The sequence below is a fragment of the Ammodytes marinus genome, assembly GCF_949987685.1.
Source record: "Ammodytes marinus genome assembly, chromosome: 21".
Taxonomy (NCBI): Eukaryota; Metazoa; Chordata; class Actinopteri; order Uranoscopiformes; family Ammodytidae; genus Ammodytes; species Ammodytes marinus.
The window spans coordinates 12,760,279-12,883,707 of NC_137225.1; the positions used below are offsets into that span (position 1 = coordinate 12,760,279).

The window sequence follows — 123,429 nt, forward strand, 5'->3', positions numbered from 1 at the left end:
TTAAGCATTGCTCCCCCTATTCCCTTTGAAAAAAGAAAAAATGTCTATTAAAAGTCTATCGTCTTACCTTGCTGCAGCCAGCGTCATAGCCACACACATGTCATTGTTCTGGGTCACCCGCATGGCTTGCTCCACTTTCTCCAGCATCTCAGGTCGGCCGGCGTACATGGCTACCACCGGAGCCAGCTTAGTGACACCGTCCATCTGACAGTCCACGTCACACCCTTTGACAACACACAAATACACAGGTTATTATAGCAACCTGAAAAAAACCTGGGGAGGTTTTCATACAATCATGATTTGTGATCCTTACCACTTTCTTCTTTGCCAGCATCCACGTTTCTGAAGAAAGCCTTTAAGCTCCCGTTTCTCCATGGGCCATCGATGGGGAGGATAGCTTTAGGACCTTCTGTAAAAAAAAAAAAAAATGCAACAGGAAAAATTATTATTTGAAAGCTTCATCCTCATTACATATAGAATACCGAGTTTCCTTGAACTCTCTGTAAGTTTCTGTAGGTGGAGCCCTTTTCTTTGTCTGTGCAGTCATGCCGGCTATGATGACACAGCCCTTCTCATATTATTCTAAGGCATAAATCAGATGGCACAGTTTACTGTACTCAAAGGTGCCCTGTGCTGCTCTGGAGATTTACAGCAGCACTGTATGTATGTGATATCTTGACAGTAAAAAAATAAAAAGATACAAAATAGCAGTAATTATCCAAAGCCCTGGACGCCAACCCAGAACAAGGAAGTCCAACTGTATGGAATATATTCATGGAGAGGGTTTTCCCCGTCAGCATGTAGGAAAAACATTATGCACAGTGTTATCAGACAGTAACAGAGGCTGTCACATCCTTTTGAGGCCTGTTGAGGTGATGATTAACATATATGGCCGTCACAATATTGAAATTGTGTTTGTTTAAATGGACAGTTAAGTTACATGACAGTTGATTAACATGTATAGTACCTCCTTTCTTCCTGTACGGATCATTGAGAGGCAGGTCGTACACTGTCCCCGGGCCAAAGAACTTGTAGATGCGCTTGGTCAGGTCTTCAACATTAACATCTGCCAAAACATGACAAGCTGTATCTTTAGAAAAACAAGCATGTTACATTTCTGTTACCACTATGATTTGAAGATAAATAAATAACTGTTTTACTGCTGTGCTAAGCGGATCAGCTCCAGACCAGTTGCTTCAAACAGTATTTTAAGTACAGACACTACACTTTTTTTTCAAAATGTTGTGTCGGTAAAGATCAAATCTTCACATTTGTGGAATCTTTCATCTCAAATGATACCATCCTTTCTGCAACTTCAAATTCGAGGATTTATGGGAAATGTAGTCTTAATTTGAAATACAGTAACTTTCACAATCTTGGTAATGATAACTTTGATATATAGTGATATATTGGTGATTTAAACAATGTGAATGTGTCATGTCGGCAGGCACTTGGAACGTCACACATAGTGGGAGCGCTTCAGTACCTCCACACTGGCTCAGTGACTCCAGCAGGACGTAGGCCTGGTCTCCATAGCAGGTCTGCTCGCCCATGGTCCGCCGGTAGAAAGGATTTGCCGATTGAGGCCGAAACTCAGGACAGGGCTCCAGATCAGACAGAACCTCTTTCAGCCTGTCTGGATTGTAGATCCAATGCATGGGCTGGGCTGTACGGGTGGGACACACACACACACACACACACACACACACACACACACACACACACACACACACACACACACACACACGCACACACAAACATGGAAAAAGGGTGAAAAACAGTGGAACATTCAATAGTTTTGTTTTCGTGTCTGACATGACCTACTCCATAAACAGTCTGAAGATAACAGATAGCATGGAAAGGGCTATAACTGTTGCAGGTGCCGAACTTTTGGTACATTATGTTTATGTGTGCTGTCAACATGTCTTACACAAGTTGAGGACCCGCCCCTGCAGTTTATCAGTATGTACAGATGTTGCTTGTGGATCATTCTACTGATAATGCATGTGTGCAACACTTAACCCTTGTGTGGTGTTCATATTGTTGTTACACAGCCAGTGTTCGTGGGTCTGGTGGACCCATTGCATTTTAGGAGGTTTTAATTCAACACAATCGAACATTTTATGTTAAAATACTCAACAGATGTTTACTTCATCCTATTTGCAAGAAATATAAACAGCATATATGGTTAATAGCTGCCTTTGTTAGATCACATTTATGGATTAAAGTACCATTCGTTTCTCTGTTTTTGAATAAAATGTAATACAACAAGAAAAACAATTATAAAAAAGATGTGAGGGGGATAAATTCAACAAATTTACAAATGAAGCAGGGTTTTTCATAATTATTTATTTTAAATTATTTGAACTTAATTGGAAATTTAACCCATTCAGGTCAGTTTACACTACAAATGGGCTGGTCCTAGGGCTGGCTGCTGAAGGCTGGTCCTGTGTCTTTGTTTTGGAACTAGCTGATGCTCAATCTTATCCTCTTCTTCAAAATCACTGTCAGAATCTGAAATTTCAGAAATGTGATCGTCACTTTGATCTCATCACTGCTTTATGCAGATGATGTGGTCCTGATGACATCATCGGTCTGTGACCTTCAGCTCTCACGGGATTGGTTCACAGCCGAGTGTGAAGCGGCCGGGATGAGGATCAGCACCTCTAAATCTGAGGCCATGGTTTTCAGTAGGGCACCGATGGATTGTCTACTCCAGATAGGGAATGAGTCCTTACCCCAAGTGAAGGAGTTCAAGTACCTCAGGGTCTTGTTTGTGAGGGAGGGGACAATGGCCTACGTTTGGCCAGAGAATCGGAGCAGCGGGGGCGGTATTGCACTTGCTTTACCGTAACGTTGTGACAAAAAGAGAGTTGAGTTGGAAGGCAAAGCTCTCGATCTACCGGTCGATCTTGGTTCATACTCTCACCTATGGTCATGAAGGCTGCAGGTCATGACCCAAAGAACTAGATCGCGGGAACAAGTGGCCGAAATGGGTTTTCTCAGGAGGGTGGCTGGCATCTCCCTTAAAGATAGGGAGAGAAGCTCAGTCATCCTGAGAGATTTGGTGTAAAAAGGAGCCCGTTGAGGTGGTTAGGGCATCTGATAAGGATGCCCCCAGGGCACTTCCAGCTGGAAGGAGGCCTCAGGTAAGACCCAGGACAAGGTGAAGAGATTATATCTCCACCCTGACCTAGTAACACCTCTGGATCCCCCAATCAGAGCTGGTTACTGTGGCCCGGGAAGTAGAAGTGTAGGGTCCCCTGCTCGAGCTAATGGCCCCGAGACCCGACCCCTAATAAGCAGTTTATCATGAGTAATGATCATGAGAGAGTGAGTGATCCTCACATTCTGACACCTCTAACTCTACATCATCTTTAAAAGCTTCTCTCTCTTCCAAAACCTAGAATTTTCCCACTTTTATTAGCCCTGGTTCCAGTAGACCCGAACATCCTGAATGTAATACAAATGTGTAGGCCAAATTTTCTTTCTGATATATGTTCGTTCTTCACAGTAAATAAGCCAAGGCCATTGAGTCTCAGTTTGAAATTATAATTAATAGTATAATTTTTCTTTTGATAAAAATGAAAATGGGTCCCACAGACCCGAACACCACACAAGGGTTAAGAAAACATTAAAACATGAACAATTTCACACTTTGTAACATTAATATGCAAAATATATTAAATCCCAAATAGTGGTCAATAGTGTAACTTCCTAGCGTGACAAATAAAATCCAACGCATATTAAACATGCATATAACATAAACAGTAGAAAGCTCCATGAAAGCATTAAACCATGCAATAGTACACCTATGATTTATTGGCATATGGGAACTAGAAGAAGCAGATTTGCTTTGTTATATGGAGAGCCCCTATTGCTGTATTACAGTAACAAACTCAGTCCCAGCATCAGTATCACACAGTTTATCTTACCCGCTGCATCTGCCACTGCTGCACCAATAATGGCCCCAACCGCTCTGTCTGCCATAGTTAAGGCCATCTGCTCTCATTTCAGAAAGAAGTAAACAGAAATAATGTGACAGTTTCATAAAACATGACCTCTAAATGTTGCCTGAAATGAATGCCTGCAATGATAATTAATGAAACAGAAATACAACTCGCATTTTGTTGGGAACAGTCGAATGTAGCCGGTTACTAAAATACTTTTACACATTGAGTTTGAATTCATTATTTTGATTGATGAAAGCAACATTAAGTGTGTCCAGATGAAGAAGTCATATCGGTAATTTTTTTCCCACAGCTTGTCTTCATGTACTGTAGATTTCCACTATTTATAATAATAGAAATAAACAGTCACCATGTAAATGACACAAACCATATTCAATTACATAACATCTGCTAAAACGATAAGGGAACGCTTCGAATGCATTCAAGAAGGTTTGCCATTCGAGAGAACACACCGTGGTTTCGCTTAGGTATTTTGCAATAAAGTTAGATTCTTAAATTTTTGTATTTTCATAGAAGTCTTGGAAGTGCTAAATTATATGTGATGTCAACAACAGATAAAGACTTAATTAAACTTACCTCAGAGCCTCGTCTTCAACTTACAGCATACCACTTGAAGTGTTGGGAAATGTCTCAGTGTCAGTTTTGTGACCAAGGGAGGGAACCAGGAGCAAAGTGATAAGCCTGCACCAATGATAACCCAAGAAAAAGAGGTTTGGAGGGAGACCAGCAATGTGGTAAGATGGAAGTTAAAACATTGGTGTTGATCAGCTACATACGATATTTAGGTTTCAAACTTAACAATTAAAGCAGGCTTTGTAGGTGTTATTAGTTTCTTTACATATTTTTCCGTGATTTTTAACCTTTAAGATTCAGAAAACAGCATTATGATTGGAAGGAGATAACACATACCGTATGTAACCCACTTCAGGCCGGTTTATATGTTTTTAACTAATTGCTGATGTCACTATGCTGACATGCAGTTGAAGTGTGTACAATGCCAACTGATGAACTGAATGTAAGTAATGTTTCCCATGTTAATTGGCTTGTTTTGCTAACATTTGATAATTAGCCAATACAAAAAAATATCTGATGAGATGTCATAAGTTTTGCTGGTATTTGGTCATAAACTCGCTGAAAGTGATGGCACAACTTACATTTTTTACCTAAGGATGGTTCTAATAAACAAGCCATCTAGCGCAAAATTATTAAAATTCATTCTGAGGGGGACATGCACATAAACCCTTGTCAAATGTTGCCGGAGGACAAAAATCGTTAGGATACGTTTTTTCCGACCCATTCATTTGTTCTAATCCATCCATTCAAGATATTTGAATCAATTAAAGAAACCTTTGACCTGCTGGTGCAGCTATATTAAAATCACCAAAGTGGATAGGACTCATCATCTGCGGACCATAACTGTCTGCACACAATCCCATGGCAATCCATCAGAATCTTGTCAAGATGTTTCCGGTAAAAATAATCATTAAGAGGAAGAGCCTAACCCACACATCTATTGAGCTAACTCAGCTTGTGTTGCATCTGGCTATTCACTGTACAATCAAAATCCTCTATGGAGTTGCTGTCTAAAGCTGGAGGCAACTATTAGCTGCATCTGCACACAGTGATCTCAGGTCTCAAGCCATATGGACTGGTTCTGCATGTGACCCCATGTGTATAAACTTAAGAGCGTAATAATAAAACCATTAACAATTGCTATAGATTCCGCAAGGGTTGCACACTTCATGTATCAGTTAATTTGCAGTTAACGATCTCTGCTGCAGCACCCGAGGGCAAATTGCTACATGTGGAAATTAGCTTTCAAAGACTCTGTTTGTCATTTTCATTCTTCATGCTCTCTCTCGCTTCATTGCCTTCATCCTAACTGTTCCCCAGCTGATTCACTGTTCCAACTCTGATGAAACCCTGCAAGACCTGGCCAAGCTCCACTTATCCCCCTGGGCTCTCGTGGGTATACCAGGCCATTGATTTATCTTCTGGTCTCCTAAGTCAGCAACATAAAGAGCAATACAGTAGGTAGGGTCAGACAATGCTAGCAGTTAGAAGACAATGAATAAAAGCTTCCATGGTCACGTGCCAATTGACACACCCAACTTTGATATCATATATTGATTTTTTACTATTTTAGACCAGGGTTCCAGAGGCTTTAACTCTGTGTTGTGGGTGTGGGTGTTATTCTGGAAGAGAACTGAAGGTATCTATGTCACTGTTTGTTTAAACTTACTATCCATGCCAAAACCCTGCTTAAGACGCAGCCTACCTCCTGACATGTTTAAATGAGAGATGTTTGTAAAATACAGTCTCAGGTACAGCTGGGAGATAAATCTTAGTTGGTGCAAATCTGCAGGAAATGGAGAGCATTTCTTTCTCTGGCAGGGGGGATTACATGCCCTTCACAGTGGGGATGAAGGAGCCGCACAAATAGATCAGCCACTGCGAGCAGATCAAGTGACACAATAAGCTCTATAAATTACAGCCTGGAAGAATTGCAAGAGGATATGGATGGAGTGCAGACAATGCGTCAGTGACCGCATGTTCGGGAGGCTGCTGAGCTTTGGGAGCTTTGATCATCTGGCAGGACGGTGGGGAGTGAAGCGGGTGCCTCTCAGCTATTCGATGCCAAAACTTGCAAAGAAACACCTTTTTACAAGGAGGGCATATACATGTATGTTGATGGAACATTGGTTCACGATCTGCAGCGTAAAACTTGTATGTAGGGACCTGTTTCTGTATTAATTTTATTTTATTTATTTATTTATTTATTTTTTGGGGTCTTTTCTCTTTGGGAACAATGTAGCTGAAATGATGGTAGCCAGCTAAATAAAATCAACCAGACTTAAATGAATATGCAGCCAATCAAGCAGCTCTATGAGGCTTACAATGGCAATGCTAACATGACGATGCTAAACAGGTATAATGTTTACCATGTATAATTTAGCATGCTAGCATATCCTAATGTTTGCTAATTAGCACTAAACACAAAGTACAGCGGCGTCTGATAAGGCTGTCATTACTTTGAAGGTATTTGGTCGCATTGCAATTATTTCAATGTTGACCTGAAGATGGTGCTAGAGAAAAGTCAGGGATTGCCAAAGTCAGAAGTCTTCATCGACTGGGGACCATGAATCTCTGCACAAAATGTTGTGGGCAATCCATCCCATAGTGGACGAAACATTTCACCAAAACCCATTTTCTCTGTTTGGTAGTTGGTTTGGCGACCAGTTTGATCAACACTCAAACATCTCAACAACTGGATGGGTTTCCACGACCGTCATGGTACCCAGAAGCTGCTAGAAGGTCTGTAGGCTTTCCCTTTATCACTTTTAATAGTTTTCTACTACATCCTATAACCTCTTATCGTGCGCCATCTTCTTGTTTTGGCCTACTTTCAGTGACTCTGTGAACATTTTTTCACTTATTTGAAGTGCTTTCATAATGAGCTATGACAGTGAACAAAAATAAGCCCTGGCAGTCACATCACATCTGCCATATGTGCCCAGACATAATCATGCTGTTTCTTGGATGCTCACATGGTTAGTCATTACCTTCTAATTCTGGTCATGTTCCAGGTGGTATAACCCAGAAATAGGAAAAAAAATTGTTCATCCGTACCATGATGGGAAATCTAAGGCAATAAAAAACATGTTTTGATGCAAAATGCAATTGTGACACAAAAAAAACATAATGAACTGGTTGGTTTATTGGGTGATGGCAATTTTGTGTGAGACACATTTTTAAATAACTGTGAGTATTGCCATTTAAAAAAAGTATGATTGTCACCCTCAAGAGAGCGCCACATGTTACGGCATGTGTTTTGTGTTTGTGTGCACAGAATTTTTCAGAGGAATGCTGATAACTGTCAGGCCGCATGGCTGTCCTTTCTCGGAGGATAATGAAACTTGAGAAGGGTGCCAAGAGGAACGCCAGCATCCGGCCTGCGGGCCACCTCTCCTGCCATCCGTGCTATGCCAGCCATGGCATCCAGGGTGTATGTGGTTAGCGGAAGACAGAGCTGGATGCAAACAACTATAGCTACACAAACTCCCTTCACTCCTGAACATTCTCCATTTGAATACAATGCAGATAAACAGAAGAGTAGGAGTGTTGACATTTTCTCTCCTTTGACATTCATCCAAAGCATCTCCCGGAATTCGAGCAGCACAAGTGGAGATGCAGGGCGAGGAATTCCACATCGCACAAGTGTTTACGGCTGCAGATGATGGAGACTTATCTTCACAGGATTATTGGCGCAGGGCCTGTGTTCAGTCATTGCATGTAAATGCAGTCAGCTTGATTCATCCACATACAGTATGTCTTTGCGTTCCATTTCTATTGGAGGCTCCTTCCTCTGCAAATCTTATTTCTATCTCTAAAGGGAAATGAAGCTCCTACATTGTGCTCATCTTCTTATCTTCGATTATTTCTGCACATACTGGGAGAGCTTCCTCATATGGCCCTGTTAATGGGATTACCAGCACATGTCTTGCACACCCTCTGCTATAAGGAGAGACGTATTGGTTTTCACGTATTTGGTTACTGGCTGTCTTACATTCCGTAGTTGTTATGTAATAATAACACATGTGATGATAATGACAGAAGTAATATTTATGGCAGTTATAGTGATACAAAAAGAAGGGTCTGCTTTTGTATGTACTGTATTTCTGTGATGTGAGGCTATATTGCTCTAATGCTTACATCACTTTTTGCACTTTTCAGATACGGTTGTTTATTTAACCCTATTCACTCTACAGTGACTGTTAATGTAGTCTATTGCTTTCTGTAGTGCAGAACAGTCCAACGGGGATCAATGAAAACTTGTGTCAATCTGAATTGTATGGCCGGTACACTCTCATGCCTGGAGGCTATACTTTCTGCGGTGCCTTTATTTTGCAGCACCACTGGATCAACCGGGGCTTCATTGGCTTGCTCAAGAAGAGCAACTTGAAAGAACTCTTCTATTTCACATTATTGGCCAATTTTTTCTCAGCAAGTCTGAAGGTTTAGACACAAACTCTAAGGCTATACATAATGTGCTGTAGCCTAGTTAAGATAAAGCTCATGCAGGTATCAGCTGAGCCTGTACTGCAAATACAACTCTCATCCTTTCCATTTCCATTACTGAGCAATTTAAAACGTTTGATTTGATGCTCTTAAGTCTAATACAGAGCAGTCGGAATACAGAAGAATTAGGAAGAGAGTTTTCCTCATTTTAATCACACAGAAGCAATGACAGATAAACACAGCTCCAGTTGGACCATATATTTGCTCAGTCATGCCAATCATGCACTTATTGAGATGGTAATTTGCAGGATGACTTTGTGAGAAATGGCGACGCTCGACCCTCTTTGAGAAAAAAGCTGTTTGACAGATATTTGCCTCTTCCCTTGAGGCACTCTCTATGAAATAAACATAAAAGCCTCTTGCTGTATCCATGAATGCCATCATTTGAAATCAAGGGAATATTGCTTTATTATATACAATAAGAAGCACTGTATTGACACTTCGTCAGACCTTTGCGTTGTAAAGGTTGCTCTTGTAAATGTGTGATGTAACTTTGGGCGCGGAAGTAGTAAAAACAGAAGTAGCTGAGTTTATCTTCTCCAATACAGAGGAAACAATGGCAGGGCGGGATGGATTTGAAACTGGAAATGGCTTTATCAGATAGAGGAAAGACACATCTTTCATTGTAGATGGTGAGATTATACCAGTGGTGGATGATGGATAATGGGGAGGAATAAGAGACGGCACATTTCTCTATGTACATATACAGTTTTACGCTACAACATACCTGTATGCAAACATTCTTCCATTGAATCATGAAATTAGACTTCACTTATATAACTCAGTGGGAAAAAATGCAATTATAAACTGCTTTCCAGTTCTCCAAACATAGGCCATATACTGTCGAACATCCTGTTTTCAAAATAAGAAAGCACAATGCTCTCTAAAGTTCAAATGCCACAAACCCAACCGACAGCTAAATAAAGGAGTAATTCAGCTGATATATTATTGTTAGTCTGTGACAGGATTAAAAACCTTTTTTTTAACACATCAGCTGCAGCATCATTCAACCCGCAACGTTTTAAAGATGAATATAAAACCAACATCTGCTTCTGATAAAGCCACAACATTTCCTCCCAAACTAAATGATTCACTAATGCAAATGAAACATTTAAAGTTCTGGTAAATAAAAAAAATAAAAATAAAAAAAACACCCAAGATACATCATTGGGCCAAAACAAGCAACAATTCATTGTTTTGTAACACATTAAATACATAGGCCTACAAACAACAAGGTGTCACACATTCTGTGTAGTAGTTACATTTGATCATACACTACGGGAAGCATTGATTATCCAAGATGTCTTGTTTAAAAAAATATATACTGCAATAGAAGGTTACTTTATATTATGCTATTACTCTAAGCATATTGTTATGCTGGGGTTTCTTCTGGTGCGCAAAGGGCGTGGCTGGCTGAGCTGGGTCTCTGTATAACAAGGCACACCTGGGATTCATCACCCAATCAATCAATCAAGCCTCTAAAAGCCTGGACAAGACACCACTCCTGTGCCAGATTATCCCGTTGCAATCAGTAGAGAGCATTGCTGCATTTCGCTGTGTTTCTAGTTTGATCAGTTTCTCTGGAGTGTGCTAAGGGAAAGCTCAGGTTAATCCAAAAAGAAAAAATCACTGCAAAACTTGCATGCTGTGTGCTGTTTCCAGTGTGCCCAGCAGACTTTTTTCAACAAACTCCCCTATACGTTCTCTGCATTTTGGGGTCCAAACTCAAAAACCCAAACCTAACACATTACTTTTGGGACACATTTATACTCAACCCTTTATGACTAATGTCAAATAAAGCTAAAGAGAGTTTCAGTGGCTTTGTGAGTCATAAACCATGACAACATACATGAATGTCATGATATGTTTTGGAAATAAAGTAGGTCTATGCTAATATGAACGTGCTGTGATGAAGAGAAGTGGGTCCCAGAAAGAAACTTATTTGGTTGGTTTAATCATTAAATGACAAGCTCTATCTGTATTATGCCCAGTATAGCTGGGACATTTACATAGCCCACAGTATAGATCATTTGCATATAGAGAAATAATTGGCAGTTAATGAATAGCCTCTGACTTAAAATAATAGTGTACATGTTTCTTTTTATTCACGTTTTCTCCATGTCGCCTATTTTTGTTTAGTGTTAAGTGTTTATTTAAACTGTAGGCCTGCATATTATATACAAAGACAAAACCAGACACAGCGAGCGAGGCTATGGGTGGCAACGGAAGAGGTGAGGATCTGGGTGAGGGGGAGGGAAGAGAGATATTGATGGCAAAAGAAAGCGAGAGAGAGAGAGAGAGAGAGAGAGAGAGAGAGAGAGAGAGAGAGAGAGAGAGAGAGAGTGTGTGTATGTGTGTGTGAGTGACAGAGAGAGCGAGAGAGGAAGAGTGCAGGGTGCGCTCCATCCACAGCCTCAGTAAAGCGGACTGTCATCCTTGGAGCGGCTCCCTGCACCTCCACAAGCCCTCTGCTCAGCTCCAGTTCCGCTTTCACTCGGGTTCTACAGTTGGCGGATGTAGCATGGAGACGATTTAAGACGAACTACCGCCAGCAGCAGTTTCTCTTGCCCCTAAAAACAAGAACATCTTCTTTAAGCTCGTGCGGCTAAAGTCTCACAATGATGGAGTATTGGAGGCAATGCGCGCTGTGGTTAATAAACTGCAAGGTGCTCCCAGCCAACCACCGGGTAACATGGGAGTCGGCACAGGTATTTGACTTGGCCCAAACCCTCCGGGATGGAGTCCTGCTCTGCCATCTGCTCAACAACCTGCGACCCCAGTCCATCAACCTCAAGGAGATCAACCTCCGGCCGCAAATGTCACAGGTAAGCAACGTTCGTGAGACGCCGTTTATGTGCATCCATCGCCCCGACACTATAACTACAACTTGGAGAGAGCGCATCCAGACTCAGTAGAAATTATGCAAATTTAAAGTGTCCTTGCTTCTAGACAAACATAACATAACTGCCAGAACATAACTGGCGCGCATTGTATGTGGAAATAGCACTATATCACATTCGGCATGATATAATCAAAGAATTAGCGCTTGATTTCAAGAAAATTTGAACTTTTTAGAATATTGTTCACACCGGCCGCCAACGCCCCCACCGTTTATTTTGATGGCGGAAACCGCCGCAAAAAAGAAGTCAACAAACTATAATAGTCGAAATTGTAGCAACTCCATCCCTTGCTTCTGTGTGGGATATATGCCGAAGAGAAAATGGGATATTTGCCACTGTGAGAAGTTCTTAATTGTTTCTTTCTGACTTGAGTTTATTTGACAGTTGGCAAGAAAAACACTCAATTGCCAAATAATTGAGTGGAATTTGGTGGCCATTTTTCTGGGACCAATTAAGTTCTGTATGCATTTCATAATGTGGGCGAGAACGTGAATAACCAGACTTTGGTTTACTTTGTAGTGTAAGTAACTTATAGTGATTGTTACTGACACACAATGTTGGTCCACACTGAACCGTTATGTGCACAGAACTCGTCGGTCTGCCCTCTATAGGTGATGTAGGGGGTACACAGGTATTAAAGGTCAAGTGGAGATAGGGCCATGTTGTGGGCTTTTCTTAATATATATAAGCGAGGAATTTGATTTATCTCATGGGAATAACAACATGTGTACATAAACAGCTATTTGATAACACTAGCTTTTCATTGAGAATCCAAGCAAATATACCTTTGTTTGGATTACCTGGCATTATTAGGAAATAAAGGCAATCCAAATGTCCTGATTAGTTGTTTTTGTTTGTTAGTTTGCTTCTTATTGCTCACATGTATCAATGTATAATAATAATAAAACTATAGTAAACTGTACCGCAAACAACTGTATCGTTATTCCAACTTTTGCTAAAGATAGATAGATAGATAGATAGATAGATAGATAGATAGATAGATAGATAGATAGATAGATAGATAGATAGATAAAGAGAGAAAGAGAGTGATGGTCATGTGGCGCCTGTTTGTCAGATACCATCTGCTTCAATAACAAAACAGCCAGAGCCATGACCAGATTAATATTTGCCTTCATAACAGTGAATCTGGGCGTCTGGCTCGGAATCAACACACAGGGAGGTAGACACTCGCCTACTGAGCCAGCAGACCTGCTGTAGACTCTCACACACACACACACACACACACTCACACACACACACACACACACACACACACACACACACACACACACACACACACACACACACACACACACACACACACACACACTACAGATTAATATACTGTAGTCTAATGCTCTGCTGCAAAACAGGTGAATAACACTGTGGGATTGGGCTATTGCCTGGAATAAGCATCCCTAACTCAATGTCTCAGTGAGATGGTCCATATATGATACACAGGTAATGCTCTTCAACAGTCATAATCTAATTGGGAATTTGCTGTTCAATTTGAGTGCACAGGTCAAGTGGACATTTTAAAAAAGTTTAGAGGATTTTAATGTAATCAACGGCAATAGAAATCTGACGTCTAGGGATCCGCTTACTCGTAGATTTCAGAGAAAACCAGATTGGGAATGTAAGGGGAGAAGCTGATTGGTCCATTTACTGTTAGAGGTTATGCCAGCACCAATACAATTACTGATCGAGAGATGCCCATAGGTCAGTGTTTGCTGTCAGTCATGACATAATGACATGCAATGGAGCTGCCACGCGCAGAGTGGTAGTAAACCGTACTTATGCTTGGCCTGGCTTGTCCCAGTCTGGGTTATTTATAGGCAGAGTTTGTTTTATGCATGGCTGGATGGCTTACTCACACAGAGGCAGTGATGAAGCTACATTCAGAGGCAAATTAGCATTAGTGTTACAGGCTTAGGCACAGTCCCATAGATCTCCAAGGCGCATGTGCAAGTTCACGTGCATATGAGTGAGCGTATATTGTACACAAGTACTACTCTAAGTTTTTTCAAATTAATTCCCCAGAAGTCATCTGCCAACATAACAATGTATATGATGAAGTATTTGTAATGGTGAAGTTTGAGGTTTCTAGATGTGGGTCGTTTCCTGGCCTGATCAACCAAGGTGGTTGCAACTGCTGATGAAAACCCCATAGTTCGTCTAGGTTTTTCTTTTTTTCTTTTTTTCTCTTGCGACAAAAACCCCAGAGATGTAAAGCACATCACTTCTTGTTCACCATAGGATTTTGAAATGGCAAAAAATTTAAAAAATCAGGCACGGCTCATGACAGCTATTATGAACACTCGCTTCAAGGACTGTTGTGAACTTGTGATTAGTGGTGGCAAAAGGTAAATTTATAGACTTTATGAATGACCTGGCTGCTTTAAGTTTTTGATGATTGTTCTGGACAGTAGATCAAGACTCTTGGGTTTCCCTCTTTCACACACATTCAAATGGCATGATGCTGGATACCAAGTCCTTGTGTGTTAGCTCATCATGGGTGTCAACAACACCACCACCCCCCCCCCCCCCCCCCCCCTCCCCCGGCAGGTTTCCACCCCTGTCTCCTCAAAGTTACATTTACATAACTGAGGGCGGAGTTGCTTCCCTTTGGACCTGCATTATTCATGAGGGCCGTGGCAGCTACTTTATCATTGGCCGGTAATAACACATGGGACGCTGCTGTGGCCTCACCCACGGGACCTATGAGATGCAAAGACAAAGGCAGTGTGTGGGGTGGGGTGGGGGGGGGCAGGGCTACAAAGAGCCTGTCTGGCCCCCGCAGAAGCATCTCAGAGGACATAAAGGGCCCTGAAGGTTTAAGTCGCTGTGTGCGGGACGGGTGTTAGCTGCTCAATTAAGGCACAAAGCAGGAGAGGCACTGGAGGGTTCACATGTGTGATGCTGGCATCAGGATGGGCTGCTCCTCAGTAATTGTGTTCTGCAGATTTGTATGGGTATAAAGTGAGTCAGTTCTGTTTAGAAACTGGAAATCGTGTTGGGGCAACAAAGAGCAGCAAACTACTTTTAGGCAGCAAAAAAGTTAAAGTTATTAGGACCAGTAGTTTAATAACTGATTGAAGGTGGTCTCAGGGATTCTGGAGAACGCTTGTTGTCAATATATTAATTTTAAATATTTTTTCATAAAAATCTGTGAATATCTCCTCACGCCAGTGACAGTAGGCTACATATCCGTACTGTTGTTTAACACTGGATTTTTTTTTCAGCACACACACAGTACGGACAGGTAGCAGATCGTGAGGAGATATTCACTGATGTTGAAGAATCGCTTACTGCCCCTTTCAATGAATCTGTGCTGTAGCCTCTTTCGTTGGGAAAGATGATGCATGGCTTTTGTGTATCTGCATGTGTGCATGAACTGTTGCTGTGAACAAGGCTCTCTACAAAGGGAGAGCTCAAAGTTCCAGTATAGAGGGTTCATGGTCAGCATAAAGCAACATCTTCACCCTCTTTGATCATTGTTTTACAGGGCTGAACCAATTACATTGTCTAGACGCAGCACAACCACAGCAACTGCAGCGGTTGGCTTTTTCCAACATGGAGAACACTGCATAATGGGTAGTTGTGCTTTGTCCCACTCTGTGAAAATCAGCAGTTTAGCGTTAAGAGGAACCATGGCTTGCTTTTCATGATGCAACCAACCGAACATGTGGTCAAACATACAGCATGTGCTCTTTCCATCCTTTTGTTTCTCAAAAAAACATTTGGCTCGATGTTCTGCTGAATTCCAGTTTTTGCCGACAAGACTGCAAATATATACCAATCACTGCTTTTTTAAGTTGGTGGCAGGACATGCACCTCTTTTTATGGGTTACTTTCTGGCAAAATGCTGCCAGCAATGGAGCATGCTAAAAACAATCTATCATAGAAAAGCAGCCATTCAGTACAAACTCAACTACATACAGAAATCTGAGGATATGCTAGGGTTCAAATGTAGCGGTTGATAGAAGTTTAAATGTTGAACTATGACCTTTTATCCCTAACCCATCAAACCTACTGTTTCCTTGTTTGACGCGACACACAGAGTTTTTAAAGCCGCGGCCTCAGTGTGAGAAAAAGTGCTGTGAAACCCACTAGTGACTTTGAAGCCTTTCTTACACAGACCAGCCGTGAGCCGCGACATGCACAGGAAATGAGGAAATGGAATAGAGGAAGGAAGTGAAACCAAACATGCCCTCGATTGGGCTCGCAACGAAAGCACCAAGACCATGTCATACACAATGTGGAGTAAAAAGACGCTTCTATCTTCACACAGCGATTAAAACAAATAAAGCCAGCCCACTTTGCTTTTAATATAGCCTCCTTCAAAGACTTTGGAGGCCCGTTTTGCACATTTGGAAAGCGAAAGTGAGAAAAAGTTGGAGCACGTGGAAGAGGCCGGGTCTAATTTTATTAGTGTTTTCACACAGCAACAAAGTGCATCAAACAAAACCAACAGGGAGACAAGTACAGTCTTGTTATGCTAGTACGTAGCATAGCTTAGAGCAGATATACAAACCTCTGCTCATGATACATTTATTATGCTTCAGAGAATTGTTTTGCAGCGTCTGTCTTCTCAATCGGCCCAAACAAACCCTAATTTGACTCCTGGAGACCATAGCAGGCGCGTTGCCGTACATGCAGTTCACTTACAGAATATTAATACACATTATACACGGCACATATGTATATTCTATCAAGTCGAGACCAGCAATTGAGTGAAGTCGGATATTATGGAGGAAAATCATGCTTTACAAAAAAATCCAGCACTCCACGCAAGGCAGGCTTCAAAGGCTCCTAGGCTCGCTCTCCACTCGTACTAAGCAAAGTTAGGAGGAGATAGCGTGGGAGAACGAGAAAGACAGAGAGGGAATGTCTTCATTTTCCTCTTTTGGCTCCGGCAGAATGAGACCCCGGGGCTCAGGAAACTTGAGGGGAAAAACCTGCGGCTACATGACAGATACTGTGTGAAAACATAAATAACAAGATGTCCCCAAATGTTAAAACATAAGGTGATACCTTTAAAGAACATGTCTCTTTTAGTGTGTACATTTTATGGGACAGATTTATAAGGTTCAGATCAGGTAATGTGATTATTACAGATGTATAATATAAAACGTATTGTGTGGCTGTCACAGCAACTGAAATGTAAGGCATCATGTCATAGAAGAGTGGGGTGTAACCTCGAAGAGAGGGATGATGCTATAAAGTCTTGTGTGTGTGACTCATCCTACACATAGACCCTCCGTCTCTGTTACTCTTATCATAGTCCACGCTCTTAGAAGCACTTCACAACCCCAAGGGTTTGACAGTAGTAGTATTTGCAGCCATTGGTTCTTGTAATTGTTAACACATGTGCTTTTCTTCTAGGACACGTCAACATGTTGGCTGCATAAAAAGGCTTGTTAGAGAAACGGTTTTGAAAGACATGAAGTTCAGATTGTTTCAAGTAAATGGACAGATCCTTTGGTCCGTCCTACAGCTCCACAGAAAGCAGTCTGGTGGAGGTCGTTGTCTTAACTCTGGGGGACTTCTCGATGAAGCTATTTTGGGAGATCATTTATTAAACAGTGAAATTGTTGATGCTTAAATTCGCTACTGTTTTTTTGCTGCCCTTCTTGTCAGTCGTCTCTGTGCAGAAAACAAGATCCCTTCTGGATGGTTTCTATGGGAACAATAAGGCGTAATGAGAAATATGGGTCAGATTTCAGTGACCGTACTTCACATTCTTATCTATATTGAAGGCCTATGCATACTCATATCTTGAAGCTACTAAGATAGAATACTAATAGTACACCTACTACGAATAGCATGCGGTTAGTGTGCGCTGTGTGAGCATTCAGACACAGCTTGTGAGTGTGAGTCCCTTGATGACAACTACCCTTTGGCTGTCCTCGTCCATTCATTGTGAAGAAAAAGGATTGCACCTGTCGGCGTGTAAACACAACAAAACCCATTTACAATTCCAGTGCATCCGCCGTGTCATCGCGATGACAGGCACATTCACGTGCTGCTTTATGTACAGTGGCATGGACGCAGATACAGTACTGTATGTGCAAAGACGAGATTATGATGCACCTCACTCACGTGAAGCGAACTGACCTTTTCATTTCGTCACCAAGGTAACAAGTCGGCAACACAGCCAACCGGTAAAGGCCATGCTGGTGCGCACATGAAAGTATAGATAATGTATATGCTGATTTTATTAGGAGATATTCAGTGGTGGAGAATTTACCTCCAATCAATTTTTATTATGTTACTTACTCTGTTCTGCCTTGGATGGTTCGGTTAATCACTGTTGAGTGCTCTGAGAGCTCTGAGAAAGCCAATACCGTCTATTGTCTTTACTGGCAAACAATCACCCGTCAGGAGTGACATTTTAAGTGTTGTCTGAGCATGTAGTCAAATTCTGAAAATGTAAATAGTAACATTTAGAAATAATTATACTATTTTTTTTTAAAGTCTTGATAGACAGTTCAAGAGGTGGTCTGGAAGAGACTGAGCATTTTGGGAAATTGACGGTTTAGATCCAGATGATACCCAACCCTGCATACATGATCATAGCCAGCAGCAGATTGTCTGCAACCTTTTACTGTTCAGGGTCACTGCAGTGGAAAACCCAGAGCGGATGCAAGGTAGGGAGTCCTACATCAAGGTAGAAGGCTGATTTAAGACATCCCAGTCCCCCATATACTGCCTGCCTGTGTATACCTTTTGTGAGGAGAACATAGTACAGTATATGTATGAATTGTGTGTGTGTAAGAGTTTTGACCCAGTCTGGGGTTGGGTAATGCCTGCTGCATAGTACTGAACCTTTTGTCTTTTTCAGCAGGGACAGTTCTTTATAAGGCGGGTGGAGGTGATGGATGACTGTTGTCCATTGGAAATGGGAATGTCCTTATTTGTGTAATGGAGATGGAGAGAGAAAGAGGAGGAATAGTTACTGTGTGTACATGTGTGACACACGTGACAGTGCATAAGGAAAACAGATGGAGATGTATATCTACCAATATACCAATGCAGCATATACATTTTTATGATGCACATGTTTCCTTTCAGGCAGTAACTCGCCAGGAATACAAACCAGTGGAAACATTGCATACTCTTTGCACATAAATGGACAAACCGGCAACGTATGAGCTCGACCGTTTGACCTTAAGCAGCTTAAATCCATAAAACATGATCAGTGACACTGTATCAGTCTTCACACAAACACACGGGTCAGGCAGCAGTTGACCAGGCGCTCACAGGTAGCGTGGCAGAGCATTATTCACACTTTTTTTTTCAATCTCTCAAGAGGTAGAAAAGCAGGGTGGGGGGAGGAAGGGGAGGATGCTGTTTGCTCACTAGTCACGCTTCAGTGTATGTATTTTATTCGGTGCGTCACACAGTTTATGTGACATTTTGCCCTCCAATCTCCAGCACCTTTGCTCTTTATAAAGCGTCTTCTGAGCCAGTCGCATGCAGGTGAGCGCAAACTACTTGACCTGGCTCGCCATCCATGAGGGTTCATACCTGGCACAGTAACACTTACTCAATTCCTACATCTATTTGGGGGGGATGGAGCAAGCTTTGTGTGTGTGTGTGTGTGTGTGTGTGTGTGTGTGGGGGGGGGAGGGTCATGGGGGTTAAAACCAGGATTTAATGGAAACTAGCCTCTGGGACACTTATTGGTGTTGTGGGGGGAGGTACAGAGATGGAAGGGTTGGGGGTTGGTGCTTGGAGTCTGGTTTTCCCTTATTGCCTTATTGTCATTCCATGAAAGACATAGAAAAAGCATGGGGTGAACTATATGCCTTTGTCTATCGTCTTCAGGGTGGAAATGCAGATCTTGTGCTGTGGACAGGGAAGCTTGTATTTAAAAAAAATAAACTTTTTGTATATTGACTAGGTGTCGTGTAGCAGAAATGTCAGTATGTCAGTTTTCTGTCACCTTCAATTATTTCTGTGATATTAAATTTTAAATCTTTCAAGAGCTGATCCCGCAGTTTAGGCACTTTTAACCTTTATTTGAGGCAATGTTGTCAGACGGCTTTGAGAACATAAATAACAGTGCAGAAGTACAGTAACTATCAAAGAACATCTGCATCGTATGTTTGGTTATATTTTAACACAGTATCATTGCAGAGGAAGAGCAGAAGGTGATAGAAAATTATGTTAAGCATCAATAGTCCATATATAGTCAACAAAAAAATAATAGTCCAATAGCGGTAATAGTCCAATATTCACTCAGCTTGAATTACTCTGTTTTGTTTCCACAGACACATTTTCCCATTGCCCACATAGTCATGTAATCCATTGTTTATATAGACGTTTATGTTGGTGCAGCTTTAACGTCTAGCCTCTGAAAAGCCCCATGCTCCCATTTTCCTTCTCACTTTAGGATAGTGCTTGTTGCACCCAATTACTTAACACTCTGAATGGAGGGGATTAGCAGGAGCACCACGTATACGCGCTATCTCCTGCAAAACACACACAGATGACTCTCAGGCCAAATCCTCCCCTCACCTGAAAAAACAGAGCAGTCCTTTTACCGGAAATGTGATAATAACGCATAGAGGGGATAAAGAGGCGTGTCAGCAACCAGCAGGGGATCTTCAGAGTCACCAAAAAATTACTGGAAAGAGTGTGCGTCAGTGTTTTTCTAGTCATGTGCTGCCACCGTTTAGCACTCCTTAAACCAGAGAGAAGGAACTGTGAAATATGTCACTGTAGTGTATCGCTGGAACAATGCTGGCTCACCCCTGCGTTACTGCTGACAATGCTCCACCAGGATAAGTGAGCTTGACGGGTGTCTGGCCGGGGCGGTCTGCTTTGATGACCCCCAAACCTCTGGGACTGGGAGAGAGCAGCAGGTTTTGGTCAGCGCCAGCAGACCTTGGCCTTCGCCTACGTTTCCAACCTCCCCATTTCCTGGATACACAGCTGACAAAAGCTCAGACATGACATGGACTTGACCTGATGGCTCAGATCATGACATGTCACCCACTGGTTATGACTCAGAGGTGTTTTGACAAAAGAGTTCCACGGATCATCAGGCTCTATGCTCAACATTCCATTCACCCTGCCTGGACACAATATCTCAGCCACGTAATCCCGCAGAGGTTTTGAAATGGGCAGACATTCAGTCCTGTTGCTTAAAGCCTCTGGAAACCCGGTCTGAAATAGTAAAATTCAGTATTTGATATCAAAGTTGGGTGTCTTGATAAGCTTTTACCAAAAAAAGTGATTTCAAATAAAATGTAGATGAATATTATAAAATAAAATAAACTGCTTTTTAACTGTCTAGAGTAGACCGTTTGACTGGATTGTGTGGGATTGGCCATATGAAACGGTCACCATGGCAACAGTCGTTGCTTTTATTGAATATTTGTGGAGAGAACTGCTGTGATTGGTTCAAAATACTTCCTGTCTCATAAGAACCAGAGCATAGCCCGCCTCATCTAAACAAAATTTCTGTGAAGTTTATCAAAACATAAATGACAATATCGTTCATTTGGTATTGATAAATATGCCTAACTCGTTTCAGATGCTGACTATCATCAGCAACCAACTCCCCAAATAACAGAGCTTGAAGGATTTTGTGGATTTGGGTTAACAGGGGCTTGAATAGTTTCCCTCTTTACTTTACACACTGATATCATGAGACAATGAAACGGCTGAGATAGCTTTTAACTACAAAATGATCTTCTTTTCACAGGGCTTCTTTTGATGAGCCACTGCTCTGAGACTCATCCATGTGATTGCCATTAATTGATGCTCAACAAGGTTTGAGCAGTGAGATAGATGGCCAATATCTCTGGCCGTCTTCCATTGTGTAGATCTATTTGAGAGAACAAGAGCAGGATTTCATTAAGCTCCCCAATACTCACAGGGGCCATAAAAAGGCTACAGGCTTGTTGCTATGGAGCTCTTACTCGTACCGAGGAATACATAAGCAGAAACTGGATACTTATTGTGAATACAGAGCACGACCTGGCTCATATCGGAGGCACAGCAGCGAGATGGCTTGTCTTACAGGAATATTTTTCCCCCACTTATATTCCAGATGGTTGATTTGCAGATAGATGAAACACATACACTGGTGGGATTTTAAGTCCTCCACACACACTGGTCTTGTGTAATATTTTCATCCATAATGAGGCAGCGTGACGTGTGTGTTTTGGAGCTGCCTGTTGAGATGTCGCAGCATAATATGGCCTTCATTTCTGATTCTACACACCAAAGTTATGTACAGGTTGCATTGAAATGCAGGAATAGGTAAACTAACATTTGGTAATTACTGTATATTTGCATTGTATTTTGGAAAATGTCACTTGGCACGTTAAACAAATATAGAGCCCAAAACTGAAACTGATGCATCTTATTCAGACATATAGGCCTATGTTAATACCTCTATCAGAAGCTAATATTGGCTATTCTAGAGATTGATTTTGACTAAAGTTGTAAGAGTTGTCTTACTAGCTTTCCCCAGGCGTTACTACTGCATGGCATAGTCCTCCCAATTAATTTGAAAAATATCGTGTTTATTGTCTCATTAGGCTAAACGTTGGGTTCAGTCTGAGGTTGCTCACTCACTTTCTTGACAACAGTTGATACCACTCTGCTCTTTGTATGCTAAACATAATACTACAGCCACTTAGCTTACACACACACACACACACACACACACACACACACACACACACACACACACACACACACACACACACACACACACACACACACACACACACACACACACACACACACACACACACACACACACTAGGTCATTCACTTCCTGTGCCTCACTAATGCAGAAGAAAGGCTGCCAGTGGAACAGTTGCTTGTTGCCTCATGCTGCTGCTCCACTCATGTTAATACAATTCCTCCACGACTGTCTCCAGCTCGGTGTAGCAGACACACTGTCTCTCATATGTGCTCTGTGAATCTGCTTCCCCTCAGATAATATACCAAGGTCCTTGGGGACTCTCTGGAGACTCCGGGCTGACAAGATGTGCTCGTCAGATAGTGAAGAAAGTGATGTGAACAAGTGTAAACATTCAATATTATTCACTCGCTCGCTTGCTGCTTTTCTCTTATCTGGAGCTCACTGGCCGAGGGCTTGTTTTTTCCTCTGTTCCTGCTGAAGCCATCTGTAAAGCCTAATTCAATCGAAGTGGAGAGGCATTTCATATTTGATGCTGACATGTGCCACAAGGCTTTGTACCACGAGGAGCAAAAGGTGTGTTATGAATAGCGGCCTAAGTGCATACTGATATGCTCCTTCTCCCTCTCTCCCTTGTTTTTCTTCGAAATGACGCCGACTGAATTGTTTCCTCAAAGGTTGTCAAACACGATTACAGTCACACTCTGCATATTAGCGGCATAGGCACAGGGCTGGGCCCCTTTTTAAGAAAAAAGGAACGAGCCTAATGAAATACACTTCCTGTAAAACTCTTACCCAAGATGCAAAAGAAGAAGGAGATGTTGAAGAAACATCGTTATATTGAAACATAACTGTGGATCATTTGAAATAAGGTCAGATATAAACAGTGCAGTAGTTGCAGCAGCTATATCAAAGTCATTTTGAGGTGTAGAGAGTGTACACAGTGACTATGCCACTGTCTTGAGTTATTTAGTATATGCCACAATACAGTGTTTACACTTGTCTCTGTTCATTTCAGCTGCTGGTCCCTTGTGCTGGTGCAGCCGTAACGCCTCACTGCTCATTTGCACAAGCCACTGCAACCACACAGTCGGTGTCTCGCTGTGCCTCTGTGTCGGCCGTGATATGCTGTTGTCTTCGGGCTCCTGGGTGTCAGTATTGACACTGATGTCACACACTGTGGCATGCAGTGCCGTTATGCGAGCATCACTATGCACATCGCTACATAACCCATGTATCATGAACAGTAGCCGCTACACATATTTGCGTGTCAAGGTTAAAACTAGAACTGACAACAAATCAGGTAGCGCTGTAAAAGGCACACTGACTGCACTGATGAGGTCATGTGTTAAACCTGATCCCAGCCCTGCGGTGGACAGTAGTGACGTGTGCAAAATGGAACGTCTCTGTCATCGGCATCCTCTTCTGTCCCATCCTGTATCAACTACAGGAAATGACTGATGGGCGCAAGTCCCAGATACTGCACGTTGGCTAACTACAGCATGTTGACACCATACCCCCTTTCACTTACTGCCTTTCACTGACTCTGCTCTTCATAGTTCATAGAGTTACCCCACCTCAGAAAACCTTTCTTTTTGGTGTGTTCTTGGGCAGCGTTGAGCGCTAACTGCAGCATAATTTTGATAAATGGTTTCTGGATGAAGCCCCATTAACATCGTTAGCAGAGATTAAGGTTGCACACGAGGCAGAAAACGCTCGCATCCTCAGTAAATGACCTTGTTTATTATAGGAGTTTCTTATTGATTGTTTGATTGAATTTGCCCGGGTCAAGGTGCACCCCTCAGCCATAATTACACAGTGTATACAAATTAGCCGAGGAAGAGTTTCCCGACCTTTTGTTTCTCTCTTGCCTTAGAGCACTTGCGTTGCGCTACTTCATTGTTTGCAACAACCTTGTTATCCTCTAGGGAAATTAGTCACAGGCTCACGGTGAACCATCATAACACTTGGATGTATTCAGACAACACTGAATCCCATCCAATTATAATGGAAGCTTTTACATTGGCTGGGGTTCATTTGAAAGCTTTGTTCTTTCCTTTGGAGAAAATACTGATCCAATCAGTTGGTTTGGAATTTAAATAAAAAATCTATGAACATAAAAAAAAACTTGGCTTAAGCTATCACTCATATGCATATACTGTATATGTTTTCCAATTTCAATAATTACTGCATTGCACATCGCGCTACACAAATGCCAAAAACATCTTCAAGCCTTGCATTGCAGATAGCTCAGTGAGGTTGTAAACGGTGAGCTATAGGAAATGTATAGACACTAACAAGGATTAAGTTGTAAACTACAAGGAGACAAACAACTATCAGGAGATGTTTTATAAGGAGAGCGCTGTTGAATGATCTCTCTCTAATTACGCACCATTCCCTTTCAACATGAAATAGATCCTATTAATGAAACAAGATGCTGGCATGGTGCATATGAACACAGAGTAATCCATCTTTTAGTGCTATGGTCCTTCAGTGTTTCTCTCCAGGTCCTCAGCTGCATGCCCTGGTTACACATACCGCAGAGAAAAGCCAGCGGGCAGAACGGCAAATCAGCAATATCTGAACCCATTCGGTGTATTCAAATATAGCCAGTGGCTGTTTTGAAAGCCAAAAATGAAAGATAAAGATGCATTACGTCACTAATACATTTCTTGGGCGACTCACTGACAGATGAATCCTCTTTCTTTCTCTTGTCTTTTTCTACAACGCAGTTCCTGTGCCTGAAGAACATTCGGACGTTCCTGGCAGCCTGCAGCGACGTTTACGGCATGAAGAAGAGCGAGCTGTTCGAGGCCTTCGACCTTTTCGACGTCAGGGACTTTGGAAAGGTAAGGCAAGGCGATGTGATACAGTACAAGAGATTGAGGCCTGGTTCATGGTAGCGCCAGCCCGCACCAACCCCTAACTGTGTTTTCCAGCTGTCCCCAGTACATGCAGCCAATTAGTCAAATGTGCTTTTTTTTACGCCCTCCCATTTTTTAAATGGAAGTTATGAATATTCTCTATCTTGTTCTGGGATTGTAAATCAAATTGAAGGATTCTTGGGATGTGCGACCAGTGTCTGTGCTCTTTTTTTCTCCCAAAGATTTAAACCTGTCGTGATATATTTGCCAAATCTTGAATAGTATTTGTTTAGGTCATGTAAGTAACAGCAGTCTTATGGGTCATCTTACCAGTATCAGTTCTTGATAGGCATCGCAGGTGCTAACAAACACAGTCATAGTCATATATCCCAGCTTTCCTCACACGCGCCTAAACTCCGAGCCAAAGCCGGAGTCAGCAACATGAGCCAGCAATCACTTCCTCTCATTAGAGGGAAAATGTTTCAGTGTGCGAGCTTTACGAGGGGTTAAAAGTGTGGCCTCGGGTCCATTACTTTGATAGGACTCTCGGTCTCTTTCTTGTGGTGCCGTGAAACTGTCTGCGGCTCTTTGACAGCCCTGCTGCTGCCCCCGTCAAGGCCCCGGGTGGTTTGATTAGAAATCTCAGCTCTGAGTGGAGAGAGGTTTTTCAGCAAGACCCCCGGTGCACATCATGACGGGCGTTTACAAGACCATGGGGTCATGGGTTCTACAGTAGCTCAACGTGTCTATGTGTCAGTGGGAGAGACACAGGAAGACACATAGACGTATTGACACAATCAAATCTGTGAAGATGTGGCATTAAGGGCCCCATCCGGAGCTTAAAACCCATCCAGTGGCACCTATAATTATCATAGCATCAGTGATTTATATTACAATCAGCTGAGATAAAAAAAAACACATTTAATTGGCTGTGCAATGATGCAAATGAATAGTCTTCTTTCCGTTATATCAGAAGTGAAACACCGATATCAAATAAAAAGGAACAGAAGGCCGGCCTACACATATTTTGGTTTTCAAGTCATTAGATTTGTTTATAAATAGCTATTATGAGAAAACAAAACCACATCCTACATTATGAATAAAAAAAACGAGCTAGCACTTTAGGACTCACAGGTCATTTATGATGGAAAAATACATTTGTTTTCTGAACTTCCCTTTTCATGGGAAACACAAACGTCATGAAGTAACGCTCTACCAGATGAACTTCTGGTCATTTGACTGAACTTTTCAACGTATCTTCTCATCAATAAGATCAATACTGCCAAAACTCTTATGTGTCCCCAGTCTTGTTCATTTTGGTGTTTGTGTTCTAGTTACTGAAAATATAAGATGACTAATCCGCTGAAAATGATTAACTTAATGAGGGCTTCGACTTACAAAAGATATAAGATCAATGTTGTCGTTCAGGTGAACTGAGAACTGAACTGAATGAAATGAGAAAGGCTTTAGACATGGACAACTTATACGTTCTCAGCCCTACTCGAATATTCATTCCTGATGGCGTGCTGAGAAGAATTAAGTAGCTGTGGAAATTAAGCCATCTATTCGTTAAGTCATTTATAATTAAAATACATTCATACGGCTGGCAAGTTTTTTTCTTCACAGTCATACGGAAATATTTTCGGAGAAGATCTATCGAAGAACCAACAGTGGCTCAGTGAATTAAGATATGCAAATACTAATCTTTTGTCCCCAATCCTGAAATCTTCCTGTTATGGGGCTTTGTAGATGAGTTTATCCTCTTGGTTTTGCATTTTTTATTCAGATTTCCGCCCCTTAATGTATTTTAAAGAAAATACTGCTATTTAAAAACCTGGCCCGCCCCAATGTCAATACATAGTCCACTTGATAGCTGTGTGAAGGTGAATCACTCTTTCCGATTTCGGTTTCTCCCCGACCAGTTTCAGATGAGATGATAAACTCTTTCCAAGCACAGACTCTTTTTCATCTTTTACGAGGTCCAATTTCACCCCTTACATCCTTTTGGCAATTTCAGTTTGCTCAAGCACAACACTTTGAAAGACTCTCTTGAGCGAATGCCACATTGCCCGGAGTGAATCTAACATCTCTGAAAATTAGACAGCAAGCCGGCCTCAGTAATCCTCGGTTGGCTGGCCCTGCAAAGGCTAATGGAGTGTGTGTGGAGAGGGGGGGGGGGGGGGCTGGGGCAAAGCTGCCACTCACCTGCACTTCTAGCTTTTCCTCTTCTTCTTTTTTTTTCTCCGTTTTAAAAATAGCTGCCGGACTGCTACTGAATAAAACATGGACCGTGTCTGTGTATTTTAAAAGTTTGTACATTTGACTTGATAGAGTCTGTTTGAGGACACGTGCTCTCTCTCTCTCTCTCTCTCTCTGGGCTCCAACAGTTGTGCTGTGTAATCTTAAGGCGTGTTTTTCCTGCCTGCTGTTATACCGGACATGTCTTGAACTGAACTCACATGAGACAACCCTTACCATGCAGCCTCAAAAGGATCTTCCCTTCTCGACTCCTCTACCTTGAAAGCTGGGAAGGACTCCAGCAGTGAAGGAAGAGTCCAACCAAAGAGATTCTGGTCTTTAGTAAAAACATGACCTGACTCTAAAGGCGATCATTGAATTTGTGTTTATGCCCTAATCCATCAGACAAACAGCTTTTTGACTTGTTGTTTACTCAAACCGTGGCAGCACAACACCGCACGTACTAGGAAAACTGTCTGCAGCCCCTTTCCCCTCAGTGCAGGAACATCTGGTTTACACATCTGTCGTGTAGACACATGGAGGGTTGTGGGGTCTGAAAGGGAGAATAGAAAATTGCCTGCACACCGTATTGATAAACAGCTGGCAAAAAGAGAGAGAGAGAGAGAGAGAGAGAGAGAGAGAGAGAGAGAGAGAGAGAGAGAGAGAGAGAGGAAGGGCAAGAGAAGATATTGAGAGCTACAATATCCTCTTGCTGTGTCCAGTCCACTTTTGATCTCTATGGAAACTTCTGGTGGCGTGTTTGAGAGACGAAACATAAAACTATGGATTTCATAAAAACAGCATTAGTAGGTGTGCCATACCCTATGTAATGTCTATGATCAGTGATTAGAGGATATGGCTCTGCTGACATAACACTAGCACCCGCTGACCTGTTATATTGGATTCTGAGACTATTGAAAATAAATGCTGCCATCATCATCCACGAGAGTGAATGACTAATTGTCTCACTTCTATTTTTCTTGTTAATTCCAGGCTTCTCGTATCAGCTCGTTTCAAAATAGAATCAAATTGCTGACAGGCACTTTGCACACTCACAGTCACACGATGGACAGCGTCATGGACTGACCTGCTAAATGATGCATCATGTGTTAATTGCTGCCAGTTAAAGTGAGTGGAATCCCATGCATCAAGCAACAGTTTTTCATCCCGAACAAGGTGAAACAGTATGTTACATGTCAATGTGCGATGCAACTAATCCAATGAATATAGACAACATGATGGTGTTTAAAAGCTAATGCTAGCAGCCCGCTAGCTTAATTTAGCATAAAGCCTGAATAAGTGTGAAACAGATCCAGACGAGACTCCAAGTAGTCATTATGCTACGATAAGTTAACTACCGGCTTTAGCTTTTTATTTTCCTATTTTTTTTAAATAATTTTCTATTTTATATCTAATACTGAATTTTATATGAAAATTGGGATCAAAAACTTCTTAAAATCCCAAAGACAGGCCCAGGACAGGAAAGGAAACAAAAGCACATCTGGATGATTGATAAACACTGTGGGCTTGGTGTGGGTTGATTCCTACATGGTAAACTAACCTCAGCTCATCTGCTGTGTTCCATTCTGCAAACTATGCATATTGTCAGCACTGCAACTTCCTTTTAAATGGGCTAGAAAATGGCACACCTGCATGTTTTTAGCTGTTTAAATGTGTAAATAATCTGGCTTTGAGAGATTGATGCAGCATGCTCTTGCTGTTGCAGCTGCATTCAGTTCATCCATCTGCAATAAACCCCCCCCCCCCCCCCCGCACATTTACTGTAGTTGTGTTGCGGTTTCACTAATCAAACACAGAAAGGTTTAAGTGTTCCACTCATCACTTGAGTCTACACTTTTGATGGTGGCTTTTTACAGTAAACCCTATACTGTACCTCTACACTATAAGTCACACTGGAACATTTCACTGCAAGGGGTCCTATTCCCCATTTAAAAAACAAACAATGTTGACATTTTTGCAAGACTTTTGCTGTAGTTAACAATTAGCATTGTTGACGACACAATAAAGTATGAATGATAGTTCACCATCAAACTCTTATGAGCAAGACATTGTAAAATCCTTCGGCGTTCTAATGGACCTCTGCATACAGTTTATATAACCTTCTACAAATTGCATTTTTAGTTGGATGAAGATGCTGACTATGTATTAATATATTTTGGATGGGGATGGAAAACAACAGACAAAGGAAGGGGGGGGGCAGGGAGAAAGTAGAGCCGGAAAGTAAAGGCGGCAGACAGGCAGAGAGGGTTATTGATTGGTGTCTTCGTCCTCAGTTGACTGTGATAAATTTAACTGTGGAAACCCACTAAAGGCTGATGCATCTACCGACCAGCCCCCACCTCATCATCATCACTCCCTCTCTGTCTGTTTCCTTTGTCCTTCAGCCGTGCCCTCTCCAGCAGCAGATCTGTGTGGTCAGATATCGTATGTCTGCTACGTGCTAATGGATACAAGGGGTGTATCTTTCATACCGGCTTGCTTACGCGCAGAGACGGTTGTTTGCTTTTCGAGGCAGGTTTTAAGGGCTGCCATTAGGAGTAGATCAGTGTCTTGGATGGTTGATTTAGGTATTTTATTAAAACTAACACATTAGAACCCCTTGTCAGAATACGATGAAGGTTCATCCCAGACCAGTCCTGTTGTCAAGTGGATTACCAGAGGAGTCTTTTAAGTGTGGTGTAGGAGGTTTTAGCTTTATAGCTTCGTAGGTGTGAGTCGGTTAAATGTGCAATTAAACCTTAAGGAGAAATACACCTTCCTAGAACGTATCAGTCTGGCTAGCAGGGCAGAGCGTGGGCTAAATGATTTTCAATAGCTTTTCTATCCCAGGAGAACACAAGGAAAGATACAAATACCCAGGAAAAACTTCAATTATGGTAGTTTTGGGCACACAAGTCTGAGCCCCAAAAACATCTGTTGCTGATCATAGCAATAGGTTTGTTTGCCTGGCTGAACAGATGCAAAAACAATTGGCTTGATTTTAATGATAGATGGCTGTACAGCAGAGCAGACCTTTTTCTGGCAGACTTTTTGACTTGTCAAACGCAGGTGTAAGAATTAACATTAATGATCGCAGCATTCCAATTGTGTAGTGCATGCTGGCTCACTGGCATGCCGACATTAAACTGAGCCATCGTTGTTTTATCGTTACGTTTCTGCCGTGGCAAAGGTCTATGTGGTTGACAGACTGAATGATATTTGGTAGATGAAGCAAATCTCTCTGATGAATAATATAGTAGGGGAGAACGGGGTAAGTAGGCACACTTTTTACTCTAGTGAGAATTGCTCATCACCAAAACATCTTTCAATAGTCATTTCTACATTAAATTGAAGCTTAAGGTGTTGGCTTGAAATGTGTACCCCTCACTTTTTATATCTTATTGTAATAAAGAAGAAATTAATCATGAAAGACACCCTTACACATTGTGACAACCAACCCCATCAAGGGGTCGGTTGTCACACACTATGGGGTTGTTTGTCACAATGTTATCTTAATGGGAATAATCATAAAAAGAAGGAAAGAAAGTAGAACTAAATTTGAACATTTAATTGCATTGTCAAGTTGACAAATAGGCCTACATAACTTACTGTAGCCTTGGCAACTGGTCTAGTTTGGGATCCACTGGGTTGTTTTGATTTTGTTGCTCTTTTTTCTTTTGCATGCTAGCTGCCTTTTCCTGCTCTATTCTTTCCTTCTCTGGGGTGTCAGTGAGGATACAGCTTGACAATTTCTTTCATTATTGGGTTCCTTTTCTGGCTGTAGCCTTTGGATAACATGTGACAACCAACCCCCAAAAAATGTGACGACCAACCCCAACTTGAATTTCTTGCTAGCATCAAGGCCAACAACCATCTGACAACTAATTAGCTTGCCAACCACAATCTAAACAATAGTTTACCCTTCACACTTTTTATGGGTAACAACTGTTTTGTTATGAACCCATTGTGTAAAAGCCTAGAAGAAAAATACTGAGGAGCTAAATATTTTCAATTTGACGTGAAAAACACAAACAGTCCTCTCACCTCAAATTCAGCAGTCTAACTCCAAGGAAGACTATGTAGGTGATCTCTGATCCCAATTCTGGATATTTACATACCAAAATTTCACAGACAGCGCCTTCTGGTTCCGAGATATAACGATTGTGACAACCAACCCGTGTGACAAATTACCCCGTTCTCCCCTACAGTACTATTGTGTAGAGTCCAGAATGTGGCACAAAGACTCCTATGTTTCCACATTTTCAGAGTCTGTTATCCACCCTGACATGCATTGTTTTGGACTGTCAGTGGAAATTGAGGTTGAAAACAGGAGTCAAAACTCTGACTCAAATCTGCATACTTCTTTACTGTTTTTCGACACACACTCTATCATCACTATCATCGTTGTTCAATCGGCAATGTAGGGTAAACTCCATGGCCTGGTTACGGTAGAAATGTTTGCTCTAAAATTCACACTGTGCCTTTACCTCATGTTCCAGGGTTCGTGCAGCTTGTGAAAAGCTTCCATGCTTCACCTACTTTCACTTACAATGCGTTTGGAGGCAGGATTTTCTCAAAAACAATTGAATGGAACCTGCTCTAAAGCTGCTGTACTGGAAGCTCTGTGGATAATTCATGGACTCCCAGTGACTGACTCCATAACATTGACAGCAGCATCCAGTGGAATCGCACTTTTCATGTGAACTGGCTTTCCTCGAGCGTGAACACACACACACACACGCACGCACGCACACACACACACACACACACACACACACACACACACACACACACACACACACACACACACACACACACACACACACACACACACACACACACACACACACACACACACACACACACACACACACACACACACACACACACACACACACACACACACACAATATTGCTCGGCCAGAGAGCTATGTGCCCCCTGCATACCGCCAACAGAGCTGTGTTGTTTCTTTGGTTGATGTAGAGAATTTTTTTTCGATGATTGTGGACCTCTGTCTGATCGCTGTGCGAGCACACTTGATGCCCTAGCTGTGGCAAACAGCCCTGAGGCCGCCACAGTTGTAGTAGGGTTCTTCATCTGGAAACCAAACGCCTTTCTGCTTTGTGTACACACACACTAACATGCACTCCTTCAAAGGGGTTTGGTGATGAATGTAAAAGTGAATTCCTCTCCAACACCAACATATTGACTTTATATTCAGTCATCAAAAAGTCACCGATTTGGGGGGCTTTTGTGGTGTAGGTGTTAGAGCCCATAAAGGCTCAGTCCTCAGAAGCAGCAGACCACAGTTTCAAATCCAGCCCGTGGTCGTTCTCTGCATGTCATCCCCTCTCTGCTCCATTTCAACTCTGTCCCCCCAAACTGTCTAATAAAGCATAAAAATGCAATTAAAAAAAGTTAATGATTTATTATATACAATATATTTATTTATATTCAAAAGTGGTATATTACTTATAGATAACAATTGCATGGATGTAAGGTGAGTCACATCTGACCATTGATTCCAGATTGACGACTTCTACTATAAGACAGCTTCCTGGTAGCATGCAGGCTTAATGTTTGCTGCAGCTTCGTAAGTTTGTTGACAGGTGTAGCAGGTGAATTAAACAGTTACTTGTATAAACTTTTATTGCGACAGCTTTTTAAAACTGACATTTCTTAAAAACAGTTAATCATTCAGTCATGGGGGGTCATGTTGTGGTCTAACTGACATTGGATTGCATTTTGACATCTTTGTCATGTCAGATAGATGACTGAAAGAGATGAATGAAATATTAGATGAAAATAGATCGGGATAATAACCGACACATTTGGCAACAATCTAGGTTTATGGCAAAGGCTTCCATCTCCCATATGTGTTTCCGAGAAAAGGAAAAACAATTCTTCCAACAGGGATTCTCTGACATGTAAAATGCTACAAGGACCTTTTACATTTGAATAGAATGATTACGATGTATGCATAAGAGTGTGTATTTGAGTGACAACATGATAGTGTTTGTGTGTGTGTGTGTGTGTGTGTGTGTGTGTGTGTGTTTGGGGGGAGGGGAGGGGGGTTGATTTGTGTGTGAGCAGTGACTCCCCAGAGAACTGACTCATCTCAAGTCTCCGTAGGCAGCAGGAAGCAGGAAGAGGAAATGGTCACAGTAGGGCCCCTCTGGAGTTTCTTTCTGTGAGTGTGTGGACGTATATTCACATTTTGTAATGGTGCACTTACACCATGGTAGCCGGTACGTGTGGGTGTGCTTGTACCGCACACTGGCAGCTGTGCTCCACTCCTCCCCATGCTGTCACAATCAAAAGTAATCTCATCTGGTGTGTTGCATTAGCCAACAAGCCTTTTCAATGGATAATTTTGGTATTCTATGAAGTGGGGTTGTGTGGCCTACTTGGGTATGGTTAGTGTGTTACTGGTCCCTTATGAAGATGGCAGTTAGCGCTGTCACTATAAGGAGTTCGGGGGAGACTTTGCCTTAGCAGAAGTCAGCATTGTATTGTTGCAAAGGGGGCCAGTAGAAAAACCTTTTTGCGAACGGAAGCGGTGGAAAAAATCTCAGTTCAGCGTATACAACTGAACAGATATTTAGGTTAAGTTAGCATTTACATATCCTACGTATATTGTGGTAAAACGTTTTTCTTCTGGCCCCCTCTGCAACAATAAAAGGCTCACTTCTGCTTCAGGGATGCTTCCTTCAACTCCGTAAAATGACTGTGCTGACCCCCATCTTCATAAGGTAACACACTTACTTTGCCTAAGAACCCCATACTACCCCACTTAAAAAATAATGAACTATCCCTTTAAGACCTACATTGTGTTTGTGTGTGTGTGTGTGTGTGTGTGTGTCAGACAATTGAACTTCCCCTAATTTCCTGAGCTTGACTCTGTGTTGTCCCACCACAGGCTGTATCAAGTGCCCACTCTTCCTGTGACCGGGCCCTGGCCTCTGGAAGTGGAAACGTGTGTGCGACTGTGACAGAGAGTGTATGGCATAGAGAGGAAGAAATAGAGACAAAAGGGTGCTCCAACTATAAATCTGGACGGGGAAAATGTGTATGCTTTCCACTTTTACTGTGTGTGTGTGTGTGTGTGTGTGTGTGTGTGTGTGTGTGTGTGTGTGTGTGTGTGTGTGTGTGTGTGTGTGTGTGTGTGTGTGTGTGTGTGTGTGTGTGTGTGTGTGTGTGTGTGTGTGTGTGTGTGTGTGTGTGTGTGTGTGTGTGTGTGTGTGTGTGTGTGTGTGTGTGTGTGTGTTGTAAATCCTTACCCCGTAGCAGTTCAAAAGAAGCTGAGTGTGTAACACATCAGATCTGCAGGTCGTCTTACAGTGAGAAGAAATGTTTCTCATTCTGAACACTGTAGAGTATTTTCATCTGCAAATAAGAAGACAATGAATAAGCCTATGGGTTTTTCATTTGTTGCATTTTAATTCTTAATGTTGTAACATTTTGTTTCATTTCATTATGGATTGCATGTTGTATAGCTGTTATCCTGCTGCATTATTGATCGGCGGCACTCTCAGCAAATAGTGCGAGGTGAACAGTTTTATTGTGCTTTGCCGGGATCTTAGCACGAATGTTTTTGCATATTGCGGTTACGTGGCTACGCAGACGAGCTAGGTATTTATGGGCCAACTGCTGAGGCTGGCCCCTAGCCAGAGAGCATGATGAGCTAAGCCACCGCGGTCAAGATCAAAGACTACAAACACTGAAGGTGCAGGTCTAGGAACCAGCCCTCCTCTTCCCCTCGCTGTCCTACTTTCTGACAGCTTTTTTCCCCCCCCCAAGCTTCAAGACTGAGTGCTCTGCTACCTGGAACAAGTCAACAGAACCTACATCTCTCACTGTGATTAAATCATACAGAATAGGGCTCGGCTGATGGATTGGTTTTGCAAAGGCTGTGATGCTGAGCTGATCTGGTCAAGTCAGGGCCCGTTGATGTGTTTTGATAGGCTGTATGATGTTTGATATCAAACATTTGTAACATTTATTGCCCTCTGTAATATGTGTCGACGGGATGCCCTACAATTGAACTCTTTCAGTGATACAACAAATTGGATTTCACAGAATAATGCATCAATAGAGTGACGGTTTATTGCCACTGTAGTTGGACAATGGCTCTCAGTGCAGGGGTTTTATTGTCTTCCGTGGCTTTAATATTATTTTGCAATAATACCCTCATAAGAAAAAAAAATGGGGGTTGAAATGTTTGTTTCCAGTAGTTTCAATCTGCTGATCCTGGACCATATACACATCGCAGTCCTTAGTGGATATACTGTACATATCTTAGATGTTGGATATTTCAGTTGTAAAACAATAAGTAATATGAAATATTCCAGTAGAGAAATTTCATAAAAGCCAAACCAGTATACAGTTATAGAGTTAAAAACAACACTTTGCTGTGCTACGGGATAGATTGTAAAGGACTTTTGCTTGGCCAGGCGCAGTGATCACCTGCAGTCATGTTGTAACTGTGAGCTTGAAGGTGGATATTCCAGGAGATGGCTGGTTACTGTGCGTGGCCAAGAGATAGTTCAGCATACAATTTGTTGTGTTGTTTTTGTTCAGATCAAACAAACCACATGTTACATTGAGGACCTGATACCTTGATATCAAGTAGTATTATTATCAAACTTTCTGCAAGAAGTCAAGCACATTTACCTGTTGCGGATCTTCCTAACTTATTGCTAACTAAACAGAGATACGACCATGCTGTAATTTTGTATGTTCAACATTCTTGCCATCACAAATGTACCGACAGATATATGACTGGCATGTCAAATTGCCAGGGGATAGCCACATAGGACCATAGTATATAGTATATGGACTCGGATCTTCATAGCAACAGCATTTGCAGCCATGGCCAAAAGCGTGAGGACTTAAAAAACACCACCAGACAACCGTTCCTGTGTAGTTCAGCCATATCGAGTCAAGCTGAAAAACTTTGATCCTGTTTACAGATGACTGTAAGAGCTGCACAGTCAGTATTCTCTTCCAGATTGGCGGCCAATGCACTGAGATGGATTCCTCTTTGGATTCTGAATGTTTATTTCACTCTCTTCTATGGTCCACTATCTCTCTCCCCCCACACCTGCGAGCCATACTTCCCCTGGGCACTTGCCGGCTTCATTTAGATAACGGAGAGTTTCTTTTCAACAAGTGCGATCCCTTTTCTCTGCCACGTCTTTACAAACTTTCCTCTCAATCTTTCATGAGGTGCCAGAGGCAGCATCTGTCATCTCTCAGACAAATGGGATTTCACAGGGACGTTTATGTTCTTCTGCTCTCGCTAAGATGTTTTTCCGTAATAGAAATATCCCCGCATGCAGAGGGATTGTATGTATGTCAACGATGCTTTTTCCAGATGCCTTAAGCTCCGACTATGGAGGGGAGGGGGGGGTCTTTTCTTCTCAGTATCGCTTCCGAGAGGTGGAGGTGGAGTGGGTGGATGCGCTGTCATTCAGAGTGAGGCGGGCGTTTCAAATAGCTAATCTCCATCCTCCGCACTATCCCAGAAAAATCTGATCCCACCGCACAATATACCAATTGTTTATGGGTTATATAATATCCAAAGAAGGCAGTTTTGATTAAATCACATGGGCAGGGGGGGGAAAAAAACATTTGAATTCATGCAGTAAATGAAAAATAGCATGGTGGAGCAAGCCTTGATTCATCTTACATTAAGGGCTGCGGTTTGATTTCACTGGACGTATATGAGAAACACGCTAATGTGGAGTACACTGCTGTATTCATCATTGTGTCGTTCACTTAATGAGAATTAATGCCACTCACTGACATTGTGTATTTTAATAAAGGAAAACGTTACAATAACATCATTCTGCGTGTGACTCGATAATTGACTAGGATTAAAGACATACTGATGAATTACAATTTAAGCTTAATTTTTACAGCAATACCCCCAATTCCTTCTGTTTTAAATCAACATTTTTTTTAAAAATCAATTGTGTATTTTGCTGGTCCATGGCAAATATTTCACCTGTTGCATAAGCTCGCTGTATACCCAGCAAAAATAGAGGGCACATTCAGAATGGGGACCGCACTTTACTAGTGGAAATAAAAGTAATATTATTAATATTAAATGGTCATAGCAGCTTCAATAATAAAACATTAATAACAGAACACAGGTTGGTAATTAGCTTCATGAACAGAAACAGGATGTGTTTTATGAAATTAATTCTAATGTATCTCTTAAGACACAGTCTTTAATGGCAGATAATGTGTGTAATCTACTACAGCTCATGTCTTGTCGGGAAGTGTTAATAAATACTAATCTCTCCATCTGGTCTGAAGTAGACCATCGTACTGCATTTCATTTGTACAGAAGGTCTGGAATCGCTCAATTAACAAACGTTACCTCACTTGAAGGTGGGTGTCTGTTGAAGTTTAAACCTATTGGATCTACCCAGTGCCACTCTGGATCTGCCAACCAATCGCATAACGTTTGGTCGTGGCGTATGTCATGCGCCGGCTTCTGAGCCGCTCCCTCTGTTCCCTGATTGAACCGGCAAAAATCTGTCCGGAGAAAACCCACAAATATACCGCGGAGCCCGACTGACTACTGAAGGGAAATGAAAATTGAGAGGAAGTACATAGGCGGGCGGTGCAATACAATTTGAAGTACTCAATCTTTGCTACTATTCAATCAACACTTGCATAAGTAATACTTCATCATATTTATTATTCATTGTTGTTGTTATGTTTTTAATGTTGTTTCATGTTTTCATAACTGTTGAGTTGGAGCTTGTACTGCAAGTAAAATTTCCGTGAAAACGGACAATAAAGTATTATCTTATCTTACTTGTGTTAAGCCCCAGAAGCCCGATGTTGACAACACCTTTGATTGTGATGGAATAAATCAATCTCAGTGAAAATCAGCAACACATATAGCCTCCTATATAATGAGAGCATTATTTCCCCTCGAATAAACATAGTGGCTTTAGTCAATATTGTCAAATAAACTAGTTGATTTTGGTATGGTTATGAAGACGTATTTTAGAATTGGAGAAAAACTTCTGTTATGGTTGCAAATAGCATTCAGCCAAATTAGCAGCTCTGTGTTAGTTTATCTTAAAAGTATTATTGTGATAATGTTTGGCAGGTATAATGTTCGCCATCTAAGATGTTCATCAAAACACAAAAATGTCAACCATGGTGGCACTCAAGGAAAAAGTAAGGGCTTGACAACTTTAACCTTCAAGGATCATACATGTCTTCACCAAGAAATTCAAATTTAAATAATTAAATACAAAGGTTAACGTCCATAGCAAATCTGGTTGGTGAAACACCAGCATCTAACACTAGCTTTTGTTTTATTTAACTCTACACTCTACACACTAATGAATACATAATGCTTCTGAAGTGTCACATTTTACTCTGTGACACCAATTCACTCAAGCAAAAGGTCACAGAGGAAACCCCTTACAAGACAGCTGCATGACTAATGTGCACGATCGAAATAGAACTAGTGCATGTTTAATTGTTCACCATAATAATGGGACGTCCTCGGGGTATGCTAAGGCAAGCGATACTAACCCATTTATGCCACATAGATGTGACAAGCTGGCTATGTGTGACCATAACTTTAGCAACAAGGATCCAGAAGTGGGGAAACGCATGTGTTGCATTGCACAGCGGGACTTAAGCGTGTTGGGTTCGTCAAGCCGTCTCTGGTTCGCTGCTGTTTCAAAAGCCAGTTTGGGATGTCATCAGTTTAGTTGTGTAGTGTTAAGTACATCAAGATTTCCCACTCTTACCATAACTTACATCATCATTTTAACTTGGGGGGAAAATAGGATGAACATCAATGAGTGGACGTTCTTCTCTGTTGCAGCCCTACCCCCTTGATCTAGTGATCAGAGGAGTTAGCTTTATTTTTTACATTTTATTCCGGGCCAATTTCATCTTTAATACGCTAATAAACAAAGGAATAGAAACAAAAGCCAATGAAAGTCAATACATGTGACGAGTATACCTGAAATGTAAAACCGCACTGGCAGCCACAAGATACAGTGTTGGGGATATGGGAATTCTTCATTTACTTTCCAGGCTTTTAATGTCTCGAAGCCAATAACACAGATGCCATTATGTTTACCTTTTTTTCCACGGAGATTTTGAATTTATGGCAGCGTCTCAGGGAGTATTTGCTTGTTATGGCTCCGGTCAACACTATAATCCAGCATAGACGGAGGAAGGCAATGAAATGTCTGACATGTAAACTACCATGATGAATAGCGGCACGAAGGTGCAAGAAGATAGATAACCCGGCCTCAGCCTTTGTTTACCTGTACAGCCAATATGGTTGTAAATCAAAGGTAGCAGAGTCAAATATGCGGCACCGTATGTGTTGCTCTGATCCCCTATAAAACTACTATGTCTGAGGCACTATGTCTGAGGCATATACGGTCTTACATACCTTTTTGTTTTTCCCCTAAATTTAAGCAACAGGTCTAATTGATAGAGATAATTTTTCTTCTTCGTGATATTGCATGTCAACAGCACTGCGGCATTTCATGGTGGTGAGCTCTCTGGTTTTCTTGAGTACCGCAGACCTCCCGGCTTTTCTATTTTTCCACAGTGTTAATTACATTTGCCCTTTGTCCCAGGTGTAAATCAGCCCCTGATAGAGAAAAGCCAGAGCTCAGAGGCTTCCCATTTAAACTCCTCCAATGTAGCAGAGAGAAAAACACACTAGCAATAATGTGTCCTTTGAATAATCTTATAATATAACTTAAAACGACGAGTTAATTCCATTAGGAGTAGTGTATTCATAGAGAGATTTACATTATTTAGCCTTCAAAATCGTTCTTATGTCTGTGAAGAATAATGATTCATGTATAGATTTTGACTGATGGATTCATAGTTTCATACTGTAAAATGTCTACGAATGGACTGATGGTTATCTCCAAAGCCAAAGTGGAAAGCATTAGCTTACTACATTATTTAGTGAAGTTACCGATTGCATTAGAAAAAAAAAGACATCCATCCTGTGGGAGCCAAGATCAGGGGTGCAGCAGGGATTTTGAAAGTGAGGGGGGGGGTTCTTGGGGTGGGACGTGAGTAACGCAACATTGTCATTTTTCTGAAGAAGTAGTTTTAGTAGATATTACTTTCGTTTCTTCAATAGCTTTCTTAGAAAACAGCTGTTGGATAAAATCATGTTCCTGTGAAAGTGGGGGTGTCGCAACCACCGCTAACACTTGCGGGGGGTGGTGTGCCTGAGTATATCAGTTAATAATAATGACGTTGGCTCTTCCCTGTTCTTCATTTTTAGCTTGGGGGAAGATAACACATAAGTTCCTCAAATCCCCCTCTCTTGTAAAACAAATCATTATGAGGTTATAATTCATAAAGCATATCTCACTTCTGCTTTCCGAATATGTTTCTCTATACTAAGCACCAAACCCTCAAAGAAGAAACACATTTGAATGATTTTGTTTTAATAACGCCCTAATAATTTACTATAATTCTATTGCTAACTAGCTCTACCCTGCAATACACAGACAGTAGCCTGCCTTGAATGACTAGCCTCTATATTATCTCTCACTGATGCCATGCTGTAGAATAAATCCCAATAACTAACTGCTTCCAACATTCGGTTGTCCCCTCCTGTGAGTGATAAGGTCCCAGGGGGGAGGGTGGGAGGGGGGGCACGGCACGGAGCCTCTAACACTGAAGCGTGGGGGTCCATGACTGACACAGCACCATCGAGAGAGAGAGAGAGAGAGAGAGAGAGAGAGAGAGAGAGAGAGAGAGAGAGAGAGAGAGAGAGAGAGAGAGAGAGAGAGAGAGAGAGAGAGAGAGAGAGAGAGAGAGAGAGAGAGAGAGAGAGAGAGAGAGAGAGAGAGAGAGAGAGAGAGAGAGAGAGAGAGAGAGAGAGAGAGAATCCTGAGGAATGTCCATATGGATTTTCACTAACCGCCCGAGGACATCGTTTTTACAACGCACACAACCCACTCAAACTTGCTCTTACACTCGCTTACGGTTTTGGGACAGAGTCTTTCAAGTCATGGGTCCCACAAGGAGCCCGCAGTTCTGCTCCTTTTTTTAACAGCATTAACCATGACTTCACTACAGCGTTTTTTTAAGCGACTCTTAAAGACAGAGTTTATATTTTCCACTAGAATACTCCTCCGGGGAACGCTATTACCTTCCCACCGATAGCTTCATTTCATCCTCAGTTAACTGCAGGCCGGGGATAGCGTTTCATCGGCCAGGGGAACGAGATCGTCATGTCAACGCGATGAAACAATGGAGATTGTGTTGTGGATTAGTTTGGGAGTGGGTGGGAGAGAGATGAGGTTATGTCTTTAGCAAAACGACTGCCGCAGCCCATTCAATGATAATACCAGCAGGGAACACAATAGCAAGTAGCTCTTTGGGGCCTCCTCACGTGATCTCAAAGAGTGGAGGATTCATCTCAGTTATTATCTGATGGTTGAATTGAAAAAGAAAGCTATCCTCGGATACACTCACAATCTGCCACTCCAAGTCTGATTATTATATGACGCTGCAAGCAATACACACATGAATCAACATTTCATCCTTTCACACAATAGCTTGGCATCCCCTCCCAGTTTGAGGACTTTCCTGTAAACTGCACTGAAGTATAGAAATATGGTTTAAAAGATGTTTGAAAGTGTATATTATCCTCCCATTTTACACATGAAGATCAGTTCATTTGCCACAAAGAGTCACCTTTTGAAATAGAGTATGAGGAAGTAACCCTGATGATGTCATAGTGATGTCATCAGGATTATCTTGAACTTGAGATTTGTGGAATTGTTGAGACAGAAAGACTGTGTCACAAACTGCAGATGTGGGGTTTGAAGGACGTAAGCATTTGCCAGGAGCAGAAGGGGGTTAATGACTATTCAGTTGCATCATGTATGATTTGTTTATTTTGATCTGAATCCCTCTGATACCTTACTTACCTTAATTCCTACTTTACTCTATATATGTCACATTATGTGTGCCATGAGTGTGTTATTTCTCGCGTGCACGCCCGGCAGAGTCTGTGTTGATGTTGTGTGTTGGTACAGTTAAGCTGGTGGTCAGCTGTGTGAGCAGGCCTGCTGAGGCAGACAGTGTGAAATTCAGTCGGAGTTACCTCACCTGTCAGCAAAGTGAGGATTTGGCCGACCAGATGTGTTTGGGCATTTAAGGAGAAGAGGCCTTTTGCGTGGGAACATTGGCATGCTCGTGGAGTGTTTGTGTGTGGAAATCATTCTGATGTGCGTGTGCAGTCACTCCTGGGTGTTCCATTGCCCTCTTATTTAATGTGAAAATAAAAACATTGAGGGAGCACAGGAGGCAAGGACATGGATGATCTGCTTTCACTATTCGCGAGGTGTGTGACTGAGTGTGTGTCCTGAGGGCTCTGCAGTGTGCGGAGGTTTGATGTGATTTACCTGGACAGCGAGGATGCCCTTGCTTTTGACCTAGCATTGTGGAGTTAGGGTTATGCAGAGGGAGATAGAGAGAGAGAGAGAGAGAGAGAGAGAGAGAGAGGGGATCATACACTCACTCAAAGCTTATACTGCTGTGAACTTTAACTTCAGTAGAGCTCATAACAGAAGTGAAGTGAAGTTGAAGAGATGGATTTAGAGTGACGTAGTTAGGTTAGAGGAGGACTGAGGGTGTGTTCAGCTGTTACTGGGACACATTCCCATTTTGTTCATTTCCAAGCATTAAGTCACTTTTCTGAAACCATCTGATATATGACTGAGACTGTTTTTCCCCTCTCGCTCTCCACTGTCACCAATGCGGCTTTTCAAGTGACAATTTAGTTGCTATTATTTCTGTTGTCAGACAACCAAAACAAGCATAAACTTGATAAATAATTTACCTGTGGTTCCTGCTCTCACACGTTCTGACTAATTTATGATCGCCAAGTTGTATGACGATATAAACATAAATGCCGATGAATGACAACTGATGAATTTTTTAAACAAGTGATCACAGAAGGACTTCAGGTTGATGGAAGGTTGGCCCTCTGACTGTGTTTGAGCACACTTTTGTTATACTCTTTTTTCCAAACCGTGTTTTTCATCCACACTTAAACGCGAGGCCAGCCTTTACTTCATTCATTCATGTGTTTTAATAGGAAGTCCTGCTGTCTTCAGCACATGTGTGACTGTAGAACCAAATGCATGTGTGAAGAGGACAGCAGCGGAACTAAAGGATGCAGGCAAACGAAAGCCGAGGAGGGATTGGCGAACGTGCGCCGCATGCCAAATGGAACCCCACGTCCGTACTATCCAAACACACTAATTATGTATTATAGCTGTTAATGAGCCATGGCACTGATTGCCAAACATTAGCTAGTCTCTCTCTCTATGAGCCAATCAGGCTTGTATTGCCTCCTCTCTGTGTGGATGGAATTTTATACACCGGCTACATTCGTCAAAGCGAGGTGGCTCATGCACACTAAAGTGTACAGCACACACACAATCATTGTGATCTAACGTACAACAACAGACACACACAAAACACAGGAAGCAATTAAATCCAATCAGCACACAGCTACACATGTGGCATATCTTTGTATTGACTCTCTTCATTGTATATGCTTCTGTAAATGTGTTTTTTTTAGTGAATTTAGAAACCTTTGTTTTCCACCAGGCACACCAACAGAGAAGGAGCGGAGGCTGTTATATATTCACTTGCCTTTTATTTCAAAGGGTTTTCAAACCGCAACATGTTGGATGTGGAAGTTGTGTGAGCCATTTGGTTTCACTCTGAACTAAAACCATGATTTAACTGACGTGCTCTCCTATTTTTCATAAATGTTTCATCAAGCATGGCCTGCCAACATCAGGGACAATAGCAGTAAAGGGATACAGGACATTTGAAAACTGATTGTTGAATGATTGTCAATTCAAACCTTTGCCATTTGGTGTTGTCTTTTCATTCTGTTTTTAAATTGACTATAAGCAAAAGCCAAGTTGGAGTGTAACTGTACTTAGACAGAATGGATTTTACACCCTCAAACTCATCCTCTTAGACTCTCTTGGGTTTTTGTGCAGAAAACCAAAGCAGCAAACTCTCTGCTGTTATACAGTGTGAGGCCACTCAGCAGTGCAGTCTTTGAAATAAATATACTCTTAGGCAGTCAGGTGGGAACATCCCCTGAAAATAATGTCCAGTGCGGGCTGCAGATGATGCTAACGCCATCTGAAGGTGATTTCGCACCTGCTTGTTTAGAGATCGACCGCCCCTCCCCTGAGTGTTTATCTCATATGTGGTGGTGAGAAAACCCTGAAGCCAAACAGCTGATCCCTGGTCAGTGTCAGTTACTGTAGATATATTCTTTTCAGGGGCAGCTATCATGTGGATCTCAGAGTGGTTTGTGATCAGATGTATTGGGGGCTGATTCACTTTAAAACACAATTAAGTCTCATACATTACATCAGACCTGCAGAGGGACATGCCTTTGCAACAAAATCATCCTTTTTCCTTTTTGGCAAATTAGACAACATTGTAGTTCTAAACAAAGACAATGTTGCTTTTGATTTATGCTTAACAAGGTAATAACGCTAAGCGGGTCTTACTTAGTTTGGTCTTCAAATTGTTTTGGTTGAAATGCTGCCAAATCACTTTCAGCCACTGATTTTAGAATCTCTGATGTGGGTACGTGACCTCAATACAAATCTGTATGTGAGAATAACAAGCTCTTCTTCGTTATGAAGGCAAAGTCTATTGAAAAACTAAAATAAACAACAACAATAACAAAGATAATATAAATTACTGGATCACTTATTAGATCTCTATTTTTAGCCAGGAATCAGTTATAAAAAAAAATAAGCCTTGTAGGAGGAGTAGAAAGCGGAGCTCAGAAAACTGGGACAGGAGGATGCATTATGTGTGAAACCAATGCGACTGCTGGCTCGTCCCCTCTACCAGGAGAAACAGTGATGGACGACTGGGATTACATAAAGAGGAGGTTATCATCAGTGGGTTTGCATGTCAGACAGTAGCACTTATTACAATCTGCCTTTTATCACTCCCTGGTTATAAAACCTTCTAACTGTGAACTGATATATGGGGACAGTATTGATCTTAACTGTGAAAACAGTAAATGTGTCATCCACTTTTGACACGCCCCCATTTAAAAAATCTAATCGGTGGCAATGGTGTGTGAGAATACTGAGCATGTAAAGTATGAGGGAACATTGTACTCAAAGTATATCATCTTTAGCAGCGATTTTAAGTGTTCTACAGTGTGATTACTGTGTGAAAGCTGTTTCCACAACGAACAAGTAATGAAAAGTACAACATTATGATGATAAAAAAACTAAGTAGCTGTAGTTTGTGACTCGGAACGTGCTCCAATAAACACATACAGTGTTGATTGACTGTATTGAGATCAGCTGATTGCTACTGACATGCACCTGCATGGAAGCACACACAGATGTTAACTTGGGTCACTTTTGGGGACTTTACATAGACTTACATTAGTTTCCTGGAGAATACCCTGACAATAACCATGCTCTTCACCAGTACTTTTTGCTGTTTAATCTGCAGCCTCATAAAGTACAACTGCTGTACCACACTTGCATTGTACTCCTTGTGAAAGCTGCATCAGGATGAATTTTTTAAATTGTGCATAGTGCAGCTCCAAAAACAGTAGTAATCATGTGTGTATTTTTGTTTTGCTAAAGTTAAGCATTGGAATTTAAAACCTTTTAATTTCCCTTTCTGGAAACTTTCTTGACGTTTCTATTATGAGTGGTACGGCCGCTGGGTTTATGTCATAACTTGCGAGTGTTGAGACAACTGTTCTTGGCCGTATGTGCAGATGGTCAGTTGTGTTGCGAATGTGTTGTGTGTGTGTGTGACTCATGTATTCAGTCAAGCCAGAAAAGCCCAACTATGCACGACTAGTCCCCCCCAAATTCGCCTGCCAGCTAGAAGACTGGAAAGCCTCCAAAGCACTGCGGAGCATGCGGTTGGATCCTCAGCTTTTGGACATGCTTTACCTGCCAACTGGCCTCCGGACGTCATGCCCCTTCATTTATTTTCTGAGCGAGATAGAACTCTGTCTAATAACTGTGTGAGGATTAAGGAACTGGAAGGATGAAGATTTTCTTTAAGGGGGGCACTCTGAAATGTGTTATTTTCAATGCGTTCTCATTCATGTCAGTATTTGACACCAACGCGGACATACTGGATGTTAAGCTGATTAATAATGGAAGTCTCAAAAATTATTGTCTCATCTTAAAATGAATGCAATGCAAAGAGATGATAAGCATGCATCACATTATGCTTGGTTTTTATGCTCAAAGTTCCCTAAAATAATTTGTATTATCGTTCTTCTTTGCTTGCAACTAGCACAGGTTGTTTCAAATAGGTTCTAGTTTTGGGTCTAATTTGAGATGTTGCAGAAAATAATACAATACAAGTAACACTTACATATAGCATCAACAGTAGCATAGGTGGAAAATTATTTGTAGTTATTCATTTTTCCTTGTCAAAATCTGGCCCCTTACATTACCCACACTGCAATTTAGCTGCCAAATGTCTGTTGCACGATTGTGGTGTGTCATGCTTGTAGCAGCCATGTGGCTTCAACCCAATAGCTTCAGGCAGAGATGCTCAATACACACACCTTTACATTTCATTTGATATATTTTTTTATTATCCAACATCTCCAATTGGGTGCTGACTCACGTGACATCACTTGAGGCAGATTTGTCAGATTTGACACAACTCCCTCTGGGGGCCACAACTGGCTTTATTGTAACTTTATTCACGTGTGCATTAGGTCATCCCGGGGCCTGTACACAGCCTCCGATGTGCCTTGCAGATGTTTTAGTCACTGGTGCACCTCTGCTACCTCCTCACATGGTGTGCTAGCAAGCCCTGCTGCATGAGCTCTGTGTAGCTTCTGTCCCCCTCCCCCTGTTCAGCTGCTCGCCATGTCTCCCTTTGATCAGAGATGTAACGAATGAACTCAGAGTTTGTCTTTCTTTGTGGTATTAACACACTGCTGCGTCAGATGCATCGGATGCTTGTGTCACACTTTGACATATTTAGGAATCGTGAAATGTCTGTCCCAGTCTCATCCACCTTCTATTTACAGGTAGAGTCAGCTATTCTGGAGAATCACTTTTAGTCAAAATCAGTGAATATCTCCTCACGATAAACTACCTATAGTCTTAGTCTATAGTGTGTGTGTGTGTGTGTGTGTGTGATGGGAAAAAAAGTCCAGTGTTAATATACATAGCCTATGCTCTGAAAATGGGCATGTTTCTCGCTACAGTGGGCCCCCCGATTGTTTACATACCAGTTTACAGAGCCTAGGCTGTGTATTAACGCAGATTTCTTCTCAACGCACTCACAGGACGGACAGGTGTCAGGTTTTGCGGATGTATCCACCGATTTGGATAGAAAAATAATTTTTGCATCAAGCTTTCTCCAGAATTGCTGTAATGTGATACAGTTTGATGGATAATTTATTGTGCAATTAATCAACACAAGTCATCAGTACAGTATGTAACTGAAAGGATGTCAGCTGGAACATGTTTCTTTGTCTCTCTGTGCTTTGTGTACGCACTGTTTATTCTATTTACCGGTGGGGGAAGGGGAAGGCCAGTTGTGTGATCAGTATTGATCTCAGAGAGCTTGTGCCCCAGGACTCATGTATTTATGTTACATGTGTGACGCGTTGAGTGTGAATGTTGTTGAGTGTGAGTTTCTCCTGTGCGTTATTTCAGAGACATCTGCAAACTGAAATAAGTTTTGCGAGGCTCTTCACCAGTATTCATGGATCGAGCCCCTTGTATTGAGTGTTGACATCATAAAGATGTGTTGTTCAGCAGGTGAAATCAGCGCTGCTTATTTGTCAAGCGGGTCACACACACTCACACCCAACACAGGGTCAAGGGCACTGGCAGGACGGAGCACAGCAGCGTGAAATTACATGTCATACTAATAGCAACCGTGTCAGCCCACGAGGGCACGCGGTTAACTTCACAGCACGATCAATTACTGATCAGTAGATGTGACTAGTGCTCTGTTGCTAACTGATGACTGGGGGCTGTCAGTGGGTTTGTGTGTGTGTTATGTTATGGTTTTAGATGCAACTCCATTTGCCCCACAGGCATGTTTAATCACAGCAAATGAACATTGTGTCACGCTATATTTATATAAACTACTTATATTTCATATATATATTATATTTCATATGTTGGCTGTGTGTTTTTAATTACAAATAGAGGACACAGTTACAGTCTGAGTCAGTAGTGTTGGAGTGTTTGAGAATGCTGCCATCATGTGTCATCTCTTAGAAACGCAGCAAAAAAAATCCCATTCAAAGCACATGCCTTGCTTTCAAGGCTGTATATACAGTATATAATATATATATATTGTGTATATATATATATAATGTATAATGTAAATAATATTGATAACACATCCTTATTTCCATTGCAGGTTATGGACACACTATCTAAACTGTCCCAGACAATGATCACACAACAAACTGGAATCAGGTATGTTGAAGTGAAATGAATATGAAAATATGAAAATGTTATGTTATGTTGTGATATTATTGTATGAACACACACACACACACACACACACACACACACACACACACACACACACACACACACACACACACACACACACACACACACACACACACACACACACACACACACACACACACACACACACACACTATTAGAATGAGATCTCAAGCCTAACACACATTGCTATCTGTTTCCTCTTTAAAGGCCCTTTCCATCTGAGGAGAGCGTAGAAGACGAGGATATCTACAACCACCTGGAGGACCTTATAGAGTAAGTCGCCATGTGTATTTTTTTATACGTACCGGTGTACACCATTTAAAATAGTAATTCATTAATTAAGTCTATAGTTTCCCAAACCATTTAAAAACTTACAGGCTTTTCCCCAAATCATAACATCACATAATCCACTTACAGTGCAAATAGGATTTATGGAATTCACTGGAACTAAGATATTCTATCGTTAGCCGTGTGTGCTTATCAAAACATTGCAATTTTTTAATTGAATGTCTTCCTGACTGTAACCAGCCAGGGCAGTTTCCTTTAAATGAATAAGGCTTGTATTTTGCCTATTGTCGACCTACTTCCCTAGATTGTCGACCTACTTCCTGGATCTCTAAGCATAAACTATTAAGAAAGACAAAGGGTTGGTTTGGAGTTGCATTTTTAAGGGCAGAGCCCGTTGTAACTCGGGGGCGGTGATGTAATTCAGTGGGAGACAGATAATCTTACAGTCAAACTGCTGCCGGGCAAGCCTTACACTGACACTGCACCTCTGGTCTATGTTGAGCGCTGACAGCTCCTAGAGTATAGGAAGCAGCCGCATAGTTATTAGTGACAGAGGCAAACAGCAGCCTGACAGCAGCCAGCGGTGGATGGGAGGTGGAAGTGGCAGCCATGGATAGCACTGCTGAACGGCTCTCAACTCCCATCTGCTCCGTGTTCAGCCGTTATCAAATGGACACAACATGTACAGAAACAGAAACACACTCACACACAAGACACATTCACATCCTGTCTGAATGCTAACTACCACTTACACTGTCAGAAGTCATGAATAAAAAAAAAACAGTAGCGTCTGTAGTTTCTTGATCCCTTGAGGAAAATTAAGGAGGCCTGATGCTCTACAAAAAATCTCCCAGTGTGTGCCTGGAACAGGCGTTTGTTGAACTTTTATAGCTGGTAATTATATTTCTAGTGTACCAATACAGTACACACACACACACACACACACACACACACACACACACACACACACACACACACACACACACACACACACACACACACACACACACACACACACACAGACCTCCTTCTCTGACATGACTTTGGTATCGACCAGTACCTTTTAGCTAACAGTCAGGCGCAGTTTTATAGGATGGCTGGGGTTTTTAATTTTTAATGTGTCTTTAAAACCGCATCATCCATCTTGGGTTCAGTGTAGGTGTTGCATCTAAATTTGTTCTTGGATACATTTCAGGGTTAGTTCTCTCACTCGTCTTTCTTTTTGATGTTAATGAAGATAGCAGTCTCTGATATTAAAACAGCATGCTATTTTTGCAGCAGGAATCAATGTAAATTGCATCAATATGCATAAAACCGATGCTACGAAATCTACATATCATTTAAATTGACAAACCAACTAGTTTGTTCTACACATCTGCTTAATCGTCACTCTTCACTTCGCCCTAATTTACCTGCACACTAATTTAGTGTGTCTTTGTCCTTGTGAGGCTGTGTGTAGAGGTCCCTCTTTGAGAGTACCGAGCGCTCAACGTACTGAGCACACACAAAAAGACACACACACACACAAGCTTTGAGTGGTGTCCTGTAAGCCCAGTTGCTATAGTACAGTAATTGGATCAAATCAGAGTGGTCCGAACAGGCCTGCGGCTTCACACATAACATACTTTGCTTGCTCGTGTGTGTGTGTGTTTATGTGTGTGTTTCTGAGCCACTTTCACAGCCATGGATTAAGGGTTGTCCCTATGACTAACACGATTTGTGGAATAATATTCAAATCCACTCCTGTAAAAGCAGAGACGTGTGTCTTTGTGTGGACATTCGGCGTGGTTGTCATGAGGAGTAAAAAACCCTTTTACACGCTCCCGGCTAAAGTCCGGATCAAACATAGTGTGATGCAATTTAATGTCAGTAACGTATTGTGTCACGGGTGTGTGTGTGTGTGTGTGTGTGTGTGTGTGTGTGTGTGTGTGTGTGTGTTTGTGTGTTGCAGTGAGAAGGAAGTGGAGGATGAGGAGGATCTGTATGACTGTGTGTATGACGATGAAGATGGAGGAGAGATCTACGAGGACCTGATGAAGACAGAAGCCGTCCCTGCTCCGGTTAGTCCTCCTCCCTTTGACTACACTCACGTCTTCACTGTGTGTTTCATCAACACAGCTTTGGCAGGACGCTTATATGTTATATTCTGTACGCCAAATCTGAAGTCCCAAAAATGATCTTTTATTGCCTTGTGGCTGCCGGCATATGGAAAGCCTTTTGGAAATGGATCTGGACTGAATTAAACTGGAAAGATATAAAGAAAACCTTATCAACCCTTGGGATTCAAAGTATCTATTTGCCCCAAAAAACGCTATTTACACCTTTAAAAATATCCATAGATTTTAAATTTTAGTTAATATGTACAGAATGTATTTCTTGATCTACTGCTTTTGGTCCAAATTTCTCTCAATGAAAGCTGTACTATGCTCTCAATTTCATAACTTAGGATATCATGAAGTTAGCAATATTGTTTTACTCTTGTTATGAATGCTTCGCTCAATATAAAATGATGGCGCCTCACACTCTGTCATGATTGGCAGACGATCTAGTTAGAATGTGTGTCCCTGACCTTGCTCAACGTGTTGTACAGACTACATCTGGTGGAAGGCTCAACAGTTTGTCAGCCCACAGCGCTGACACATTGTAACAGTGCTGTGTGTGCGCGTGTGTGCATGTGCGTGTGTGTGTGTGTAGGCGTTCCAGAAGCAGGCAGAGACCGACATCAGGAGTTGCTGTTTAACAGAGATTAAGCAGACAGAGGACAAATACACTGAGACCCTGGAGTCTATAGAGAAGGTACTGACTAACAGGGCTTGTTATCATTACTTTATAATGACACTGCCTTAAAATACAATGCTTTGGGCTGAACATTTTTATACTTTAAATGTATGCAAAATAACACGTTCTCTATAGTGTAGTGTACACATACATTGCAGTTAATGCAAGCTACTATTTGCTGTTATCCGCTGTCGTAACATGGAAACACGCACATCCACAGGAGGCTGCTGTGTGGTCAAGTATGTCCTACATTGGTAGAAAAGAAGAAAAAATAAATGTAATAATGTCCTAAGGACATAGTCTATTGGGATGAAAATCAGTAATGTTACTTGTCAAATGACCTATACAAATTGTATTCCCCCATGTACTGTATATCTGCCATAAAGTGAATTCATTTTCCTTCTCAAAGTTATTTTTAAGCCCACATTTGACTACACTGTGTCAAAAAAGAAAGAAAGCTGAAGTTAACTTTCTTATGTTGGCAATGGTCCCACTCCATTGATTTTGTTTTGTAAAAGGACAACAAGAGCACTAGAAAAAAAAAATCTGGCCCTGCATATCATGTGCAACATGAGAAACTGTACCAACCGAACGACTGTAATATCATGTTTTGGGTCTATAATGGAAAACCATAAAGAGTTGTGTAACCAATCTCTACTCCCGCAGAGAAACGAGTGAATGAATATACTTTTATTTCCTCGAAAATTAGTAGTGGGTGATGGGAAATCCCAGCACTGTGTCTAAAAAAAAACAAACTGCACCAAGGGACCCCAAACTGTGAGAAATGATCTCAGACGTTTTTTTTTCCACCTTAGCCGGCACTTTTGAGGACCGTGGGAGGCCGGTCGTCTCTTACCTAGCTACTTGTCTTCTCACTCTTGTGTACGACCAGGGCCAGATTTCCCAGTGGACTATCTCAGTAGATGACTTTCTATATGATGTAGAAGGTGACTGTGCAGCGGGGGTGTGTGGGGGGGGTGGGGGGGGGGGGGCAAACTCTGAGAATGAGATTATTGTCGTGACCCAAACAGTCCTCCTTGTTCTTTCGCCGACTCAGCAGCTCTTTGCAAACTTGGTCCCATAACATAATAGCATTCTCGCAAAATGACTTTCCCACTCCTTACTCTAGAGGAGCGAGCTTGATTCTCATTCCTCTCTCTCTCTCTCTCTCTCTCTCTCTCTCTCTCTCTCTCTCTCTCTCTCTCTCTGCCGCAGCACTTTATGACGCCCCTCAACATGTTTTTATCCATGGCCGAGATGGAAAAGATGTTTGTGAATATCCCGGTAAGTCATTTTCCTTTGCTTTTACACTTTGCATAGGAATAATCCCAGCTAACTGAGTGGGGTCAATTTGAGGTCCCAAGTTGTCTTTATGCGTTTATATTCTGGTTTGGGACTATTGGTTTGGACAAAGCACGCAATCGAAGGCATCACCTTGGGCTTCAGAATATTGCGATGAACATTTTTCATTTTATTCTGATGATTAATGGATAAAAAAATAATAATAATTAAATTGCAGATGAATTGATGATGAAAATTGTCCGTTGCAGTGCTATATCTTTGTCCATGTGTTCCAGGAACTGGTAAAAGTCCACAAAAGCTTACGGATGGAAATCCTAGACTCAATCCAACACAGAAGTGCCCAGGACCTCTACCAGATCTTCATCACTTTCAAAGAGAGGTAAACTATGGGCCACCTTCTTATACAGTGTAAACACACTTACTGAAACTTTGCTGTCAAAGCTCTTCATTCACATTCTATACATAAAATACATTATAAACTGGAATCATTTCTTAAACTTAATTGCTATATGTCACCAAGTAGAAACAGGTTTAATTTCTCAGTTCATTAATTTAATATGCAACAGGGCTATTTGTTTCTAATTAGCTATGTCTAATTTAGGAAGAAGTGTGTCCGTCAGCTTGGTTCATTTAGGTGATTAAGTGGGTCTTTACTCTAATTACAACCAAGATTAAAAAAGCCTTTAAAATCTGTGATAGTGTTTTTTTATGTTTTTTTTTAGAAAGCTGTAGGTGCCCTTGTGTCCTCTCCCGTCCTCTTTGCTGTTTGCTAATGTGTTTGCCCTGTCCCAGGTTGTTGATCTACGGGAAATACTGCAGCCATGTGGAAACAGCCATCGCCACTCTGGATTACATCTGCAAAGACAGGGAGGATGTGCGCATGAAGCTAGAGGTAAAAAAAGAAAGAAAGAAAGTGTTTTAGTGTGTCGCTAAATGATTGTTTGGAGCCATAAGGGGCCCGGGCGTTTTCATTTCTCAGTATATCAGAATGGACAGAGAAGGCCCTCAAGAGTGTACCTTAGGCTTTTGCAGGTGACAACATTCATTATTGTTATGAAGCTGTAATCGTTTGTCCCCTGATACTCCTAAAAAGTTGAATTTAGCTTTCTTTTTTTTATTGACAGCCCCTGGAAATATTTTTTGGATACACAGGACAAATGCTGCACTGGTTTCCTTTTTTAGTGTTCTATATATATTATTAATAACATCATCTATTGATTTTTCCTTCTCTGTGGCCTTCTTGCAGGAATGTTCAAAGAGAGCCAACTACGGCAAATTCACACTGAGGGATCTGCTAGTGGTCCCTATGCAGCGAGTCTTGAAGTATCACCTCCTCTTGCAGGTACAATACTCTAACCTTATAGGATTTATTTGCGTCTGAACACACACATTCGACGTGTCATGTTGGTGTAAAGCCATACCCTACTGTTATCTACATCCACCAATTAGTGCTGTGCACGTTGGAAAAACAGGTAACTCAGAGAGGCACTGCTTTGCTATTCTGCACACATGTTTAAAACCGCACTAGAGGATGTCCATTCATCTTTGAACACAGCCAGCATGTTTTATTTTTAGTTAAGTACCTTTATGTAGAAATATGGTTTAGAGAAAAACAGTTGAAACTAGTAGAAAGTGTTGATGTTGGGCTTTCTTTTATTTGTGTGTCTAAAAAGTTGTTTCTATAATAAATCAAGTATCACTGCAACAAAGCACATTATTTGTGTTTAAAAATAACTAAGTACATTTACGGTACTTGATAACAATTTCAAGGCGCTTTACCTTACTTAGCGTTACTTTAGGTACTAATTATTTTTCAGATGAAGATTTAAAACAAAAATATTTGATCAACAAACAAAAAAAAAGCATTTATATGGTTTAAACTGCCTAAGAGAATATAACATAGTTAATTTGATACACCTCAACCATATGCAAAACGTATTTGCTGCATGTCACAGCATAATAAATACTTTTATTTTTTGATATTCTAAGCATATTTTGCTTTTAAAACTCACAGTAAGCAGGACTTATACTTTAGAATGGAGTATTTCTTCTTAGGATCTCAGTACTTTTCCCACCACAGAGCATGAGCAGCTATGCAATAAGCTGCATCTCCTTAACCATCAATGTATATTTCAATCTGAGTCACTGTTGTTGTTAATGATTAAAAGCCTTTACTGACTTAATGGATGTCTAACAGGGTCCCATGAGTGAGTGTGTTTGGTTCATCTAAAGGCTCCGTCGTTGCCGGTCATACTTTAGAGTGAGTGCTGCTGACCGCCACTAGGTGGTGCTGTTGATTGCGGGCTTTTTTCTCCCCTCCCCTGCCTCCATCCTTCAGGGCTCTGGTGAGACTACACCAGTCTATTTCTGTAGCTTCTTTATGGCTCTCGGCCGAAATGACTCGCACGTTACCGTCATCCGATCGAGAAAAGAAGGGCAGAGAAAATAGATGGAGAGAGGTGAGGAGTGAAAGAGAGAGAGAGAGAGAGTAGCTGCAGCAGCCAATAAACACAAACAAGTGAAGAGAGATGGAGGGTGAGGTGGAGTGTTTTTTTGAAATGGTGACAACAGTGTGAATGGGAAGCAGAACCTAGGCTGTGGAAACTAAACTGCACCTTTTCAAAATATGTCAGAAAAGACTTGATAACCATGACATATGTTATATATAATAACATGTATATATAGTTATTTATTGATTCAAAGAAATATTGCCATTCTATAATATTTTTCAAAATAGTACAAATGTTTTTTTTTTTACATTGACCTTATGTACAAAGCTTCTTCACAGTGAATGATGCGTCTGTGTGTGTCAGTATGTATGTTGGTGAACTATCCTATCCTATTCTTATACAGACATCATACACTGGGGTTGAAGGTGATCTGTTTATAATGTACATGTGGGTTTGCTGTGATGTACAGTGCATTGATAAGAAGAGAAGCAGCAGCATTGGCTGCGGGTGAAGAGATGTTTTTTGAGCCTACAGAAGTGTGTGTGTGGGTGTGGAGGTGACAGGGGCAACACTTCCTCATCCACAGGGAGGGCTTATGGTATCACTGTGTTTTATTTAGTGCATGTAGTTGTTAATTGTGTGTGCCAGGGTTGAATCTCTGTGGAGCAATGAGTGCATGATGGTAGGATTTAGGAGGCCTACAGCAGGGGTACCCATTACGTCGATGGCATTTTGGGTAGATCGCGAAGGAATTCTTAAAAAAAATATATATAATATATATATAGGGGAGAACGGGGTAATCTGAGCCACTTTTTACATTTGCGAGCTAAAATGATTTATCACTCAAATGTACACATTTCCCATTAATTCAGGATGTTTCCTAGACATGGGCATTAGCAGAATTTTTTTCAAGACAAAGGGCAGTGAAAATATGATTGTTTAAAAAAAAGTTGTCATGTGGCTCACTTTACCCCAGCTGTGGGGTAAACTGATCCACTTACTTTTTCCACTCTGAAACTACCATAACAACAAATATTGTAACAGTAAACATCCTGAAAGCTAGCCACACATTCCAGAACTAATGTCGGACTAGTAAAATAATGATGGGGTTTGGTCAATTAAGCAAAGCAAATTTTCTAAACACTTGAAAGTAACTCTGAACAAAATCAAATACAACATATTATAATTCAAAAGGTTTTAATAAGATTCAAATGAAAGATAGAACCAGTTAGATTAGAACACAGTCTGGGGGTCAGAACACAGGACCCTTAGAGCCAGCTTGTCTCTGGGGGTCAAAGCATAGGAACATCAGAACCAGCGAGAACAGCCTGGGACTCAGAACACACGAGAATACCCAACTGGATTGTAACATCAGCCTGTCATACTCTACAACTAGGCCTACTCTACATTCCAGCCCTGAAGGTTACAGGGAAAGATGAGAAGGTGCTCTTTCCGTGTGGTTGCCCCAGGTCGTCTTCCTGGTGTATTTCCTTGGCATGATGGCTTTTCTACAATGTGTATGACATTAAAATAAAACATATGTCATGCAATATTACATTAAAATATGTTTAAGACTAAACTTAACTTGTGCCTCATGGTGGGGGAAAGTGAGACAGTGGCTCACTTTCCCCCACAGCATTTGGCTCACTTTCCCCCACCACCACAATTTGAGAAAAAACTACCTCTCTTAGCATTTCAGGCTAATCTTTAGCTAATATCATCACATGGTCTTTATATGTTGGTAGTTCATCAACACGTATGATAGAAGTGTTTCTACGTGAATACATTTGCTTTGGCACAACAGTTGATTAAGTTGACAGCAAGACAATTTACTTTTACATGCAAAATACCTATTTTGGTGAAAAAAACATGCTTACCACAGCACCATGAGGTCCTCTCTTTCAGGGCCATGGGGAAATGAGAGCCACCTAGATACAGGGGGTGGCTCACATTACCCGATGCCTCAGATTCCCCCGTTCTCCCCTATATATATATATATATATATATATATATATATATTTTTTACTGGCTCAATATAGGCTCCTAATCTTTGAAGACCCTGAGCATTGACTGGCTCATTATAGGCCCCTAACCTTAGTAGGTAGGGGGGGCATACAGAGATCTGGCACCAGTACATTGATATTTTTTAAATTACATTGTTCGTGGCTACGAAGATCAGGGGCCTATATTGAGGTATACTGTATTAAAAAAAAAAATGAATAAATACTTCACAGAGAGATTTTTTAAACCTGTAAATTTTTTCTTTCTGCTTTTTGGTAATTCTGTGTCCCCAAATTATTCCAGAAAATAGTACTAAATAGCTCACATAGGACACAGCTGATTTAGCCTCAGTATTCTTCTCAAAATGCACCAGATTGATACATTTTACTTTAAAAGTTTCACATTTTTCTTGTTTATTAATCAAAAGAAATATTACACATTTTGTTTTGTAAGACGGACTCTCAGAGGGCCTACGAAACCTCTCAGCCCCAGGGCCTAATATGTTTTGCATTTTTATAGTAGGTAGATCTTCTTGACTTGGTCATTATAAAAGTAGCTCACAAGCTGAAAACGTGTGGGCACCCCTGGCCTACAGTATATGGAAGCAAAATCAGGCAAAAAGAAAACTGAATTTGAAACTTAACAACTGAACCCCTACTTACAAATTAAAATAATTACGGCCTTGTTTTGCTTCGGTACATCTGAACCAGTTTGTGGAGCATATGTTTGTTTTGCAGTACAGTGTGTTCTGTACACTTTATCTGTGAACCCCTACCAGTATTCATTGTTTCTCAGCTTTTTTGCTTGTTATGTTGAGTCAGTAATTATCTGTTTCCAACATGGCTTTCACTAAAAAGGCCGAGATGAGGCTCTCTGAAACTTCAAAGTCTCGGATGGTTAGGATGTTTTCATGCAACTACAATGTTCTACCAAAAGAAAGAAAGAAAAAAACCTGTAGGGACAAAGTGGTTGCATTGTTTCAACACCGATCCATTTATTAGACACTGCCGGCTATCATCCAGGCAGCGCCAAAATAAAGCATCCCCTGGGTTACTTTCCCACGTGGTGACAGACAGAATCTGTCTTGTCACTTCCTCTCTCTCCCAGAGTTCCTCTCTCTCTCTCTCTTGCTCTTTTTTTCTTTGTCTCTTTTTTTGTCATCAATCTTTCTCTCTTTCTCTCTGGCTGCCTTTCGCTCATCATTTCTCTCCCCCCCCGCCCCCACTGAACACACCATTCCCTCAATGAGTCCATCATGTATGGTCCTGGCTATCAGTGTGACCACTCCCTTCCTCTGTATCTCTGTGGATGTGCCGGGGTGGGAGCCAGGATTGATAAATGGGACTCTGCCATCTTGCTACTGATAATAATGCCCAGGTTGAGCTTGACTGACACCAGGGATTTGAGCAGTGCCAAGCAGACATATATATCTCCCTTAGCGGCTCAGTGTGTGTGTGTGTGTGTGTGTGTGTGTGTGTGTGTGTATGTGTATGCGTGGACACACACAGACACACACACACACAGCTTGTATGGGCCTGTATGAAGGACATGCATGGCATCCTTCCTTATCCTCCACTGCTGGGGTGTAGATGTCTTGTTTACGCTGCAGCCAGGCACTGGCAAGCAATTTCAGATACACCGATGCACACACACACACCTGCAATGGATGAGTGCACACCCACACACACACACACACACACACACACACACACACACACACACACACACACACACACACACACGCACACACGCACACACACACACACACTAACACACACACCAAACAATATCTGATTTATTTCAGGGCCGGATTCTTTTTTTTCCATTTCATATCTAAAGCCAAAGCATTGCGTCCTCATGTGTGGGATGTGGTCTTGGTGTATGTTAGCGGTACGATAACAATGCTCATACATTTTGACTTTCTTTCTGTGTTGTGAGTGACAGCTAGCCTGGCTGTCCTTTTTTACAAGTCATATCATATCTTACATAATTACATTTTTGTTATTTAGTTGTTAGAGCTTTGAATCGGTTTCACATTGTGACATAGGTGTTACCATAGTAGACTTACATAGTGTTTGTGTGATTTGTTTGTGTCCAACAGGAGCTGGTGAAACACACTCTTGATTCCACCGACAAGAGTAATCTGCGGATGGCATTGGATGCCATGAAGGTATGTATATATTTTCTCCAGTTGATTTTTTTTTTAATCTCCATGCATTCTTATACAATCACACTGGGGTTGGAAGGTACATCCCACAGCTACATATACAAACATGTTCAACAGTCATTTGCGCGATTCACTGTATTATCCTTAACAGCTATTCATGACTAAACTACAGTAACAACAGTCAAGGTAGCTTGATTAGGACTATACAGGTGTGGTTTCTTCTAATTATATAGTTGTGTTAAATAAACATAATTATATAATTATAGATTATTTCCCCTCCAACGCTCTTTGCCTGCTATGAAAGCTTGTGTTAGCTCCTAAACTATCATTATCCTGTCTGTAAAGAGACTGCAAGGTATTGCACTTCATTGCAAGTCATTGCAAGTCCACAGCTTTTAGCCGCACCATTCACAAATGAGTCAAATAAAGTTCATTTGGACAGCCCAATAACATACACAGTGTCTCGTTGGGGTATACAAGCCCACATCACCCATGGGTATACCTTTTGAAGAAGAATAAAACAGCCCGTAAAAAGAGGAAACCTTAGCACTTAGATAGGGAATAGTAGACATCACGGAAATCTTGAGGGCGCAATATAGTATCTGAGAAAAAAGCAAGTTAAATGTTTTTTGTGATTATGGAACTGAATTAGAAATAGATGTTGCATTGTTTTGTGATTTGTGTGCAGGACTTGGCTCAGTACGTCAATGAAGTCAAGAGGGACAATGAGACGCTGCGAGAAATAGATCAGTATCAGAAATCCATCGAAAACCTGGTAAGACCTGCCGTTTCTTCTGAAATAACAAAAAGACGATGACAAACTTTACTTTCAAAATGCTGTACTGATTCAACCTTTCTTTCTCTATCTCTTTCTTTTTCTCTGTGTAGAATCAGAGTCTGCGTCACTACGGGAGACCCAAGGGTGACGGGGAGGTCCGGGTGGCCTCGGTGGACAAACGAGCTAAACAGGACAGGTGAGATGTCAAGGCTGACACGCTGGTCGACTGCCACACTCTCTCACTCACTCACTCACTCACTGACTGATTGCAGCTTGAGTGGAGTCTGGTGCAGCGGCTGGGAAAATTGCCATAGTATACATAACTCTCAGCCAAAAGTGCTGCTAGAAACCAAACCCGCCTGTCTTGTATAAGCAGAGAACTTTTTTTTTTTCTTCCAACACCTCTGCCCTTCATCTCTAGGATTATGTTACATTGATGAGCTGTCGACTGTATCTTAAAACAACAGGTAGCTTTAGCCTAAGGCAATCCATATCTTACAAGCCATCACTGGAACTGGATAGGCAGACTTTTCTGACACACAGAATACACACCCAAAAAATGTGTCCCAAAACGTTGTTAAAAGTCAATTTCTATGTAGGAAAAGCATTTAGTTATGATGAGACAGCGTTCCAAACAAACACAGTATAATGATGGATAATAAAACCTTTAATAAGCAGTGTTGTAGCTTTAAAGCTAGAGTGCGTAACTTCTGTCGCCCCCATAAGGAATTCTGAGTAATTACAACAACACTGTCTGCGCATCTATGTGAGGTAAGCCTCTAGTGATCGTGCATGGATTTTCATATACCTTCTGCTGTAAGTCCACGTTTTTTTCTGAGCAGTGGAATCAACAACTGGAAAAAAATTTTGGGTGCTTTTTTGGGATTGTTCTGAACTCTTTTTGGAGCTGACAGGCTAAATGAACTTTGTTTCAGTTTGTTTGGCAACGGGTTTAAATCAACCTGTAGCTTTAAGTTTGAGGATGCCTCCTCTTTTTAAACGATGTATGCAGAGTAACATGACAATATTAACTGGTGCATCAATCCAAGTTTGCTTTTCTGCTATTTTGACATGACGCTCTCTGAACCACAGGCACATCTTTCTGTTCGATGCGGCGGTGATCGTGTGTAAGCGGCGAGGGGACAACTACGAGATGAAAGAAGTCATCGACCTGCAGCTCTTCAAGATCACCAACAACCCAACGTCGGACAAGGAAAACAGAAAGGTCTGCACACAGCCATGGTTACTGTTGCCCTGGTGAATTGTTTGATCGTGGGCGTCGTGAGCACTTACCTTTTAAGCGTATGCTGTGCGCTATCACCATTATCAATAAGGCAACATCCCACTTCAAGCTAAAAAGAGCTTCTGATGACACTTCATTTCACCATGGGCTTTATGCCATTCACATCCATCCACTCCAACACCATAGTGAGTGTTTTCTGCTTTCCCCGCTGCTTTTATAAACAGCGTGTAAACTTGAAAACATAATCGTCAAACTTCCTTTTTAGCGTGCTGCTTCATACAAAAACAGAACAAAAAAAAACATCTCATTTAGCAACCAATCAGCTATAATGGAAGGAAGTCTTGCCACCGTTTATGTCTGAGTCAGCAAAGCTCTGCAAACCATGTTGGGACTCGTGACTAAACCAATTAACAGCGCTGCTTGAGCATAATGAGCAGCCCTAACAATGAATCAGATATTAACACAGGTTCATAAAATGGAGTAAAAACAGAGTTAACCTGCATCTGGATAGTATTTCATTAGCACCAGCACCGACCTCTACAGCCCACTGCTGCCCTTTGTGCTCCTAAATGCAAGAATCTTTTCAGCACTTTTCACAAGCAACAAAATAATCAAATTGAGAGAAGAGTCTCAAATACATTGGCACGTGCTTGTTTTCCGGCACATGTCTTACATTGCCTGTGTTTGTTCACAGGCGTAAGATTGAAACAGTGTCAGACAAGAGCAGTCTGCCTCCTCCTCCCAGATGGTGTTATCATTAAACGTCGCTTTGGGCCCGGCTGTGCACACACACACACACACACACACACACACACACACACACACACACACACACACAAGACACACACACACACACACACACACACACACACACACACACACACACACACACACACACACTGAGTGAACACGTGCCAAGCATTTAAAAATATTGCCAATCATAATGAGGAATGATGCCAGGAAACAATGAGTTGGGCAATAATGATGTTGTAAATAACAGACATTAGTAGGCTTACACCCACATTGGCTTCTATAGCTTAACACCCTTAGCTACCTCAGTGGCTGGCAAGATGGATAATGTGCAGTTTGTTTGGTTTAGGAAAATGGCTGTCTTAGGGAAGCAGAAAAGACCCAAAATGATAGATGATACCAGTTATCTGAAGGTAAAACCAAGTCCAAAGTGCACAGCATTAGTTCACTTTTGTTCCAACATTTGGACTGAAGCCTTTTTTTCAATCCCAAAGCTGATTGTTTGAGCCTATGAAGCCGATGCTGCTATAATCAGTATTTCTTTATAACAAAAACAGATCAAATACTACTATATTTAATCTGTATGCTAACTGGAGAAACGTTAAGCAGCTAAAGAGTCAGATATTTCCCTCAGGGAGATGGTGGAGAGGAAAAAACAGAGCTAAAAAACGAGTAAATATTGGATTGCCGGATTGGCAGAAACATAACTTGAAAATGAATGCTAATGATGTGCAGTGTCTACTGGATGTGTTAATATCATGAGGCCCTATTCTAACCAGTTCACCATATCAACTTTAAAGGTCATGGTTTGTCAATAATGTGTTCGTAAGTGGCTGATTTTTATTTTTTTATTTCACGTGGATAATGTTTAATGACATTACCTGGGCAGGCACATTGTCCTGCGTGGTGAAAGGAGTACACAGGGGGTCTGATTGATTGTATTTCAGAAAAAAGATCCTAAAAGAAGTATTTTACATTATATATGTGTAATCCTTTTTTATTCCAAAGATAAACCCAGCAACAAAAAAATAAAAAATAAAATCCTTAAACTGACAGGGAGACACACAAACGCCTCCTCCGTCTCTTCACAAATTGGTAGCTGGAGAGATATCTTTGCCGAGCGTACGTCTTGGGCGTCCGCTGGGAAATGCCTCTGCAGAGCTGCGGCTGCTTTTTTTTCCTTTTCTCTTTTCCTTTCAATAGAAAAAAAAGAAAGAATAAGAGATGAGCTTTCCCTGACAGTGATGTGAGGCTGCTGGCATGTTTTCAGCCTTCAGAGTCGAGCACTGCAAAGTTCAAAACCACAACTAGGAGCCATAATAAAGTGCAATCCCACAAGCATCTGTTTAGTGATGCTCTATCTGCTAAGGCGTGTGTTGACTCAGTCGTCTAATAGACTGATATTTAGCCTTTTTTGAAGTGGGTAAATGTCGGATGATTACAGGCTCACTTACTTGTTTTGGTTGGTGCAAGGCTGACTGATGCCCAGCAGTTATATGGCACAGCTAGCTCACACTCTTTCCCTCAAGCTCTTCCTCGCTTGTTTTGTATCTGTCTTGACAGTTTTCCGCCCCCCCCTCCTCCAGCCCTTCAGCCTTTGCTCTCCCCGAGGCATCCCTCTTTCATTTTGCATCTCGTTGTCTCCATCGGCGCCTGCCTCCTCCTTACTCACTCACTCACTCACTCACTCACTCACTCACTCACTCACTCACTCACTCACTCACTCACTCACTCACTCACTCACTCACTCACTCACTCACTCACTCACTCACTCACAAAAGAATCTTCAATTGATTTTGTTTGCAGACAACGTTTATTTTTTTTCTCTCTCTTAACAATGTGTGTGTGTATGTTTTTCTTTTTCCCCCGTATCAGTGGTCCTACGGATTCTACCTCACTCACAACCAGGGCCAGAGCGGCTTTGAATTCTTCTTCAAGACCAAAGAGCTGAAAAAGAAGTGGCTGGAGCAGTTTGGCATGGCCATGTGAGTGTTGTGTTTTGTCTCTGTGTGTGTTTGTGTGTGTGTCTGTGTCTGTGTGTCTGTGTGTGTCCATGCGAGACAGCGTGACAAGACGTGTGCGTCTCGTCTGTCTCTTGGCTGCACTTTGTCACAGCATCAAAGCGCTCACATTGCCCGTCCTGTTATTCAAGTCAGGCTGCTCCTCGATTTATGAGGGACACGACGCTGTGACGAAAAAGATGAGCAAGATTATAGGCTTCACGCTCACTTTTTAAAGCCCCCAAAAACCTGACTGAAAAATGCACTAACAGTGAAATCCCGGTCCCTCATAGTCCAAACAGGCAACTTTCCAGTCTAATACTTATAATTAATCATGTTATACTTCAACCACCCAGGCATTACAATGAACTGCATCAACCTGTTCACATCTTGAACTGAATCCAATTTCACCTCAAGTGACACCGAAAACGACGAATGGAACAATAGTCTTTCAGTTGTCATCTGTTCTCTATCATTCTGTCTTTTACAGTGTCGTCACATACAGGCTATGACAAAAAACTGTAGTAGCAGATACTATTACTATAATATTACTACATTGGATACAATATTAATGAGTATATTAGTATGGTGGGTTAGGTGAGTGTAAGACACCTAAACTGTGACGTGACTGCAGCCAGTTGGACTCTCAAACAAGTCGAATTAAAAATAGAGAAAGAAAAATACAGAGAAAAAGAAGGAGAAAAGAGAACATTTGTCCAAATTTGAGTTCCAAAGGACGGCAACAGGGCTTGAACAGGAGGTGAGGAAGAGGATGAGGAAGATGACGTGACACCTACGAAACAGAGGCCTCGGCTGATTAACGTTTGTAACCGAAATGAACAAGCTGTGAGAATATAGAGGCTGTTGGCAGACGATCCCATGCTCCCACAGCGATGCTTGATAGATAGCTGAACTGTTCCCTGCCTGACTAAGATTCAGCAGCCACTGAGGGGTGAGGGTTAGACTAGACACACCGCCCTGCATATGGAAAGAAAAAAACGAAGACAAAGGCTGTGTTCAAAAAGCCCTACTAACGTCCTACTCATACTAATTTTGACGTCAATTAGATCATGTTGTGGTTGTGTATGCGAGTTAGCCTGGTCCTACCAGACCATCTTACTTCATTTCATTTGTACTGAAGGTCTGGAATCACTCAAACGACAAAAGGAAACTCACTTGAAGGCGGGTGTCTGTTGAAGTTTAAAACTATTGGATCTGCCCAGTGCCACTCTGGATCTTAGAGCTGCAACGATTAATCGATGAATCGATTATTAATCGATTATTAAAATAATCGACAACTATTTTGATAATCGATAATCGTTTCAAGTAATTTTTTAATAACATTTTTCCAAATTCTCTGATTTCAGCTTCTCAAATGTGAATATTTTCTGGTTTCTTTAATCCTATTATGACAGTAAACTGAAACATCTTTGTGTTTTGGACATAACAATACATTTGAGGAAGTTAACATCAGTGGCGTGGCGTGGGGATTTTTTTTGAGGAAGCCAAGTGAGACAACACCTTTAATCTACATGTTTATTGGAAGGTGGGGGACAGAAAAGGGTAGGCTACGTCGCAGCTTGTATTTAATGTAACTACAAGAGCTATTATAGCGCCTGGTCACTTTACCAGGACTTACACGCCTGTAATCTGTCCGACACCGCTCGTTCGCTCTCTCTCTCTCTCTCTCTCTCTCTCTCTCTCTCTCACACTCACTCACTCACTCACTCACTCACTCACTCACTCACTCACTCACTCACTCACTCACTCACTCACTCACTCACTCACTCACTCTCTCTCTCACTCACACACCTCCTTATCGTCTTATTAAATTATACATTTTATTATAAATGCACCCCCCCCCCCCCCCACTCCGACCGGAATGCACAACTAGCCGCTTAATGCCCAATGCAGATTCGAATTCATTCACAATATATAATTAGGGGACGTTTTAGGCTATTTTAAGTTTCACGTTCACGTGAGACACGACTCACACAATCAGTTGTAGGTGCTTAACATACACACTTTCGAGACATCCTTTTCGTTTAAGCCAAATATTCATTACAACACTATAGCCTACTTAAGACAACCCAGAACAACTTCAGTGGATATACAGTAGGCCTACCAATGCAACTTAATCCAGGCAATCAAGGCACAATTAGCAATACAATAACACAAAACACAACACACATAGCTACACAGACAGTTAAGGGAACAGTTAACCCGCGCCGGGAGAAGGTGTGTATTTTACTCACTATTTGTAGAGGAAGGCCATTAGCTGAAGTTTGCCGCTACCAGCTAGCCACTCGGTGAGGACATAGTTCTCCTCACGGAAAGTGCGATAAACTTTCTTTCTCTCCACACGCATTGGCCTGCCGTCAGATTTGATTTTTAATGGCTTCTCAATTGGCAGTTTGGTAAAATAATTTGTTACTAAATACTCAAAACCTCCACCCTCCATAACTGTTCTTGCTAATATGATAACAATGCAAACATGCTAATCTCCCGCTATTGTTATTGTTGTTAAATTTCAGTGACGTTGATAATGATGCTTTGATTTGATTGGTGTGAAGCCAAAGGCCGAGTGGCTTCCCTTGGCACCCTCCTGACACCCTCCTGACCAATCACAGGAGGGCAGTGTCCTCACCTGATTGGTCAATTCTTTTTCTTTTTTTTACCAAGGGAAGCCAGCTCGCGCTGGCTTCCCTTGGCTTCCTCGCAGACATACAGTGTGCAGTGTAGTGTTTCGCCGCGTCTTCAGAATCTAAATGTAAAGGGGCGCTGTTTCGCGCATTGTGAAATGCTCAACGTGAGGAGAGAAATGGGGAAGAAATGACAGCAACACAGCACCAAAGATTACCGAAACTGTTAATATAAATGTTTTTATTGGATGACAACTACAGCCTAAAAAACAGGGAAGCCTGGCTTCCCTTGGCCTCCGGGAGAAAACGCCACTGGTCAACATGGGCTTTGGAAAATTGATCAACATTTTTCACCATTTTCTGACATTTTACGGGCCAAAACACTAATTGATCAATAATCGATTAATCGAGAAAATAATCGACAGATTATTCGATTATCAAAATAATCATTAGTTGCGGCTCTATCTGCCAACCAATCGCATAAAGTTTGGTCGTGACGTATTTCATGCGCCGGCTTCTGACTATAACTGAAACTCAACGTCATTATCCTCAGCCGCTCCCTCTGTTCGCTGATTGGACAGCCAAAAATCTGTCTGAGAAAAAAATCTGAATATACCGTGGACCCAGACTGACTACTGAAGGGAAATGAAAATCGAGCGAAAGTAGGTAGGCAGGCGGTGCCAGGCTATATGCGAGTTTGTGTAGGCGAGAAATGCCCGGATGAGTACTTACTTCTGGGAAGATTTTGTATATGGATCGATAGGTTAATTTTTCCTACTCAACCGCCCCACAATGCATTGCTTCTTTTCAAACGATACGGAAGTATTTTTTTTAAAATTCTTTATTGCTTCTGTATACTTCAGTGTAAACGGTCCGACAAACCCCGCATACACTTGATCGTTAAGTAGACAGTTTTTAGTATATACATGTTGAGTATGTAGGAGGGAGGACGATCTAGGCCAAACTGTTTTCAAGTGCTTAAAATTCAAGCGGCCACCTAAGTGTGGACCCCTTCAAAGTTCCATAGGACAGCTTTCAAAGCCTTAGCTCACAGAGAAAGTAGAGGAACTGGAAGGAAACTGTCAAAGTCAAGGTGAAAGGAAAAGGAAAACTCAGGGGACTTTTATGAGGGTCTTGTTTTTTTTTTTTGCCATAGAAACAAATTCAGTATCTTCTTTTAATGTGATTATTTTTTGTGGTAGAAGAGGAACTTTCTTTGTCAGTGGTGGTGTGCAGTCTCCAGTGAACCGGAATCTTCAATCAGAAAGATTGAGGATATATTTGGTTGACCCCCAGGACGCTACTGAAGTTCTTCTGCGCCGTTGTTCCTATATTCCCCAGAATGCGCCGCTTGACACTTGAGTCTTTGAGTATGAAAAAGAAAGAGCACCTGTGTATATAAAAGCATTGAAGCGTATGCAGCAAAGTCATCATGGTGTCTAGCCATTGTAAGACTGAAAAAACAAAAGGAGGAGCTCTCAAATTTGAAAGAACAATAATTATGTGCTACCGGCAAATCCTGTCTTTTTATTCTCTCTCTCTCTCTCTCTCTCACACACACACACACACACACACACACACACACACACACACACACACACACACACACACACACACACACACACACACACACACACACACACACACACACACACACACACACACATCTATGTCCCAAGGGCCCAAGAACACCTCTAGCAAACCTTTTCTGTCTACTCGCAATTCTCTCCTTCCCCATTTGAAAGAACTGTATCAGTGAAATGTGACTGCTGCCATTTGAAAATACTTTGTCGGCTGCAATTATAAGTAAAAAAAGAAAATATACAGTAGGCCTACTGTGCAAAAGTTTTAGGCAGGTGTGAAACAAACTAAGAATGCTTTCAAAAATATAAATAATATACTATATATATATTTTTAATCAATCTTAAAAAAATGCTAAGTGAGGGAACACGTTAGTTATACTGGATAAGCAAGGTCTCTCCCAGACAAAGATTTCAAAGCAGACGCAGTGGTTGGCCATGGAAACTTAGCAGTGCCATCAGCTCAGAACTGGCAGAAATTTCACAGCAGTTAGTTAATATATGAAAATAAACTATTAAAATTTAACACAGTACTGTATTTTTGCTTTTGAAATTATTTTAATGAAACACAGAAGTTTTCTGAAAAGTCATCTGTACTTATAGCACAACCCACCGTACTTATCATAGTTTATTATATAGTTTGCCTGTCTGGTTTTGAGCGTTGCATTAGTTTGGATCGATGCGTTCAGGTACCCACAGTTCAACATTGTTAGTGTTAACCTGTATATGTTAAAGGCAGCTTTAAATGCCGATTATTAATATTCAACCTGATGTCTTGATATTGAGAACATCATGTAATTCGTACTTACACGATGTTCTGACATGAGCTCCGTGTTGCATTCAATGACACTCCAAGAGAAACAACTGGTTATATTAAGACACATTTAAAAAAACAAACAGTCTGGGCTATTTCAATGTCTGGTGCTTTTCCAAGTAATTCAATTTAAAGTGACATGTCAGGGATACTTTTTCATATCCTCTAAAGTTGAAGTATTGTGTTGTGTGTCATTCACCGCTCAGATCCAACATTCGTCCGGAGAACGCCACCAACAACTTCCATGAGTTTCACATGCACACCTTTGAAAGGATCACCTCCTGCAACTCTTGCCACATGCTGCTGAGGTAAGAGGCCAATTATTATTCACACACGCCACACACACACACACACACACACACACACACACACACACACACACACACACACACACAGTGGCAGAGCAGCACACACTCTCTTCAAGGCCTTATCCTCAGACATAAAGGCCGCGGACTAGACATGGACCCTTTCCCTTCAAACAACTGCCAGCGCTCCTTTTTGAAAGACCTCCTCTCTCCAGCGTACCCTAACAATCTATCCGTCACTTTTCCTTCTACTCTTCCGCTGCTCACACTTGCCTTGGTTACACAAAGTTCCTTTTGAATTTGCTGAATGGCATCGGTGCTCAGAGAACTGTGCCTCTTGGTCTTTCTCACAACGGGAAAACGACTGAGTGGTTTCACATAGCGGACGGCAGACAGAGAAAAAAAAATGTCTGTCACACTCGAGCACTTCTTCAAGGCGATGGATGGGGGGAGGAGGGGACAAGGTTACTGCACTGTGAATATACAGAGCAGGCCACAGAATTCGCCAAACATTTTCTGAGGGTGAGGCATGGATAGAAAAACAGGAATAATTCAAGGGAAGTCTCAAGAGGCATCTGAAGTGCAGTGCCGAATTATTGTCTTTATGCTGTTGCTATTGCCTGCTGTTGGCTGTTTCTCAAGTTTGTCTTTGAGTCCCGATTGGTTCCCTTGGATTATTTCAGTACAACTTTTGTCCCATGCGTCCCCTGTGTCTGATGAGTCACGTTTCGGTAACACTTTATAATAACTATCCGTTGTAACTTGTTAATAGATCATTAGTAAACTCTTAGTTAATGATTTGTTAAGTGTCTGTTAGCAGTTTGTTAAGGATTTATAACAATGCCTTACAGACAGTTAATAGACCATTAATAAACTTTTAGTTAATTGGTTATAAATGACTTGTTAAATGACAGTCAACCATTTGTTAAGGATTTATAACTGTGCTTTATAGCATCGCAAAGGGCCATTAGGACGGATAATCCATGACATTGCCGTGATGTATGGACATTAAATGTCCATCTGAAATTCTGTTTATCCAGTGTTTACCACAAAAAGTTCCCAAACCTCATGGGTTTGTATGTTGTTGTGTACTTTTGTATACTACTGTTATGCCATGTGATGGCTCAGTATGTGTGTTTCTATAGATTAAACACAATGTTCAACATTTCATCTGTGGTGTTTCTTTGGTAAAAAACAGTACACAGAACAGTCTATGGGTGGAACAAGGTTGAGGTACAAAACTTTGATATATCTTAAATATCATGTCAAATTTCTGTACCTTGAACTTGTTTCACCCATGTGCAGTTTTACAAAGTTTCACTGGTATTAGTAGAAGGTTAATAATCTATTAACAACTGATCTGTAAAGTGTGAGTTAATATATTAGTTAAAGGCCTACTTCACCGGTGGGAATATGAAGGTGTATTGAATTCTGAGATCCTATGTAGTATAAATGTGCAATTTTTTTTTAAATTGATTCATCCTAGCCTGAGAAAAGGCAGAAAGAGTGTTTTTTTAACCCTATATTTCTCTTTCTCGTGACATCACAGAAAGAGAAATATAGGGTTAAAAAAAAACTTACTTTGTAAATATTACTGTGATGTCTTTTACTGTGACATCACAGTAATATTTACAAAGTACGTTTTTTTTAACCAGTTTATATTACATACAGAGATATGATTTAGTCACGAGAAAGAGAAATATAGGGTTAAAAAACACTCTTTCTGCCTTTTCTCAGGCTAGGATGAACCAATTTCAATTTTTTTTGCACATTTATACTACATAGGATCTCAGAATTCAATACACCTTCATATTCCAACTGGTGAAGTAGGCCTTTAAGTATTAGTTAATAGTTTATATATGTTATTGGGATGTTATTCTAAAGTTGCAACTATTCCTCATTTACAAACAATTAATAAATGAGGAATAGTTGCAACTTTAACCAAAAAACGTACTTTGTAAATATTACTGTGATGTCTTTTACTGTGACATCACAGTAATATTTACAAAGTACGTTTTTTTTTAACCCTATATTTCTCTTTCTGTGATGTCACGAGAAAGAGAAATATAGGGTTAAAAAAACACTCTTTCTGCCTTTTCTCAGGCTAGGATGAACCAATTTAAAAATTATCTGCACATTTATACTACATAGGATCTCAGAATTCAATACACCTTCATATTCCAACTGGTGAAGTAGGCCTTTAAGTATTAGTTAATAGTTTATATATGTTATTGGGACGTTATTCTAAAGTTGCAACTATTCCTCATTTACAAACAATTAATAAATGAGGAATAGTTGCAACTTTAGAATAACGTCCCGATAACACATATAAACTATTAACTGATACTTAAGTCATTAGTAAGTAATTCACTACTAGCTTGAAAATTATCTATCGGCTATCTATAAAGCACAGTTATAAATCCTTAACAAACGGTTAACTGTCATTTAACAAGTCATTTATAACCAATTAACTAAAAGTTTATTAATGGTCTATTAACTGTCTGTAAGGCATTGTTATAAATCCTTAACAAACTGCTAACAAACACTTAACAAATCATTAATAAATCATTAATTAAGAGTTTACTAATGATCTATTAACGAGTTACAACGGATAGTTATTATAAAGTGTTACCCAAGTTTCATTCTTTGATTTTAAGATGTCAATGACATTTTTATATTTATATATATAAAAAAACTACAGCAAAAATGAATTTGCACATGCCTTTAACTCGTAAGAGCACAGACCTTGTTGAGGTATTGTCTCATTAATTAAAAAACGATGATAAGAATATTCAGTAGTGGATGTAAACAAAATCTTAGACAAATATGACCATTATTTTCTTTAATTTGATTTCATAAGAATTGCAAAGGTTTCATCAGAGTGGTGTCCAAATGTTTTTAAAATTCACAAACTCCCAGTTGTTTTAACCTGGGCAAAAAATAAATAAAAATAACCGCCCACTTGCTTGTTAGCTCCATGCTAGTTTTCTCAGAGATGTTAAACAGACAATTAGCTGGAGAGCAGAGCAAAGCAGCCTTTACTTTCACGACATTTTATTTAGGACCTCCGAGATGATTATGTAGATGAAAACAGAACCACACTCTGCAGCTTCTATTGTTGCGTATGTGAACATCATTTACACCGTCTCATGTTTTCAGTATTTCTTAAATATGAGCTGATCCTAACATGCTCGAAACAAGCTGATGTTTAGCAGATATGATTTGTTAGCATGCTGGCATGCTTACATTTGGCACAAAACACAAAGTGGGGCAGATAGAAATAGTGTTAGTTTTGCATATAGTTGGTGTAAAAAACATTTGAAAAAAAAAATCTAAGTTTTGACAATTCACATAGGTAAGATTGTCCAAATTGCATGGTAATCTGTCCAATAGTTGTAAAGGCATTTCACTAAAAACCACACAATGTCAAGGTGGCACAAGAGGAAGTCATTAGGGTAGAGACCATCAAGTGATTCATGTGGTGACTGTTTCCTCTTGGTCTGTCTGCAGAGGCATCTTCTACCAGGGCTACCTGTGCTCAAAGTGCGGTCTAGGTGCCCACAAAGAATGCCTGAGCCGCTTTGGTTGCTGTGGAAAAACAGGTAATGCACCACTACACGACACACACACACACACACACACACACACACACACACACACACACACACACACCACAACCAAAGTTTTTACTTTGTTGCATAATCTCATGTCACATGTAGTCTGCAACAATTCTGCACTTAACAGGCTGTTACTGAACAAAATGTTTCCCAGGGACACATTAAATCGAATTGTACGAACACAACTGCACTTTTATTGCATAAGAACATAATGACAGACTACACACAATGGCACATAAAACCTTGAGTGTCTCAGACGACTAATTATGGGGATGAGGGCGATATGTTGCACAGTTATTTAAAAGGACTGAAATAACGTGCTGAAAAATACTGCACCGAGTACAATTTAGGGAATTGCTCTAAACAAATAAGAACTTAACATGTGCTCTTACTGCCAATAAGGTCATCCAAGTATCGGATCAGTATTGCAGATATATTCATCCTAAAGTTTCCTCCAGCTTCCCTGGGTGGTTCCTGACACTTCAGAGCACCTTAAAGGCAATGTCACTGTGCCTCTTTGTACCCATCTCCCCAAAGCTTAATAGTAGTTTTACTGAGGAGTTATGAAACTCTTGACTTTTTTTTATTATGCTCCTGTCGTGTGTCTGTCACTCGGCTCCCTGTGCAGGGGCGCTGACAGCTCCTTCCAAAAGAAATGGAGGGAAAACTTTAGACATGCGGAGTGAAAAGAGGGCCTTCAGAAACCAGCTGAGCATGTCCTCTGCATGTGTGTGTGTGCGCGTGCGTGCGTGCGTGTGCATGTGTGTGTGTGTGTGTGACAGAGAGAGAGGCAGCCCGAAGAGGTGAAAAAACTAAATTCAGACTTTTTGTTTTGTAGAGGTTCTTTTTAGGTCTTGAAAGTGCATGCTTGCGTTCACCTAGCACTGAAACGCTGCACAGTGTTTTTGAAACCAAGCAAGCGTGCAAGTTTTATGGTTACACAATCGGCACACACTGTCCCCATAAAATTGCGTGTCGCTATTGTGTGTGTGTGTGTGTGTGTGTTAGAGTGTGTGTGTATATGTTCCCCGTGGCACGCTGCCAGCTCCTGTTGGACTTGGCATCTGTCATGGTGCTATCAGGTCGCAGAGGCAATAAGGCCACAGCCAGGCCCACCTGGGCACACTGTGTACCTGAGTAGATTTGGGCGACACCAGCGGCGGGAGAGCTGGTGGAGACTGGGGTGTCGCTTTGAATTCCAAGCCTCATTACTCCACACAGTGCACTCACTCTGCCGCTACAGGAAAGTGTGCCGGGGTGAGGATCAATACTTTGGGAACATTACAAAAAATAAAAGTATTTTTAAGAAGTTTGAAACTTCAGAAATTCCTAAAAGTAAAACACGCTTTTTTGATGGTTTACGTTAGCGTACGCTAGCGGGATAAGAAAAAAACAGCTTTTGAAATTGTAATCACTTTACACAAATTTAAAAAATCCCTATTATAATCGGCATCTGCACCTTATACAAGTTGCTTACTCTCTTCAATCAACTCAGTATCTACCAGGGGGAGGGTCTTAGTACTTCACATTGCTGCGACCCCTCCCGTGAAGACATAAGAGTAAGCAACTTATATCATTGAGAACAAGTTATTATTTACACGGCAGCCTGACGAGCGACAAAAGCAACTTAGGGGAAGGGAAGGAGGGCTAAGAGATAACAATAGAGGGTACAGGTGTATGGGTGAATAATTATTATTATGTTGGTGGGTCTAACAGACCTGAACTGAACTTTATTCCCCCTGATGCTTAGAAAGCCAAGCAGTACTTGCATGAACAGATTTAGTCAATACACCAGCGTGGCTGCACAAACACACAGTCACACTATAGGGTTAAGCAGCACTCGTGTGTATGTGTGTCAGAGATAAGCCATTGTTTACCTGCGTTTGTCTCTGTTATCAGCTCCCTCACCAGATGTTTGCGCAACGGGTCAAAGTTCACCTGAGGAACAACAGGCCTGCTGAGAGAAGTGTGTGTGTGTGTGTGTGTGTCTGTGTGTGTGTGTCTGTGTGTGTGTGTCTGTGTGTGTGTGTGTGTGTGTGTGTGTGTGTGTGTGTGTGTGTGTGTGTGCGTGTGTGTGCGTGTGCGTGTGTGTGCACACATACAGGTAGTGTAGGTACAGTGCATAGTTGCGTGGCGTTCTACCAGCTAGCGTGTGCGTGAGTGTGAGTGTGTAAGTACAATATGTGCATGTTTATGTAAGTACCAGAGTATGAGTTTGTGTGTGTGTGTGTGTGTTTGCAAAGGTGTGTGTTTGTGTGTGTCTAGGGGGTGTAACCCATCCCTCAGGGAGCCAATGAAAGAAACTGGTGGAGCAAAAACCTCAGGTCTGCCCCTCAACACACACACACACACACACACACACACACACACACACACATACACACGCCTTCACACACGCTTCCTCTCCACCCCCTGCCTCGTTACCTCTTCTATCCAGGCTGACAGGTAGTGGCAGTGCAGCAAAACAAAGCGAACCCCGGTCAGACACGAGCGTCCGCCTTCTCCACTAATGAGGGAGTGTTGCCTTGTACCGACGAGTATGTGCAAGTGTTTGTGTGCACCCGCTAACCCGTCATTCACTATGCCTGTTCTCAAACTTCTTTCAGATCCCGGCTCCGTCAGAACTCAGGTGAGCTGCTGCTGTGTGTGTGTGTGTGTGTGTGTGTGTGTTGATGTGTGTGTGTGTGTGTGTGTTGATGTGTGGGTATTGTGTGTCTTGTGTCTGCTGCTCGCCTCCTCTCCAAAGCTTTGCAGCACTTTGAAGACTGCTCTCTCCTGCAGCTATTTGCCAAGGAGACTCCAATTGACTTAACTCAGGGTAAATCTGCACAAACATCCTGGTTTTTCTGGCATTGGTTAGGGTGCAGAGTTTGGTCTCTGCTGTTTCTCAAACTCTGCCGCTTGCGTTGCTGCTTTAACGCTCACCAGTTTTCCCAAGCAGGAAATTAGACTGGGCTTACAACAAGTTAGTTAAGTAGTATGCCAATAGCTGTTAGTAACACTGCACTGGAAGGGTCTTGTGCAAAAACGATGCCATGGAATTGAATATAAAGTAACAGATATAGTAACAAATGAGAAGTGCTCTTTGTTTACAAAGAAAAGCAAAATTCTATATTTTTAGAACAGAAGAAAGTTGTGCAATGCGCACAGAACTGTGCATGTATACAGTGTGTTCTAATGTTGATATCGGAAATATGTAGAGCAGTAGGAGTAGGCCTATACTGTGTTTTGGTTGGAGATACTGTAGAATGTCCTGAGGGCTGCCATCATAAACAAAAGTCATTTTGCATCGTCAACAAATAAAATGTCATAATCTGCAGACAAAAAAATATCTGCCATCAAAATCAAATTGACATTGAGACATTTCTGCTGCAATAGGACTCACAGTAGTTTGCCCGTGGCATCGGTGCACGCGATCTGGGGTGTGATATATGTAGCAGTAGTTCATACCAGGCCTGCTGCATGTGGTCTGTGGAAGGCAGATAGCCGGCTGGGTTCATAATAATAATTTGGTGTGGGTAGAGAGGTGTGTTTATTTGTAGTATTAGGCTGTGTGTGTGTCAGACTGTATTCACCTGACTCCTAAAGAGTGCAGCTAGTAACTGATTCAGTAGATTGCCAGGCAGTAGAAGGGGATGTAGGTTACACTATATTATGTATAAGTAAAACATCCCTGTCTTAATGTTCATGTGTTTGTGTGTGTGTGTGCTCCATTTTCAGTGTCTAACTTTCTCGTTGTGTTGTTTTTTTCAGGGCAAAGATCGAGATCCAGGTAAGATATTCAGAGCACAACACCAGACATCACCCCCTATCTCCCTGCATATCTCTTCCTTCACTGCAGTCAGTTTGTTTTCCCTCACTGGCAATGTTTATGTGCATAGAGTCTGCTGCATGTAATCCTGGCAACTGGCGATGTGCACACATATTGTATATCTGTTTTAAAAACAAAATGACATACTTTTCATGTTTCTCAGTTATTATTTACTCAGGATCATTTTCACTTAACACAACTATCCAATTAGCTGTATGCTATAATCATCCAAATATTTGTCAGAGTAAGGTTCAAAATGCCCCTTAATGCGGGTTCACTAAAGCTGAGACTATTATTCTTCTGCTGATTAATGTACCGACCTATTAATGTACACGTTGTTATAGCGCTTCTACCTGGCACAGCAGGATTACTGTCAAATCCTTCTCTCGTCTGTCATTTCCACTTTCGGGGACCACACACATGTACTTCACACAAGACCAGTGACAATGCCTTACCGTCCTCTATCAGGTTGTTTGCCATGATTGTCAATAGTTCTGCATCAATAGCAACATTATTTTAGTACCTGTTGTCAGAAGGAGGTGAACCTGCTGGCCATTGCTACAGCTGAGGCTCAGTCTATGACTTTGAAAGGCTCAGGTACACAGTTTAGGTTGAATAAAAAACAAAAACCTGAGTGCTTGAAATGACACGTTACAGTGTGTGCATAGTAAATGCAGCCATTATATTTCCGCCTGCCTCTCTCTCTCTCTCTGTGGCTTTCCGTCTCACTCCTTCAAAAGAATATGAAAACCGAACGGCATCCATTTGAATGGTGTGTTTGTGAGCGCTTACTCTACACAGAGGGCCTTTAATCTCTCGTAAACCTGGCTCAGACACTCCTTTTTTTCCACCCCTCCATCCATTATGCAGCGGAAAATCATTTCTGACTGAAGACGCGTTAAAATCAATAGGCATTTGATTGGCCCAGCCCTTTGGCATTTCATAATACTTTGACGCGGCTCGCTTAGTCTGTTTTCAAAAGGTGCACTAACACTTGCCTTGTCCTTGTGCGGATAAGAATATAATTCATGCCCCCAAGACTCAATTTTCCACGGCCCTGTGTCTTTGCAAGACCTATTCAGGCGAGCTGGCGCATGTCAGGCTGCCAGCCGCCGCGCCGATAGCAGATATATACTGTAGATGTATTGGCCATCCGTGCAATATTGTTGACGTCTCTGTTGTTTGTACAAAGCGTTATCCCTTTCTTTGGGCTCCGACTTGAAATCCTTTTTTCTCATATTGTACTCCTTCGCGTCGCTATCACCGCACGTTGCAGAGAAATATATATGAAGATTTGATTGTGTCGGGCATCTGAGATATGAGCTCTGGGTTCGTTTGGCATGGGCGGCTGCTTCATAACAAGAGATCTTAGAGTAGAATGTGAGTGATATCTTGGTCAATAATGCGATTCACATTTGGCCATTGTGCAAATATCAGATAGCGCTGACTAAGGTCCTTTTCGAACAAACAAATTCAGCTTGATTGTAATGTACTTATTTTAGTGCCAGGGCAGACCCTCACCAATTTGCAATACATCACATCGGAGTGGCACACTTCAATTAGCACTGCTTACTGTAGCAGCAGGTACGGAAAAGGTATGCGTGCCATTTGCCTGACTGCAGCAAAGAAAGAGGAGGAAATGTGTTGTTGACAAGCAGACTCACTGCTCAGAGTCTCAGAAGACATTTCACCATGACCAGACGTAGTATTGACCGGACATAGAACAGAATGCTTTTCCTGTCATTCTTAATCATTCATGTGATTAACATTAAATTGGTCAAATCTTCCTAATGGAAAGAAATGACTGTTAGAATAAATTCCCCCCAGGTGGCCAGACTACATTGTGCAGCAGTATACAGCGTCCACACTAAAACTCACCCCTGCTTATCTTATATCTACGAGCCTGATAACCAGCCGTGCACCAGAGAGCACTGTTGCTTATCTGTAGTATGATAATGAGTAATGGGTCCAACATATAGCAAGGGCAGCACTCTGGTAACAAGGAACTTGTTTGTTTGTGTGTGTGTGTGTGTTTGTGTGTGTGTACACTCCCTCTCCTTACCTATAATGGCCTATAACGCACCTTATGATTGGCAAACATGCCCTTTTAGACCTGAGGTCATACAGTATCAGGAATCAAGCCGAAGAAATGTAATGAGATAGTTTAAGACTCCTTTAATATTTGTCATTGTCTACTCCTTCAACTCCTACTACTACTTTTAAGAGAAGAATTTGCACAACACATAGACACAGCAATATTCACAGCATTTTCATTGAATTCAATTTAAGAGGGCCTTACTGGCATGGAAAACTATAGGAAACATTTCCAAAAGAACTGAACAATTAAAACAAGATAAATGAATGTAATAAAACAAACAGACTCAGGAGAATTTAACACAGTCGCTATTATAAATAAGGACATATTTTTAAACTTGCAACTATAAACATAGCTTTAAAAAAAAAAAAAAAAAACACAGCATGACTTTTTGTGTGTGTGTGTGTGTGTGTGTGTGTGTGTGTGTGCGCAATACATATAGTATAGTATTTTCCATTACAAATTGTAAAAATGGTTCTAGTACTGGAGTGCTCTATAGTGGATGTTATCGCTGGTACACTTGTGTATATACATTATGAAAGCCAGTATGCAGGAACTGACTGTGTCCCTCTTGCAGGTCTGCCCAAGATGCAGGTAATAAGGAACTACTTTGGCGCGCCGAGCCCTTCCTCTGGTCCCCCGCTCAGCATCCAGATGGGTGACATCATCGAATTAATCTGCGCCGACCTTCACAGCCATTGGTGGCAGGTAAGAGGTCACACCGTGTCCAAAGCACATATTTCACAACACTAAACACTTGTATTTAAATCTCTCATTTCCTCCACTGTCACTCCATCTAACCCTCATCCCTGCCGTAGACCTACACTGATGTATCGTTTGGTCAGCTCTGCCATTTTATTATAAGTCAGAATTGGTACTGTAATCCACTTTTTATAATGGAGATTTCAAACTATTTTCCTGTGCATTAAGTTTCCCATCGCCAAGTTCTTCCTAACAGGCTCCCTGCGAAAATAACATTCTTCACTGGGCGAGCAAAATTGAAGCAGGAGAAGTGACTCACTGTTGTGTATTCATCGCGTTTGTGTTGGTGTTCATTACAGTACATCAGAATAATAATAAGGACATTTTACCTGAGGCCGTAAATTGCACGTCCGTACTATTGTATTACAATCAGACATGTAACGAGGGAACAGACAAATCTCACAATGCTTCATACACGCACACGACAGATGAAATAGATAAAGAATTTAATTAGCCCTGTGTAAATGCTTAGCTGGAGGCAGCCTGGCACGGCAACACAGTCAGCAAACATTCAATATCCATCACCTTCGTAGCCAGCAGACCATAATCATTTCTGTTCTGGGGGTTGCTGCGTGACAAATAGGATCGATCACTGTAATTTCATTTCATTCAACAGCAAAGCCTCTGTTTACTCTGTCAATGTTAGCGGGCTGTAATCATTATCACACCCTTAGCAAGGATGCAGCACAACACAAGGTTTTCCAACAAAAGGCTGATGAAATGTCCTGAGACGAGGTGATGGCCATTGGCCACAAAAACAATCAAAATAGTGTGCTATCTGTGCCTCTGTGTCTCAAATCACCCAACACCGCTCATTCACTATTAACTATTTAGTATGTAATCAACCACTAGAATCTAAATATCAAAATCATACTTTCAAATCAAATCAACAGTCATCAGGCAACGTATGTAAAGATTGGTTGTGCAGTTATAGATGTGTACACTATGCAGTCAATATAAACCAAATAAAATAAACTGTGAATCATGTGAACAGGTCAGATTGTGAGTCTTAACCCTATTGATGTGGGTCCTGTTGGGTCTGGTTGTGTTGAACTAGTAGTGGCCCTGTTATCTGGACACCCTTGGCCAAATGCCTCTGTTGTTGCTTGCGGGGACCATTAAGAGAACTGGATATTGCACTCAAAATACTTGAATCCAAAAACACTGTAGACTTTACATTGGGATTATTCCATTGTAAATAATCACAGCTTTTCTAAACTCTGGAAAAATGTTTTGACTATAATTTGAGAAATCATATTAAAACACTTTTAAAAATATTTATATTATTTTGATAGCAATACATAATGATATTTCATGGTTATTGAGGAATGGTCACCTAACATGAGAATGTGTTTTGAAATTTGAAACACATCTTGATTGGTGTTCATTTTAAAGTAAACATTCTATTACACAGTTCAACTAAAGAACATAGAGGAAAATCGATATAAAATATCTATATTCATATACTTTTAGAAAACGTACAAATTTTGTGGCCTCTGTCAGTCTTGGTGAATACTTGTGATCACAATACATCTCATGGGTCTCACATAGGGTTTGTATTTTTTCAACATTGCACCCTGTTTTGTCCCACTTCTCAAGAATCACTGATATACAGTATATATCTCATATATAATAAAATATTTTGTCGGTGCAAAAAAGAAAACAGCTTCATCAACCCACAGCGCCTGAGTGACACAGAAAGAGATAACAATACGTTGGCCTCCAGGAAACCCCTATTTATATGGACTGAGTCTCCCATTGTTGATAAATCACGGCCCTGAGCTGGAGGAGTCATCACCATGGGGAGGAATAAGGAACTTGTCCGCCATTCCCTCTTCCTGCCAGCCATTATTTCAACAATAGTTAACAAGGGGCTGTACATTTCACACTCGCTCTGTGTTGCAAGCTAATTGTTCCTGAATTATGGAGACAGAGTCAGCCCAGATGTATACATAACGCAATTATCTCTCTGTTGGTTTCAGGGCAGAATCCTGTCCACAAAAGAGGTTGGCTTCTTTCCAAGCGACTCCGTCAAGCCTTGTCCATGTGTAAGCAGCATTTCCTTTTTTTTTTCTAGACCCCTTTGCTTTCTTGTTGTAACAGCTTTTACATTTGGCTACATGTATTTACCAGCACTTCAGTGATGTGAGGGTGGTAGGGGAGGTAGACGACCAATGGGTTTTTGTGTTTCGAGCACCAGGAAATAAAGGTGATATACTGAGAACTCAACGATATCTTATGAGGAACAAGTAATACGTCATATTGTGCTGAACTGAACTGGAAAAGCTGAGAGGGAAGGAGAAAAACACTTGTTTTTTTTTCCTGTTTTTATAAATCTCCCCGCCGCCGCCGCCACTGAATTGTCATGTTCCATTTGGCTTGGGGGAATACGAGCTGTCCCGTAGATTACCGAGCGTTATCACAAGGTCTACGCTGTCATAAAGATAAGGGGAGCATTAAACACTTTTATTAGGGGGTTGTATAGTGTAAAAAGCCAGCTGTTTTATTACAGAAGAGCAACAAAGAAAACACACACTGTAGCTTGAAAACAGTAGGCTGGAAGATTTTACTATGGCAGTTGTGTTGAGGTGGTATAATAAGTGATTGATTTTCCTGAAATTTAACAACAAAACACATGTCCACGTTTTGCTCTTTTTTTTTTTGCTCTAGGTCCCGAAGCCCGTCGATTACTCCACGCAACCTTGGTATGTTGTTCACTCAGCAGCTGATCTCTGTCGGAATGTGTTTACGCAAACAAACTCAAACTCTTTACTCAGTTTTATTGGGTAGGAAAAAACACAGCGAATAAAGATGTGAATTATTCCAGCACATCCTGAAAATCACATCACAGATAAGAGATGCATGACTAAATATTATTATTATTTTGCATTTCACACACATAGGAGACTACAGCATATCAAAGCAATAACCCTGATGTGTAAGCTAATTTAAATAGAGATCAGACAGATTGTAAAGGACGATGCAGTAACTAATATACTATTGTGCAGACAGTCAATACACTTTAGAACCATTCTATTGTGAAGTGTTGGTGTTCATGTCTTATTTATGGTGCTGTTGTGGTGTAGGTTTGCAGGGCCCATGGAGAGGCTGCAGGCCGAAGCAGAACTCATCAACAGGGTTAACAGCACATACCTGGTCCGCCATCGCAGCAGAGAGTTCACAGAGTACGCCGTCAGTATAAAGTGAGTCTGACCCTCTCTGTCCAGTCACCACCACAAGATCCTAGCGCAGATTTGATCGATTTAAACAAACTATTGCCATTATTGAAACCCCCTCCTACTATACATAATGAAACACACTCTGTGCTCATGACATGTCAGTTATCTGTCTGCGGTTTGCACTGCACGGTCTGCTGGATGCATCAGATGCTTTTAGCCCAACCACAGTATTGACCAGATGTAACATATACTACACAATTTGACAGAAACATTTGTAGTTCCTTTGCAGGATGATGTGCTGAGACTGGTTAACCACAGGGATGTGGTGTGTGTGTGTGTGTGTGTGTGTGTGTGTGTGTGTGTGTGTGTGTGTGTGTGTGTGTGTGTGTGTGTGTGTGTGTGTGTGTGTGTGTGTGTGTGTGTGTGTGTGTGTGTGTGTGTGTGTGTGTGTGTGTGTGTGTGTGTGTGTGTGTGTGTGTGTGTCTTAAGTAAAGGCCCATTTATGGTTTGACCTCCAAACCAACACATCCAATCTAATTGGTGTATAATTAGAATCAAACAGCCATTTTTAATCTTGGTAATTAGGAATTAACAAAGCACATTTCAGAACCTATGGGTGCCAGTGACCCTACTCAGTGGGCGTAAGTTATCTCTATGTATGAGATCTATGTCGTCAGTGTAGAAGCAGGCGTCTCTTTGCTGGAACACTTTCCTCCACTAGAAGCCAAAACGCCTCTCTGTGAGCGCCGCAAACATTCGTTTGAACGTAATTTAACTTTTTTTTTTCGGTCTTTCCGTGCTCAAGTCTTAATTGCTTGTGGGCTGCAAGACTGTTCAAGGTTATTTAAACCTCCCCATGAAAGAGAGGAGCCCGGTAGAAAGAGAAGCCTACGTTGTGGGAACGACATCTAAAGAGTATTTCTCACAAAATGCAAATGCCCACCTTCCTTCATTCCGTGTTTCTCTGAGAATATATATATGGCAGTGGAATGTTGATGGTTGGTTCCAAATAGCCACCAGACTCGAGTTCTGTACGGATAAAGCTAACTAAAAGCAGCTCCCAGCATAGTTGTGGCCTCACACAGTAGACAGTAGGCTATATCTGGCTCTTTAAAGAACTACTTTGAGAGGATGGCAGCTTTTAATAGCTAATGTGTGTTTCATTTCAAATCACTCTTTGATGTTGTGTTCTGTTTAGTTCAGAGAGTCAGTCAAGTAGATTGGTAGCCATCTCTTGACTGTACCCTGAACCGTACGCTAAATACAAATCTACAGCAAGGAGAGGGTTAGATTTCCTTATCTAACTCTGGACAAAAAGTGCATTTCTCAAAATATTTAACTTAACTTATCAGTCACTCCTAGCATTATCATCCTGGTTTTAAAAGTTACATTGTTATGCAATCTAGACATCTTAACAAGTCCAGCTCTGTTGTTATTCACAGAGACCTGACCCAGGACCAGAAACAAGCCAGGTGTTCATACCATATACCCTGTAATTGTGTTAGGTTAGACCTTGAGATGAAAATAAAACACTTTGAAGTTAAGGGGAAAAAAGTGTGTTTCGATGCTCTTTTTTTCTAGTGTCCCTGCTTGGTTATTGGTGGTGCATCACCATGCTGTCTTAATTCCCTTTCTCTGTTTGGGTCGATCGCAATTTGGCATCGGGTCTAATTATCCTCAGGTCCCTTTTTTGTCTTTTTAAGTGATTTATGCAGATAGTTTGTGTGAATGACAAACATCCTAGATTTTTCGGTACTCTCTGACTACAACTTTTGTTACTGCAGCAGCCTCATAGACTGCCACCCCCTGTTCATGAAAATGTGTGTGTGTGTGTGTGTGTGCGTGTGCGTGTGCGTGTGTGTGTGTGTGTGTGTGTTGTGGGTGGGAGTAGTTACACACACACACACACACACACACACACACACACACACACACACACACACACGCACCTTTCCCACCGACCACCCATCATTCAGATGTCACAAACCTTGGGACCCTATGCATTCACAGGGGCCAGGGGGGCCGGCCAACCGATCGATGGCTGTGATCTGAGAGGGAAATTACACTCATAACTTATTCAATGGCCCACAGGTACAACAACGACGTGAAGCACATAAAGATCCTGACCAAGGAGGGCTGCTTCCACATCGCAGAGAACAAGAAGTTCAGGAGCATATTAGTAAGTCCTTTTCAGCCCTGTTTTTTTTTCTTTTTTTCTCTCTCTTTTCTTTTTTTTAATTCCACCACTGCAGTTCATAAATAAATCATGGCGTTCGCTTAATGAAGTGTCAAAACCTGCATTTTATTTTAGCAGTGTGCACAAAAATAGCCATGATTAGAGAGACATGTTTATACTGGCCTGAGGGCCTTTCAGCATCGTAGATAAGTGCAGGGCATATTTGAAAGGTTCACCACCGTTTTCTTTTATTTACGCCAGCCAGGACTGTATTTTCTGTATCTCATATTTTCTAAAAACAGTTTTTTCGAGGATATTTAAATATCTGTGTGTGTCTGAAGTCATTTAATAATTTAATATAATTCCACCTCCAATTTATAGAGTCAGAAAATCTGATCTAATGTTCCCGCCTATGTGGTGCTATATTAAGTCAAACCTAGTTGTCAGCTTTCATAACCTCATCATAATTCACCACATGACATTTACATAGCTTTCTTTAAAAAAAAAACATACTCTTAATGGCTTGACAGATATATAAATTGCCATTGTCAAATACAACCATTTAGGTCATTTATCATGTGTGAAATGTTACACGTTGTAAACACTAATGCAAACGTCTGCATATCTATTAGTTTCCTTACTTAGGCGTATTTTGATTTTTTTATGTTTGCGTGTGTGTCCAGGAGTTGATCGAGTACTACAAACACCACTCCCTGCGAGAAGGTTTCAGGAGTCTGGACACAACGCTGCAGTTTCCTTATCGGGAACCGGAGAATGCTGCTATGCACCGCCTCACCCGGTCGGGTAGCAACTGTGAGTAGACCTGAAGAGTCACTAAGAATTAAAACAATAGCATATATTTTGTACTGAATCTCCATGACTGTAGTGCAAGTATGCAGATTCTGGATAACATTGAATTATGAATTCTATCCCGTAATGTATTTGTATAGTCTGAGTTAAAGATGTATAACTCTTCCGACTGAGGACAGGAGCTACTTCATAAAAAGCATTCAATTAAATTTTCATTAGAAGGTATATTGCATCAGTTGTTTCTTGTATAGACGGCTCTGATTTAGAGTTAGTTGTGGTCATTAAAGGACACCCCATGGAGTTTTTGACCACTAGTAGCGCTATGGAGCAATGTTTTGATATAGGAAAGTCCCCTTATTGTTTTTATCATGTGCGTATTCTTGCAAACAAACAACTGAATGTTTACATTCAGAGGGTACCTTTAAGTGGTATGCTATCATTGCTCATGCTGCTTATTAATTGTTTCATTATAATTTTTTATTAATTATGAAAATAAGTACCATTTATCTTGATTGCGTTATCATTTAATTGACTTCTAATTTCATATAGCGATGACATTCCGAACCTTAGACATCTGGGGCCGTATTCACAAAACATTTTATCTTAGCGCTAAGAGTACTCCTAAGGAGCACTAAAAGTTCTTAGTAAGGAGTAATTTCTTAAAACCTATTCACAAAGCTGATAAGACCAACTTTTACTAAGGAATGGGAGGAACTCCTAAGCTAAGACTAGAGGGCGGTGTTGACCCTGTTGCTATGGATGACGTCATGTTCATACCTTCTATGCCCACAGTGATTGGCTGAGAGGAAATGAGTCCCTAAGAGTGAATTTATGATAGAAACACTGTGGGGAAATAACCATATCGTGTCGCTGTATTAAAGTAAAGAGTTTTTATATACAATTAATGACAAGTGACACTGGTTTAACATGAAACCAAGATACTGCAGGGTTTCCCACACCTTCGTTCACAATTAGCCTACAATAGCGCCACATAGGCCTATTCATTTTAAATATTACAATGATTTGAATCGGAAAAAATATCCTCATTGAACAGCTGCACGCCATGCACTCTCACTGTATTTCTCTCAACGGCGACTATGCAGCAATAGTCAGACAGCGACAAACCAGGAAATTCACCATTTAGAAACAACAGCCGGCGAAATCGTAAAATGCATGCGGAAGGAAAAAGGCGAGACTCGCAACTATACAGTAGCGGACCTGTGGAACGGAGGAGATGCTGCGAAGCGCCACATATAGGCCTACTCTAGTAGGAAATTAAACCCAAACGTGACACGTCAACAGTAACTTTCAGTGCATCATAAACCCAAAGCAACTGCAGGAAAAGGAACTTAATAAATATTTTTTTATATAAATATGATATATATAAATGTGTCTATACTTTCTAGATATAGCTTTACTAAGATAATTAAACCCTTACAGCTATTAAAGGTACCTTTGATAAAGCTCACTAGCATTAAATCTCTCCAAAACACCATCAAATGGTTGTCTGTGATTTACTCTTAGTGACTTAGGAGTCCTCTCGAGGACTCTTAGCTTTTCATAGATTTAGGAGCTAGTTTTAGCGCTAAAACGCTTTGTGAATTACACTTATCTTAAAAAGTTAGGAGTCCTAAAATTAGGAGTGAAACGCCCCTTATTTTTGAGAGTTACTCCTAAATCAGCACGTTAGGACCTACTCTTAGCCTTAAAATGTTTTGTGAATACGGCCCCTGACACTCATATATGCTTTCAGCTCGTAAAAATCCACCAAATATTTTTTGTTTGTTTGCTGCATTACCCTGCTGTCATTTGCTCTGCTGATTCTCCCCACCCACCACTCCAGCTGCATCTTCTGTTTTTTTTCTTACCCCTCATCCTTCCTAGCTGTCTTCACACACACCATTAATTCACATAGATAGTAGATAGTATATAAAAGGAGCGAGCACCTATACACAGCCTTAAAAGAGCTCGGGAGCCATTTGTTGTTTAAAACCGTCCAGTCTCCTCTGGCATTAAATGTTTATGACTGCTACTGTCAAATGGTGGTTAGTGAAGCTAACTAAGCATGTTATTAGATTTGAAAAAAACACTCTTCCGGATGTTTTACTGAAGATCAAATCAATGCTGAGGTTAACTTATCAGGTTAAACCACTCTCAACAGAGTTGTAGTTGCAAAATACATCTAGTTGCTCATCTGTTTCAGTCACTTTTACACCAGAAGATTATTTTCTATAATTGATGGTGTAACTTTGTTTATGTACTTTTAATATTATTCATGCTTCATATACTTTAAACAACACATAGGGGAGAACGGGGTAAGTAGGCACACTTTTTACTCTACTGAGAATTGCTCATCACCTAAACATCTTTCGATAGTCATTCCTACATTACATTGAAGCTTAAAGTGTTGGCTTGAAATGTGTACCCCTCACTTTTTCTATCTTATTGTAATAAAGAAGAAATTAATCATCAAAGACACCCTAACACATTGTGACAATCAACCCCATCAAGGGGTCGGTTGTCATACACTATGGGGTTGTTTGTCACAAAGTTATCTTAATGGGAATAATCTTGAAAAGAAGGAAAGAAAGTAGAACTAAATTTGAAAATGCAATTGCATTGTCAAGTTGACAAATAGGCCTATATAACTTACTGTAGCCTTGGCAGCTTGTCTAGTTTGGGATGCACTGGGTTGTTTTGATTTTGTTGCCCTTTTTTCCTTTGCATGCTAGCTGCCTTTTCCTGCTCTATTCTTTCCTTCTCTGGGGTGTCAGTGAGGATACAGCTTGACAATTTATTTCGTTATTGGGTTCCTTTTCTGGCTGTAGCCTTTGGATAACTTGTGACAACCAACCCCCCCCCCAAAAAATGTGACGACCAACCCCAAATTGAATTTTTTGCTAGCATCAATGCCAACAACCATCTGACAACTAAGTAGCTTGCTAACCACAATCTAAACTATAGTTTACCCTTCACACTTTTTATGGGTAACAAGTGTTTTGTTATAAACCCATTCTGTAACAGCCTAGAAGAAAAATACTGAGGAGCTAAATATTTTCAATTTGACATGAAAAACACAAACAGTCCTCTCACCTCAAATTCAGCAGTCTAACTCCAAGGAAGACTATGTAGGTGACCTCTTATCCCAATTCTGGATATTTACATATAAAAATTTCACAGACAGCGCCTTCTGGTTCCGAGATATAACGATTGTGACAACCAACCCGTGTGACAAATTACCCCGTTCTCCCCTATACAACTTGACAGTGTAACTTGTAACATAGAAAAACAAGAGTATTAATACATTTCAGTTTCAGATATCTTTTCAACACTTCAGTCTAAATTTGTTAGCTTCCCCTGACATGAGAAGTTGTCAGAGAACTTGTGATATGTACGTGTTGTGTTTTTATAAATACAGTAGCTGTGTAAGAATGAGCTAATTGTCATGAATACATTCCTCAAGACAAAACACCGAAGAGTAGAACAGGACTGGAATCCGACATATTGATTATTTCTTATCATACGAATGCAGCTACTTTTGTCTTCCAATACCTTAAACTAACTTGATTTGAACATGTGAAAGGATGTTTAGGGATGGAGTGAAGCCTATACAACAGCAGGACTTTGTCAAACTGCCAACTCGGGAGAGAATGTAGACATGTCTGTGACTAAAACTATAGTTTGATTTCATTTTGAGGAAATAAATAAATTAGAATATCACTGATATCCTTTGTTTTAAATGGTACTGAGTGCAATGGAGGGGGGGGGGAGAAGTCACGGTTTGCTGAAGAGCCTTAATTTGAACAGATTGTACAGAGAGATAGTTGTTCTTGCCGAGGCCTGTTGTTCAAACAGCAGACTTCTGTTCTTCTTCTCTCATTTTAAAATGACTCTTTTGTTTTGATTTGGCATCCTTCTCGAGCACCGTTGGAACACTGCTAATTAATGTCCATGCTTTGTTTTGTGATTTTTTTTGGACAGCTTTGCAGAGCAGGGCGAAAACTCATTGATGGATAGTTTTGTACCAATACGCTAGCAACAATACGCATGTTCATCCAAAATACAAATTAATATGTGTTCATGGAACAGACTCAGCTGACTGTGTGTGTGTGTGTGTGTGTGTGTGTGTGTGTGTGTGTGTGTGTGTGTGTGTGTGTGTGTGTGTGTGTGTGTGTGTGTGTGTGTGTGTGTGTGTGTGTGTGTGTGTGTGTGTGTGTGTGTGTGTGTGTGGCTGCTGATTTGATTTGACCTTAGTCTCCTCTGTTAGTTAACCAGCTCACATTATGTATTCTGGGGTGGTCCCTGAATCAGATATTGCTAAAATGAAGCATGTAGAATGCAGCTGGTGTTTTGGTAGCTGTTTGAAGTGGAGTAGCAATACTTCTTTATACTGCTTGTACCTAGACACCATTAGGGGTTTCTGAGCTGTCTCTCAGTGCGCTGATTAGTATTCATTTTAAAAACCACTGGGGCTCCTGTCTCCTTACAGCCTATCAATATCCCGCGCCTGTTAACTTGCCAGCAGTATTGTTTGGAGCGGCACATTTGTCATAAAGTGTGGGCATTTATCTGCCACTACTGGGATTATAGTGTATATTCCCAGAGGCAGAAATGTGAACAGACACATTTGTAAAATCAAAAAAACAAAAAAAAACTGCCATGACTCAAATATAAAGCACACATTATTGAAAGTAAGAAAGTTCATAAGGTTTGCATGGTTTGTTCAGGGTAATAACTGAAGGCCAAATAAACTTTTTGAATACTTCAACACAATGTCTATTCATTGCTGCTGTTTCTACGCAAAGTTTACAGACATGGGCAGATTACGAGACTTTCTTTGTTGTCTTCAGCTTTATTTCTGTACGTGACCCTTTTTTTTAACATTAACACTTCGTACAAAGTAGTACCCATAGTCCCAGGGTCTGTGCCCAGTAGGCTTGTTCACTAATCAATCCATCATACTAATAGACCAACGCATCACCTGCTGATGGTAATGGGGGCAAATGTTTTTTGTTTGTTTTTGTTTTTCAGTTTTCCATTGTCCAGATAGTTCTGCTAATTGCTGCATCGGCAGTGAGTTGTTCAGTTCACTCCAGTTAAACCATCTCGACAATATCTTTCATTTGCATTCATTTTCCACAATATCTATTGAATTAATACTACAGTATAGAGTGTTTCTACTTCAGCAGCACTGCTACTGAGCAAAACCTTCGTAGCGTCAGCATTTTCTCCTGACTACACTTGTGCCATATTTCGAGCTTGACATTCTAAAATAACCCAGGGGACTCAAAGTTATCCATAAAGAGTGAGGTTCTAATACTTTCAGGGTTAGAGGTGTTATTCCCCAGAGCAAGGCACTAATGCTGCCAACTCTAGGACATTGTTGGAATCAGATCAATGCCTGTAGCTTCTTTCTATGCCAGTGAAAATACTGGAAGACAGATAGAAATACAAATGCACTTGGCCTCCGGTGGGTTATTTCTCAAATTGTTTGCCAGGTGAAAGAGAAATCTGCACTGTGGCCAATGTGAGCAAGTCTATATGACAAATGTTATTGGGATACCATAGGAAATAAGTATAATAATAGAATATAAAATATTTGTGAAGGAGATGTGTATCTACAGTTGTGGCTTTATTACAGCTGGACGTGCGTCTTTATAAATATGCAAATAGATATCTATTCCCTATGCTGGAATCGTGAGTTCACTTTGTTCACATTGTGTGCATCTCCCAATTTAATGAACAAGTGTAAATGTCGCCTCCTATTAATGATGCAGACACTTCATAGTTCAACAATATCTTAGCTCTGGTGTCAATCTGTTTTGAATGAAACAAATTTATTCCGTTATAAAAATATACTTTACTAAATTTTCACATCATTGACACACACACACATTTTCATACTGCACCTTTTAAATGCTTTTAGGGGGGGGAATAAACCATCAATACAATTACCTCTACCAGCTGCTGGTAGCAGTGTCACCGTCTAGCGCTCTTCCTGCGCCTGTCTTTTTTTTTTTGACAAACTCCAACTGTGTACTTAAACCTCTGAAGCTCAGGGTTGGGACTTTTAAAGACATGTTTTTTATCTTTTCTCTTTTGCTTCTCTCTCCTTCTACCATCCCCTACCCCCCTCCCTGCCTGGCCCGCCCTGCCCTGCCATAGCCCCATTGCTCTGCGGCCTCTCTATTGTAACTCCTGCCGGCTACAGCTTTGTACCTCCTTCCTCTGCTCCCTTCTGGTCAGGTACAGGTATCACTTCTCTTTCTCTCGCTCTCTTTTTCTCTCTCTCTCTCTCTCTCCCTCCATCTCCCTCTCTTTCTCTCTCTCTCTCTCTCCCTCTCTCTCTCTCTCTCTCTCTCTCTCTCTCTCTCTCCCTTCTAACACTGTGTGGCTCTCTCTCTCTTTTCTTTTTCATGTTGCCGTTCTGCTTAGCATGCTGGCTGTAGCTCAGTGCATTCACACATCATCTCTCCGGATCTCATGCCTCCACGTTGGCCATCTAGCTCGCCATTACACCATTTCACCATTTCACCTCTTCCATATCTGTGTGCTCATACAGTACTTTACATACTCATCCTGTTTGGAGAATAGGGTGCTGTTTGTTTCAGTATTGCATGGATGTACTAGATGTGTGTGTGTGTGTGTGTGTGTGTGTGTGTGTGTGTGTGTGTGCGCGCGCGCATGTGGGTACGTTTCTACACGGAAATACCATGTGAGGCAGACACTGTTGAGAAAGGAGTGGTGTGTGTGAGGCATTTGTTGCTGCTAGGCGTGTGTGTGTATGTGTCTGTGTGTGCGTGTCGGCCTTTGTGTGTCCGTCCGTCAAAGTAAAAGGTGTAGGTGTCCAAATACACAGAGCTCCACTATATTAGATATTCTATCCCCACGGCCAGGTTGTAAAGGTCTGACATTCCATTTCCAGCTGTCAGCTTCTAGCCAGGTCCGACCCACCGGTCAGTGTCTGGAGAAGATAGGAAGTCAGCGGGGTGGGGCTACAGCAGCGTTAGCTATAGCTCCACAGCTGTCTCTCATACTGCTGTCTCCTCCATAGGATGCATTGACACACACACACACACACACACACACGGTGGTCAGAACACTCAAGCTGGGCTTTCTGTACTAAAGCAATGGACTATGCCACTACAAAGAATACTGTTTTCTAGTCAGTGAATCAAAAAATAATAATCACATGCTATATTGAATAGGTCTAAAACAGACAACAATTTTTACATTTATTTTGTTCCCCTCAGCCTTCACTCGAGACCAAATAAATTGGTATCTATTCACAATCATTCATTTCTCAGTTTGTGCGTAACGTTTTTATTAACTACTCGCTCATAGACTCGACTCTTCTGTCCAGCTATGACATTTTAGTTTATGAACATCAAGGCCTTATGGGAAATGGTGTTACAAAACCTAAATAATGATCAAACTACATTATAACATCATTTTTCAAAAAGTAAAAACAAATGAAGCGATCCACACAACATGTCTTTGAGATGTTTTGTTCCAAGGCTGTATTCATAGTTATCAGCAAAGTTATAAATGTCAGTGTGGTTTTGTAAAATTTCATATTCCATAGTAGCTGGGCTGATGTGTCAACCTTGTATATTATCTTTTACTCTTCTATCTATTTTATACGTTAGCTTAGTTAAAAACTAGTCAATGCACTGAACACCTATGTTAAATCGTGTCTAAGAAAACTAATTTGAATAGAGACATTTGATGGCTTACATATAGAAACAGCACTGGGCCAATATAAAAGAAAAACGGCTAAATTTGACTGCTACTGTAATTTTGCAGATTTTCCAACACATCAAAGATCATAAGAAGCTAGAATGATGCAGGTTTTTCTGAAAATATCATGCATCCCCACCCATGTGTACATGTTTGTTTTTATGTGTGTATGTTCTTAGAAAAACATATTTAAAAAAGTATCTTACTACAACTGGTATTGTCATTGAATTTTTTTTAACACGCTTCTTTTTCCCTCACCTTTTTCCTAGTGTTTACTCCAAAGGTGATCGGAGTGGCGATCGCGCGGTACGACTTCAGCTCACGCGACACCCGAGAGCTCTCGCTGCAGGAGGGAGACGTGGTCAAGATCTACACAAAGTCTGGAGCCAACGGCTGGTGGAGGGGAGAGGTCAATGGCAGGGTACGTGGCAGCCTTAGTTTGTAGGGGCCAAATGTTGATGTCCAATCCCTTTTCATTAGCTCTCAATCGATACAATGGTAAACCTGTGATAGATGTAGCATTGCACTGCATCCATGGACAAACGTTTAAGAAATTGTATCCGCTGTGTTTACGCTTTAAGGCGCTACGAGGAACTTTATAAATGTTTCTGAAACAGTCTAATTTTTCCTCTGATGATCATAAATGACGCGTAACAGCAAACGAGACCATCAGTGCTAAGAATAATTTTTTTATATTGTTTTTCTTTATGCTTTTGTCATGGGTACGCTTACTCAGGAACAACAGCTGGCGTAGTAAAAACACTACCGCTTTTATCCAAAGGGGGTGCAAGAGTGAACACAAACTAAAAGTTCCTTGGAGTACCTTTAAATCAGTGTTTCTATCTTTGTATCACGTAGCGCTAAAAATGGGCTTTTTGAAGAGGAAAATGTCGCCAATGTTTTTGTGTACTGGTATCTGCAAGGGACCAAAAGTGCTTCAGTAATGCAGCAGCGAAAGCAGCTTGTTGTCAATGCTGGCAATTCTGCATGTGCACATTTCTGCTCAGCGGAGAGTGTAACATTGAGTGACAAATTCAGCCCGGTGCATTTCTGTGTGTGTTAGTTTTTGCGTGTGTCTGCCGCAGCCTCATTAATGTATTTGGTTTGCGAGTGTGTTTTGTGAACAGCTGTGATAAAGGAAGAAACGTAGATCTTTGTTAAAAGGCTGGTGCAAACTAAAGACCATATGTGGAGTCTGTAGAGAGCTTTTCCACTTTCTTTAGAGCCCTTAACCGCTAACAACAATCAGTGCTGCTGCCTTGGAAAACAGCTAGCTGGATCTGTCAATTGGAAAACATTTAGGAGCGCGCAATAACTTTTCAATATAACTTTGTTTAACTGGAATACTTAAAAGAATGTGACAACATTCTGTATAAAAAATTTCTGTTAATATAATGGGTTTTATTTACATGTGAGTGGCACGCTTTGGGATATGTGGAAGATGTAAATAGGTTAGGGGAAATTACTCAAAAAATTACATTTTACAGCTAACCTTGGGTTTAAAATATGAATTTAATTGTGTTTTCCTAAAAATTAATCGCAACAAATCATTCATTCAACTTTATTTCAATGCTTAATTAGCAATTCATATTATATTTGATTAATAGCCTATATTACATTATTTTTTACCTACTTTTCTGATGCATTTAGTATTCCCGATAGTAGCCTATTAATAGTCATGTCAAATAGACATTCATCTATTTACACAGCTCTTTACTGTCTGTTGCTAGAATGCATTGTGGTAAATGTTGGAAATCGCTATCTGACGTAGAAAAAGCAAAGGGAGAGAAAGTGGGGATCCTTTAAAATGACTCTGTATTAAAAAAAAGTCACTTGTGCGTGATGACTTATTCCTATCTCTCTCCTCTCAGGTGGGCTGGTTCCCGTCCACGTACGTAGAGGAAGGTGAGGAGTGAAATGTCCGACATGGGAAGAATGAAATCCAGATGAAGAAAGAAAGGCAGCGGCGGTGTGAGCAAACAGAGCACACGACAGAAACTAAAAGACTGTGAGCTTCTGCTTGCTCCAGCCCAACTCCTCCCCTCTCCTCCGTGGAGTCCTGCTGCCTACAACCATCCCAGAGGCCTTTGGCAGAGACAAAAAGGGGATGTAGCTCAGTGCCGATGCAAAGATGCCCGATCGTTTCTGGTTGACTCTGTGTGGCTAAGTGACTCCAGCGACTAGCAGCTTGCCTGTCAGCGGGGCACGAGCACCCGCTAGATGCCCCCCCCCTGCTAACACGGTCCATCCATCCATAATTCAACCTGCACTCCCCAACTCTCTCTGCCCTGACCGATGCTGTTACTGCTGGCCACGTCGGCTGTCGCCAACTGTCAAAAGGAGATACTCAAATGCCACTCATCCATTCATGCGCTCACTCATCCATCCATCCATCCATCCATCCATCCTACCAACTGAGAACATAGTCACCTGAGCTCACTCAGACTGTAATGTTTTTTTCCTTTTACTTTCATTCCATTACATTCTCACTCTAATGGGATTTCAGTCGGTTATGACCTTCTCACTTAATCCAGGTGGTTATTGATGATTTGATGACCCCAGATTTACACACACTACCCATGTATTCTCCCCTTTAGATTACACACACACTCACACACACTCACGCACGCACACACACACACACACACACACACACACACACACACACACACATACACAAACACACACACACACTCCTCTACAGGAGATGCTAGAGAGGGATGGCGTCGGATAGCATCGCCGCACAGTGCCAGCGATTGATCGCTGTTGTTCCTATTTCCCCCCCACCTCCTCCATCCTTTATCTCCTGCCCGGCCTCTCATGTTTCCAGTGGTGTTGGCCGTCAGCGATCCCCGGCTCTTATCGGTGGCAGCTCTGTCGACAGGAGCCCGATCGCTGTGGGTTTATCTTATCGGAGGCATTAGGAACGAGACACACTACCCAGAAGCCACCTGTCCCCTTAGCGAAAAGATGGAAAGGAAAAGCTAGTAAAACCCAACTTTGCTCTCTTTTTCTTCTCTTTTTCCCCAATTCTCTGTCTCATTCTCTTTGCCGTTTCCAGTATCATCATCTACAGATAGGATGCTGCGTGACTAATTGTATTTATTATTATTTTTGAGTAATTCTGCACTGGTAGCATGATGGGCTATTTAATAGCATGTCCACCAGATGTGCACATGCATGGAAATGTTTTATCATCACCTTCCAAGGTGTTAGTGGAGACGTAGTGTTTTCTAATGTTACATTTTTTTCTCAACCACAGACAAATGGAATTCACGCAGAAACAGTGAACATGTGCAATTCAGAGGATTTGCGTTGGCGAGAAAAATGTCAACATAAAAGAAAATGTGTTTATGTGTTAAGCTAACACTTTAATCACTTCAGCTTCCAGAAAGCCAATTCCGCCGCTTATATCCCCTTTACTAACGGTTCTCCCCCTCAGCCCCTCTCCTTTTCTCTGTCATACCCTCACCCTCTGTATAGGCTATGCACAGCGCCTCCTTAATCCACAGTGAAAGCCGATTTTCCCACATTTATCGAAATAAATACCTTTACAGCAACAACAAAAAAAAGCTGCTCAACACAACTCATAATGCCAAGACAAACCACTACACGATCACATACAGAATAAGGTGGCGGTGTTACACAGATCCAAAATAGTGATCAACTTACAGTATGACTGGAGGAGAGGCCAGAAACTCCCGAGCAGTCAATATCAGCCACACTGTTGATTTTTCTCTGTTGTGGATAGTCCCTTTGCTGTAAAACACACTTCTTGAAAATATGAATGTATTGGATGTTCTTGTTATTTATTTAATCACGCAGTAACGCAGCTATCCAAATGTCCTACATAGTCATCTCTATGAAGATGGTCCAAACATTACTTTTCATTCCATTTTCTAAAGTTTTAAGTTGTTATTTTTTTTTGTTTTAAAAATTGAGTCGTGAGGAGGAGGAGTAGAGGAAACAAAGCCAGACTTTCACACACTTTCACACACCTACGCAAGACATTTAGAAGAAAAAAAATCTCGTTTCTGTTAAGAGAAACTTCTCATACGTGCAGTGTACATAAAATACCATAATCTGTCACGGAAATACACACATTGTGCTGGTTTACAAACAGGATGTTCTATATTGATGGGGTCAGAACTTTTAGAGCTAGTACCGAGGTGTTACCTTATAGGATCTTGTTGCTGCCTCTGGACATTGCTTTCATTCAAAGTAGCCATGTAGCCAGTGGGTGTTGTTGTGTCAGAAATATAGTTTGTGAATCTAAGTGAGAATTTACAGTAAAGATATGCTTTTGTGTGCACTTAACTGAGCCCTTGTTTGTTAATACCCCCTTGCAAGTCACAACATGCCATGTATAACACCTTTGTTTTCAGTCATATTGCTTAAATACTGGACTGAAGAAATGTGTGGAAAAAAGGCCCAATATGAATAGCAATGTTGTGTTTTGGGACGTTTCCCTTATTCCAATTGTGTTAATAGCAACAGTGTCATTGAGCGACCACTAGATGGAAGCATCCCAAACACATCTCTCCCTCCGCCGAGTAGTCACCTTCAACTTGGCAAAAGTTTGGAGATGACATCATCTGATTAGGAGGTGAACAGTATTATTAAAGAGAGCAGCTAGCATTCGCCTCAGACTTGTCGCTGCACTCAAAATGCACAAGATTATGTTTTCTAAAAGAAGTTTACTAGACAACAAGAATAATTTGTAAAAGAAAAAAAAAGTTGCATTTGAAAGTTTCTTTACAGCCCCTGACTCCTAGCAGATGTTAAATCTATTCCCTGACTTTCTCTAAAAGCATCCTGATATTCCTGGGACCGCACGTTAAAATTCTCTTGACATCTTTAGGGAATCTTCAGGCACAAATTGGATCTAGCACAAGCTGGAGCCGTCCCATAGAGGCAGAGAGAGAAGGCTTTCTTTATAAGCGTGCACACACACACTCTCTCTCTCTCTCGGTAATCCACTCCCGCACTACTCCTCCGTCCAGATGAACTCTGACAGCGGGGCCATTTACAACTGCAGGCCTTCCTCCCTCCTCCGAGAGCGGCGCTTCCAGATTTTTTTTTGGTTGTGCGCGGGAGGGATGGGGAGGAAAGGGAAGGCTCAAGGGTATCTGTGATCTAATCATTACACCATCTCCTCACCTCCTCGACCCCGCTGCATCCATCTCTCTGTCGGCTCCCCTCGCTCTCGCTCTAGCTTACCTTGTCACTTCCCTTCTTTCTCTCTTTCTCTCTCTCTCTCTACTCTGCTTGCCCATCTATCTTTCATCCAATCTCTGCCTTCTCCGCATCTCTCTGTATTCCGTCCCTCACCCCAATGCTCTGTAGGCTGTAGCTGTATTGACGGGAGGAGAATAGAAGATTTGGTATTATCAGGAGAGTGTGGGGAGAGGCAGTCTGATTCTCTATAAACAACTAAACAGCCCCAGCAAAATGAGGACGACACTTTGAATTTACCACACATTAATAGACGAGACAGAATGGATTCCAATTAGAGAATGAATTAGAATGTCCTCCCATCACTGTCCCTCCCCTCATATAGGCAAGAGTGTGTGTGTGTGCACAGATAGTGTCCGTATGCGTAGGCACGCACCGCGTACGTGTGGAAATACATTCTGACAGGATTCAGGGCCGGGCAAGTCATAGCCCAGCAGGGGGGTTTGCAGGATACAATCTCCTGAACCAACACATACAGACCATTCTCTGCTAACCTGAACAACCATACATGAAGACTCTATCTCATATATTACTTCTCTCTTTCCTGGGCAGAAAATCTATCCTTGAGCCAAGAAATCTTTGACCGTTCTTTCAGCCATCTTTGTGTTATCTCGCCATGATCTTAAATGAAGTTCGCGGTCAGTGTGTTCTTGTGTTTTTGTGTTTTCCCATATGAAGCCAAAGATGTACGCTGTACTTACTGTACACTCACTGTTATGTCTCATAACCACGGTACCCGACCGTTGTGGCCTAACTCTTATAACTGTGCAATCTTGACTGTGTAGCATTACTGTGTATCGTCGCTGTACCATACTGTAACATATGTACATAGCATATAATAAAGATATACATTGCTTCTTCTAAAGGGTTGTTATGTCATTTAAGGCATTGCAGTGTTACACACACAACTTTAAAAAAAAACGTTTTTTACGCCAAAGATATTACGTACAGAAGATGATGTTGAACATACTTTAAAGCGAGTCAGATACACATATGACATACTGTATTAAGAATCAGTCTAAATGATGTTTACTGTTAGTACTGTAGCCAACAGCTGGCCTATATTTACTGAGGCAAGTTTATTTAGCACAACTCAAACACAACCAGACCTGCTTTGAGATGTGAAAAATACACTGCTGTGAATAATAATTACGATTTGATTTTTTTCAAAAAAAAAAAGTTCAATTAACTGATTAAAATGTCTAACAATGACATTATCTCCTTCTCCCTCATTAAGAAAACCCTGAATCTCTGAATCTGTAAATGTTTTTCTGTTTAAGAAGTGTATTTACAACATACCAGATGTCTCCAACTTGACTGGAAACGTCATTCAGAGTATGTGCTCATTTCCACAACACTCTAATGGAAACTGCATATTGGACTGGGATCAGCTTTCGAACTCTTATACCGGAGATTTTAAAGTGAGCACAGTACTGAGACCAGTGTGAAAACAGTCATCTTGTGTCAAATTCTAAATATAATTCACTCTGAGGTTTGAGCTTTACTGTTCAGAATGACGTAAGAACAAGCAAAATACACGTGCGACAATTGGTGTACTTTATGGACTGGAGATTTTTTTTTATTTAGTAAATACAAAACATATGATTTGTTGAACACTAATGTTATCATATGATATCACCACTTTGGAGTATACTGAATTTTGAGATTTTGCATTCAGGGCCTTTATTTGCAAATTAATACTTACATTGTGTTATTCATGTAACTAGAGCATCTGAATACCTATTCGTCTTTCAACTGTTAACTAGATTAGAATGATTATCCATTTTACTACTTGCTTGTTTTCATCATCCAAAGTGAAACCCACGCATCAGAAAAAATACAGATAGGAGGTTTTGCATTTCGGCCATCGATATGCTGAGCATGGGGCCAATTCAATTAAAAGTCACATTATTGATCATTTGGCATTATATTGCATTTTTGGAGAGTAGTTTTTAAGTTATTTGCTATTTTAATTTTCACATGAGATTCAAGACAATTAACTCAAACTTGTACATCTGAAACCATAATGCTACTTGACACTGGTCATAACTACTTAGGCCTACATTAAATACAAAAGCCATAAGAGTAATTTAGGCTCTGGCCCTTATCGTGTTCGGTCTCCTCTCTGTTAACTCAGATTGCCCAGAAGTGACTTTCTTGCTAAAACGAGGGTTCTGTCCTTAAAGTGTAAAAGTGCTCATTAAAATAGCTTCCATGGTGTTACTCTGTTGTTTTGTTGCCGTTTTCTGCAGACAACTTAAATCACCTGCAGCCAGCGGGGGTTGCGGCTGCCTCTCTCTAAAGCTCATTGGCTAATAGCTATGAATGGATGTGAGGATAAACGAAGGGTCTCGTTGCTGTTATCACGCTGATAATAATGAACCAATTTAACCGAGCTTTCTAAGCGTGGCGGGTTCAAATGAATGCGTAAAAAAAAAGGTGAACGCTAACAGTACTGTGGGTGTGTGAAACCATGCAGTGAACAGTTGTACAAGTGTGTACAAGACGCTGGCCATATGTCGATGCTTACTGTGGCTCTCTGGTTAAAAATTATGATGTTGTGTGTGTGTGTGTGTGTGTGTGGGAGTGTGGGTGGTGGTCTCCTCTGCCATCTGCTGCCCGGTTACCTGCCGTTGCTGGAGCTAGACACCAAAGGGTTGAGCGTAGCCGGGCTGCTGGCACTGCAGGCGAGGAGAGGAGAGAGCCTCCGTACTAAAGAGCCACTAGGTGGGCCTGGCCTTGGCCCGGGGCAGTCTGCATCTAGCAGTCCACTTCCAGCTGAGAGCGGGCCACCTCAGTGACAGATGGCTGGTGAGAGGGTGACATCAGCCTTCCTTCTTCACAGCACTGGGAGATTGTTAGGCCCAACAACTTTGTGTAGCGCTGCAATCCGCTCAGATACGAAATGAATTTTTAAAGATGAGCAGAGAGATTCACTGACTTCTGTGTTGCAGACACTGATAGAATGAGGAAGTCTTGTCACTGATAACTCTGTATAAGAGCAGGGGGGAGAGGGGTTATCCTGAGGTTGATCCAGACTCAAAGAGACACATAGAAAGTCCTCAGTGCTAAAAAGTGAAAAAATGCACACTGCTGGTATGTAGCTCACAAGAGAAGGGTTGGCGGCATGGTTGTTTAGCTTAGAATCTCTTTCTAAACTTAGTGTTGGACGTATAAGGCGTATTAGACTTATTGAAGTGGAACAAGTACTGGTACTTATGTGTGTGTCATACACCCACACGTTCCCAGCTCACATGGATGTGTGAGTCCTTTTTACCATTGCAAATGAAGAACTGTGTGAAATCTTAAATGTCCTATTATGAAATATTTGTCACTGTACCCTTCAGTAGCCATTTCAGTAAATATATGTTAGTGCTCAGTGCAAAATCAAGCCAAACAAATGCAAATGTGGACAAATAACAAACACATCTGTGAAATCCCGCTGTTTGTGCTTGTGAATATGGCACATGACCTTGAAATTCAAAGATCATTTCATGAAAAGTGCCAACAAGGAAGAGATTTGGCAGCAGCTCTCGTCGCTAACTGCGAGGCCACATGCGGTGACACAAAAGCAAAAACAGTGTTGCTTAGCTATTTCACTCAAATGTGAGGCTCTTGGAAGCGGATTTATTTTTTTCTGTCACAGAATGCCTGGCAGGGCGTAAATCAATCTGATACCCACGGTGCCCTATTGAAAGCTGTCTGACCTGATGTATGAATGTATATGATGTAAGCCACAGTCAATTGTCTTTTACATGCAACAAACATCAGTGAGGACCACTGAACCCAAATTACCTGCTCAGTTGACTTCCCTCTTGTATTGCAGCACTGCAGTCATTTGTCAATTTTTTTTCACAATCCCTGTATCTCATATAACCTGCCGTGTTTTGACTTTCTTCCACTACACTCCATATATCCCGGTCTATTTATCACTCCGTCTCACTCATGCTTTCTCTGGGTTTATTGCTGTCTTTTGGGGCCATGAGGGAGCCATCATCATTGCCAGACGGTATGGCTGCTGTGTGTAAATATCAAGCAGCACTCTTTCCCCAGCACTGCATAAACACAGGAGGTGCTGTCTACGGAACACACTCAGACAGCTCATCACCATAAAACACACACACACACACACACACACACACACACACACACACACACACACACAAACAAACACACCGTATCGGCCACTACGAGCACCCTTCTTTACAGGTTGCAGCTACATTATTCTAGCCTTTAGTTTATTCCTCATACATAGTTATGCGTACCGCAGTGATTCAATGGAACTTATGTCCTCTTTAGCCCTGTGTGCGTGTTGACACGGCTTGGCATTTCTCAGCAGCGAAGTGTGTGTGCAGGGTGATTGCATTTATTCCGACTGGCACCGGCTTGAAATGAAGGCGAAACACTCATGCATACTATAGTGCTCTTCTCAGGGCTGCAGTTTTAATCAAATCACACGTACAATCAAATAAGCACACTTTACCGAATGCCACACTCACTCACACACACTCACAAACACACACACACACACACACACACACACACACACACACACACACACACACACGCACACACACACACACACACGCACACACACACACACACACACACACACACGTTACAAAAAGGGGCACCAACATTGCACTCAATAATATTGCATTGTAAACAGTTTAATATGTATACTTTAATTTGCTGAAAGGCTAACTCCAATTCAATTTAAAACACATTGTAATAATACTTATACATACATAAGGTCTACAGGGAACCAACAGTTAACCCACTGCACTGCTGAAGATTAGTCAAACTTAACAAAAGTCACACATAGATACTTGCAGCAGTAATGTTCAGTCTTTGCTGTAAATACATGGTGTGATCACACTCTGTCTTCCATACAATTTATTTTCTCTGTGCATGAATTTAGACAAATGAAAAATAAAAAAAGAGAAAAAGTTTAAAAAGCTGGCAGTGTAGGTGTGTGTTTCCCACATTTGGCCTAGTAACATTACTGTAAAAGATTATTATAACTTTTTCGCGATTTCACAATTCCATACCAAACCAGTAACAGCTAAGCTATTCCAATGCATTGACAAGTCAGTCACCATGGTGCCAAGACAGTAAATTATGAAACATTTGTAAAATAGTCTTTACGTTACAGTATATGAATGAGAAATCAATGATGTACAGGCATGTCAACAGATCATTTGTAGAGGTCGGGGCATTATGATGCATTTATTTCTGGAATTGTGCTGTAGCGATGAAATGTGTCCACTCATTAGATGACTGTTTATACAGAAAAATAATAGTTTACATTGTCAGTGGTGGAGGCCGTCCTTCTTTGTTTAGTATACTGTACTATTGATGCATATATTTTTTACACATTTCTTTTTGCTATTATATTGCCTACATGATGTAAATGGTTTAACATAATGTACATAAACAATTCTTATTCTTGTATAACTTTTGTTATATGTATTGTGTGACATATTGTTGCACATATTCTTTTTACATAAACGTACTTTTGACTTATATCTCTATATGTGCTATAGAAATGCAAAGACCTCTGAGAAGGGCTGATGCAGTAGACTAAATAATCACATGAAGGTATTCCAGTGTTTTTTAAATTTTTTTTATAGAAAAGTTTTGAAAGCTTAACATAAGCATTGCACAATCCGTTTTGGAATAACATTTATTGATTCATCTTTCATTTTGTTCATGAATTTTCTCATAGTTAATGCTCAATACTTTGACCTTGGTGACTTTGGCTGTGCAATTTAAGTTTACCCATCGTTAAAAACCTATGAACCAATGAGTTCAAACTGAAATGATGAGTCAGTGTCCCAAAGTTTTTTTAAAGTAACAAAGTTATCTTGTTGAATGATTGGACAATCAAGACAAATACACACCTAGAATTGTCCATTTCATGTGATGATGGAGCCTTAAAAACATGGCGAGATTTCAAAATTTTTTCCTCAATATAAATCCGAAATTGCCTCAAGCCCCTGCTGGGACACACAGATACAGAAAGTACCCTCTGTATGGCTTTTATTTAACAATGTGGAAATGTGTTATCTAACTTTGAAAACAACCTAAGGGGAAATTTAAAGAGAACTATTGGGAACATTAAGTTTAAATTGGGTGGATTTATTGTAAACTGGATTTCCAAAACACAATTTTTTACTTCTTTTTGGCTAAAGTAAACATTTCAACACAGTCCAGGTACTTCCACATGTCCAGGAGATCCTTCCCCTGAGGTTTGTACGGGAGGGGTTGGAGCTCACACTGATCCACTCCAATTTGGCGGCGGAGATGAGGAAAACTATCACTCTGTATGGTAAGCTACTGTCTCACTTTCATTTCTTCTGCCCCCTCTGTTCCAACTGCATTAGCTCGTCATGCCGTGTATTATTGAACTGGGACTGGAAGGATTTTCTGCCACCATAAACCTTGGGATACATGATCTGCACTGCTGAAATGACTACAACTGACTGGCTATATTGACATGCCATGTGCCTGACATAAAATATGTACATGACTATCACATTTCTAATTTGGCATGTTAACTGCCTGAATTCCTCTCTTGTATATGCCCCGCCATAATATTTGGTTTGCTCCTGTGCAAGTGAATTTGTTTTGATATACAGTTCTGTGTGAGCGCACACATTCCCCAGTGCATTTTCTTCCAAATGCTAGATAAGTTTATTGTAGGTGCTGCTTGGAAGCGTCACATCCATTATTTACGTAGACTGTTCAATGCATAGAAATTGCAGATTAAAGTATGTCAGTGTGCATGCGGAGCACTGTACTGCCTCAATGAAAAGGCAGAGAGTTGAGAAAAAAGGGGATTCAACCTCTAAATATTTTGTCAAACCATGAAGCGGATAAGTTGTAAAAAAGGCATATAAAATCATAATAACAATTAACATACCTATTTATGTACAAGAAAAGAGACAGTATCCTATATGTTTGGACATTTAAATGCTGAACGCTACAACAAAATAATGCATTTTCAGTTTGTGTTGTCCAATGAGCTGTTTGATAAATGACATCATATTACATACTTTGAATATTGTATGTATATAAATAGGTTACATCTAAATCACTTCAATAGACAGACTTAAACCGCTGCAATTTTTGTCTCCATACCTAACTAGAGTAAATGTAAAATGTAGCCAACTAGAGAAACCCTTTTCTACACATGGTTTACTTGCATTTCTGAAACAATGATATGGCAAAGTATCTTTTATATGGATAAACAGATTGACCAAATATGTTGTTAGAGTGTTTTGACTTTGCATGGCAGCGTAGTTTGCTGAATATGTCACAAAATATGGTACACGTGCTGATGATCTTTAACACACCGTCAACAAAGCATTACATACACTATTAGCTATACAATGTTGGTATGTGTTATTTGATGCAGTGCTGCTGCAGCCATTGATTGTTGTTTACTTATGTAGCTCATAGCTATAAAGTATGGCTATAAAGTATTACGTAGACCCCCTATTTCCTCCCGTGTGGCTGAGAGATGACAGAGATGGGGGATGCATGGAGAGCTTGTATTTTGAGGTCTATGTGTGGAGCCCTCTCTCTAACCTCAACTGGCAATCGTGCCATTCACAGTGTGCCCATTCCCCAGTGTCCCCTGAAGCACCTCCAGATGTATTCAGCTCCCATTTGTCATTCCTGGGAATGTGGTGGCGTCAGCAGTTATTTTCCCAGCCTCCACTGATGGCACACACCAACTGCCACCACTACGAGGAGTTTCAGCCCCGCCTGAGGTCACCCTCTTTCCCTTATTACAGTTTTATACCTTTAGCGTGATGGATAATAATGATGTTGCCCTATTTAGTCTGCAGTGGCAACCACGTCCATCAGTTGCTCATTTAGTTGCATTCCATTTATGTGCTTTCTTGCTTCCCATTGATCTGTTAGCAAAGCTGGTGTTAATACCAGAACTGTCTTTTTTAAAACTTATAACCTGTTTTCTGGTGATTACTGATTGTTGCATGTAATCATTAGGAATGTTTGTGTACAATTAGATTGGAAGAGGCCACAGTTAAAGCACAATACTTTAGTATTCAAGGGTACAGTGCGTAATAGGCTATCAGAGTATTTTGCTGCATCTACTGTAGTCTACAGAAGCTACAGTGGCATTCAAGGACAAGACGCTAGCTACTAAAGATGGCCTCATCCACCGCTTTCTTAAGTCTTTCCAAAATATCAAGTGATGAGGTGAACATGTAGTACAAAACAGGTGCAATTCTGACGGACAACCACTAAAATATAAAAACTTATTTGGCCGATACGTTTGTCCATACAAATGGTGGCGGGCTGTGCTCCCAAATGCTCATTCTAATTCAATATAAAAAAAATTATTTTATTTTCAACCAATTATACACTAACTAAAATATACTAATTAATATTAAATTATTAATGCCAATAAGTTCTACACACGGAACCTTTAAACCAAGAAAATAATGTCCTCTGGGGGGAAATTAAACAACATAACATAAAATGTAATGTGGTAGAATTCTGCTCACAAAACAAGGTAGGCTATATGATTTGTATGACATAATGTTTTATGAGGAATCAGCTGGTGAGAGGGGATCTTGAAGCCTCCGGTTGTTTTGCAGCTAATGGAGGACCTCCATTTAAAGAATCTGACAGCTCGACTCTCATCCCTCGTAGCCACAAGGTTTACCTAAGGAAAAACACAAAGGCCCAGCAGCAGCGGCGGCGTACACTGATGACGATCTAATACATTAAACTCAATTAATTACCATGTTTAGCATAATGCCGGAGTTTAACAAAGGTCTTTGTGGTAGATGTGTGCATTACAACAATTATTCATTTTGATGAGCAGGGATTATAAATGAGGCAATTAACACACTTGTCAGGTTGGAGGGGAAAGAGCCTTGCTGCTCATTCTCTAAATCCTATTTTTCTTTTTTTTTTGCATGTAAAACTTCAGACTTGAGTGCAGTGGCGCCGGCTGGTGTCAGGCTTGTCAGACAGGAGAGGGCCCAGGGTCAGCTGGGTGCTGGACTGACCGGGACAGCAGTGGACAGTTGACCCCATCAAAACACACAGCGGCTGAGTTAAAGTGGAGTTGTTCCGTCCTTCCAAATTCTCCTAGGTTAACCTGATTTAACTCAACAACGAAACACGCATGCACGAACACACACACACGCACGCACATACGCACACACGAGCACGCACACAAGCACACACACACGCACACAAGCACACACACACACACACGCTGCTGCCAGCAAGTTAAGTCCCGAGGCGATAGCTGGGGCTGCAGAGAGTGGGAACACATTAGCCTAATAAGGGCCATCTGGTGGCCATTCATTAACTTGACCATCCTTGAAGTCCCCGACCCAAAATGTCATTTTTCACTTTGCTGAGGAATCCGTTTGGTTGACAAGATGAACTTGGGCCAAATTACCAGAGATGAGAAACGTGAGTGAAGCAGAGACTGAGAGAGAGAGAGAGAGAGCAGACAGAAAGAGGCGGGACGTGAGGGGGACTGGTGTTGGTGGAGAAGAGAGAGAGAGAGAGAGAGAGAGAGAGAGAGAGAGAGAGAGAGAGAGAGAGAGAGAGAGACTGACAGAGTGTGAGCATGAGGGAGGCCAGAAAGGGAGGTTAATTAGCCGATATTATATTCACTGTGGGCTAATCTGAAGCACTGGTGACAGTGAATTGGAAAAACACCTTTTCACCCCATTAGCCAATTCTTCACACCATCTTCTAACAACGGTGTCCAAACATTTGACAGTTGTTATTTATACCAAAAACCAAAACATACGAAAATGAATTCAATTATCATTATTTTTATTCATGGAAACCTGTACCTGTGAATTATTATTATTATTACTCCTTTTTGCTTTATATCCTGTAAGGACGGCTAAAACACAGGGCATGCTTTGTGGATTACACGAAGACACCAACAGATACCAGATAAATGTGGTGCATTTCAGACCTTGACTGACACTCATTTACCGTGATAAGTGATTTTTAAATGAGTGTACGCTCACACACGTGCGCTGAGAGCCCCGTGTGCAACAGGGGGTCTGCACGGGTTTAATCAAGCTGTCTGATTAAAGCGCGTGCCCGCTGAAGCCCCTTTATGTCTCATACCAAAACACTCCGCAAGGTCATATGCAAATGTTCCCACTATTTCTCACCGTCTAAATGCTTTCAAGTGGTAATGTGGGTGTTCTGTATTTTTTTGTCTTTCATCCTTGATGTTAATCGGTCATTGCCGTTCTGTTTATGCTCTGCAGTTCCAAGACATCAGCAGCAAAAGGACACATACTTTTTTTTTTATCAATTTAAACATTTATGTTCAAGGTTACTGAGAATGAATGGAACTGTTTTTTTTTGGTGCTGCAAGTAAAATATAGTTTTTGGAGTGAGGTAGTTTGTCAATAGAGCGTGTTGGAAGCCTGTGCACATCAGCTTTTCCTCCATGCACACACTGGATTCAGTGCTGCTGTCAATGCTGTGTTGTTAGGCCGCTGCGCGTATGAGCGAATGAGAGCGAGCGTGCTGCAGTTTCTGGAGGTGTTCTTTGTCTTGTGTAAAAAAAGTTCCTGGTAAATTTCCTTTGTCAATGTTCTCAGTGTTTCTTCAGTGCCAGTCAGTCTATTTTCTCGTTCCCTCTCACAGATCAAATAGAGGTGTCTGGTTACGTCTGTCGGCTTCTCCTGAGGGCCTCAAAGGACCTTGAACTCTTGTTTGTTTCGCATTTCCTTTCACATCTCCAGTCACATGGCAAAGTGAAATATAGGCTATACTTTATAGGCCTTATACGAGTGCAATCAATAGGCCTGTGTGTAAATTGTGATATGTTTCATGTACTAATATAACATGTCTCGTAAGCATATATAGTGTATTTGTTAACTAGATTTCCCATGTTGAGCCATTGCCTACTGATAGCCAAGCAGAGTTTATTCTTTGCTTTAAGCTAAATGATGTGATCACAATGACAATGCTAACATGCTGATGTATAGCAGGTAGCCTATTTATGCTTTACTTGTTTACCAACCTAATGGTTATTAGCACTGAACACAAAGTACAGCCGATGTGATTAGATTTTCAGCTGTTGAATCAAATCATAAATGAAAGTAATGAACACATTTTATCTAGCGATGAAAAGTTGTTGATTTTCCACCACACAAGCTTCCACAGTTGTATACTTAATCTAATTTTGACAATTCCTTAAAGCAGGAAACGATAACAGTCATCACGGCAAGCTCAGGTATATTTAGATCCTCATCGCCAAAGCTGAGACATACCGAGACCGTTCATAAGACTTCGGAGCAAACAAGCCATGCATACTTATTTCACTCAACACACCTGTTTGTGTCCTTGGGGATAAGCGAAAGCAAAGAGGTATTTCTTCTACTGCTCGGAGACAGCTCCTTAATGAAGGTCTTCCTTGGCAACAATCTAGGTTACCGACTGAATTAGCTCTTCAGCGCCAACCAGACGAACCAGAGATTCTCAGCAGGTTGGACAATGATTTCACAAACCAAAAATCTCCTACGTATGTATTCACTCATTATCTCTCTTCACTATGGCCTTCAAAGGTGAGAAGTTCAAAGAATAGAGAAAGAAAATAATACTACTTGGTGACAAGCTAGTTTTATCAACATCTTCATACATGGAGACATTATAATTGTCCCGCATTTGCTTCAACAGTTGACTGACGTGACTTGCTCAAGGGCTCTTTAACCCTGGTAGAAAGGGAAACAAACAGGCAGGTTCTTCATTTATTTTGCCTGGTTTCCGCTGCTGAGCTGCCAAACAACAAACTGTGCTATCCAAAAGCTGGGATGTGGCCCGGTGGTCGGGTTGCCAGGACAAAGGACTTGTAGCAATATTTGTCTATACCATCCAATAAACGCCTTTGTGTGACGCAATGCCAGAGCCTTTGCTGAGATATTCCTATTAGCAGGGCTGGACTACAATACGGCCCATTATCCCATCCTTATTTAAGCTGCAGGGATGCCATCGGTTGAGCAAACAGGGTTTACAGCACCAGAGATGCTCTTTTGTTCTCCCAGTAAAAAGGGAAGATACAGGAATGTCGGCTAATGATGGCACAGATGACCATCTTGGCCCTCATTTGTAGTTAGCAGGCAGCACGAGGCATCGCCCTTTCACTCCTATCTCCCACTACATGGTGTACCTGCAGAGACATCAAAGATAGCGGGAATTAGTCTGCCCCTTTGAAGGCGAACAATGCTACAGCGATGCTAATTCTCTGACCTCAATCTCCTTCTCTTTAAAGTGAGAGAAACTTCAATTGAAAATATCACTATCTGTCAAGCGTGGCCTCATTTTTCTCACCAAAAGCTGCAGAAAGCAAACAGTTAAGGAATGGATTATTAAACTGGCATGGCCCAACATTACACTATGACTGACAAGTTTTCTCTCATTGGCTGACTAAATGAAAAAAAGTAAGACATTGCTTGTTATCTTTTCCCAGTGTAGTTTACAACAGCTAAGGGCTCACATTTCAGAATATGCTTTTGCACATCAGGTGTTAAATCATAGGCGTGGCACCCAATCTATTTAATTTTCTCACAAGACCAACGTCTCTCGTCTTATGAGTACAACCCAGGCAACACAGAGCATTGACGTAACTGCCTTTAAGAGAGGATGTGTGAGTGAAAAGCTGTTACACCAACACATTCCTTCCAAAGCAAATCCACCCTAAGTGACAATAACATGACATAGATGACTTTCACTTCCATCTTTGATTCATTTAATTAGCTGGCTGCTACACGCCGATTCTGACGGTGAGGGATTCACACTTGCTTTCAGGTGTGATCAATGCGGTCAAAAGAGAGAGAAAAGAATGTTAAGTTGAGACTAAAGATGGAACAGAAATTACACCGAATTTTGTTCACACGTGAGCTTGGTGACTTTATGTTTGACCCTGCATTTGTTCAGTCTATCAGTGGATCAGAGTGTGGACACTGTGGTGGCCCACGCTGTTTGTCCACGGTACACACTACATGTGTGGAATGCAGCCAGCGTGTATTCAGGTTGATACTGTACACACACTGCAGGGAAGAGCATGACATAGAAAACAAACACAGTATGTGCCTTTGAATGCCAGCACTTCCATGTCCAGTCATTTGTTTTATTTTTGACTTTGACATTAAAATAGTGGAGTGGGGCATGAGACTGATATGCTTAATTTGTTCTCATAAATCCTGAAAGGGCAGTCGTACTGTTGTTATACTCCTCTGTTGCTCAATGAGAAACCACCAAAGTTTCTTCAATAAAACAATGGAACATTGAAGTGCTACACAACATGCAGGAAAGGGTCCTGTTTGAAAGAAATGATGGGCGTTTTAAAGGGCACTGCTGCAGCCTTGCTCCACCCACATAGGTGTCTTCAGGTTTGCCCGACTAAACCTACCATGTTCATGTGGGCATTTTTCTTCCTTTAAAAGCAGGACAACTTGTGCCTTTATCCTGATTAACGATACATTGATGATTTTGAAGTCATGTTCCAATGGTGAGCAAATGTCCAATCATATCAGAAATAACTCAAATCAGGGCTATAATATATAGAGCGCTGATGGTTTGGCCTGAACTGCTTTTCAGTGAACCACAGGGAACACATAGGTGGATATGCTCAGCAGGAGTCGGTTTAATTGGATAGATGAAAACAACTCCGGTAGGATAACCAAATCAATAGTGTAAGATCACACTTCATACTTGCAAAAATTCATAATAAAACAACAATGAAAACCTGTTAATAGATGTATCCTTTTGAAGATTCTTTTGAAGAAGTAAAATTTAACTCAACCAATTTTGCTCACTAAGTTTTGATTATTTAAAAAAAATAGTAAAGGGAAAGATGTATTGGTGATTGCACCCCCACATTGGTAATTGAAACCAACTCTCGACTGATCACTTTGTTGTTCTGTCCACTTTCTGTGTACAGCAATAGTTTTACCAGCAGGAAGCTCAGCCAGCATTGTTGTCTTACATATGATTATTTCTTAATCCTTTTGTATATCCATTCACAGAATTTCCAGGTACAGGACAGGTGCATCATTCCACGGCACAAGAAAAAAAAAGGTTTGCATTTGCCAAAGTGTAACATCTGAACTGCTGTACCCGTGTGATGACGGCGGCTGGTCTCGACTCCCCTTCACTCATGACTCCCCCTGGCATGAGAGCAACTTGACATCCGTCAGCCTTGTTGAACCGTGGTGGCATTTCCCCTTTTTACATTTCAAATATTCACTGCTCACAGCTGGAGAATCATCACGAGTGTTGAGGATTTAAAAAAAAAATAAAAACGTATGATAGAGCTTGAATCCCGAACGGCTTAGCTCTGTGCCACTGCGCAATATTTTCACATCAACAAGATGTCACTTCGGTCTCACTTCTCAATCACTTTGCCTCCCATGTGTGGCCTCACTGAGCTGACATGACGGAGCCCAGCGCTGAGCAAACAGACTGTGCGGATATTATGTGAATCTTATGAAAATGATGAAGTCTTTCAGGGTTTCAAGGCTTCACAAGGGCCTGCATACAGAAAAAGACACCTCTGTCTTAAACTTTATTTTTATGTTAAAACTCCTACGAGGAACTTTTTAATGGCAATTAAAGTCAAATTTTTCCTTTAATGATCATGAATGACATGTTACAACAAACGAGACCATCAGTGAAAAGAATGCTAATTTCTCTAAAGTTATTATTAATGCATTTCCACGGGTCTTATTCTTACCGGGAACAAAAGACGTCAGGCCGACTGGAACAGCTAGTATTTCCCAAACGGTACTTCATAATGTTTTTTAATCTGCTTCACCATCTTCATATTATCATTATTAATCGTACAAAGTCACGAATACATTACCTTCATGGACGTATTCGCTCGCTTCCTAAACAAACACCTTGGGCACTGGTGTCGTAAAGGAAGGTACCGCTTTTATCCAGAGGTGCCACTAGAATAAATAGAAAATGAAAGTTTCTTGTAGCTACTTTTAGTGACACAACACCACCTGTTCCATATAACACAAGTAAAAACAATGAAGCTGCAACAAATAGGCTAGTGCCTTTGTGAAGATACAAATATTCCATTTTTGTAGTCACAAAATGTTAGTACAAATGTAAAATGTGATCATTTCTGAGTGTATGTTTTGTGTTTTTTTATTGTTGAACGGGATTGGTTGATGAATTGCGTACTGTAAATGTTTTTTCGAGATGCCTTTTGAATACATATCAAACTTGCTGGAAAACATCACTATAGTTATCCAGTGTATCGAAATACTGTAATCATGGCAATACAATGCTCTCTAGCTTAAATAATTACCTGTGTTACCAAGCACTACAGGAACGGACTATTTGACATTTCAGAAAAGAGAAGGTAAAGAGGATGAAGCACAAATATGTTCCAGCCAGGTAAGAATCCTACATGTGTAACACTTAATCACCAGCGCGGAGACATATTACCCTGGTAACATCACCGTGGAAACTCTCTGGTGTCTTGGTCTCCAAAGGAATGTGTACCGTTTGAAAAATGGAGCCTTGAAGGTATTCATTAGTTAGCCAACCATTGAGATTACTCTGCTAATGCTTGTGTGATTTAAAAAGAGAGGATGTGGGCCAGAGAAGTAAAAGAAAAAAAATCACTAACTTTTTACCCTCTCAAAAGAACCATTTCTACAGGAAAAGGGGAGCTTGAAAGCCCAACGATTCCTGACATAATGTTCTGTATGTAGGCTTCCAGCTGAGTAGCATCTATAGTATCCATTAATGGACATACTGTATGTCTAGTTCCTGCGTGGAGAAACTACTCAGCACCCACTGTAGGAAAAAGAAACGGATCAATAAGTGCTGTTTGCGGTTCAATATGTGCATTGATCAACACTTCTCAACATAGCAGGAATAAATGTGCTATAGGGAAGGTTCAATACCTTTCAACCATATGGTGAGTGTTCCTATCTTATAGTACACACATAATCTGGTAGGAGTAAATGTACAAATAAAAGTTTCTAAATGAAGTAAAAGTGCAAAAGTATTAGCCTCACCATATACGTTCATATATACATATCAAAAGTTCTCACTCTGCAGAATAGCCTATTTCAGAATCATATCAATTGCATTATCAATAATCGTACATAACCTTCATGTTGCAGATGGTTAAGGTTACATTATACTGCTGGATAACCTAACTAACTACTAACCTAAAATAATATAAAATATTTTGAAAATGTATTAGTATTAGTATGTGTATTGTATTATTCTAAATATGTAAATGTATAGACAAGGCAAGTTTAATTAAATGGCACAAATTCAGACACAATGCCATTCAAAGTGCTTTACAGGGGCATACAATACATCAAGAAATTAGTAACAAAAGTTGTTAAATAAATGCAATTCAAAAATTCTGAAATTATTATTAAGATTAGAAGTATAAAGTAGCATACAATGGATGTGCTCAAGTAAAGTGCCTTACAATTGTACTTGAGCAAGTTTCCACCACTGTCTCTATCCTATCTAATGTAAGAGTGAACTAACAGAATTGAAAATGCAGCATGAATGAATTTATGTCTATCCTGCGATGCCCACACTTTACGTTCCACATGTTAGGTAATAACATCATGAATTATGGTTTAAGTCTCAGACACTTCAAAAGATAGATAAGGATACGAACGGTAAGATGTTATACAAACTCTTTATATGCACAGTACACAAACCAGAAATATGCAGTTCTTAGCTAAAGAAGAATTCATTTTGTGTACTTTTTCTCTGTAGTTCCTGTATGTGTCCTTCATAATTATTTACAGTTGGTAGATTTCTAAATAATCTCATGGACAGAAAAAAGAGAAAGATTAACAAGCAGGACATTTCTATTTTATTCATTTGTTTGTTTTGCTAAACAACGACAAATCATGTGATGACCTGTCAAACCGGAAGCCCAGGTTGATTGATTGTCTTTATTTCGAACATGTAAGCAATACAAACAAAGTTACAATCGTAGAAGTAGATAAATAAATATCACAAAGCAAAAGCAGACACACTTTCCACATGTTCGAAAGGGGGTAGGAGGAAATAAAAACGTATCTAGTCCTACCCCTTAACAGATCAATTTAGCCTGGATAGTTAGTATTATATTATTAACACGTGTATAATACAAACGCTATAATAAGTTAAATTACACAGTTCTATTAAAAATGTATATAAATATTAATAATTACTGTAATTATATATACATATTATAAACAATTATATATTAATACTGTAATTGATATTCATGGTGAGAAAAAGTCAGAAACTAAATCAGCGCTGTGGTCAGTAAAACTGTTTACATCGCTGAACTCTTAATGGAGTTTATAGTGAAGTCATGATTAATAAGATTGGGTCTTTATGTATTTAAAGTGGCTAATAAATATTCTGGGGGTCACTTATCTTGATGAACCCACTGAAGAAAGGGACCTGCAGGGTTTGGTTCTACCATAATTGCATTAACAGCTCAGTTTTGATTTGCCAGCCTCTTTGGTTCACTCTAACTGCTCTCATAATGCTGTTTTCTGAAATTTTTTAGCAACTGTTTTCAGCAAGAAAGCTATAAACAGTATCAGCCCAACCGTAAACCGTCTAAATTGGCGAACATTAGCTAGCTAGTTCGTCATATTTACTTGTATTTACAGCTTATTTTCTCCGGATGATACTAATATCACTTTTATGTATGTGCTAGTAAAGTTTTTTAAATCCGCCGACAAACCTCTGCAAAGCCTTAAAGTTCACTAATTAACACGTAGGCTATCTCGTGAACAAGACTCAAAGGAGTTACTGCATCTGGCCAAGAAAAAGCCCCTGATAAACCTCCGGAAACCACAACTTGTCTTAAAGTTTTCAGAAAATGTTAACTCGTTATTTTATGTATGATTCAAGCACAGTCCATTTCTGACTCTAGCTGTATGTTCTTTTCTTCAGTCCATCTCAAACGTAAAATTATTTCCTGGTCTCTTCTCTCCTGGTATTTATACACAATCATTTTAACCATCTCAACCAAGTATTCCTGCTCCATCGAGTGTCCTATGTGATGCGTTTGGCATAATATCCAGAAGCTGAAGTATGGCTCCAAAGCAGGATGGTGGTGGACTGTTCAAGATCCCCTATAGTTAGCTTGAGAAACAAGGATTCATCAGATGGCAATTTGGCCCACTGGCAAATGGGAAAAGCCTCATGGCTAACAGCAAGAGTTAGGCATTTGGTTTACTATAAAGAACTATAAAGAGATGGGGAAATAGACAAGTTTCCATCTTCATTGATTTGACATGACAACAGTAAAACAGATGGGTTTCAGATCTTGGTTTCATTGTAGGTTTCTTATTTTAAGACCAGTTCTAAAACAAAACTCCACAAGTTTTGAGCTGTGTTGCTGGATTTGACACTTACCATTTATCTGCACAATTCAAAGACAGAGACACTTGTCCGCCTGAGGTACGGTAGCCTGTGAGTGGCATACGTAGTTATAACTACAGCTAATTACAGCAGATCCAGATCCAAAGAAGCGTTCAATGCCTCCGTCGCTGAATGCCTTTGCCGCGACTTTGTCGATTCCACAGATGAATTCCACATTGTTTTTTTTGCCACAGGGCAGGAACAAAAAACAACACACTCATTGCCCCTTAAAAGACTTTTCACCAGTAATTTCCAAAAAGCACATTACAGGGAGCAGATAATCCAGTGGCGGTATATGGTTTGCTCCAAGGTATTTCGCTGATGCTCCGTGGTCAGGTCAGCCAACAGCTGTTGGAGGTGAGATATCTAGGATGAAGTCCTGTCCCCAAACGCCGTCAACTCTATTTTAATTCTCCACGCAGCATGGTACATTGACACCTGGGCTGAACACATGGATAAAATTAGGGCCACTGTAGGGGACCTTGACAAAAACAAGTGACTTTGACTGAATTTATCAGGGTGTCCCTGGAGTCGGATGCTTCTCACACACACACACACACACAACAGTGGTCGAGTAAGAGTTTTGTTTTAGTCTGCGGTATCCATAGGTAATAGTTTTAAGCTGCAGCTACATGTGATGCAGTATAAATGGTAAATGTGATGCCGTATAAATGGTAAATGGCTGAATGCATATAATAATAAATTGATCTTTTCTGGAAAATTCTATCAATAAATCTCCTTGAGGAACGAATGTTAATTTATTTGGGGATTTGATTTTGGTGGCTCTCAATCAGACACAAACAAGAATACGAAACATCTGAATCAATGAATCAGTCTATTAGCAACCTCACTTTCTAAATACTGCCGCATTGAGAAAAGAACAATATAAATAAAGAACACATTAGCTATTAACACAACAATCAACGATCCTAAGTCCCTTTACTTCTTCTGAGTCAAACTTATAAAACAACAAAGGGATGGAGTCTGTTTAGCCGGAGCTGCGGTTTGAATATTTCAGCTTATTGAAGAACTGTCGGATGTCTGACAAGACCCACTATATAAACTTTGAACACAGGCTCTCCGGGAGACATCAATAGTTGTAAATATTTAATTCAGTGCCTCTGACAATGCATGCAACTGAAACAAATCTTTACCAGATCGGATTCAAGATAAACAGCAATGAAATATCACCAAAGGCTGAGACACAGGTTTTTCTAGAGTGGTGTTTTCAGGGAGGCCCTGGTTGGGGGTGTCTGTTCCACAGATCGCATGTTAGTTTGCAACGTGTCAGCACCTCTTAGAGTGTTTGTGTCGCATATTATACAACTAAGATAACAGTGCTGTAAAGGCGTTCAGGCAGGTGTTTGTTAAATAGCAATAGAAATTAATTATTCGCACTAAACGGTTAAGGGATTATTTCTTATCCATCACAAATTACACTTTGAATCACCGTAGTTATTTATGATAGTTTGTGCCCCATTATGACGATAACAGAAACTTAAGCTCTTTAAAGAAAACATGAAATCATTAGAATGAATACCCCTTACAGTGCGCAACCAAACAATTTCTTATACACAGATGGATTATGTGATAACACGCCCCTGTGCACAGACAAGTAAAGGTCCGGGCACCCTTCATAAATGGAAGCAAGACGCCCAGGCTATCTTCCAACGACATTTTGAAGGTGAATCAGAATTCTCAGGTGCTGCTGTTGATTCACTTGATTTCAGAATTTAGTTCACAGAGGAGATACAGAGAGCTTCATGCCGCAGCAGATCCACACTGACCATTGTATTATTGTCTAGCATGCCTGCGAAAAAATAGAAAAATAAATATATATACTGTATATATAGAAAACCATCAAAGAAAGCCTAACATACAGGTTCTATTTTTCTAAAGGAGAGCTAATTCTGCAGCTGCGAAAGGTGGCCTCAGAATAAGAAGCTTTAACCAGTTGCAACTTGAAGGACAAAGTAGAAAGAAATACACTGTAAAACATTTAATACTGGTTTAACACTGTCTCATACATGTGTGCTAACTGAACTCAATTTGAATAATTTAAATTTCAATAAAACTTGTCTCAAGCCAAAGTGAATTTAACTTAACTTGAGAAAACAAATTCAGTGAACTTGAATACGTTGAATCAACAACCGTAAGTCGCACTAACAAACGTTTCAGTTAAGTCTTCCATATGAATTTTCTCGGTTTGAAAAGGCTGTTCTCTTTTACACAAATAAACTAAAGCTGTGGCTGCTACGGAAACTTAAAATTGTTAAAGATATTACATGAAGTTGCCCCTTGACTTCATATTTAAAGTTGAACTTACTTTAAATTACCACGTAATACAAATTATTTACATTAAGTGAATGACAAAAGATGAGTTAATTCAATTAAATCCCTGTATTGTGTTTGTCAGTTTTAAGGTAATGCATTTTGTACTTCTTTTGCTGGAAAAGATTGCCATTACCTACAAATGATAGCGGAAATGGGAACATCTGTGAGAAGCAACTTCAAAACCCAAGTACAGTGGAATGTATTAGGAATTTTTCAATTTATTTTCAGCTGTGCGCCGACAATTTCTCCCTTATTTACTTGATCACTTTAATACTTTTCAGGAATTGGAAATGCACCAAATGAACACTGTCTCTTATTTCACTGTACAGTCAATGGTACCAAACTAAGCATTTCTCTAGAGGAGTTGTGTAAATTCTCTGGAATATATTTAGAAGTGATTGACACTCAGATTAATAAATTACAAGAAAACACATAGGGGAGAGTGGCCTAAGTTGTGCATTTTGGAAGTTGTTCCATCCCTTGTTTCTAGAAAACCGTGGAAGAAATTGGAAATGTGACCACACATTTAAGAAGAGCCATCCATTTGACTCATCCTGTAAAGAAGGGAGACACAAGGAATAAGATATAAGCACATTTAAGCTCAAAAAACTGTGTTTTGCCTTTCAAAGTAAAATTTCCATGATCAAGGTTTTTTGATTATTGTGTCTGAACAATTATAGACAAGTTTGAAAACATTTGACACATGTTTTAGTGCTTTGGTATGCTACATTTTGAGTCTCTACAGTTAGCACGATGTCAGCCCTAAACTGCTGCATCATGCTTATTATCCATATGTCTGGGGATGGGGTGATTTGTGCCTAAGGGCCTGGGTGAGTTATAAGTAAGTAAGTAAGTAAAATGTATTTATAAAAGCACATGTATGACAGTTTGCACTGTCCAAAGTGCTGTACATAGTGCATTCAGTAGGTAAACAATGAAGGTAAAATAACAATAACCAAAATAAAAGACGTAAAGCCCATACATCCACATAAACACAGATAGTAGTGCAGAGGTAAGATAGTTAATGGGGAGGAAACACCAGGGTGTACATATGGGTTTTGAGCCTTGATTTAAAGGCAGAAATGTATGGGAATCACATTTGTCAGGTGGCAGTTGGTTCCACAAGCACGGAGAAACTAGTGCAAAGTACATTTCTGAGAGTTGTGCCAGTGGCATGGCTGTATACGCTGGTCACCAAAAGAAAGTGATTGTCTACTGTAGCTCAGAAGAGAGTGACATCTCAATTCCACTTAACAACACCACTGATGAGAGTTCAGATGGCCAGAAAGATGATGATGGTGACTTTGTCATTGTGAGCTTTGCAGGTAAAACCATTAGATCTGCTAGGCCTTGTTTAAGAAAATTGTCCTTCAATCTTTGTCAACTATTTACTTTAAATAAACCTTAAATAAGTAATTGTCTAATGGATTTGTCTTGCATTACAGTTTATGAGATATATAGCAATGGCACAATTCACCCCATGGTATTCTCTCCAACCGCACAACTTGCATCAAGACAACTTTTTTTCCGAAAGCTATATTTCTTCAACAGTTTATTCCAGATCCAAAGTTTTTATTGCCAGGGATGCACAACACCCTGAAATATATGTACATATTTGAGTTGGAGACTTTACTGTCAAGGCCTTACTTTAAAGTCACTTTGAGTGAAAAGTTGCACAACTTAGGCCACTCTCCCCTAATTGTATTGGATTTGGCAGCGACTCAATATTCAAAGTATAAGGAGCAAAACATTTATAAATAAATATAACACAAACAGGACATCCATACTTCCAGTAGTCTTATACATTAGTGTCAAAAAAGTCACAAAAAACTCTAAAGGTCATATCTCAGTACCTACCTGTAATAAACAAATGACCTACACAGTTTCATTTTAGAACTTTTATTCACTTAAATTATCAAGTGTTAAAGCAAGAACAAAACATTTATAATGTCCTTTGGTGGAATTTTATTACACTTTATTAATACTGTATATGTAAACTGATATTCTTTGATGCCAGCACGTTGCCAATACAAAGGAAAATCAACTGCACAATTAAAAAAAAGGGATAGAAAAGAAAAAAGGAAATCAAATGAGGAAAAAAAAACCATAAACCATTACTTCCGCATTCGGATTTTAAATAGATACATCAAAGGTTGCCCTTTTTTTCAATCACAGTTCGGCAAGGATACAAAAGGACTACATGACTTTTTGTTTTTGTCCAGAAAATAACTTGCAATTACACAAATGTTGTTTCTATGCACTTCTCGTCTGCTCGGGTGAAAACTATCCTCTGACCATGATCGTATACGGAGGGGAGGTGGTGGCTCTGAGATAGAAAAAGGATCAGACAGCTTTATTGGAGTATCTTTTCATGAGAGAGGAAAGAAGGGGGAAGGAAAGGGAGCTTACACATGTGCATCACCAACATCGGACAAAATAATCTTTCCAACCAACAAGGGTTTACAGAGTAACAGTTCACAAAAAGCACAGGCCAGTGGCAGCATGGCGAGGGTGTGTGGGGATGGGGGGAGGGATATGGGGTTTGGAAGGTGAAAGGGGTGGTGGGGGGATGGATGAGACAGAAAGCTAGAGACAGGTCGACGTGGGCAAAGTTTCCATGTCACAAAGTGGCAGTCCGGACAGGTTTCCTTCCATCCACAATGCACTGACAGCAAAGAATGCTTCCTGTGTTTTTCTCCTCTTCCTCTTAGTCTTCACGTTGCGTTGAAGGAGAGCGGATTACGTCTCGGGGGCCGGTCGTTTGGCGGGGACGGTTTATTTAAGATTTCTTTCTCTGTGTGTCAGTTCAGTCTAGCCAAAATTTACTCGCAGAAGCACAGTAT

At 40.9% G+C, this 123,429-nt stretch overlaps 2 protein-coding genes across 2 annotated transcripts in view; one reads left to right on the top strand and one right to left on the bottom strand.

Moving 5' to 3' along the window:
• Nucleotides 1–4,592, bottom strand: part of LOC307267988 (crystallin J1B-like) — a gene marked incomplete at its 3' end in the record, with an annotated part of 7,708 nt that extends 3,116 nt beyond the window's left edge. The window contains exons 1-6 of the mRNA XM_080050489.1: nt 4,548–4,592; nt 3,936–4,002; nt 1,487–1,666; nt 968–1,066; nt 314–406; nt 68–224 (exon numbers count right to left, since the gene is read on the bottom strand). Coding sequence (XP_079906615.1) covers nt 68–224; nt 314–406; nt 968–1,066; nt 1,487–1,666; nt 3,936–4,002 — 596 coding nt within the window. The 5' untranslated portion in view covers nt 4,548–4,592. The remainder of the gene's footprint in view (nt 1–67; nt 225–313; nt 407–967; nt 1,067–1,486; nt 1,667–3,935; nt 4,003–4,547) is intronic.
• A 7,076-nt stretch (nt 4,593–11,668) lies between these two features.
• vav3 (vav guanine nucleotide exchange factor 3) lies at nt 11,669–96,701 on the top strand (the record flags this gene model as incomplete). The annotated part of the gene is made up of 28 exons (XM_080050611.1): nt 11,669–11,875; nt 25,349–25,465; nt 49,185–49,243; nt 49,490–49,555; nt 51,522–51,630; nt 52,265–52,366; nt 53,564–53,632; nt 53,926–54,029; nt 54,443–54,542; nt 54,897–54,992; nt 60,203–60,271; nt 60,957–61,043; nt 61,157–61,242; nt 62,139–62,271; nt 64,915–65,024; nt 70,282–70,383; nt 73,891–73,982; nt 76,604–76,626; nt 77,751–77,769; nt 80,481–80,611; nt 82,648–82,713; nt 83,336–83,370; nt 83,752–83,868; nt 85,936–86,023; nt 86,704–86,833; nt 92,996–93,076; nt 94,840–94,991; nt 96,442–96,701. 28 exons carry the CDS (start codon nt 11,669–11,671, stop codon nt 96,484–96,486), a joined length of 2,595 nt encoding a protein of 864 aa, XP_079906737.1. The 3' UTR covers nt 96,487–96,701.
• Between the last annotated feature and the right edge of the window lie 26,728 nt (nt 96,702–123,429).